At 36.1% G+C, this 141,016-nt stretch overlaps 2 protein-coding genes across 6 annotated transcripts; both read right to left on the minus strand.

Moving 5' to 3' along the window:
• Positions 1-42,291: 42,291 nt before the first annotated feature.
• On the minus strand, positions 42,292-93,448 carry Trmt11 (tRNA methyltransferase 11). Of its 4 annotated transcripts, none has more exons than XM_026381237.2 (13): positions 93,389-93,448; positions 84,842-84,907; positions 83,205-83,278; positions 80,800-80,881; positions 80,622-80,714; positions 80,245-80,379; positions 79,343-79,499; positions 69,312-69,392; positions 65,067-65,231; positions 63,719-63,791; positions 63,471-63,602; positions 58,627-58,747; positions 42,292-42,761 (listed from the first exon to the last, which is right to left on the minus strand). In XM_026381237.2, the coding sequence occupies exons 1-13, from the start codon at positions 93,428-93,430 to the stop codon at positions 42,630-42,632; spliced, it is 1,353 nt and encodes a 450-aa protein (XP_026237022.2). In that variant the 5' UTR covers positions 93,431-93,448; the 3' UTR covers positions 42,292-42,629. The 4 variants fall into 4 exon arrangements, with proteins under 4 accessions (XP_026237022.2, XP_026236998.1, XP_077657963.1 ...); XM_026381213.2 differs by having other exon boundaries at positions 93,343-93,423; XM_077801837.1 differs by lacking the exon at positions 69,312-69,392 and having other exon boundaries at positions 93,343-93,423.
• A 4,783-nt stretch (positions 93,449-98,231) lies between these two features.
• Positions 98,232-115,692, minus strand: Hint3 (histidine triad nucleotide binding protein 3). 2 transcript variants are annotated; one of them, XM_077801646.1, is made up of 5 exons: positions 115,360-115,692; positions 110,619-110,736; positions 106,284-106,353; positions 104,373-104,499; positions 98,232-100,851 (listed from the first exon to the last, which is right to left on the minus strand). In XM_077801646.1, exons 1-5 carry the CDS (start codon positions 115,492-115,494, stop codon positions 100,819-100,821), a joined length of 483 nt encoding a protein of 160 aa, XP_077657772.1. In that variant the 5' UTR covers positions 115,495-115,692; the 3' UTR covers positions 98,232-100,818. The 2 variants fall into 2 exon arrangements, with proteins under 2 accessions (XP_077657772.1, XP_077657771.1); XM_077801645.1 differs by having other exon boundaries at positions 115,184-115,427.
• Positions 115,693-141,016: the final 25,324 nt, after the last annotated feature.

Here is a 141,016-nt window from a genome sequence, read left to right on the forward strand (position 1 = left end):
GGAAAACAGTATGGAAGTTTCTGAAGATATTAAAAAATAAAACTATCAGCAATCCCTTTTCTGGAAATATACCCAACAGAAATTAAATCACCACTTTGTAAAAATATGTGCACTCCTTTGTTAATTTCAGTATTATTCTTCATAGCCTAGATAGTGAAACAACCTAAGTGCCTGTCAACAAACAAATTGATAGAGATTGTGGTATGTATATATGATGGAATATTATTCAGCCCTAGAAAACAGGTCTTGGACTGGGGAGGTAGTTTAGTGGTACTTGGCTAACGTGGTTTGATCCTTGAACTGAAAAAAATATATATAGGAGGATGTGCAGGGGGTGGGGTGAGGAGGCAGATGAGATCTTGTGATTTACTACAACATGTATAGCCTAGAGGATTTATGGCAAGTGTAATATTTCAGACACTCAGACACAGGAAGAAAAATGTGTATGATCTCCTTTATGTGTGAAATCTTTTTTAAAAAATCAAATATATAGATAAAGAACAAAACAGTGGGGGCTGAGGTTGTGGCTCAATGGTAAACTGCTTACCTAGCACTTGCAAGGCCCTGGGTTAGATCCTCAGCACCACATAAAAATAAATAAATAAAATAAAGGTATTGGGTCCAACTATGACTAAAAAATAAATATTAAAAAAAAAAAAACATGACAGTGGTTACCAGGGTGGGAGGCGGATGTGACAGGCAGGAATTGGGGGATTTAGGTCAAGAGAATACAAAGTAGCAGATGTGTAAGATGAACCAATCTGGCAAATCAATGCACAATATAAAGGCTATGCATAGTAAAATTGTTCTGTATGTGAGATTCATACCAAATGAGTAGATTTTAGCTCTTGCCACAAAAGGGGGTAACTATGTGAATGATGAATCTGTTCATTTGTTTCACTATAGTAACCTTTTACTCTCGTATCCCATAACATCAATTTCTTCATCTTAAACTTACACAAGAAAATTTATTTAAAAATAAAAGAATAACCCAAGACATTTAATCAATGACACAAGTTTGCTAAAAATTAAGAAAAAGGAAGTACAGAGTACTATGGAAGTAAACAGCCCAATTGAAGGGATCAAACCTAGGGCAAAGAGTCACAGAAGTTCTCCCAAAGCAGAAGATGTGTATGCTTAGACTTAGGTGAACTGGGGTACGGTGCTCTAGGTAGAAGGAAGGGTTAGGGACTACTGCTGATAACCTTGTGTAGTTCCTCATAGAAACGATGATGGGATATCAGTTTGTCAAGATTAAAATAACTTCAGAAAAGTAAAACTCTGCAAATAATCTGATGCTTCTCAAGAAATGCCTAGCAATAATCATGATTTAAAATAAGAAGTAATCGAAGGAAAGAAACACGAGATCAATGGATTTAGGTGAATCTTTGCCTTCGAATCTGCTTCTGCATTGTCTAGTTATTGTAAAAATAACTAGGGAACAATTTAAATAAGAGGATATAAAATCACAAAGCAGGAAAGAGGGAGGGAGGGAGAGAGAGAGAGAGAGAGAGAGAGAGAGAGAGAGAGAGAGAGAGAAGAAATAAATGAATTAAAGAGTTCCATTATAAATTGGATCAAATCTCCAGACCACTGAGAAAACTGATATAAAGTAGACCACAAATGATAACAGTAAAGAATCTTGGAGAATACAGGACAAGCCAAAGTCTACTTTTCTAAATGAGAAACAAAGTATGAAAAGTGAACAAGAGGCCCGGCACTATGGCACACACCTCTGGAGGCTGAGACAGGGAGGTCACAAATTGGAGACAAGCCTGGTTACAAGACCCTGTTTCAAAATGAAAAGGGCTGAGGATGCATGCTTGGAGCTCTGGATTCAATCTCCAGTACTTAAAAAAAAAAAAAAAAGAATTGTTATTATGGTGTTGCACATGTAAACTGTAATGCATAATTGATAATACAATATACAATATCAACATTATAAAATACACAGTATAGCAGTACTATATTATAGTATATTAAGTCATATAACATTATTGTGTTAGTCAGGATACAAGAAACAAACAAGAGGATATACATATACCAGAGTCACCCTAACTAGGACTGTAATGGTGCAGCTTGCTACTTTCAGTAGTATCAGAAAAATGTGCACAACCATCTGTAAACTAAGCTCAAGATCTTTCTTCCTTGGTCAATTAGTTGAAAGGAGCTCTGTTTGATGATAGATTGTGCTGTGCACACTAGACCCTGTAGCTAGGTATATCAGACAACACCCAATCCATGGTGGGAAGCTCAAGTCACATAGTCACTTGGTATCTCTGGTTAGTCTCTTAGAGGTTCAGTGGCAAACCAGAAACTGTTTCCAAAACAAGAGTAATTACTTGCCGACAATGTCATAGATTTTCTCTAAAACCCCAACGGATTTTCACTGTGATTCTTCTTTGGTTACTTGCCAGAAGCTCCATACCACATCCCTATGGTATGCACATTATCATTGGATCTGCTGGATCACAACATCTGGGTGGTAGAGCAGCGGGCACCAAAACTGGGATTGCTGCAGAGCCTTCTCTCTCTCTGGAGTCCACATGCAAAACTGGCAACTTTATAGGTAGCTATGCACATAGGAATAGCATCCGTGAATGTGGCACATTTGACCTCAAAATAACTTATTAAACTTTAGACTAAGCACTGAACTTCTTTTTTTCATGGTAGATAGTCCAAGATATGGCAACTCATCTTTCTCATGACTCCAAACCACTGAAACTCCAGAAACTTCACCCAGGTGGAAGTTTATATTCTACTTTCTAGTTACTAAGGCATCTGATTTGCTACTTTTTGCTTATCAGTTCTGATCAATATGATAGTATTAATATGCAATGTATTATATGATAATAATGTTAATATAAAAGTGTAATATTATATAAAATGTCAAGATAATCAATTTCTCTGTAGACTGAATTAGAGAAGAAAACAGAATTGACATAACCCTGACTCCAGGAATGTGAAGTCTACTCTTGGCTGTTCTAGGTGAAAGCTAACTGCTTCTGACAGCTCTTGCAAATTGATATGGAGGAAAAGGTATTTTTCAGGTCAATAACTGCACACCAAATACCAGCAGCAGTGTTTATTTGTTCCAGTAAAGATACCATATTTAGGATCACAGATGAATATAAGGTTCCCACCTGATTAAATGTATATGGTTCACGTTCTCCAAGATTCACTAAAGGTCTGCACTGACCACACAACAAAATTAAATGGGCATGTCAGATTTTTCATTTTAATCAGCTTTTTTGCCACTATGGCCAAAAGACCTGACAAGCAATTTTAGAAGAGGAAAAGTTTATTTGGGGCTCACAGTTTCAGAATTCTCAGTCCATAGACAGTTGACTCCACAGCTCTGGGCCAAAGGTAAGGCACATCATCATGGGGGAAGCACATGAAGGCAGAAAGCAGCTCACAACATGACAACCAGAAAATACAGAAAGACTGCTCCATTTACCAGGGACAAAATATACCCAAAAGTATGCCCCAATGACCTACCTCCTCCAGCCACATTCTAACTGCCCACAGTTACCACCCAGCTAATCCACTCAAACGGATTAATGCACTCATTAGGTTAAGGCTCTCATAACCCAATCATTTCCTCCCTGAAATTTCTTACATTGTCTCACACATGAGTTTTTTGGGGACACCTCATATCTAAACCAGAACAATCCTGCCTGTCTTGAGTCTTTGACAGTGGCTCTAATATCTCTAATTTCCCCCAAAAGATGAAATATTACTTTCAGTTTACTATCTTTGTAGGAATAAGAATTTTCAAGGGCTTTCACTTTATATCTGCTACCATAATGGCTCTTACTCCATGGGTCAGAAGACCCATGTGAAGATTCTGACAGTGACCAAGTAAGTTGATTCCAGTCACGCATTTAGGAGCTGGGAAAATAACCACAGGGTGGACAAACTGACAAACTAGGCCCACTGTGAATTAATCCCAGGCTCAGACTTCATCTGTATCCTAACCACTGAAAGCCCCAATTTAACTGTTAGGCTATGGTGGGTAGTTTAGGTCATAGGAATTAATATAATTAAGAATATGTAAAAAAAAGAAAAGAAATAAAAATGGGTATATAATAAAAAAACACGTGATATATTTTGCAAATAGCAATACATGTTTAATCAACAAAATAAAATATGAACAAATTTTTAAAAAAAGAATATGTAGTAATTCCTAAAAGAATAAAAGAATTGGGTGTTTCCTTTTTCACAAGGCATATTCATGCTATCAAATAGCTGTAGTTCCCTTTGAGAAAAGGGTTGGAGGTAGATTTACAGTATTTATAACAATGATTCAGAGTCCTTCCTTAGGGAGACCTCAAGTTACTTTCCAACAAGGACTCAAAATCTATGAATTGGTCAATGAATTTGGTCTACCTACTTGGTGAGCAGCCCTGGCTCTCCAGTATAGTAGCTGAATTCAGGTTTTTGACTACCAAAATTAGAGTTTTTCTATTGTACAGTTCAAGTAATACTCGAGTAGACTGTGTATTTACTTCAGTGCTAAGAGCATTATGATCTATTAGTCACCACCAAAGATCTCAGCAGCTTAATGATTCTGATCAGGAATATGTCTCTGTCACCCTTTAATGTGAATGTGCCCATCTTTGTCCTTGACAGATAAGTGCATCACCATGGCCTCTGCTACTCCAGGAATCCATTCTCCTCACTGAAACTTGGGTGCCCATCTCAATGGTGCATCCTTCATGGCCATACCTGGTTTACAAATGAGAATAACTACAGAGTTTTGCCAGGATGCCAGGGTTTCCTTCATTGATGCATTATTCAAAATATTAAATGAAGGAAGTCCTCTGTATTTTCTAGATGAATTTAGTTAGGAATAAATGTGCAGTTTATGCATGAAATATCCACTCCACAACTCCTACTTGCCTAAGTCTTTGGATTCTCTACATGCATTGGAAGCTGTGGCACCTCAACCTCATTAGATTCAGGCAGTGGTGCGCTGGACCTACCTTGAACTAACTTACAAGAGAGCATAGTGTTAAATTTTCAGGAGTTTCATGAAAAAAATTTATAAACACAACCATTATTTTAAGATTAAACATATAAACTTAAGACTTCACACTTTTCTCCCCATACTCTGGGGAGAAAAAACAAGGAGCTTACTGATCTTATCCTGAGATTTTCATGGTTAAAATGAGAGAAATGTAGTATAGACCTACCTCATGCAGGTTTGGGGTTCCAATTAATTCTGCCTATATAAATCAGAGACTCCCCAGCTGTCCCATGCAATATCATCTGTCTAAGGTTTATCCATCTAAATTATATAAATAGCTGGATGTGGTAGCTCAGGCCTGCAAACCCAACAGGTCAAAAGGCTGAGACAAGGAGAACAGCAAGTTCAAAGCCAGCCTCAGCAATTTAGTGAGGTCCTGAGCAATTTAATAGGACCCTGTCTCAAAATAAAAAGTAAAAAAAAAAAAATGGTACTGGATATGACTCAGTGGTAAAACGTCCCTGGGTTCAATCCCCGGTATTAAAAAAAAAGAGAGAGAGAGATCTAGAGAAATAATATTTACTTCCCTTGAATGATCATTGTGAAAACTGAACATGACACTGTATGAAAGCACATTACATAGTGCAAAGAAAATTCCTATAAATATTGGCCATTACAATACTAATAAATATTGGCCATTTGGTGAGAAAAGAATATTACAGCTAATCAGTTCTACATGAGAAAGTCTGACATAGCTATCATACACAGTCCAGAGTACCAGGACAAGAATACTCAAACTCTAAAGTGCCCCAAGGTTGGTTTTTGCCATTTGACTTTGTTGAAGCAGCTGTGCTCCCTCAAGTTGACGGAAGTTTTATACCTTCAGCTCCTCTGATGGGGCTACGTGCACACCCACAGCACTGGTTAAGTTTGTCCTCAAAGCAGCCTGACTCTCTAACCTTGAGCAAACTCAGCAATGCAGGGCCTATGACAAATGCACAGTAAGGACAATGTTACAACGGAGCAGCTGCTTGATTTATTGCATCTTATGAAATAGAAACCTCCTCACATCATGGGAATTAGTGATGGAATTTTAAAAAGAATAACAAAATGAAATTGGGAACGGAAGAAAAAAAATGTCTGGGTCCAACTAAAAAAAAAAAGACAAAAAAAAACTTTCTAATAAAAAATGCAAACCAGATGCAGTTAGAGATGACTGATAACTAAGGATGATAAATGACTAATGTTCTCTATTGAATTATCCAGTGCACACTGTTATTTCTACACAAGGGAACAATTTACATATGGTTGCTGAACTATCTTTTTACCTAAATTTGATTTCACAGGCAATTCTCCCAATCCCAAAGGACCTACTCCATCACTGAGACCTGTATTTCCCTCAGAAGAGTGACTCTCTTACCTTTTAGAAATCTCTTTTATGAGAACAGAAATAGATGGGATAGATTATGGATAAATATTCTCTCCACAATGCCACCACAGGTAGAATGCTTTCACTGTGGGAATGATTCATTAGCTCAGAGCCATTCATAGTCCCTCACCCAGTCGATCTTGTGACTCAGGGTCTATACTTTTCAGGCACATGTAGGGGGTGAGGTACACAGTCTATGATTAATCCATTAAGTCCCAGAACAATCTCTGACTCCCACAGTCATTTATCATTCCTGCAACCTCTTTTTTTGAACTCATTAAATATTTTAGTCTATATCACATACCTTAGTGTTAATGGTATACTGTCTTTTACTAGTAACCGTTGTTTAATCTCTGCTAGTATTATCTCACCAACTGAGGTGGTGAACAAGGTAGGAACTTGATCTGCTTCCCCCATTCATTTAGCACCATGTGAGCATGAAGAATATCCCCAACAAATACTCAATGATCAGTTGACAAAGGATGTTCATTTGCTCCCTCATTAGGAGTATGCCAAAATTCAACTGAGATAACTAGGTTCTGCCCAAGCTTGATTTATATAACTTCTGGATTTTTTAGAGATGAGGGAATCATATTGATAATATAAGAAGGAAAATTAATAACAAAGAATAAGCTAATAGTCAAATGATAACCTGTTTCTACCCCTGAATTATCTTATTTAAAGCCTATGGTTGGCCTTCCCCAGTCAAAGCTGCTATATATCAGTTATTGTGATTTAAAATTGTTAACTAAATTGCTAAACCCTTACTCTAACATGGGGAAGAAAGTGTTTATGCATTTTGAAGGTAAAACCATCCCAACTTGGAAGAAAGAAAAGGTACATTCCTGCTGGAAGAGGAAAAAATTCTCTGGAGCATCCACCCAAATAGGACTAGTAATACTTTCTATCCAGTCAGCAAGAGGAGTGGGGTTCAGTTCACCTTGTCCCCTAAGGGCATTCTGTAGGGAGGGATTTGAGAGATTTTTCATGAGGATTTTTATTTGGTTCATTTAGTTATCTCAGACAACAAAAAATTCTTGACATTTGCTGTTTTGCTGACCAAAGAGGAAGAATTCTGCTTTTGAGACACAGGTTTCCAGAAAATGTTGACAGAATCAGATGGGGAAAAAATAGAACTATATAGGAAAGGAGTGTGATCTGTTGGAGCCTCCTATCTCATTGGGAAGTCCACGCGCCTTGTTTGATTTCCTCGTCCCACTTCTCAGAGCCCAGATGTTACATATCTGGAACAGAGCAGGTTGGGCACGATGATGATGACAATGTTAAAGAAAAGTCACTCTTCAGTTCAACATCAGAGAGCTCTGTTAGTTTTAAGAATTGAGCCCAGCTGCTCCAATTTCTTTTGGCTCCTGATTGAGAACACTAAATAAAGACAAATAATCAGGCTATTGGAAAGCAAGCCAATGTTCTGTGATTTAGAAACTGGGGTCACAATAGTTTGGGTCACCAGAAAGTTATTGTGTGTCTTCTTTCAGACTTGGACTTGTCTTGTGACGTGTTGCATTAAAGCGGGCAACTTGGCCAAATCTCCTGAGTCATTCCACAGAGCTTGGACCTGGCGGTGAGATATATACTTTTATTGTGCCATGGACAGAAAAAGCATTACTTAGATTTAGTTTACATATTTGCAAAACATTCAATTGACTACATAATATGATATTTCTGGAGGTGATATGAAAGGAGGGGAGCTTCTCCCGTAATATCCTTGAACTTAATTTTTAATATTTGACTCCTCACATGTGGTAATCATTAACTGCCAAAATTAAATCCATTTTGACTCATCATAATTGTAAATACTACTAATTGTAAAAACTACTAATGATCAAACTAGGGTTAGAAGAGATACATACGGGATAATTAATCACTCCTCATTTATATGGTGTCTATATTATAGAAGCAGTCATTCTGCCATGTAAAGGTATATGTCATCATTAGTATTTTCTTAGGTAATTGCTATTTGGTTTTTTTAAAAAAGGGTGTAAAGATAATGTTTTGAAGATTTGTGAAGTGATAACTGCTAGTTCTTCTCTTGCATTTGCAAGTTTCAGAAACTCAACTTAGCTGAAACTAAGGCTATACTTGGCTGACAGTTAAAACTGGAGTAGGTCAAGGTAGGAACTGGTACTGCTTGATCTGGGGTGCTACCAGATCTCTTTTCTCTTACTTTGACAGTCTCTTGATTTGGCTTCATTTCTAAACAGACATATCCACAGATTGGCACAGCTACTGCACCACAGGCCCATAAGCAGAAAGAAGGGCTCGTCTGTCCCTCAGTTATCTCTGACTAGTCAGTCCTCTGCTCCTCCCTAGAAGAAAGAAAGAGGTCAAGTCAGAATTATATGAACAGAAATTGGGAGATAGACGGCTCTCTTGAGGAAATGTGGGTTCTCATGCTAGCAGAGATAGTAGACATTCACCACTTATATCCTCCTGTTCTTAGTTTTTTCCCATCACCCACCTCCAGCCCTGCTATTCTTAGCAGCACACCAAGCAAGGGTATGGTATGGTTTGAATGTCCCCTCCAAAATTCATGTTGAAATTTAACTGCCTCTGTCATGGTACTAGGAGGTGGGACCTTTAAGTAGGGGATTATGTCATGGGGGCTCCACTCAAATGCATGGCTTAATCTCAGGAATGGATCATTTATTGAAGGAGTGGTTTTGTTATAAAAGCAATCTCCCCCCCCTTCTCTCTCTCTCTCTCTCTCTCTCTCTCTCTCTCTCTCTCTCTCTCTCGCTCTCGCTCTCGCTCTCGCTCTCGCTCTCGCTCTCACTCTCACTCTTGCTCTTTTTCCCCCTGCCCTCTCTTTCTCCTTCTTTTCCCCCTCCACATGCTCTCATCATGTGATGCCCTCTGCCATGTTACCATGCAGCAGAAAGGCCCTCAACAAAAGCATTCATTCAGTCCTAGACTTCCCAGCCCTCAGAATTGTGAAAAATAACTTTCTGTTCTTTAAAAATGCCCTAGTCTCTAGTCAGTGGTGTTCTGTTATAGTAGTAGAAGACAGATCAAGACAGTGAAATCCTAATTGTCAAGAATATTGTAGCAGAAGCAGTTCATGCTCACAAACCATCTGTGTGCTCATAAAATACATTTTGCAGCCTTGCCTGCAGTTTTCTGGTGCCTGTGACTCTATCTGGCCAAATCAATGGAACCACAGTGACACATGTCCCTTCTGTGCCAAAGTAGTTAAGGGCCATGTGTCTTCTCCATCTTCCTCCTCCTTTCTAATAGTGACCTTGGAAGCTCTGTGGTCCAGAGGGGATGGCTACCAGATGGAAGAGGACTCCCCACCCAAACTGGACTCCACGTGACAAAAAATAAACTTTATTGCATGGAGTTCCTGAGATGTGGGGATTTCCTGTTGCAGCAGCTAGAAGTGATTAGTCTGAGTAGAACATCACCATTTCTCAGCAGCCCCTGTGTCAAGATGGGAAATAGCAGTAAAATAAAGCTTTACTTACGGAGATCACAAAGTCATAGCCAGTCACAGTGGCTCATGCCTATAATCCTAGCAGCTCAGGAGGTTGAGGCAAGATGATTCAAAAGTTTGAGGTCAACCTGAACAATTTAGTGAGACCCTGTCTCAAAATTTAAAACAAAAAATTAAAGTGTTGTGGATGCAGCTCAGTTGTAGAGCATCCCTGGGTTCAATCTCCTATATGAAATAATTATAATAAACAAAAATAAATAGATTTCATGTAGTCATTTCTTCATGGACTTTTTAACATGGAAATTATTGACATTGAAAAACAGTTGCTTCAAGGTATCCTACATACAACCTCATGATTAATTTGTTGACAATATGTTTTTTCTTTAATATGGAGCACTTCATTGACATTCAGAACTCAATAGCAGAAATTTGACTCTCTAAATAGGAGTTCTGCTTATCTTAAAATGATTTTTCTTAGTCTTTCTGAGAACTTTTCTGAGTTGTATTATTCCTGTTATTAGACATTGTTTAAAAGTTATTAATTTTTGCTGAAAGAATATTATCATGAAGATTATTGATTATTTTTATGTATTTTAATAAATGAAGAAATAAACTTTGTAACTACTGATCTTTGGATTTTTTCTTGAAAATAATTCTTTAGTTATTTGTTCTTTTTCGCCTTTTTTTCTTATGTCTGGTGTAGGCAAGGACCCAATTCATTGAGAATTCTAATTAATTAATTCCTATTTACCTAAGTTTCATTTAAGATATTAAGGTATTGTCATTTTAGCTATATCTTTTCTATAAGTACTTGAAGCATGAAAGAGAACATAAAAAAACTTGGTTCTTAAGAATAAATCAAAGATATGTTACATTCAGAATGTAGAAAAATGGAAAATGCTTCAAGGCCTAAGCAGCAAATAAATAAAGTGATAGCTGGTGAGTGCCTCTCCTGGGTTTCTGTTTTGTTTTGTTGTTGTTGTTGTTGTTGTTTGTTTGTTTGTTTTGTTTCATTTTGGTTTTGCTTGCTGTTCTTGTTTTGGTTTTGGGGTTTGTGTGTGGGTGTATGATACTAAGGCTAGTCATTTTTCTTAAGTTATAAGTAGTATAAGTAATATTCAAAACATTTTAGCTTAAATCTCCCCATCCCTACCCCAAGTAGTCTATCTTGATGAGAAAAATCTAGAAATAATCTATCCAATAGATACTGGGCTTTTTTTAAAGAAACAAAACCAGAGCCATGGAGTTGAAGTGGCCACACTGTGAGGGAGAACATGGCACCCCCAGTTATGGTGTAGTAAGCACAGAGAACATGAGGGGGCGCTGGAGAAGATTTTCTGGAGGATGGTTCGCTATAGCTTAGTCCTCATAGACTACCATCCTGGTTAAATGCTGAGGAAGAGTGTTCCAGCTGGAGTGTTCCAGAGGGAAGGAGAGTGGGAGGATTGGCTTGGCTGGTTTTATTTCTTACTTAATCAGGACCTCCAGGAATCTATCTGGAGTCATTGGCAACTTAGCAAACGTATTTTGAAAAGACATGATTTCACAACCCAGGACAACTCTCCCGGAGTTGCATGAATCTTTGGTTTGAGACCTCCTATAGCTCCCAAGTTCATCCAGGAAGCTGAGGTATGGCATTTCTCACAGAGCTACTCTTGCAAAGATTTTCAGGACAATAAGAGCCAGCCAGAGGCAGGAAGTGACCCCCCAATCTGAACTGAATGGCTCAAGAGGTGAGCACAGAACTAAGAGCAACTCGGGGCCCCACCCCTGTGGGGTTCAGTGAGCTGCCCTTGATGCCTTGACTGTGGAGTGGACCCTTAGCCTGTCTAATACCTAAGTGTGGCTAAGTTGGTACACATCTGTCATCCTCTGAAAACACCACTCTGAGATCATATTTTCTTGAGATCATATTTTCTTCTTTCATTTCTTCAAAATGTCAGTGGTACATTTTGAAGAGCACCTTATTTCTATAAGAAAAATACATAATTTGTTCACTTTTCTATCCCAAAGAACATCGTTTAAGGAAACTATGGGGGATTTTTAAGGTTGATAATTCACATTCATCCTCCTTTATGCTAACAGGATTCTAGGTATTTTATGAAGATATATGTAAAGTAATAATATGGCAATAAATTAAGAGCAGGTGATAAAAGAGACATGCCATTAAAAAAAAAACATGGTTACAACACAGTTACATACTCTTAGGCTAACTTATTTAAATATAGGCATGTGTATATATGCATATATGCATTTTAAAAGACCACAAAAAAATTCTGGCTTTGGTTTTGCCTTTTTATTTTTACTTCTCTATATTTTCCAAATATTCTATGATAAGTGTGAATTATTCCATAATTTTAAGGTCTTTTTTTATAAAGTATGCAAGAAAAGATAGGAACATACACATATATACAAAGGAAAAGGCTCATCACATTCTATAAACATAAATGCACTTTTGATAGATGAGTCACAAATAGGGCCAAGTTGTGTACTAGCTACTGTGAAAAGAGAAAACTGATTCTCTACAAATTTCATATTGTTTAAGATTAAAAGAAAGGGGCTGAAGTTGTAGCTCAGTGGTAGAGCACTTGCCTATCAAGTGGGAGGCACTGGGTTCGATCCTTAGCACCACATTAAAATACATGAATAAAATAAAGGTATTGTGTACATCTACAACTAAAATTTAAAAAAAAAAAGAAATACAAAAGATTTTTTAAAAAATTAAAGGAAGCCAGGCCCAGTGGCACACATCTGCAATCCCAGTGACTCATAAGGCTGAGGCAGGAGGATTTGCAAGTTCAAGGCCAGCTTGGGACACTTAGTGAAACCCCGACTCAAAATAAAACTAAAAGGGGCTGTGGATGTAGCTTAATGGTAGAGCATCCCTGGATTCAAGTCCCAGTACCAGGGGGGAGAAAAAAGAAAGATTAAAAGAAACCATTTGTTTAGGAGAAATAGATATTTTCAAAAGCTTTCCAACATCCTTCCTGATATGGAAAAAAAGAATATAGTAATATAACATATTGCTAAAAACTAGAAAATTATCTTGATTCATGTAATCAAACTTTCAATGCTCATTGACTGGAATTAGAGGGATAAAGTAGGAAATACTGTCAGTTCTTCATATCTTCAAGTTCCACATTCACAGATTCAAACAACCACAGATCAAAATACTCTTAAAAAAATCACACTTTTGATGAACATGGACATCTTTGTGCTCTTATCCTCTAAACAATAGAGTGTGACAATTATTTACATAGCATTTACATTATATATTAGAAATAATGTAGAGACGAGTTAAAGTATACAAGAAGATGTATATAGGTTATATGCAAATACAATGCCATTATATATAAGGGATTTGACATGGATTTTGTCATCCAAGGGGGAAGGGAGTCCTGGAAGTGATGCTCCTTGCAAACACAAGGGATGGCTGCATTTTATATTCAAATCACATGAGTTGTTTTCCTAGGCATGTAGGCGAGTAACTATTTCCAAAAAAGAATGGATAACAAGAGTAGGTCACACATAATCTCCCATAAGAGGATTTTATTTATTTTTAAAAAACAGAAACTTACCCTGATGTTTAAAAATGGAATTATCAATATGTATTTTGTATGCCAAGTTCAATGATGGTTTAACAAGAAAGAGGTGTTAAGGAGTCTCTTGCTTTCTTCATGAGAAGATGCTCTCTTGGAGAGCCCTCATTCTCCTGAGCTCAGCATGGGCAATACTTCCTCTGAGAGGGTTTCAACTGGGACTCACGTATCACCTATCATGTATCATGGCCCGATATGAAGCTCCATTTCCAATTTGTCTGGGATCCAGCTATATCAATGGCTTCTGAGAAAATGCTTCTCACTGGAGCTCAGAGCTAGCAATTCTTGTCAGGGGAACACTAAACATTAAAACTCCCCATGATCTGAACCACGAAATAGTCTATAATTTACATTCAACCTCTATGAAGTTTGAGAAAGAGAGAGAAAATTTGTTTTCCAATTTTGTTGAAATACTAAGTCACATTGCTATGGACTGAATGTTTGTGTATTCCCAAAATTCACATGCAGAAGCCTAAATCCCAAAAGTAATGATATTTGGAGGCAGGGACTCTAGGAAGTAATTAAATAGTGAGGGTAGAGACTTCATGAATGTAATTAGTGCCCTCATAAGAAGAGACACAAGACAGATCACCTCTGCTGTCTGCCATGTGAGGGTACAATGAGAAGCTAGCCAACTGCAAACTGGAAACAGGACCCTCATCAGATACTAGATCTGTCAGCACCTAATCTTGGACTTCTTAGCCTCAGAAACTATAAAAAAAGAAATTTGTGGGTTAAGACACCATCCAGTCTATGGCATTCTGGGATAGCAGCCTGAACAGAACTGAGATACACACATAAAGTGTAATTGGTCTGGTTACTTTTATCTACTCAACAGATAGTGTTTTGTACATGTTCTCTTTGCAGCATGTTTAAATTTAAAATTCAGTGTTTCAACTCAACAAGCATTTATTGAGCCTCCACCACGCTCAAGACATTCTGTTAAAATGCTGTGGATTACACAAAGATAAGAGCACAAACAAGTGGGGGCTGGAGATGTACATCAGTGGTAGAGTGCCTACCTGGGTTTGTTCCCCAGCACCACAAACACACACACGCACACACACACACACACACTAGGGCCCAAGTTGTCGAATAGCTACATATGACTTTCAGAAAAAAAGTGATTTTTTAAAAAATATAAATGCTGAAGGAAATTATCAGGTCACACCATTCATGCTATGTTCAGTTTCAGAGCCTCTACATTCACATGAAGTTTTGACTCAGAAGCATGTGTTACCCTACATAAATGAATAGCATTAACTCATCTTCAGAGCTTCCCTGAAATAGCAAATCAGTTTTTTAAGCAATGTAAATCCCACCCAAATTGTAAGGAACAATGAAGTGAATATTTCTTATCAGCTGGGATCCTAGTGGATGCTCTTTAAGCTTCATAGTGGTTTTCAAGCTGGATCCTAAACCTGCATTGGATTACACACAGGTGAGACACAAGATATCAAGACATGCTTAGGTCTCATAGCTGGTTAGCTTTCAGCTGGATAACAAGTTAGTCTCTCCAGTTTTGGTTGCAACAGTATCAGCATGATCTGAGAAGTCATCAGAATGCAAATCTCAAGGTCCATCTAATATCTACCAAGTAAGAAACTCTGGGCTGGGGCCCAGCAATCTGTGCTGTAAAAAAACTCTCCAGATGATTTTGATGGATGCTGAAGTTTTAGAGCCACTGCAATAGCATGACATGGAGAAAGATTTTAGCTGAGACATGATTTTCTGAACTCTTTCTGATGCTACACACATCTGAACTCTAACAGCCAATTATAGTGTGACTTCTAATCCCATATCCTTCTCCACAACTCTTGGAAGAGTTCATTTTAGCTTCTGAGAAAGAAAAAAAAAACTGTTCAGTATGCCAGCTTTTATTCTTAGAACTAGGCCTGCATTGAATTATCTGAAAAGATCGCAAAGATCTTTACTATTCCACCAACACATGGGAAAATAAACCACTGACAATGTGTCAATGCCCCCCCCTTTTTCCTTTGCTTTTGTGTGATCAAGTTATTGAAAACAATTCATAATCCTGAGTCCTTTGGATGTACAGGAGATCTACTAAAAATGTCATAAACTCAATTTGGTAAATGAAAATAAGAATTCAACGAGGGTACAAATGCCAATGGCCCAAGTGGCTTATGATTAAAACATGACATTGGGTTTTCATGATTTTTACAGCTAATTAGAAAGATTTATCAGCATCCAAAAGAAGCCCCCTGGAGGAAACAGGGCTGTACATAGTGATTAATGATAACAAGTTTCCACTTGGAGTGGAAAACTACCGCACTCCAGTGGCTCTTGTATGGCAAGGCAAAGCACTGATACTTCTGCAGGAAAGAGGTATCAGAGATGAGGGTATGAAAAGGCCATAAACGACATTCATTTGTTCACCTGTCCCCAACATCCTTCAAGTCAACTCAAAGGTGATGAACTCCCAAAATTTCCCTTACTTTTATTTCCTCCTTCTACAATTCTAATCACCATGGTCTTCAAGGTTCAGGATAGTGCTTAGTTAGCTAGTGGGTGGCAGTCAGACCAGCTTGACTCTTCATTTAGTAGGTATGTGGTGTTAGCAGGTTTATCTCTCCAAAACTCAGTTACCCCATCTGTAAAAATTAGAATAGTACTACTAACATCATAGAATTGTTTTAAGAATTCAGTGGGATAACACATGTAAGATGCTTAGCACAATGTTTAAGTTAAGTAAATGCTGATTAGATGGTGCTAGTATAAGGTGATCAGTGTTCAAAGTTGGTGTATGTGTGATGAAATCACTAATAATAATGTAACTTCTTGGAGAATAAGCAGTGGGTCTGTTTTTATAGGTTAAGAAGGGAGGAAGGATGGAAAAGGAGCGAACATTGGAGAAAACCATTCCAAACTCTCCACCAATTGGCTGATTTCTTGGAATTCTACCTATTGAGCTCCACTCCTCTATTTTAGGGTTCTGATCTCATGAGTCCATCTGGTTTTACAAACACTTCTCTCTTAGGATGAACGTAAGATTTGAAAGTCATTTTTTAATTTAAATTTGGAGAAATAATATATTAGAATACCAGGGACAAGAGCAGTGGCAAAAAGAAAGAGAAAGAGGTGTCTAACCAGCCTAGCATAATTCTGTAGTTCTCTGAATTCTGACCACCAGCCAAACACTTGAAACCACTTGTCTCTTGATCTTGATATGGGAATCTCAGAGAGAAAAAAAATGAAAATTCCTTCGTTCATATTTCAATTACTTGAGACCCTGGTCTCTCTTTTCCTGCACTTAGCTTCTAACCAGAAAGCTCAGAAAAGAAAGTAGTCCATGGCTACTAGTTCATGTGTCATCTGTGTGTTTGGTTTTATTTTGACTCATGTTTTTGCTTTTGTGGGACCCTCTAATTGCCTCAAATTATCCCCAAGGGATCAATTGGAAAATGGTCATGTCTAAATTCTTCTGGCTCTTTAAAAATAAAGGTGTTTTGGGGGCTGGAGTTGTAGCTCAGTGGTAGAGAACTTGCCTAGTATGTGTGAAGCACTGGGTTCAATCCTCAGCACCACAAATAAATAAGTTAATCAAATAAAGGTCCATAAAAAACTTTAAAAAATTAAAACACAAAGGTGGTTTTAACAGGGCATTCTTTCAATTAAAAATAGTAGAAATCTCCATCTACAAAAATTAAAAATGGAGCTGGGGATGTAGTTCAGTGGTACAGTATTTGCCTCATACGTGCAAGGCCTAGATTTGATCCCCAGCACTGAAAAAGAAAAAAAAAAAGAAACCAAACATCCTCCCACCTTATGTTCACAACCTTCAAAAACAAAGGGAAACTGTTCTTTATAGTCTCCAATAACCACAGAAGACGATGCCTCTGAATACTGGCAGGTCTTGGACTACAGATTCCGGAAACAGAGACACTTTGCTGGCAACAGCTAATGGAAAGTTGCCAACATGAAGCTGTTAACAAAGAGGAGTTAGAATAACATACAGCCTTGCAACTTGATGGCTATTTCCAAATTCAGGGTTTGGACAAGGGTATAAGCAACTAAACCAGCAAGAATGCTGGGTATAATTCAATGTTGAAGTTTTTTTTTTTGTATTCTTTTACAAGTTTACTTAATTTAAGAAAAGAAATCTAGATAGAAACCAGAGATATCCAAATGATTACCGCTTTGAGAATATTTTTCAGAAATAGTAAAAGTAAGGCATAGTACGTATAGGGGACCCATACAAAAGGACAGTTTTGTCTCTTTGATGTCAAGAACATCGTGGCTGTTCAAAAGGAATTCCCTGTCCTGGATCATGAACCACTGAGCCCTTGATTAGCTGCTTTAGCTCACTGAGTCACATTTATAGCCCAGATCAGCTGAGTGCTCAGTTAAGTGCAGTCTTATGGGTATTTAGGGCAAAGCAAGGGAAGGGAAGAGGGGGACTCATTTACTAGCATATTCTGAGACTTGGCATTGTTTGGAGCTCATAGAAACCCTTAATTATTGAAATTATCATGGAACCAAAATGATTGCATTTCACCAGACTCAAGGTATAAATCCTTGATACCCTAAGTTTCAATGACTCTGAGTCATGCCTTTTCTTACAGTCACCTTCTTATATATCCAAGAATCCCCCAATACACTGACTCATCAGCTGAATTCGTCCTGGCCCCTCTCATAGATCACAATCCAGATGGCTCTCAAACCTGGACAACCCCAGCTGCTGGCCCAGGGACTGGTACCCATAGAAACCAATATCAGACTACAGGAGGCAACATCCTCTCCCATGCCCAGCAGTTCAGCCATCAAGCAATTCACCCTTGTTTTTCATGGTGGCCAGTGGAGCCAGTGTTCTGGCTGGCTGGGTGATGGGTCTACACCAGACCTCATTCTTGCTTCCCCACGACCCTGCCCTTGGGGCAGGTTTAACAGTTCCCCTACATTTACCCACATCACTAGGCAACAGAGTATAACATCCTGAGTGGTTATAATTCAGTCTGGGTTGTAAACTACATGTTTGTGTCTCCTTTGCTTTCCTTCCAAATCTATGTGTATAAGAGGTAGGGCCTTTGGGAAGTAATTAAAAACTTTTAAAATAAGATCATGAGGGAGGAACCCCTACAATGTTATTAGTGTCCTCACAAGAAAATTTAAGAAAACAAGATTCATCTCTTTATCTGTCTAGCTATCTATCTATCATCTATCTATCTATCTCTTGCTCTCACTGTTACTCTTGCTCTCCCTCTCCATGCACCCAAAGAAGTCCATATGAGGAATATAAACTGGAAGGGGACCCTCATCAAGAACCAACCATGCTGGCACCTTGATCTTGGGCTTCCAGACTTCAGAGCTGTGGGAAACAAAGTTTTGTTGTTTAAGTTACTTGGTCCATTTATTCTGATACAACACTCTTTCATGATCCATGAAAGGTCACAGCCAAATGTCCTGGACCTATTATTTCCTCATAGCTGGGGTCTGGGCAGGATGAGTTCTGACTCCAGAGCAAACCTAGGAAGCCCTGGCTTTGGGGCAGAGGTCAGCCTTGATCCTGACCTATGAAATGATCATAGGTCATAGTTCCTGCAGAGGATTGCCTTGCTTATCTGCTTCCACATCTGACCTTGATAATTGATCCTCCCAGCCATCAAACCAGGGAAGGGGTCAAAATCTTAATCCATATCCCTAAGAAGCGTGTTTCCATGTAAATATAAATGGCTGAGCAAGTGTCCAAGGTCTTCCCAACTCTTCTGAGCAATACCCAAGCCCCACCTATCTGCAAAGTCTAAGTGTCTGCCTTAGCATTTATCCTTCTATATCACACAAAAACTCATGAAATAGGTACTATTATCCTGATTGTTTTTTAATTAATTTTTTATTTATGTATGACAGCTGAATGCATTACAATTCATATTACACATATGGAGCACATTTTTTCATATCTCTGGTTGTATACAAAGTATATTCACACCAATTTGTGTCTTCAGACATGTACTTTGGATAATAATGTCAATCACATTCCACCATCATTTCTAACCCCACTGAACTAAACTCACAGTCTTGTTCCCTGATGGCCAGGTTCCTCTTGGGGGACAGCTTCTGCTCCCACCCTGCTCCATGATAACAGAAGCTGTGTAGGTCTCCTGGTGCCCAGGCTCGGCACACCACCAGATGAAAGAACAAGGTTATCTGGCCAATTATCTTCTCTCCTCTAGCCCACATAGTCCCTTTTTTAGTAGGTGGTCTTACTGAGCTATTAGCAATAAAAGGAAAAACTTTCATATTGAGGTATTTATTTCTTTGCTTTAGAGCTCCTTTTCATAAGCAAATAGTTCACAGGATTGTGATCAGAATATTGTCAGTGGTCCTTAAGCTTTAGGAACTACCCTTCCCTCTTATTTTCTTCATTGGTTCTGTCTCTGTCCTCTAGTGGAAGCAGTGACTCCATGTATCTCTCTTGATAAGGATTTCAGTAATTTTATTTAGTTAGTTGTATTTTACTTGCATTTGTACGCATGAAAGGCACACGTGCTGGGAATCAAACCCAGCACCTCTCACATGCAGGCAACTGCTCTACCACTGCACTAAACTCACAGTCCCTCAGCAATGAATATGAATTTTCCTATATTCAAACCAGGGCCCCATTCCTGCCTGGGTTTCAGTCTTCACTTCTAAAAAAAAAAAAAAAAAAAAAAAAACTAGTTTCTAGTATCAAGTAATGATAGCTAATAATTTTTTTAATTATCCCTGTTCCATATCAAAGTTACTAACTAAACATACGACAAGCTTGCTATACAGATGGAATAGAGTTTAAAAACTATCTCTAGGAGTAACAGCTTACCATCGGATTTTTAAAAGAAATATTGACCTTAGGATACAGAGAGTTAACCAGTGATTTGATGGTATCATTAGTCCACAAGTCTGGAGTCTGGAGTCCAATTCCCTTTCCCATGGATCTGGGCCTAACTTACATGATTTTTTTTTGACCTACAGAAATTATATTTTTACTTAATATCTGCTCTTAAAACAGAATTTGTACTTTACGGTTTATTGACAGCTATTATCTTGTCATTAATTGTCACAGTTTGTTAAATACACAGTTATTAAGATTATCTCTAATCTTTGATCATGACTTTTTTGGCATCTTGGAGACAAACTGATCTTTTCTAAGACTGTCTTTCCAGCTTCAAAATGCACGTTTTTCAGACTCTACTAGCTCCTGCCTTAGTGTCCCCTGGGCAAGCACAATCCTGGAGCCCACAGCTGTGGTATTGTTTCTTTAAAATAGAGAATAGAGACAGTACTAATCTTTCTGGAACTGTTTACAAGTATATCAAGGGTGTCCACAGACTTCTGGTTTCATTAGGGTATCTGTGGACACACAGAAAGATTTTCAGAGACCCCTGGGCTGCTCTCAGACATACTAGAGGTCAAGGGTCTCAACTTTTTTCATGTGCCCACATCCACCGCTGCATCAGCACCAGTGGACAGAACCCACCACCTCCTCTCCCTCCCAGGCTCACAAGCTCACCACCTCTGACTTCTCTCTCTAAAGGCTGCCAACTGCTAACTCTTTCTAATCCCTGAGAGAAGGAGGCCAGCAGTGAAATGTTCAGGAATATAATATTAAATAATATCATCAGGCATAACCCTGTCATCGTGGTCTTGTTCCCTGAGGTCCCTCCTTGGCCTACCTCCATGATCTGATCCAGCATCCCATCCCTCACTCCTCCTCCTAGATCTCTGACCTCTGTTCCTCTCTGATGAAACATTTAAGTCCCAAACTCAGAAGGCACAAATCCTCCCAGCTTTCTGCCCCAGGCTGTAAAAGCTTTTGCTCACCAATTGTTTATTTTTTCTTGGCTCAGCGTAATTTCCAACATCATTAAGAATGACAACTTGTGTCCAGAGACCATTGCCAGTCAAAGTGTAGCCCATGGATCAGCAGCATCTGGCTCCACCTCGGAGCATGATGGAAACACAGACTCTCAGGCCTCACAACAGAGCCATCTGCATTTTCACAAGAGCCCCAGGGGATGTGTCTGCACATTAAAATTTGAGAAGCTCTGTTCTAGAAAATAGAAATCTGTTATAACACAAAGTTTAATTCATTCCTTTTTCAAAATCCCCAACTGTAAGGCATCTTTATAAAATCAAACAGAACTGTTACAGAAATATTTTCTTAATTTAAGTTCCCCTAGATTTGTTTAATCAAAAATAAAAGCTAATATGATGTTTCTCACATTCTCGGGGAAAATGAGTATTTCTATACCATGTTTGCATCATACAATAAGTTTTATTCTGAGTATCTAAACTTTAGCATGTTTCTATATTAATTTATGCACAAAGCCCACTGAATCTCTAATCTATTTTCAACTAAAAATAACGTTTCCCTTTATTTATGTTATGGAAGTGTTTTTGTTTGTTTTCTTTGATTTGTTTTGCCGCTGTGACCAAAAGATTTGACAAGAACAGTTTTAGAGGATGAAAAAGTTCATTTTTGAGCTCATGATTTCAGAGGTCTCTGTTCATAGACAGCAAACCACATTGCTCTGAGCCAAAGGTGAGGGAGAACATCGTGGTAGAAGAGTGTGAAGGAGGGCTGGGGTTGTGGCTCAGTGGTAGAATGCTTGCCTCGCATGTGTGAGGCACTGGGTTCAATCCTCAGCACCGCATGAAAAATAAATAAAACAAAATAGAGACATTGTGTCCATCTATAACTAAAAAAAATATTTAAAAAAAAGAAGAGTGTGGAGGAGGAAAGCAGCTTAGGACATGGTAATCAGTGAGCTACCTCCTCTAACCACCCAGTTAATCCATATCAGTAGTTAGAATCTCATAATTTAAACATTTTACTTCTGAAAAATCCTTGCATTGTCTAATGCATGTGCTTTGGGAGGATACCTCAAATCTATAATATAGCAGAAAGCAAACATGTTTTTATAGAAATATCAGAAAATGAATATTGTTGGAATGAAAATTTTAAAAATCAATAAAATAAAATAAAATAAGCAGGCAGGGCATGTCGTTTAATGGTAGAGTGCTTGCCTAGCATTGTGAAGCCCTGAGTTTGATTCCCCTAGTACCACAAAAGCATCAACAACACCACAAATTAAAATTACCTAATGATAACTACTGTAAGACATTACAATAGTTTCATGTACATTATTATATATAATGTACTATAGAATGTGATCACATGGTACATAATGAACATATGTCCAATAAATATTTATCTATAAGAATTAATGGATGAAGAGTATTGATTATTTTGGACATTCATTTAGGCAATGTGTCATCATGATCCATTTCCAATTTTTTCCAAAGGCATTATGTAATATAATAAGAGATATATATTAGTTATTCTTAGGGTTAAATGTTTTTAATAAAGAAATATATTTGTGAAAAAGGTGTGTCAATTTTTTTTTCTACTGAAGACTGAACCCAGGGGAGCTCTACCAATGAGCTAGACCCCAACCTGTTTTATTTTTTTATCTTGAGACATAGTCTCAGTAAATTGCTGAAGGTGGCCTCAAATTTGCCATCCCCATGCCTCAACCTCACAAATTGCTGAATTATAGGCATGCACCACTATGAATTTTTTTCAGCTCTATGAATAGGTAAAAGTAAAGCCTGCCAATTAAACAATATCCTTTAATCATAATTACATCGATAGGCCTACAATAATGCTGTTTTCTATGTGTCTGATTGATAAATTATACATGTATTTTTTTCTTATTCCAGGGCTAAATTTTAACTCTTTAAGGATGTCCTAAGAGCACCTGAACATCAAAGTCATAAGTTTAAAAAATGACTCTAAAAAAAAGCCACAGTGAGGTTAAGTTTGAAGTTACCATAAACTATGGACTACCCATATTCTGATGATATTAATTAATATTAGCCTTTTCACAGATATATATGTGTATATTAGAAAACTAAGGCAAAGTAAGGGATATAAAAATTTGAAAAGCTTTCAAATCATTTATAACTGACTGTGGAACACAACCCAAACCACGAAACAAAGTAAAGCTGTGGTGACTCATAAGGACACTCCTTCTTCAATAAGAATAAACTTGTGATTTCTCTACAATATGAACCATATTTACATTGCTCTTCTCAGCTAGCGTTCTTTGCTTTGAACCAATGGTAAACGATGCTGGCTACGTTGGGCAGATGAAAATGGACTGTATGGTAAGAATATGCAATAAAACAGAAGGAAAATCTAAATAGCCAGGTTTTGAGCAGGATGATTATCCAGAAGCTCCAGATCTAGATGGCCAGTGGTCCTCCCAGCTCTTGTGCTAGAGTGAGCTTTAGTTTCATAGTCAGAGAGCATCTGACTGGCCCCACTTGGGTCACATGGCAACCCCTGGCCATTGAAGGGAAGCAGATCTTGGCTGACAGCCCCACCCACCTGAAGACTTCTAACAAGGATGGTGCCACTTCCAAGTGAAGAAGAAATAGTTTCTGGGCAGACAAGACAAAGAGCTATCCACAAGAGCCGCTATTTCCATAGCATTATGGCTAAACACTGGTTTAGGCAACAAGGATATCAACATATTCAAATATCAAATTGAACTGGTCACTGATATCTGTAGTTAAAAGAAGGTACTGAATCTTAATTCATTCTGAGAATTGTCAAGCAAGAAGGAAAATAAGAAAATCTGTGAATTAAAAGAAGTGATTTACTGATAGGCCCAATAAATGGTTTCAGAGGAAGAAGATATTTTAGCTTAAATAAACAAACAGTTAACCTTGATAACAAAAGTTTAAGAACTACATTAATGACTTTAATCATCTTTCTTCTCTGCAAGCAGACATGTAACATATGGTGGTACCGTGTTTTGAATTTAGAGCCCTGTTTCTCAAAGTTTAATGTTTATATAAATCTGATCCAGGATCTCTTTAAAGTACAGGTTCTATAGTCCCAGCTATTCAGAAATCTGAGGCAGAAGCATTGCAAGTTCAAAGTCAGCCTGGGCAACTTAATGAGACTCTCTATTGAAATAAAAAAGGCTGTAGACATAGGTCAGTGGTAGAGTGACTTCCTAGCATGCATGAGGCCTTGCCTTCAATCCCCAGTACTGTCTAAGTAAATAAGTAAATAAATACAGGTTTCAATTTGGTAGATCTGGCATGTGGCCTGAGATTCTGAATTTCTAAAAACTTGAGGCCATTCTGCTCATCTGGTCCACAAAGGACACTTTGAATTAAGTACTAGAGGACTGAGACTCCCTACTGTGCAGATCTGTGATTGTTCTTTTACATTAAGCCATCCTTCATTCAGCCACGTATTTCTCGCCAGCACATCCCATGACAAGAGGTCACTTACCTTTTGGCAGCTATTAAAAAGTGTTGGTGGGGAAGAAGGTTGAAACCATTCATTACTGGTTTTGTTGATTTCATTTATCCAAGTGATCTTATGTCTCTGAACACAGAAACAAACAATGCTTTTGTCCTCTGATCTGAAAGCAGACAAACAGTCTATTTTGCATTTTGAGCAAGATTCTCAAAATGCTGCTACTCAGAAATCATACTGAGCCCTTCAAAGAGGGTATTGTCATCAGAGTTGGGAAAGCTCATTTCTCAATCAAAAGGAAAAAAGAGAAACTTGAAAACTAATCTATTATATGTCTGCTGGGTAGACCCCAGGCCTTGTCCTCACTACCAATAGTGACTGGCCACATCCTGTAAGCAGGGCCAACCCAGCCACTATGGATGCCCTTTGTCAAAGATGTGCTGAGTGATGGAGCAGCCCGTGAATGGGCTTTTCTCTCTGGAGAGAACTTGCCTGGAGGAGAGATGGGGGACCACACCACCCCTCTGGCATTTCACTTCTCATGGTGGACAGCTTGAGCCCAAGAGCCAGTGATAAGATAAAAGTTAAAAAGGAACAGTGGATGTCAGGTTCTGAGAGGCTGTATTTTTAGAGGCTGTAGGTAACAGAGCAGCTAACCCTTAAGAGTAAACAATTCCTCAATATCTACATTTGGATTCTTGACCTAAAGTTCTGAATTTAAGAAATGTAATTAAAACTCCTGCAACCAGTCTAGGGTAGATGTGCAGCATGAAGAAAGGCAGAAGAAAACAGACCTGCTCCTAAAAGAGGAAAAGTTACCGTGCGTGCTATTGAAATACATCCTCAGGGCACTTGACAGTCCTCCTCCGGTCACTTTTACAGAATGATCAAATGTGAAGGACTTGCCATGGCTACCAGAAATAGTTCTTGACCATGTTCCCATTGATTATGATTTTTCTCCCTTCCTTTCAGATAAATATTTTCCCAGAGCTATTTTTGGACATGGCCACTTGCAGGTGCATGTCAATGGACACCTTAGAGTTTTGGAAATATAGGCACTGAGAAGAGTAAGATGAATGAGCCAGAGCCCTAATCCTAGAGAAACCTATAGTCTAGACTGAAAGCTACTGGTAGTATAGCACAGTGGTCAGAGGCATCAATCTTATCAGTCAGATGTGTGTTCAAACCCCATCTCCAACACAGCTACCATTAAACTTCATCTCTAAATTTCAGTTCCTTCATCTCTACAATAGATACAACGATTCTAAAGGCATAAAATAATTTTTAGAGAATCAGCTGGGTGTGGTGGTGCACACCTGTAATCTCAGTCGTGCTGATGGCTTAGACAGGAGAATGCAAAGTCAAGGCCAGCCCAGGCAACTTAGCAAGATCCTGTCTTGAAATTAAAAAGGGCGGGGGGTGCGTGCTGGGGATGTAGTTCAGTGGTAGAGTATCCCTGGGTTCAATCCCCAGTACTACCAAAAAACAACCACAAAAAAATTACAAAAATTAAACATTACATAAAAGGCACAATGCCACATATTCAGTATATACTAGTAATTATTATTGCAAGTATTGCAACTAATTGAATCCCCTCACTCCCAGTCTCTGCCAATAACTGCTTTTCTTACCATTCATATTTTTATTCTGTTCATGAAAGCTCTCACAGATATTTTCTTTTAGCTAAATGATACCAGCTCTGTAATGTTTTGGTAAGGTAAGGAGGAACGCCCTGAATAGTGTGATTTGCTCTTGGCTTGCAACTCCTCTAAGATCCTTCTGGGATCTAAAATCTTAGAAGTGGATAGAAACATAAAAATTCAGTAACTTATCCAACCTACCCTTGAGTTGTTATTTGTTCATCTTTGACCATCAACAGGGAGACAGAATGTGCCAATAAAGAGAGCAAAGGTATATGGAGCTTGTTTATTCTATGATTCATTCTCCAAAGGAGTATAAGAATAAACTCAAGATCCAAGACCTGTCTGAGGTACAGTAACAAAACCCAGAGAGCTCAGTCATCTCCATGGGCTCTATCCTTTTGAAATACTACTGTGAAGACAAGGTTGCCTTGCTAAGCCCCTCAATCTTTGCCTGCCCTTTAGCAAAGATGCTCTAGTAAAAAGACTCTCAAGACAGCCAAGGTAAAAGGGAGGTAATCTGTTAGGCCATTAGGTTCTGACCTAGGACCTTTGAGTTGCACTGCTGTCAAAACACTAAAACCTTCTCCCATGCAGAGAGTGGCTTTGACTAACTTAAGTTAATGTTGTAGCTGACACACTTTCTGTATTTTCCTGAAGACTAACTGCTGCCTGAGCATTTTCAAGTAATTAGACCAAACCCATTACCACGTTCCTGGTGTCATTGATCTTTAAGCCTGTTTGATTCACTGGATGAATTATCCTAGAGTTACAATATTCAGAGCTCTGATTTATATTCAATACTCACCAAAAAGCCACAAGTTCCTTCCAGGCCTTGAGGCACTCTAAGCTTAATCTCGAGATTCTTAAATAGAGAAACTCATAGAATCAGTGCTTTCCTGCAACCAGACAACCCAACATAATTCTCCAAAAAACACTCTTCAAAAAGTATCTGACTTTTCCCTAACACAGAAGATAAGTACTTCAAAGATTACCTACAAAGATATAAACATTCAATTCCTGGCATCAGAAAGTCAGAAAGTCAGGGTAACCATAGACAATATCAGACAACACAATTATCTATTATCTTTGCTTCTTGCCACAGAGGACTGATGGAGAAGGAGGAAGGAGAGAAGAGAGTCACAAACACCTCCACACCTTGGACATTCTTTCAGGAATCCTAGGGCTGGGCTTATGCTGCTTCATATAGTAAAAACAATGCACAAAATAAACTTATGATTTATTGACTCTCAGAAAACAAAATAAGTCACTTAAAAAGGAAGACAACTATGGATGGCACAAGCTTAAGATTCCTTTGATAAAATTGCACCAGAATTCACAGAAGAGCACCAGTCTCTTCTGTAATTACTGCACCAGGCAAGACTAAATGAGCCAGACCCGAGTTCCTATCTCACTAGCACAGCTTTTCCAGGGCCAGGTGGAGGCATGCAGATGTAAGAGCCTGTGTTATCTTGGTCCCCTGCTTCCTATCTTCTGTGGATAAACAAAGGCTCCAGCCCCTGGCTATCAGGCCAGTTCCCTTCACACGTGCACAATTAACTGCACATTGGGGTCTGCATTCCTTCCCCAAGTACAACTTCCTCTGAAGTAAATGACAAGCTTTGCCTCAAGCACAATTGGGGACATGAATCCTGGAGCCCCATGACTGTCTATATTTTCTCCCAACTCACATGCCTTGACCATATCTATACTCAGTTGGAAACTATTCCGTAAACCAGAAAAGAATCAAGCAGACACAACACAAGCCTCTACTGCCCCCACAGGTGGTAGATCAGGTAGCTAAAAAAGGCCCAGAATTCTTTGCAGGTAGGCTCCTAACAGGGAACCACTTCTGGCTGTATGATTCCAGAGTTCAAGAGAGAACATGAAAACCAACAGGAAATAAAACCACGTTCTATGCTTCCTTCCCTATTGAACCAATATCCTCTAGATAGCTCTGAAGTGGAAGCTTTGGAATCAAATGAAAGGGCTTCTTGGCCAAACTTGTGAATGATTCAACCCTGTGACTGAATGATTTTTAACTTTATTCTCTGGGGTTTCTCTTCCCTGTCTTTATAACCCTTTAGTAACAACTCTAAAAAAAAAAATGTATTCATTCACATCATCTCAACAGACTCTTAGTCCAGCTGGGCACCAGTGGTGCACACCTGTAATCCCAGTGACTTGGGAGGTTGAGGTAGAATTGCAAGTTCAAGAAAAACTGCAGCAACCTCACGAGATGCTGTCTCAAAATAAAAAATAAAAAAGGTTGGTAGAGCACTCCTGATTTGAATTCACAGTGTGGTAGAGTGAGCAGGGGATAACAAAACAGATTCTTATTCCAAAGCAGACAGCTAAAGAAAGCTTATTTTGATGTTAGCAATAAGAAATAAGACAGATGAGTTCGGAGCTGCCCTTCTAGGATTAGATGGCTGGTTCTTTGTTCTTGCTCTTGCTCTAAGTGAGTATTGCAATTACAGCTTCACATTTGGACTGTGTATTAGTTGGCATTGAGCTAAGCCATCTATGAGAATGGTTGTCTCAAGACATGGAGCTGGGTGGCCAAGGGAGGGGAAAGGGAGAGAGGGAAACTTTTTTTTTAATCTGGAGCCTACTTTTGAACTACTTTGAATTTTTAACATGCAAATTTATTGCCTGATCAAAATTTTTAAATTAAAAATTTCAAACAGACTATAGAACTTTATAGAACACAGAGGAAGCATGAAAAAGATGGCTGTAGAATTTTATGGGAGGAAATATGAATGAACATTTAAAGAAAATGGTTTAGGTGTAAAAAGAAATAGTGTACACTAAAGGAGAAAAATTTTCAATTCATTTAAGATTGAATGTGGCACCCCACCTATCCTCCACCACTCCCAGCTCACTATACCTCATCCAGAGAACAGTATATGGAAGGTGACATCGTCTTGCTTTTTGTTTTTGCTTGTTTAAGTGCCAGCTTGGAACTCGGAATACAATATTTCACAATTGAACGAAAATTAGTTTAGTCAAAGACTATGTATAGCTTTTAAGCCTTCCATTCATCTTTGTGTCTGCATTCATTGGCAGTTTGCATATACTGGACAAGATGTAACTGGTGAAGAGGAGGCAGGGAGGAAGAGAGGGTGACAGCTAGAGGAAAGACTGACAAGTGAGGACTAGGGGTCTCCATCCTGCCTCACTCCCATCCTCACTTGAATACAAGATTGCCCACATATGGTGACTCAGAAAAGGTCGGCTGCTCTTGCCAGGTGCCTTTAAGGAGATAGAAAGAGGCGCTGGGAGTTCTAAGTCACATTTTTTCAGGGAAGACTGCGACTTGGGAGACAGCACAATGGGTCTAAAGGCAAAACTCTGAAATAGGCATCAAGGACCATTTTTTAACTTATGACAGATTCCTTGAGGTTGATCAGTAAAACATCCTGTATGTATATTGCTACCATTTCAAAATCACGACACTTCAACAGCTCATTTGTCTTGGAGTGGAGAAGCAGCTCCCTGAGACAGTGTTTGTGTTTTTCCTTGGAGATAAGGGCAAACACGAGCTGGCAACCCACAATCTTTATTTTCATCAGCTTGCTCTTCTACAGACCTATACTGTCAGCTCGGTGTGAAGAGCAAAATCAATAAAAATCATCTTTCTCCCTGCAGGAGGCCAACTCTCAAGACTGTTTCTTGGCTGTGGAGCAATTATCTGTCAGTCAGGGTCAGGGAAGTTTCTGCTGCATTAATCTGAGAAAGCTCTTACACGGTATAATGGGGAACCTAAGAGGACTTTAAAGATGGAGAAATGGAGGTTCCAAGATGGTAATGCTCTGCTGAAGGCAGTCTTAAGTGTGTAGCAAGCCCAACTCAGAAAAGGTCCTGAACTGGGACCTAGAACCCAGGGTGAGTCAGTCCCTAGGGCAATGGCAGACCTCAACTCCCTCTCCACAGGATATCTTAAGGGTCAAGGAAATCAAGCACTTCTGCAAATGACACCATTTTGAGCCTTGACATCACCACAGGACAGGGAACCTCATAGGGTGTAAGCTTCGCCCAGGATCAAGTTCAGATTCTGTAGCAAGTCATTTGAGTCCTTTATGATGTGCCTTCATGACCTCTCTGGCTTATTCTTCCTTTTCACCACACACGTTTAGCTCCAGGCATACAACTCCTTAAATTGTTGGCCAAATGAACTTGTCTACATGCTGTTCACTTGGCCTGAAATTCCTTTTTTCCACTTCACCCATTCACATCACCTGGTCACTTCCGCTTCTTCAATTGTTTCTTTGGATGTCTTCTCCCAGAAGTCTTCTTTGATCTAATCCTCTCCCTCTCCCAGAACTATACTTTAAAACTAAGTTTTGTTATGATTCAGGTATCGTTTAACCAACAGATTAGAAGATAATTGCCATTGAAAAGATAGTCAGTTCCCAAGAGGAGGGGGCACACCACACACTTGGCCACACAGAGAAGCAGGCAGTGGGGCGAGAGGGGGGAAAATATGGGCAAAAGATTTTGTTGCGGTTTCCATAAGAGGGAACAGGTGATACAGGGCAAATAGATTAAGCTTTAGTTGGTTTGAATAATTTCAGGTTCTGAGATGTAAGGGCTGTTCCTTGTTGCCAGATACGTGGCCCTAAAGTAATTAGGCCTGGGAAATGATGGCCCAGAGTAGAAGTGTAGGTCTATGAAAGAAAAGGTAGTGTGCAGGCTTCTTCAAACTGGCTAGTTTGCATATGAAAGACAACGTTGAGTCCCTTATTATCTCCAGGAATTGGCTGGCTTTGAGAAGGGTAGTCTCTCCAGGGCTTTGAAGCACTAGTCCAAATGACAGAACCAGGTGGTTAATAGGTGAATTCTTTTGACCACCGTGGGTAGTGGTCATGTGTGCCTCTCCCATTCACTTGAGGCTTCCTATGGAAGGATGCACCACACTATTTTATTTTGTTTCTCGCCATCCTCAACTTCTAGACCATAAGCTCACTGAGGACGAGGAGTGTGTCTTATTCATCACTGAGAACAGGAAGAAAGCACAAACCCTGATAGGCTCAGGGTTCAGCCCTAGGTCCCAATACATGAGTGATACTCCCTGCTGCAGGACTGGGTCTCCTGCACCACTCCCACCTGGGAGGAATGGGTCCTTTCACCAAAAGCCTGATTCATGACACAACAACACTTGCTACTCTTCTCTGTGGGAAAAGGCTTAACATCATGAAGGGTCTTTCTCCTTGGGTTCAGAAAGCCAGACTGGAAGCAAAATCAAGGTCCTGCTGTTTTCAGATTCTTGATCCACTTCTTCAAAACTAAGAAAGAAAACAAGCTAACAGATGCAAGATGAAAAACTACATTTTTATTCATTTATTTGGCTCCAAAAGATAAGAGTACTAAATTAAATGTCAAGGGACCTCATGACATTTCTGGCAGCATTTGTGTTGTGAAGCTTTTAACCAGTCAGTTTAATCCAAATTAGTAGGAGCTTCAGAGGCGGCTTTTGGCTGGTCCACAGCTGCAAAGAGGTTGTCACACACTGTGCCAAATGCATAAGGATATATAAAAAGAGGGGCAGAAGGAAACTGGGATTTTTTTTTTTTGGCTTAATATCCTTTAATAAATGAAAACACAAATGAAACCCCAGATTTAATTAAAATTTTCCCCATATTCTGGCCTACCCTGTAATTTTTATGTTGCTGCCCCAAAGCTATTATGTAGTTACTTAAGTAGGAGAAAGGAAAGGGAAGTATTTTTAATTTTAAAGGATAAGGAGAGGAAAGGAAACCCATTTGAGTTTTTCCTTTTTCTGCACCCTGAGTCCAAACAGTGGTGGCCTGTGTATTTCTGTAGCAGGCTTTTCTTAGAGGCAATTAACAATAGCTAATCCTTTTCACTTCTGACTCTAAGATGTAACGGGCTCACTTTTACATAAATGGAGTACATTTACCCACACCATGTAGGTGTGCGTACACCGCTCCAAAGTCAGTGTCGTACTCAGCAGTTTCATGTATGGCAGGGGAGCAGTCCCATGCCATTTAGTGATTTTAGTATAAAATTCTTGTAATAAACTTGGAATTGCCTGATCTGGTCTCATGAGTATTTAGTCATGTCACTCTACCACCGACCTGCAGCCCTAGTCCCAGCTTTCCAGCTTCTATTGGTATCTTCCTCCATCCCAATTACTATCACCAGAGTAACAGTCAGACCAACCCTGATATGGGTCCCCCAGTGAAAATGCTGGGATAGCTCTTCCTCCACCTCTGCCCCCCATCACCAGAGGCATTTATTCCCTGAATACCAGAGGTGTTCAAGAAAACCAAAGTCCTTCCTGCCACACCCTCTCACCACACTTTGTTCCTTCCTCAGTCCACACTTCATATTCCAGCGACTGAACTGCATGTAGCTCCCCTACACACCATGCTCCTTTGCAATGCCACTGCCTCACCTGTCCTTACCTTACTTCCTCCCATGTCTTTCCCCAGTGTAACCTGGCTAACTCCTACAAAACCCAGTTGAGGGATGGTGGTATACAGGGATTTGTTTTGATGATTCATCGAGCTGTTCTTATTCTCCATGTGCTTTTCTGTATGAATAATACATTTCTTGATAAAGTTACCAAGAACCTAAAAAGATTAAAAAGGCAAGTCAGGCACACCTCCTCCGGGAGCCATAACAGGCAGGCTGGGTTTGCTATCTTCATGTTCCTACAAAGCCCCCTCTATCTCACTGAATTTGGTCCAATGCTAGGATTACTCATCTCTCAAACACTGAGTGTCCCAAGCCTCTTCAGGGCAGTCATGATTACTTATCTCTGGAGTGCCTAGCACATTGCTTTATTCTTTATTCTTCCTCTCCTCTTCTCCACACTCTGCTAGGCACTCCAGAGTCAGAGATAAGTAATAAGTGTCCCCTAAAAGTTCATGTGTGAGACAATGCAAGAACTTTCAGAGGTGAAACAATTAGATTGAGAGTGGATTAATCCATCTAATTAGTGCATTAATCCATTAATAGGGATTATCTGGGTGGTAACTATAGACCTGTACGGTGTGGCTGAAGGAGGAAAGTCCCCAGGGGTATGAGATGGTCATACCTAGGGGGTTTATATTTTGTCTCTCATAATTGAAGTTTTCTCTCTGCTTCCTGATTGCCATGTTCTGAGCTGTTTTCCTCCTCCACAATCTTCTTCTATAATGTTCTGCCTCATTTCGGGCCCAGAGCAATGGAGTTAGCTGACTATGGACTGAAACTTCTGAAACCATGAGCCCCAAGTAAATTTTTCCTCCTCTAAGTTGTTCTTGTTAGGTCTTTTGGTCACAGCAACAGAAAAGTGGACTAAAACACATACAAATGAGGACTGGTTATTTGCTAAATGAATAAATAGATAAGTAATACATATTCTATTTGTCTCTACTGTTCTATTCCCATTCTTGATTTGGATTCTCACCCGGATTATTCATTTCCCTCCTGGTCTGCCTCAAAAACACTCATTGCCAGAATTTCTTCCTCTTCGTCTCCTCTTCTCCTCCTTCCTCTTCTTATTTTTATTAATTGTGATACTAGGAAATGACCCCAGAAGTGCTTTCCCATTGAGTTACATCCCCAGCCTTTTTATGTGTTGATTGATTTTTTTTGAGACAGGATCTCACTAAATTGGTGAGACTGGCCTTGGACTTGTAATCCTCCTGCCCCAGCCTCCTCAGTCTCTGGGATTATAGGTGTGTACCACCACAGGTGGTCAGTGTCACCTTTTTAAAACATCATTCTTTATTCTCAAATCTGCAGTCCTACATCCGCTTTTTGTTGTCTACAGTTGATAATACAAATTCCTTGGACTGGCATTCAAGGTCCTTCATAATTTGATCTCAGTCTCCATTTTCCATTCTCTCCCACCATCACAAACATAATATCTTTCACTGTGGTTACTCTGGTGTACATTACCTCCTAACTCATATTCCCACATCTAAACTGTCCTTACAACTAGTAGCACACACACTTAATCTGGAATGTGCTTTTTTTTTTCTTCTTACCACTGAACAGAATTATTTTAATACTTAAAAGAATTAGTTTACTTTCTAATGGTCTAGAATAAGCACCATATCTGTGAAATCTTTATTAAATTACCTGCTCTCCAAAAATTCTCCTCCTTCCAAACTCCACTGATGCTTCTGCTGCTTCCTAATCCATTCTGCCTTGTTTGGGGCATAGGTCTCATCTCCCCAAACAGACTGCAAATTCATTTGGATTATTTGAACCCATGTGTGGAACTCCTTTGTGGAGCAACCAATCACCAATAGAGAAGCCTTAGAACATTATTAGAGTAATACATATAACCAATTCAGAGGAACAACAGTTGCAACTAAAATAAAATAGAAGAAAAAAACTTTAATTTTTCTATTTTTTATTTGTTCTAATTAGTTATACATGACAGTAGAATGAATTCTGATTCATTGTACACAGATGGAGCACAACTTGGTTGGACATGATGTCGAGTCACACCATTCATGCAATCGTACATATGCCTAGTGTATTGATGTCCATTTCATTCCATGATCTTTAATTTTTAATACTTCTTGTAACACATAGCTAAATACAAAGAAAGAAAAAAAAAGATAATAAATCCACTAGACAATTGATTTACCTGCTTCAATAGAAATAATAAAAGATACCTGGTAAAGAGATCCTTTTCCATCATATTACCACAGACCCCTCTTGAGTGCTAGTTTTGGGGAAGCTTCTCAGGCTGAGACTCAAGCTATGAATCCCAACAATTAGAAGACTTAGGTACTCGACAAAGGAAAAAATGCTGCCCTATTCAGAGCTAATTTTGGAGCAATGTGCTGAGCCTTTCTGAGAAGGCTTTGAAAAGGAATTCCAGAGAAAATACAGAACAAATGCAGAGCAAATTTACAAAGTTCAAAAATTCCAGAAGTCTTTGGAATGGTTGCAATCCTGGGAAGTCTATCAGATACCAAGGTTGAGTGGCTTTTGCAATAAAAGCTATAGTGCTGACATACCAAATGGTCCCAAAGGCCAACCACATGACATAAATTAGTTTCAAGGGCCAAGGCAGTGTGTCTGGAGTCAACTGATCTGACTAGAATAGCAACACTGTAATCTGAGAACGTGTCGATAGCAATGATGCACAACCAATAGCTCTGGGGGCAGGAGAGTATGTGTGAGTCAGGGGAGCCTGAAGTAATCAATCTGCCAGGAAACGGGAGGGAATAACACTGAGCAGTGTGGACTCCCTTCCTGCAAGGCTGCTAGGTCAGCTTTCAGCAGGAGTCACAAGGCTGGTACCAAATGGCAGCCTCTGTATCAGAAACACAAATCCTTTACTTTGTGTCCCATATGTAACAGTGTGTTGCCAAGTCCAGTATAATGAGGGACCAGGCAGGTGGGGCATAGTAGCTCATTAAGGGCTGCCCTTGGGAATTATGTATCTTGTCCCTAACTCTTTGAACTGCTTCTAGGCTGCCATGAGCTGAGCAGCTTTCCCCTGCCATGATGTTCTGCCTCACCTCAGGCCCATAGGAATGGAGGTGGCCAACCATGGACTGAGTCCTCTGAAACCAAATTGAACTTTTCCTCCTCTAAGTTGTTCTTATTGGGTATTTTGGTTAGTCATGTAAAGATGATTAACACAGAACCCAAAACCCCAAGGGTACATCTGGCTGGAGGCTGCCTCCAATCAGCAAAATCATCAATCATAGGAAATTCCATATCTCTAAGGGAACATTACCTATGTGGCATCTAAGATACTGGCATTATCTAAATGGGGATCTTTTTGGTTGGGAAGATCCCCTGTGGAACTTATTGGACAAAAAAGTTTAAGCATATGGTCAATATAGAGGGAACAATAGTACCCTGAACTGGTTCAACGGTCATACTCACAAGATCATATTAGCCTTGTTTTCCTACTGTGAACCATGCCTAAGCCCCATCAGCTGAATTAGAGTGTCCTGTCCTCTTCCCCATAGGTCTGGGTAAGATGGTAAATTGGCCACCTACATACAATAAAGCTATAAAAATTTCAGTCCCTTTCCTCCCTCAATTCCCCCAGGATTCTCATTCAGGTAGATGTGGCCTTTGATCCTCTTTTAGGACAAAGAGATTTTGGGCCCATTCCTACCAACTTCCTTAAAGAAAATGAGGTGAGGTTAAAGGAGGAGGGAGAAATGAGGGGAAACAGGGTGCCATATGCAAGGATTAATATCTCCTTTCAGTTTTGAGTAGTATGGCAGCTGCTTGCTACTGAAAAGGAGGGGCAGGGAGAGGAGGGGAGGGGAGGGGAAAGGGGAGGAGAAGGGAAGAAAAGGGGGAGGCAAAGGGAGGGGAAGGGAAAAGAGAAGAAAAAAACAAATTAACAACAAAAAATAATTCCAATAATTTTGGTCCAACCAAAGCAAGATCATCTGACAATATCTATTTTAGCTTTGGTAACTCCTTTTCCTTTTTTTTTTTCTTTAAGTTCATCTTAATCAGTAGCATCTTCCCAATTACCAAGAAATATCACCTAAGTTCTTATCTGGTTTTAACAGAAAAGGTACAGTAGTTTTCTAAGGTAATGAGACTGACTGAAATAATTTATCTAGAATTTTGGGGGGACATTCTCCACTAGGCCTCCTTCATCTGCACTGTAAACTCAACTTAGAGTAGTAAAAGACCAAATACTAGTCAATGGCTTGCCTATTTCTTTCTATAGGAGTTTCAGGGATATCTCCCCACAAGGCTGTGGTTCCCTAATCATAGCAAGGACCTAGTTTTAGAGGGTAGTTACTAACATATCTAAATGAATCTAGGGTTCGCATGATAGACAGCTAGGAGGGGCTGAACCATACAGGGCCAGCCTATATATATATATATATATATATATATATATATATATATATATATAAAATACTGAACAAGTATTATATACCTTGCCTCTTTACCTCCCTAGCAAGATGGCCTAAGCTCTACCATTCACTAAGTTTCTGCCTACAGGGGTTGTGAATTTCCTTCTTCTGGTCTTACTGTAAGTTTGTGTCCCTGTTACTATTATATAAAATAAGGCAGAACTTTCTGCTTACTCAAGATTCTCAGTACTAACTGTTCCTGTGGATGGACCTGGAGCTAACCAGTAGATTAGAAAGGAAATTCTCATCCCCAACCCATCCCAATCAGAAAAAACAGCAACACCCAGAGGCCATTTGGGTCTCTAAAACCTTCTTTCTGATATTTGGAATGTAATCATGGCCCCAATTATTTATTAGCAGGCAATAAGGTTGAGGACCATGTAAAATCAGGTTGACCCTGAAATTTGGTCAACATGTTTGCGAGCAATTCCTATGATCTTTCTTTAAATGCTGTTAATGGTCCAGAGTCTTCATCTGCTCCCAGAGAGTCCTATCTCAGTCAGCATCCTCTCCTAATTACCAAAACTGCCAAGAGAGAAGTGTTTGAGATTTCGCTCTAATACAAGCTAACAAATTGATCTGCCAGTTTCAAGGGCACCCATAGAAGACATGAGACTCCTGAGTCACATACAAAGCATTATAGCACTAATGACACAACAAGCAGCATGATTATCAGCATAATTTCACCAGTTCTTCCTAACACCCAACACCCAGAGGAGTGCCCTAGATAGGCTCAGATGGGTGCCCACACATGTGACAGGTTTCATACAAGGGAGAAACCTTGAGCTTAGAGAACTCAAATCTCTTTTATCAATGACCAGTAAGCACACCTTTTACTCTGGAGATTGTATGCACACAACCTCTGCTGGGGGAGGCGGGGTAGGAGAAAGGAAGATACTCTCTTCCAAGACAGCTTGCTCACTATAAAAACATCCTGAGGCCAGGCGGTGGCACACTCCTGTAATCCCAGAGGCTGAGACAGGAGGATCTCGAGTTCAAAGCCAGCCTCAGCAACAGCTAGACACTAAGCAACTGAGTGAGACCCTGCCTCTAAATAAAATACAAAATAGGCCTGGGGATGTGGGTTAGTGGTTAGTGCCCCTGAGTTCAAAATTCGGGACCCCCCAAAAAACAAAAACAAAACCAAAACATCCTGAGTAGGACAGTCTAAGACACAGGGGCTACAGTTTCTCACTTAAAAAGACATATAGAAATGCAAGAGATCTGCAGAGACTTGCTTCTCCACAGGTTTACACTGTAGAAAATGCAAACAAAAACAACAAAATTTTGCTGTTTGTACTGAAAGCTCTCAGACTTATGGTGAAATACTTGAGTTTACGACTTACACGAAAATATTACAGAACTCTTACAGATTTTTAGAGCTTACCAAATACCAAGTTTAACCATCTCAACCCACTTCGCCAACTTCATTAGATAAAATTACTCAAGTCTGCTCTTCTTTCTTTTTTTAAATTCGACTAACTTCACACATAAGTCCAGCTAATCTTCACTGCTGGATGTTAGCCAAAACAGAGTTCTTCTGATAAACCCTCAGGAGAGTCAGGGAGGCTTGATTAAAGGGGAGATTTTAAAGTCATAGATTAAAATGTCAAAGTAGATTTCTTCTGAGGCAATTCAGTTTGGCATGACAACAACATGATTATCTTAGTAAGAACTTTCAAATTCTAGAACAAAAATATACTAAGCGCATCTTAATAACCCAAGAAATAGGACTGCAGTTATGTAAGGGAAGCTGGCTTATCTTAACATTCATCTATTAAGCCCCATTTTGTTCCATGACCCAGGCTTCTTAACAGACTGCCATGACAATTAAACCTCCATCCTCCTAAGAGCCTGTCTACAACGGCCTACGAAGAAAGGGATAAGAGCCAAATTCCAGGTTGGCCTCAATTATGTCTAAATGTCAACGTGTTTTCCCACACAGTGAGACATATGAACATCCTGAAGCAGACCTCTTTTAAAGGAACAGGGTCAGGTTCCCTAGAAAGTTTTTTCACCTCAAAGGATAAACAGGAATGTGCTGTCTTTCTGATTCTATGGTAAGATAGAATCACAGATATGTTTATCATTCCATTATAATTCCTTACACCCTTAGACTGTATGTTCTCAAACCACTCTGTTTTAGAGAAGATCTCAAATGTTTTAGTAAAGTACAAACACCATCAGTCTAGTGTTATTGTGTCCATGTGTATGTCCTGGATTAAGGCACTTTTTTTGTTTAGATTACAAACCACATTACTTGATAAATATCTGAGAAAAATGGGAATGGGTGAGTTGGAAATGAAAGTAAGCTTCACTTATTCTATCATTCCAATCCTTCTAAGAAAAAAGACCCCTGCAAGTGTTTGGTTTTCTAAATAGTTTATAACAAAACAATATCATATTCTTGCAAAAAAAAAAAAAAAGAGCCAAGATTCTTATTTTGGTATAATTTATTCTCTTTTGGTCAGAGATCAACAATAAGGTCCTCAATTTCCTTGGCAGCACCCACTGCCATTTCCACCCCTGTGCTACATGAATGAATTTATTTATTTATGTCCTGCTTTATCTACAAAGGACTTCTTTTTTTCTTTTTTCCCTAGAACTATTAACATCAGGTTAGTTCCACTGTGCTTTTTCAAGGGAGATTTATTTAAAAGGGATAGAAAGATCATTTTCAACAAACAAACAAAAACTTCATTTTCAATAATGAAATATTGTGCTTTATTCCATAACTCTGGGTTAAAAAAAAATGCTTCATAGTATTTCCAGAATAAGATTCAGTAGTTCTAACACCAAAGGACTATGGCCTTTTACCCAAGAGACAGATTTGCTTATACTGGCATTGAGGTAACACACCTTAACATCTCATTTCCTGATGTTAAAAAGGTCAAACACTTGCTTCTTTAATCTACAGTGAATATAAAACACCTTAAAAGCTATTTTCACATGCCAAACTTTCACAGCACATTTTCTACCCAAATAAACACACACAGTATAATCCATATAGTGATGTTAACTCATAATCTATTTCCTTTACCAAACCTGAAGCAAGTCTTTTTAGTATTAATTACCATTTTTCCAAATAAGATAGGGGATCTCAATATATGAATGAATATTCTCAAAATTGAAATAGTGGCAACATCAACTAATCTCCCAGAGCTTAAACTGTTCGACATTGCTCAATGCTTAAAGAGTTAGTCATAAGAGAGTTGGTGGTAGTGAATTAACTCAAAGCTGGGTCACCCTGGGCAGGAAGTGGCTGAGAAAATTTTAGCAGATTTTAAACTTATTTAAAATTAGTTGGCTACTTTGGCTAAACATACCCAAGACCACCTACTCTACTATTCCCTCCCAGCTCTCACAGCAAGAAAAGTACTCACCAGAATGGACAGGAAGGAGGCCCTTCTGATGAAACACCACCAAGGTAACTGTCTGGATTTTATGGCCATTTAATATATTCCAGAAACAAAATTATACATTTTGTCATATTATAAACATTAAATAGGCCAGTCCACAGACCACCTAGGCTTTTTCCCCAGATTATACTGTAAATTCACAATGCAGGGCTATCTGAAATGCAGCCATCTTGCGAGGTGATATTCCTGCTATTAAGTGCATGAGGAGGAATACAGTGGTCACACATAAAACTAAAGCAATCCTGGGAATGAACTCCTGTAAATTATGTAGAAAGTATTAAGATCCTGATGCCAGAAAAGAAAGTCTCTCTTTTTAGAATGAGAGAACTTGAGATCTATACAATAAAATCAGAATTGGTTGAAAGTGATCGTGGTGGTTTTTTTTTTTTCTTCATTTCTAAATATCAACTTTAAAAATAATTCCACAAATTTTTACTGAGTCTATTAACATTTCAGTTAAGTGAAACTGAACTTACTGATATGAAACTAAGCCTCACAATAGGAAGAAGTTTACTTCAATTACTAATTGAAGACCTCAATTAGTATAATTTATTTTTTACTTTTTAAAATGTGTTATAACACAGATAATTTTTAAGAACAAAGTGACTAAAATTAATGTTGCAAATTTCCAGAACTAGTTGGACTAACTTTTTGACAATCCAAAAAAAAGGGCTAAGCTAAAATCTCATATTCCAATTGAGTCAGCTACAAAATTTCATACTTACCCCCCATATAACCTCAAAAAATTTTAAATAAGATGGTTTATAACAGAAATTCTGAAAATAAATCATCCTCAAATAGTTTTACATTTTCCCCATTGGCCACAAATCACATCCAGAAACCCAAACAAAACAATCACTGAAATGTTTGAGATCTGCAGCTGAAATCCAGAGCTGTGAGACGAGAAAAGTAGTATGAAGAAGATAGCCTACCCTCGCTCTCTGCTTGGACAGCACTGGTTTTTTGAGCTCCTAAGCCATGTAAGTGAATATTGTGAGTTCATAAAAGTCAGCAGTAACACTAAAATAATAATAATAACATAAATAAAAATAGGCTCTGGTTAGAGAGAGGGGATCCGTTTACTACTGCCCTGCTGAGGTACATTTGACCACCAAAGGCAGGAAAGCTATTAGCATCCTGAATTAATGGGTATAGTGGTTTTCAAACAAGATATTTCCATGATGGACACAATGTGGACTCAGCAAAGTTTCTCCTTCAAGAAAAATATAGCTTCTATTTCAAAGAGCACTGATTAGGCTTAATACCATTAGGGAACCATCAAGGATTTGTGTTGTTGTTACTGCTTTTAACCATCAGTTACTTTCTAAACCAAAAATTGAGGGTAGTTAACTTGACCGACAGTCAAGATTTAGGAATGCAGGAGCAAATCCAAGGTACAGACGAGCTTCAGATGTTCAAGGCCTTAATGCTTTGGAACCTTGTTAGGTTGTCAGGTCTAGCTGTTCTTGTGGATTTTGTCAGTAAAAATTCATTTCCCTCCTAAAAAGCACTGAACACTTTTTGATTTTAGAAATTATCAATACAGTTTATTGGTAGCAATGTAAATCAATTACAATTAAAAACCAAACTAAACAGATTTTCCAAATGAATAAATCTTAAGCACTATTAATTGCCTATAACATATCTGGCAAATATGTTTAAAAAATTCAACAATATTAATTTTCTTTGTAAATTAACTGTAAAAAACTAACTGTTGAGTCAATCTCCATTAGTACTTGAAAGTACAAATACAAGTCAAATAAGGTTCAAAAGACCTCATAAAACAGAATAGTCTAAAATACAAAGACAATTTTTAAACTGCTTGATTTGCTTCAAAGCATTTTTATACAAAATAATAATAACCACCTTAAAACAGTACATGTTTTCTGGATTGTACACGAAAGTTCACTTCCAGACATCTTTTCTGTCAAATATTTAATCTTTCTTCATTGTCAGAATCTTAATTTTCATTCCTGGTTGGATTTTTCTTCCTTAATAATTCTTTTTGTTACTCCACTGAAATATTTCTCACGGAAGGAATTATGACCTTGATATGGCAGAAAATGATCACTTAGCAGATGTGAATACTGGTCCCGGTTCTGGTTGGTAAAAAAATCCAAAATATAAAGATGCGCAAGTTATTTCTTTAGTTTGTCTGCAACCAATGCAGTCATTTACTCTAAGCAAAATCTTACTCTGACATATATTCGCATTTCTTTATTAACTGAATGAGAAACATGCAATCATTTTTTTATCTGGATTATGCTTGGTTATTCAAAGTGTTTTCACTTACTTCATCTCATTTAATCTTCACAATACTCTGCACAGAGGACAAACTCTTTAATTACCCAGAGAGGACAAAGAGACTTATTCCAGTTTACACAGTCAGAACTACAACTTTCTTCTGATTCTTAGTTCAGCATACACTGAAATCATCTGTAGGTATGGATAAGAATGAACAAACCAAGAAGCTTCTACTCAAGAGAAAGGTATGTACCAGAAGATTACTGAATGTGTATGATGTCATATAAAACTCTCGAGGGCTATGCTCGTATTCAGTATGAAATAAAGGATCCCTACCACAGCAGATGAAGGTTCAGGCTAAACAAGAAATTTCTGCACTTTTAGACTTCACATATAAGTAAAGGCTAATGATCACTGGAAATATCAATCTAGGTTTTAGAATATCAAACATATTTTGGCAGAGAAAACGGGGACAAGAAGACTGGCATGAAACGTTGAATCTCACACAATTTCACAAACCATTACAATCCTGTGTGTGGGGAAAATCTAATTAGAAATAAAATATTATTTCTCATGTACTTCTGAAAATTCATATTGAATATGCATATATTAATGTAATTTTGAAAAAAGATGTGAGAACTCAATGATAAAACATGATGCCTAATTTTCTATCCTAATTTCAGTATCAAACAGGTAGCTAAAAATAACATCTGAAATGAGTCCTCAAAATGTTTTTGAATTTTTGCACATTCCTCTGTGAAATGAATAATTTCATCCTTCCCTTCATATCTAAATTAAAAAAAAAACCAATGTTGAGCCAAAACAATGTTGACTCATTTGTTCAGAAACTATTTTTACAACACATATTTTTTTAAAATCACATAGAAATTATTAAACATTCCCAGATGTCTTGGTTCATCAAAAATAAACAGGTAGCTATTTAAATTTTAAGGCACTAAGTATGTTATAACAACAACTGCTACAAGCACATGAAAACATGCCACTGGTTACTAACTTCCGTCTATACAAAAGAAATCAATAAATTTTATGTAGTCAACCTGTAGGCATATAACTAAAGAATACCAAATGAAAGTACAGTTTACTAATTATTTATTATGGACCCAAAACTATACTAAATGCTTTTTATGCACTATCTGACCAAATTTGTCAGCTCTAGATGATATGTACACAATCATCACCATTTTACTGATGAGGAATTATTTAAGAGTCAAGGCCCAAGATAATATAGCTGATAAGTGGCAGAGCTCAGCTTTGAGAACAGTTCTGTTTGATTCCAGAGATTATATGCTTAACTACAATTTAATGAGGAATAAACAGGTGATGAAGTAGCTTAGCTGCCTACCAAGAAAAGCATGGGAGGATTAGGTGAACTCCAGATAGGGCAAAGGGTGGGAGGAGAAGGAAGGGGGTGTGGGGGTAGGAAAGACAGTGGAATGAGATGGACATCACTACCTTAAGTACATGTATGAAGACATGAATAGTGTGAATATACTTTGTGTACAACCAGAGATATGAAAAATTGTGCTCTACATGTGTAATGTGAATTGTAATGCATTCCGCTGTCATATATAACAAATCAGAATGAAAAAAAAAAAGAACAGAATTAAATCTGAAGTATTATTAACTTCATTCCATTAACTAACAGAACATATTTCAAGGAGATACAAGGAGCCACAGGAATGCTCAGGGATATTATAACCCTAGGAGTACAGCTGACTTTGCAGGTCCACATCTCATTCAGGACAACAGTAGTAGAAAACAATGTTCCAGCATCTATCAATTTGCTCGTTTTATCAAAGTCTGACTGAAGGAAAGGAAGTGATATGCCATCAACTGCTCCACCAGGTATTCTAAATTCTGTTCTTATGTCAAATAAGATCACTGGAAAACTCGGCCACTCTGTGAGCTACATTTGCTTAATCCAGCAGAAAGGTTTTTCCTTGGTTATATATTTGAGTTCATGCTCAGATGCCACTATCTCCATCTTCTCACAGTTCTCTGCTTCATCACAATCAGAAACCTGGATCAAATTCCTCTTTCTCTTTATCCCAATTTTGGTCCGTCCTAAAACCTTAGCTTCTATATCCTAAATATCTCCAATCTACTTGTCTCCACCCAGAATCCCTGTACTCTAGTTTAGGCCTCCTCATTTTTCTCTAATTGGCCAGTTATCCTGCCTTCAGTGGCTCCTTCTTCAGTCTGTTTGCCACACTGAGATCAAACCCAATTTATTAAAGCACAAATATAATATGCTACCCATTGATGAAAATCCAAACTTAGTTCATATTTTCCCCAACCCTCAGGCTTTCCCCTAACATTTGGCTGTTAGATTCAATTACACATCAGTTTGCTGAATGACATCTCACTCAATGGCCTTTCCTGTACAAGAGGAACTAGAACAGCCAGGCAACCAAGTCCCTCCCAGCTGTGTCCTCCAGTCCTCTCTTCTCCCCAAGGCTCCAATAGGCCATGCAAGATCACCTCCTGCTCAAAATACACTGTAGATGATTGATTCCATGGAATATCCTAGAGTTACTGGAGTGAAGATGAGGTAGGACAGAATCATGAGGCTCTGGGGGAATGATACAGCTCAGGTACTGACTTAGGCTGCTGGTATGCACCTCCCCAGAAGGAAGCAAGGGGACAAAAGCCAAAGCACAACTGAAGACAGGCTTCCTTCGTGGACGAAAGAGAGAACTTGGTAAAATTGCTTATCTTTGACATGAAGGAGAGAAATAGGGCAAACAACAATAAAGAACATGGAATATAAAAGATCAGAATCAGAGCCAGGAAATAAACAAATAGAAGCCTGAAAAATCCCCAAATAACAAAGCCTATGCTAATGATTTATCAAGGAAACATCATATTCATATATATATTATATATATATAATATATATAATATATATATTATATATATATGTAATTATATATATATATAATTTAGACCCTAAGATTAACTTAGAATACAGCAAAAGCAAAATAACACCTTAAATAGACTATGTGTTTTGTTCAGTGCCCCAGAGACATAGTGGCAAAGACACATGTGCTACTAGAAAAGACAGGGCACACCATTAACCTTAGAACTTCTGGGAGGAAATCTTACTTGCTCTCTCTCCCTTTCTCTCTCAGGTAGTACAGAGTATCAGTATGAATATCTGGGGCCTGTGCTGGAATGTCATTTTCTACAAGACCCACTGCCCCGAGTGTGAAGCAGGACATTCATAAAGAAACTCCTGTGCAATCCAAAGGCTCCAAATCCCTTGTTCAGCCAAGGATCTGCCAGGAACCAGTCTATTATCTAGAAGCATAAGTCCTGTTTCCCAATAAGCCAAATACTCCAGGGACTTTGGCTATTATTGCCATCTGGGAAGAAAAGCTATGGTTCATAAAATGTTCCTTATGAAATGTTTAGTGTATATTTGGTTTCACAAGTATCATCACATACATACTATTGCACACATAAATATCATATACCTATTACCAATACACATTCAAATATACCCAGGCCGTATGAAATATATATTCGATGATGCATATAGTATACTATATTTCATACGGCCTGGGTATATTCTGAATGTGCATTGCTACCTCAGTGCTGGAGGGAATAGCAAACTCGATTTGTTCTCTTGTTTCTCTTCCTGTCTTTCATCCTATCTTTAGCCCTTTGACCAAGGCTCACACTTAAGATGATGATATTCAACTCCACATATTTGTCATCACCTTTTCAAGACTTTTCTCTATTCACATTCCCTGCCCATCTCCACTAGGAATATCTGCATTTTTGCTGTTGTTATTGTTCAATTCAGTATCTCCAAGGCAAAAGTGTTTACTTAAAAGGAGAGCATCCTCAAGCAATGTAATCTTTGATGTCCTTCATTCACTCAAGTTGGTCCCAGTATTTGACTTTCTCTATCATTTCCAAACTTGTCTATCACTATTATCAATCATAGTATCATCTATGTACCATAGAGCCTGAGTTCTACCCATTTTTAGTAAACAAGATATGTTTGATGTAAAATAAAAACACACATGGAATTAGGAAATGCCACAAGAGGAAACTATGGTGATGAAAGATTAAAGATCATCTTCCCCAAATTTCTTAACTATTGATAGTAATCAAGGATAAGTGAATAAAATATTAATATTTTTGTTTATATTATTGTTTATCATCCTTTAACCTGAAATCAATAGTTTTTACAGGAAAATCTGTACTACCCACAAATGGCTACACAATGGGAATATGCAGCTCTCAGACCTCTCATTTATCCTTGTAAGACAACCAGCAATTGCAAATATTGTAAGAAATATACAAGTTCTGATTCAAGGAATGAACTAATATATATATTTGCTACAGCTACATATTTTATATACATTGATTATTAATTTTCTGTATCTCTTCATAACATTTTATCTTCTACATTTTGTGGATAGGAAAATGGAGATTGAGGATTTTTAAAGAATCTGCCACAGGTCACATAGCTAGTCAGCAGCATTGCTAGAAGTGTGGCCTAAATCAGACTTTAAAAGCTCATGCTTTTTTTCATTACATTTTTCTTTTCTTTTCTTTTCTTTTTTAGCAGAAACTACATCAAAACGATGGCTAAGGAGTTAATTTCCCACATGCTAGATTAGTGGGTCATTCAAAATGAAGTTTGACATTTAGAAGACATTCCTCAATGAACAGCAACATTATGGTAGCACATCTTTCAGATCTAAACTTTTAGACAGAACCCCTTTAACCACTGTCCCACCCAACCAATTTCCTGTCCTATCAGTACGACTAATTCTAAACATAAACCACTCTAGGAATCCTAACACACTTGCCAAAGAAACCAAAGGAAGCCTCACAAAACACTTGCTCACTTTTATGTGTATACCACCCTCTGCTGGCTGAAGTAGATAAATTCTTCTTTGTAAGATTTTTCTAATGTGGACTAAAATAAGTTTACAGCAGAGTAGACCATACATCTAACAGAAGCACTGTTTGCTTATCTTGACTGCTATAAACTTATTTCACTCTTTGCAAATTTTGACTGCTATAAACAACCAGAGTCACAGCCCCCACATGAGCAGTGTGGCCTATTCCCTTAGCATTTATTTATAATATTTCATGTTTAAAGAATGATGCAGAAATATACAAATACATATTTAACTCAGTGATTCTATAGCATATCACTCATCTGTATTCAACCTAGAATTCCCCAGAACATGAATGAAAAAAAATGCACGAACTAGTCTGTATTTAGGTTAATCCTTTGTTTTAAAACTAACTCTACGTCAAAAACATAACATTAAAAAGAATTTAAAAGACACCAAAAAGACTGTACTTTAGTCACTTATAATATACAAATTTTAATCTAAAAGAAACAAAAGTATGTTCTGTAGTACCTTCGAAACTGACACTTTAGGTGGAACTAAAAACACTTTGGATTATATGACAATAATATTTTTCTATGCATTTCTCAAACTGAGTATCATTAACTGCTCAGACTGTAAAGAAAGTAGATTCTTCATGAAGAACTCCAGTAAAGTAGAACTATCTTTCTAGTTACTGCCTTCTCTCAGAAACTTGCCATTCTCTTGTATCACCTTCTCCTCAAATAAATGAATAAAGGAAAGGTATTAGGTTTTCCAACTGTCAATTCAGCTGCGGTTGTGGTTTGCCTCGGGTGAGAAATGAAGCCTGGGTAGACCACAGGATTAAAATGGTTCTGCCCCACTGATTTTTGAAGAATAATGTCAGGGTAATGATAAAATTCACTGCATTTCAAACAGGAAATGTCTGGATAATCATAACTACCTGTTCCTAGGTCTTTCTTCAAATAGATGATTTAAATACTGCTGAATAAGATTGTTTTTATTCTAGACAAGAATGCAAAATAATCACTGAACAGTTACTATTCATTCCATAAATATTTATTTAGAGGTGCACTAAAGTGTCAAGGTTTGTAAGTTTACAGAGCGTGTACACTGATGGGAAAGACAGACATTAAGCAATAAACATCCAAACATGCATTCACAAACTGATTAAACACTGGGATGAAAAGGGTATTATTTGGGAGTAGTGGCCAGGAAGGAACAGGAAACGCTTTCTTAAAAAAGTGACATTTATCTGAGACCTAAATGATAAATTAAACTTACTTACAGAAAGAGAAAATATTCAGGGAGATGAATCACAATCTAAAATACTCAGAGACTAGAAAGAGATGAGTCCATTCTGGGCACTGAAAGGTGGCTCATGTGGTTTAGGCTTGATGCTCAAAAAGGAAGGTGGTACAAAAATGAAATTGGAGACAGAACAGAGTAGCCTGGAGATTAGATGAAGAATCTGGAATTATATTCTAAACTTCACAGAAAGTCATTGATAAGATTTAAGCAGAGGAATTTCATTATCTACTTACATTCTGAAATATACTCTGTCCACTATGCAGAAAATAAAGTAGAGGGAGAATCTGCAGAAGCAGGGAAATCAGGTGGGATGCTATTATAGAGCTGAGGAAAGTGGCACTATATCATTGTTCTTGGGGGAAAATACATACAAGAAATCTACCATCCACTTAACTATTCCTGAATTCTGAAAAGTTGTTCTCAACTGCTACCTCTTTCACCCTAATTATTGTCCAATCAGTCACCAATTTCTGTCACAACTACCTCTCTCCAATACTCCCAATTCCATTATGTCCTTTACAATCGACAATTTCACCTTTCTTGGATTACAACTTCTTCATCTTTAATAACCATGCCAGGCACTTCCTCACTAGTATTACAGGTATCCTTCCACAATTCAAATCTACCTACACATTCAAGCTAGGGTAACCCTTATAAAACATGACTTTCTGTTACTTTAATATTCCTCGTGGGCTTGCCATCCCTGGTCGTATAAACCTGAAACTAGTAAGCACGGTCCTTAACTGGGCATCCTTGTAGCTTTCCAGGTCATCTCTAGCTGATTCTCTTTCAAACACTCAGCATTCTAGTCTGGAGGCAGTATCCAAGGTTTACTACTCACACCTCAATCCTTCTTATGACTCTACCTTTCTTAAAATATGGCTTTCCCACCAAATTACTCACCTCTCTTGCCTCAAGTACCAACTCTTCAAGTGAGCACTTTTTTCTGTTCTCACAGGTAACTATAAGACTCAGCACAATGGGTTGGACCCGGTAGAGTGACCATTCCTGCTGATGTACTCTAAGGATAAGGACTAAGCTTAGTGTATTTAGTCTCAACACCTGACTCAAATGGTCCCATGAACACATGAGAAGTGGTCTTAGCCATGGCTTTCCCCTAAGGGAACATATAGTCAAGTCAAGGATAAGAAGGTATATAAATGCAAAAATTGTTAAAACAACATAACTTTCTTTCCCATTTCTCACAGAACCACTTTCTAAAATTTCACCTGTCCTCAAATGGCTTACAATATGTTTACTCACAGTCATCAAAAACTTAGTCATCAGGTATGAATTTCCTGAACTTTCTCCCCACTCCTACATTTATCCTCTACTATAAACTGCCTCCTACTTGGTTCAACTCTCAAGCCTCATCTCTCATCAATCCCTACTATATTCTGACTAAGGCCAAAATTCTACCTTATGGTGTCCCTTTATTGCTTAGAGTGAATTTTAGAAACCCCAAGTTTCAATGAAAATACCAAGGATGATCATCAGTTTATAAAGTTACTGTTGTATGTAAACAATGGATCTCCTCTTTCTAGGAGATGAAGGTGCAAGATTCTAAAGTCACTCAGCAGAAAACCAAATGGCTTCTATTTTTATTAATAGGTCAGGCTTTAGTTGTCCTTTTACTCACTGACAATTACTGATAATGAGATAACGATTTCTTCTACTTCGCTTGAATTAACCTTAAGTCATTTATATTCACAAAGTGACAACAGTTTATACAAAACAGCAGTTTCACTGCAAACACTTGAATACAAATGGCTTACGAAACATATTCCATGTTAAGTGAAAACCGATGAGGCTGTCACCAAAGTGAAAGCCACCAAACTGGTGGTATTCATCTCCTTTTGTCAGCAAGACTTTAGGGTTCATAAAACAGATTTAAGCTATAATACGCAGTCTTCAATAAAGTGCAAGGAAGAAGGCAAAGAGATGGAAGAGAAAAACAGCAGGTTGATTTTCTTTCTTGTAATCACCAGAGAGTAAAATGAAATGTAAATGATAGTGCTGAATATAATGGACCTCAGTTCAACTTCAGGGTAATTACCCATGTCCGGCTTTTGTTTAAAAATTCTGCTCTCCTTATCAAAGCTTTCCACTGTTCTACATCTGGTATTGGACAGTAGCTATAGAAACCACTGTGCTAAAAGTTACACAACTATAAACAGCACTGGGCCATTTCCAAACCAAGGACAAGCAGGCCAAAAGTCTGGCACCCGATACTATTAAGAGAAATCTCTAGCCTTATTAATGAGAACGAGGTGAGGTTAGAAATCTTTGACTCTATATTAGGTACTTACATTTATTTTACTCTTAAAAAAAACTACTATTCTGAAATATATTAAGTTATCTAGAGTCTATGAAAATATGTTAATACATATTAAAATCATCACAAGAGTTCTGGAAAAGAGTAGCAATTAACTATTGCACTTTGACATCTAGCACTCAGCACATAATTTCTAATTATAAAAAAAACGTTGTGCATATTAATGTTTATCATGATGATACATTAGCATATATAGAAATATTGCACCTTTTTGGAGGGTCATGGAGTGGGAACAAGACACAAGTTCATGTTTAAATGTAAAAAAAAAAAAAACTAGAAAAATAATTCTAATTAAAGAATCATTAAAAAAAAAAAAAGAAAAAAATACAAAGTGGAAAACCTGTCACTCATGTAAAACTTATAAAAGCCTCAGCAGATTAGAGTGACTCCACACTGAAATTTCTCATTTCCCTAAACCATTCATACCTTGGAGTCTCTGAACTATATGTATATTTTGCAAATAATCTATGCTCAAGATTCTTTTACACTGTATTTTATTTATTTGGCAAAGCTAAGGATTAAACCCAGAGTCTCATGCATGCTAGGCAAGTGCTCTACCACTGAGCTACATCCTCAGCCCCTATGTTATATTTTAAAAGCAAATTTTAACTATGATTGCCTAAAAACACAAGTGTTAGAGATACAGTCATAGGCTTTCTCCACCTTCAGTGAATTTCTTGTTCCTGCAAGTAATCATATCTAAATAACATCATAGATTGCAGGAACTAATTATCTTAACTGATTGCCCTTCCTTATGTTGTTAAGGAAAAGGCTTTTGCTTTTTCTTGATTTACCAGAAACAGTAATTTAAAACTGTTATTATGGCCATGAAGTCCAGTCTGTTTGGCAAAATCATTTAGTTCCAAAGGTATGAAAGAAAAAATGATAGATCCTTCAAGATTTAAACTCAAGAAAAAGTATCATTAGCAGCAAAAGGAAATTCATTTGGGCTAAAGTAGACCACAGTAACCTGAAAGCTGAATTCAAGCAGGCTGATATGCAGCATCACCAAGCTCTTACCCTGCTTCCATGACACTTCCAAATACTTCAAGTTAAAACACAATTTAAGGCTGGAGTTGTGGCTTGGCAGTAGAGTGCTTGCCTAGCATGTGCGAGGCCCTGGGTTCGATCCTCAACACCACATGAAAATAAGTAAAATAAAAGGTATTGTGTCTAACTACAACTAAAAAATAAATATTAAAAAACCACAATTTAATATTATCATAAATTAAATATTAAAATTAAAATTAAATCTGTTTCCTTCTGAATTCCTATGCAAAATACTTTTTAAAAAGGTTCTCTCTCTCTCACACACATCATGATTTGATGGTAAAAATTAGAGACTGTATGAAAACCCAGACTGGGTTTACATTCAATTACTAATTACATTACTTATGTTCTTGGTGTCATCTTGACTTATTTTTCTCATCAAATAAGTATCATCTACATCTTATTAAATGTATTATATAATTTAAATACTTCTACCCAATCTTTAATCTTTCATAGTTCTACTCAAAAGGAAAATATGCACAGTGCTGGCAAGAGATAGGCAAAAATCACAAAATATCTCAGAAGCAAAAGTCAATTAGATGAAACTATCTTCAGTTCAAATAGTTGCCAAAGAAAACCCAAACTAATGACAGTCAACCTAAGTTAGGATAATGTATAATGAAAACAGGCACAAGCATTATGTTAGTAAAACACCACAGTTTATGATGTACAACACTAATATTATTTTAATACCTAGCCTAATTCACATACTCATTTCTTCCACTTTGAGTCATGCATGCAAAGTCATTTTCTCAATGTCTATTCTCACCTTTCCTCATTTAAAAAATATTATTATGCTATTGGTTCTTTTTCCCTTTGCAGTTCCAAAATCTTTCAGTCCTTATTCAGAAACCTAAATTTTGTACACCCTCCACTCTCATTAATACATGCAGCAGCTTCATGTTACTAGACCTTTTAATTCAACCCAAAATAAAAAATTGCATGAATTTTTATCACCTGCCACTATGACCTTCCAATGTTCCTTATTTTAAATTACACTATACTTGGTGGCTATAAAAAAACAATGAACACTGACTTATACAACATAATATTTTTAATCTAAATTAATATCTATATAATATATAGAATTAAATTTACCTTGACTTCAGTATTTCTCAAATGACTACAAGAATAAGGTAGCATGTAAGGAAAACAAGTCATAAAAAAAGACAGGGGGCTCATAATGGCCCATTTAATTCAATGGCAATTAAAAGTAATTGTACTTTAACAAACATCTATTATAGAGAAGACTATAAAAGTTGCATAAATTTTTTAAAAAGACCTCAAAAAAGTCTTGAAAAGGGCTACTCTGGGTACTATTTCATCTGCCCAAGTAGATTCTGGCAGAAGGGTTGAGAGAATATTGTTTTTAGGAGACTTTCACTGAAGACATAACTATCATACTTATATCCTGAGCTTTTCTAGACAACTTTGGAGATCTGATGAATTTTATATGAAAAAAACTTTTTACAGCATAACCACTGTGACCACCACCATATATAGCAGCATTCAGTACATGCAAGAGGGGAAATAAATTCCAATAAAACATTCTGCCATGTCCCCATGAGAAACACGAGCTTAAGGGGAAAAAAAAGACTGTCTTTAAAAGAAATCAGCAACATAATGTTCACAAATACTTATCTTTTGTCTATTTACTTATTTTTGTGGATGGGGATTAAATCTACCAGCATTAACCAGGAGCTATATCTCCAGATTCTAAAATATTTATCTTTTAATCTTGGTATATTCTAAAGAGAAGAATATGTTTTGGTAGAAAAGCAACATAATGTAGAAAAAAAAGGATATCAAATTTCAAGTACACAGAGTATTTGGGGTCTTAATTTTGCACTTAACTATGTAAGTGTCTGGGATAGGCTTAGGCTACTTCATCTTCTCTGAAATGGGGAAAATAATAAGCTCAAAGTGACACTATAAAAGTGTCACGTTTCATTCATTTAGCTTCTAGGATATATCAGTTAAGAATAATGATAACAAACAAGATCTTATCAAGCATCTTCATAATTTTAACAATGATTCTCAAGAATTTTCTTCTTCACTTATGTACATATATAAATACACCACAGTGACATCATGTATAATCACAAGACTGGGATCCAAATTAGAATAAGATGTACTCCATGTCTGTGTAAATATTTCAAAATATATTCTACTGTCGTGTAACCAAAAAGAACTAATAATAATAATAATAATACTGATAACAGCAATTTTTAATAACAAAAAATAATTTCTTCCTTCACTGCTTATATAAAATAAGCAAGAAAACTACTGCCAATAATAAAGTTGTATACAATATCCATATTCTTTAAGTAACTTTTTATAATTTATGTCTACATTTTAAATGAGAGAAAGGGATAATACTCTATAACAACATATTAAGTGGGCCAAAAGTTATACTGAAGTTAAAATTAACAAGTGACAAATTAAAAATGAAGAGACACAATACACAAAAGTATAAAAGTCTACAATTAATAGTCTTACATTGCCAAAATCAACAGTGTTGAGAAAGTCTGAGAATAATTTGTTAGATACATGTGAGAACTGTTTGACAATTTCATGTCATCACTTGCATTACAAAGAATTGGGATCTTGCTGCAATTATATACACTCCTCTCTATACAAACAGAAGGTAGAAATGAAGTAATTAAAAAATCAAACATGATTAATTTAATATGACAAAGTATTTTCAGTTATAATAAACTCCATAGTTAAAATTCACTGACTAAATTTGATGTCATAATGTGAAGATCATTTTAAAACACTGAGTATTAGGCTTTTCCTTATTTTTAAAATGCAATTTCAAAATGACAAAAATAAAATGATAAAAGGAAACCAAACAAAACTAATGCTGCCTTTATAGGTTTAAAAATACTAAAGGGGAATGATCTTTTTATCATTTTAATATAGAACAAAAAAATCTCAAAGGCCTAAAATACTTGAGTTTGAGATACATTTGCTTGAGGAAATATTATCAATCTGGGGGAAAATACTAGACTTAAAAAAATTAAACTCAGTCAGGAGAAAGCAAATATAAAATTAGCCCACAATGAATCTTAATTTTTAAATTTTCATTAGCATAGAAATGTCTGATTTACTATTGCCTTTATTAATTATTAAAGAATCTCCTCCATATCTGTCTTATTCTTTGGAACACTGTACGTATATGCCACTATAGAATCTAAAGGTAATTATTCTGCTTTTTCTGAGTACTGCTCATGTACCTTGAACATAAATGTTATTTACTGTTATTACTAACTCAAATGATTTACATTGAATGCTATGATTTCTAACAGCTGTAATATTACTATTTGAATTATCAAATGCCTCACTTTCTTCTAAATATCAGAATCAAGTATAAAGTAGCCGACTGGAAAAAGAGAAAAAAGCATACTCTAACATACAACAGAAGCCTCTTATTCAGTGTGATCAACACTGATAATGGCATATCTTATATCCCCCCTAAAATTCACATGTTGAAGCCCTAATCCTCAATGTAACTACATTTAGAGTTGGGGGTCTTTAAGGAGGTAATTATGGCTAATAGAGTGCAGAAGGATATGGCTTTATCCAATAGAATTGGTTTCTTTGTAAGAAGAAAGGCAAGAGGGAGGACTGCCCAGAAGATAGGCCATGTGAGGGCACAGCAAAAGGGAGGACATCTGCAAGCCAGGAAGAGATGTCTCATCAGAAAACAAACTGCCAACACACTGATCTTGAACTTCCAGCTTCCAGAACTATGAAAAAATAAATCTGTAATTTAAGGCACACACATTTGCTTTGTAAATATATAAACATCTTAATTTAACTTAAAAAAGTGTATATTGATTTTTAAATCTTTTTGATATAAAGTAGGCCTATAAAGATTTCCAATTTGACTTCTATAAGATGATACTGGAACCTAAAGATTCTTTCAAAGCAATCTGGGTCCAGTGATCACTATTTTCCAACACTTTCCCAATTTGTGTTTTTTTTAGCAACTAACTTTATCCTGTCTTCTAAAGCACTCAATTTAGTTTTTATAAAAATGACAATTTTATTCTTATACTCCTATTTCACTAGTCTAACAGTATTTCACTAGATTATGTAATTACTATAACAAATCTATTTGGTATTAACAGCTCTGGGAACACAACTGGCTCTTTGTAAACAGATCATTCAGCTAGTAGGAACAAAAGCATATGGATACTGTAGAGTTGAAGCAACTCACCAGCTCAAAGCATTCAACACATTACAGGACATCAGGCAATGGGTTTTAGAGCAGTAGTGGTCAATCAACTGAGTTTAAAATGTGTAGTAAGAAAAGAGGCTCTAATGTCCAGCCAAATAAATGCTGGTATTTAAAACTGTCATTTTGAAAGACTGTCACTGTGCCAAACAATATGAAAACTACTTCTTGAATTTCTGACATACAATGTTCTAAAGGTTTAATGGTAAATCATTATCCTTGGAACATGATTTAATTTTCAAAAAAACCTACTTAATTAAACTGTCTGATATAAAATTTCAGCAGCAAAGTCCAAATTTTTAAAAATGCAATGCACTAGTATAAAGCAAAATAACTAATTAATATGAATGTATTTCTTTAAAGGTAAACAAAAAAGATAAATTTTAAGAACATGCTAAATAATTATGACATTAATAAAATGAGTACAAAGACACCATCTCAAGTATGTCATTTGAATATAAACTTCTAGTATTTTTACTTTAAAAACTACTATCATACACACTCATTTTGATCACATTACATATATCTATATGTCTACGCATGTAGATATGTATGTGAATGTATGTACTCACAGACACACATATCAACCACTTCCATATATGTATATCTTATTTTTCTGAAAAGCCTTGATATTGAAGCCTAATTACTGAGGATAATTATGTCATACTGGAAATTGTGAACATTATTCAGTCATAAAAACAAAATATTCTGCATACAAAATATTTTGCATACAAAAAAATCACTGAAATATTTTGCATACAAAAGTGACATAATAAATGCAGCATTTTCAGAAAATTTATTTAACAGATAAGAATGAGGTGTGAAGGACAGAGATCATTTGGGAGGAGTTGGTCAGCATAAACCAAGTGTATAGAACTAAGTGTAAGGACAGTAAGTGGAAATAAGGACAGAAATAAGAAAGACTTAACAGCACTTTACAAATAATAGTTTTCACTACTATAAAAGATCCTTAAGATGTAAATTAGATGAAAATAAAGATAGAGATGGGTATGACAAATATTCAGACACCACCATCCTGCACTTCTGCTGACTCTGCCAACACAAAGCAAAGGTGGGTTCATTCATCTAGACTGTTGTCAATCCAGAGAAGTGAAGCCCCAAAAGCATCTATAGATCTAAACTAAGCTCCATTATGAGGCATTACTCATATCAATTCTGATCTGGATAGGAAATAACATGTTTTGTTCTTTCTCAAGCTTACATGAGTTGTGTGTATGAGAAATAGAAAGAGAGAAGAGGAGGATGAGGAAGAGGAGGAGGAGGAGGATGAAGAGGAAGAAAGAAGGGAGGAGGAAAGAAGGGAGGAGGAGAGAGAGGGAGGGAATAAATATAAACACTGAGCCTTAACAAATTAGGCCTTACTTTCTTCCTCACATAAACAAATATCTTCTCTTTATTATAGTCTGCAATTAAATAGGTTCTACTTTTGCAACAAGGATGTCAAATAAAGCTTGAGAATTTAGGGTCCACTTCTAATACTCTTCTATTCAATTTCTATATCCTACTCCTACTCTCTAACCCAAACCAAATGACACAAATCTCTCTCTCTCTCTCTCTCTCTCTCTTTTTAAGAGAGAGAGAGAGAGAATTTTTTAATATTTATTTTTCAGTTTTTCGGTGGACACAACATCTTTATTTTATTTTTATGTGGTGCGGAGGATCGAAACTAGCACCCCGCGCATGCCAGGCAAGCACGTTATCAGTTGAGCCACATCCCCAGCCCTGACACAAATCTCTTTAACTCTTCCTGAACTTAATCTCTATAATCTCTTCCTGAACTCATCAGGGAACATTTACAAATTCTACTATGGAAAAGCAACTTTAAAAATTCTAGTTTTGATTCCTCCAAAATTTATTTTAAAAATACTCCAGCAATTTACCTCAAATTTCTTCACCTTTTCCATTGTGATCAAGCGCCTTGATGTGTGACTAGAAAGCTTCTGCTCACAGTTGCTGATGAGTTTCAGGCAAGGGTGCCAGGGTACCATCTCTTCAGTGTACCTGAAGAAAGAATAGCTAACTAGTATGAACATTCACATGTGCAATCCACACAGGATCATCATGGGGGTATAACCAGTGTGGTGAGGGAGGTCTTTCCTCTACATGAGGTACCATTTTATTCCACATATGCTAACTGTCCACAGAATCCATAAATAGCCTACCTGTATTTCAACAGCAAAGTATTTAAATATTACCACATCAAAAAAATGCAGTTTATTTTTTTTACCCCTTGAAAAGAAAATAAGAAAAGATATAAGTACGTTTTTTAAAGAGCACCAAACATTTAAATCACAAATATGATTTCATACTAAATGATCCCACAACAGCAGGTCATACAGAGAGATGTACATCCTACAGTCCCCAGACATTCATAACATACTGACTGGTTTGGAGACTTTTATAAATTACCAAAATATAAAGTGCACTATGGCATATACTTTCCCCTATAAAATGAAATGCACCTGCAAAATTACAATGACATCTTGAGATCTATGTTAAATTTGTAAATACTAGACTAAAGTTATTTATACAACTATTCAAATAAACTAAGCACGTAGATTATATCAGTCATCTGGTCACATTAACTAGGAAATAATACTGAAGCCATGACAATGGGTGGTGGAGACTGTGCTCTTCAATACATGTACCACATGAAAGATGCAATAGTTTGTGACCTGGTATCTCGCAGGTTGTTGGTACCAATCTTGGCAGAGGAAACAGGTGATAAATATGGAAGAAAGTTCTGAAGCAGAATGTAGAATAAAAGCAGGGAAGAAACTCACCAGGTATGAGCATCTTTAGAACACTGATTAACAGATTTTTTTTTCCTTTGCAAATCTTTACGCCTTTCTGGATAGTCTCTACACACATTTATTATACAGGTAACCTTAATGCTCTGATCCAAAATGAGAAAGGTACTGACTAAAAAACAAGATCTTAGCTAACTATTATAATATGTCAACACCGCCTTCACCATCACTCTTTCTGACTTTGCCAGATCTCTGATCTTCAACAAGCTCTCCCTTATTATTTCAACCACATGCTCAGAACCTTCACCACCCACTTACCAAGTAACATTCATACTGCAACTTCACTTTATTATCAGTAGGAGCAATTCTCTTGAAGACATTCTCTGACTCTTTCCTTAGAGCTTTACAAGAAGTTATAACCGTTTCAGTTTCACTTCATGTAAAAATTCTTTAATATTCTCTATATAGTCAGAAATGTACTTCTTATAGAAGTACTTCTTATAGAAGTACATCTCTCTGTAAGGCCTGCTGTTGTGGGATCATTTAGTATGAAATCATATAACTACAATTAAAAATGTCTTGCCAAATCTGATGAGGGAATTTTATTAGGCTTCTTAGTCATCATTTTTAATTTTTTAATTTTTAATTGAACTTGGGCAAACAGCCACAGTATCACTCAGTAGCTTAGTGACTCCTATTATCACTTCCAACACACATGAGCCAACCTTATGCCCTGTCTTAAATGAACAGAACACAGATGTTCAGGATCATTAGAAAGCAGTCAAAATTCTTAATAAACCCCAAAACACCAATAGATTATAGTGATATCATATAGTAAAGTCTCTTTGAAGGGTAAGTATCGACCACAGAGTACAGAGGAAGGATAGATTATTTCGGCTGAGAAGCAATAGAAAAGTGTCAAAGAAGGGGTGACAATAAAGCTTCATCTTGGAAGATGACTAGAATTTTACTAGCAGAGGAAAGAAAGGCCATAACAGAATAAGCTAAGATGAAAATATAAAGATATTGTGACAATGGTTAAATATCTTATATACTGGATTAGGGAGAGTCTAGACAAGAGAAAAAGTAGCAAAAGTTTGCAAGTTTTAATTTCTTTACTAGAATTAAAATCATCAAACAATGAAAAAATTCTTTATAATTAGTTTTGACAACTTTTCTAATGCAACTGAGCTTTTAGGTAGTATTTTGTTTTTATTATGTCTAACTGAATTTTCAAAATGCCCTGTTTCAATAATACCTTAACTTAATTATAATATGTACTTCTTAATTTTGAACTTGAGTCATATAACAGGATTTGATTAAGTAAGTTAATTCTACAGCAGGACTAAAAGTCTACCTTCACCATACTAGAAACAAAAAACTTCACCATACTAGAAACAAAAAACCAATCTATGCTAAGTTAAAAATTTTTGTACTTAGTCTAATAAAAAACTATATTTTCAATAGAAGATAAATAGACTAATTCTAAACTGTTTAGTTTACAGGCAAGAATATTATTTAAAACCTATAGATGACTTTGGTCTTAAATTCTTGCTACTGTGTTATTTTACAAAAAAAAGTGAAGATTTTTGGATTATATATACTACAAAAGTAAAAATGGTTCATTTTTCTAGCATAAACTCAAGATAAACTAAGTTCACTGTAAGCTAGCAATTAATAAAAATAATTTGTTGAAAAGATCCTTTAAGACTTAATGGAAGAAGAAACAATAGAGGTCTAGTACTGAACTTTAGAGGATCTAGAAATAATGCTCCAGATTCAAATAAAAGAAATAAACGCCACATGGTCTTCCCATGTGTGCTAGCCACACACCTGGAAAAAGTCTATCTATCCCTCAACATAAAATCTAAGGCAAAAAAAGAATCAATTAAAATATATCTCCTATGTTTATTTCCTTTGCTTATATGTATTTGAACATATCCTTTTGTGCAAAATTGTTAAAATTTTAGAAAAGTCACTAAAAAAATATCTAGTGTCAAACTGGTCTTCAGAAATAACATTTAAAGTACCTACAAATTTAACTTTTCTAAAGGAATAAAAGAACTTCAAAAGAAATTCTTAATCACATAAAATTTCAATTATATTTAAATAAAAAACTACAAAGAATGGACAATCAGGTATGCTAGAACATAAGGTTGTGTACAAAAACAAATGAGGAAACTTTTAAAGTACAGAAGAGCCAGCCCACAGAGATTCCCACTAGTTAAATCTGGGACAACTGGAGCAACAAAAAAAATAATAATAAGTGATAATTCAATGAATAATACAGGAATACATGACTCTATGCTACTTCAAATAAAATCAAACAAATGAGAGAGAAGGGAAGGGACAACTCTCCTTTATAGAATGCAAATGTACAAATTCAGAAAAAATGATGGAATGCAAGTCATCATTTGACAACCACCATATTTGTGGGTATAAAAAAATGGGTTTGTCAACTGAGCAGGGTCTGATAAAGTACAAGATATTTTTGTAATCTTTGGAAATTCTAACCAAAGAAAACGACCACTTTGAATTGAGACCTAATAGACAACATGACCAGATGGTCAAAGTTAACATCACAAGGCAGACTATATGCCCCATGATGTGCTGCACAAAGAACATTTTCTGTATTATTCCTAGTACGAAAGCATTACCTCAGTCTTTTCATAGAGGAAACATGTATCCTGCTTGAGGGTCAACCCTCAGAATATGAATCACATACTCTATAATTAAACTGCTGAAAACACAAAAAACAAAGAAAAATTGAAAAATATTCCAGACTGGAAGAGACTGAAAAGATAATGTAGAAAAATGTAGCATATTTTCCTGTATGGATTGAAATTGGTAAAATGTGAATCCATGAACATGACAAGCAACTGTTATCAATGCAGATTTTCAAACTTCTATAGCTGACGGTGGTAGCCAAAAATACTAGTTTCTAAAAAATACAATGGAGTAAGTACAGGTGATAAGACATTATGCCTGCAGCTTTACAAATGTGTCAAAAGGGACTAATGATATGGGTATGTGCAAGAATAGAAGGTAAGGGTAAACAATGGCTAATATTTTGAAAATCTGAATGAAGGTAGAGATGGGAGTTTTATATTTATATTTGATACTTTTTTGTAAGTTTGAGGTTACTTCAAAATAATTTTTTTTTAATTTTAGCTCTGCAACTTAAAATAAAAAGCAGGTGGCTTGCTTCTGCTATGGTCTCAAGAGGAAGAGCTGTGGAAAAGGAGACAGAAAACAAATATTTCAAACAGCATTTTGGCAAAAGGAAGAGGAAAACAAAAGCGGTAGCTAGAGGACCCCTATAATATGGACAGAAAAGGTGTATTTGTTGTTGTTGTTTATGTTAAACATAAACAAGGCTTTAAATATATGCATAACTTTTTTGAGACCTTTGCTTTAAAAAATATTTACTACATTTAAGGTAATCATAAGAGACAATATTTATGAAAGTTAGCATTCTTTAACACATGAATATCTCAGCTAAATTGCTGAAAATTACTATGTGTAGACTGCTAAAATAGCTACCGTATGGCTATGATACACTAGACACTGAGGTAACTATGGTGTAAAACAGGCATTGGCAACTTTTTCCTGTGAAGGGCCAGAAAATAAATCATTTCAGTTTTGTGGACTACATATATTTTGTCACATATTCATTTCTGTGCACGTTTAACAATCCTTTTTAAGTGAAAAAAACAGTCTCAGCTTAAGAACCTTACCAAAACAGACCGAGAACCATATCTGGCCCATAGGCTGTGGTCTGCCCACCCCAAATATAAAAAGGTCAAAACAATCCAATCAATAATAGGAAAGGGATTATTTTTCATATTTATGTAGGTAAACAAAGGCTATCAATACATATTAAATAAAAGATACCTTGAATAAAATTAGAGGTAAGGGGAAAATTATGTTAGATATGCAAACATTTTAAGAAAAACAAAATTAAAATTACATACTCTGGTGTATACACTGGTAACCAATAGACTAGTCTTCCACCTAATACGAGGGTCTCAGCTGCAAAGTTCAACAGGTCAAAAAACATATCGCTCAAGTGATAACTCAAGGAAACAGGAACATGGCTTTCTGGACTATACAAAGAAAACAAAATTTCAAATCAGTGAAAATTTTAAGACTACTGAAATTAACTAAAGAGAAGAAACATGCTTCTCAAAGTAATAACTCCTCATATTTAAATTTCACTTACCACTTCTCTATCCCCCTTGGTATTTCTTTCTGTGAACCTGTTCTTCTTGTAGATTCTCTGATACCATATGGAGCTAGAGAGAAAATAAGTAATAGTGAACAAATCACCAATGAAGGGCAAATAGATACAATGTGCCTCCAAATGTGACACCAGAGGATACAACATCGCCTACGCACTATTCCAACTGAGAATAACTAATATAAAAAGTTGACTGTATTTTCAAAAATGCCTATGTCATAAAAGACATAGTAAGGCCATGAAAGTATCAGAAATAAAGGAAACCACAAAGATATCATTACTAAATCCAATAACTGACTCTGGAGTGGTTCTTATACTCAAGAGAAAAAATATGCTATAAAGGATATTAATGAATCAACTAACAAAATTGGATGACAATCTGTAGATTAAAGTATTGTATCAGTATATTGAAACTGAGAACTCTTTAGCTTTTAAGACACTCCTTATTCTTAGGAAATATACACTAATGCACAGAGGTAAAGGACCACAATGTACACAACTTATTCTCAAGTTCATTAAAAAAAATTAATATACATACATAGTGGTGAAGCAAATAAATTAATAAAAAGCCCAAATTTTCATAAAATATATTAACACTGACATTGTTTTTTCCTTTGTTCTTTTTAGTTATACATGACAGTAGAGTATTACGCCAACACTGTAATGCCTTGATAGTTTTTCTTTTATTAGAATTGAAGCCATCTAAGTTATTAAAAAACTAAACAGGGCTGAGATGGTTCTTGACTTTTCCACTATTTATAGATTACTGCCAAATAGTATTAAAAAGGCAGATCTAGTCTTAGATAGACAACCTAAAAATCCTAAGATTTCACAAGGCATAGAAAATAAGTTCTCATTCATATTTCTGAAACTTATTTCACAGAACCCCAAATTTATTCTAAGTCTAGAAAGGAGATACCAGTGAAAAGGACAAGACAAAACCTGAGAGGCTTGCAATATGTGACACCTGAAACTCTCTTCTCTGAGATTTGCTATAACAACTCCAAACAACATTTTAGTATGCTAACAATCAATTAATTAATTAGTCAATATAAAAACAAATGTCTCAAAAAAACAATATGCTGAAGGGAAAAACAGGTGGTAAGTTAATATATTTGATTAAAAAAACAAAACAGAAAACCCATAGTTACTTAGTTCAATTATAATCGACCTTACATTAATAATTTTCTCCTTTCCTATGTGAACAAATTGGGAGGAATACTACTTGTACAAGTTGGCATTCTGTGTCTATGATGACACATTTTGTACTTTACAGGCAAATGACTAGAACACTAATCCCACTACTACTTTTGTATAAAAATAAACTTACGGTCAGTGATAATGGCATCAAAATATGTGCCCTTCCTCCAGGAAGGTTTAGATGCATCTGAAACCAGTACATCAAGGTAATACTTCTCTAGACCATACTGACGAAGATTGGCTCTGATATTTTCATCTGGTCCTCTCCATTTCTGGTTTTTCCGACTAGCCTTTCCTTAAAGAAAAAAAAAAAGAAAGAAAGAAAGAAAAGAAAGGTAGAAAGTATTAGATAAAACAGAACATTCTTATTTCCTGTTGTTTAGCTAAAAGTCACGTTTTAACTCATCTAAACCCACACTTAACTTACATAAAATTTGCTTTGATTTAAAACCTTCATTTTCTTTTTTTCCAGTCAAGCAACCACATATTCATACTAGCTTAACTGCTATGAGTTATGAAGAATTTTACTTTTTAATTTATTTTTTATTTGTTCTTTTTAGATACACATGACAATAGAGTATACTTTAACATATTATAAATATAAGGACTATAACTTAGGATCCCATTCTTGTGGCTGTACATGATGTAGAGTTTCACTAGTTGTATATTCATATATGAACACAGGAAAGTTACATCCAATTCATTCTACTGTCTTTCCTATTCTTGTTTCTCCCTCTTCCCTTCATTCCCATTTGCCTAATCCAATGAACTTCTCGTCCCCACAATATACCCACCCTTATTGTGTGTTAGCATCCACATATTAGAGAGAACATGTGGCCTTTAGTATTGAGGGATTGGCTTATTTCACTAGCCACAATAGTCTCCAGTTCTATCCATTTACCAGCAAATGCCATAATTTCATCTTCTTTATGGTTGAGTAATATTCCATTGTATATATGTACCGCACTTTTTTTAATCCATACATCTGTTAAAGGGCACCTAGGTTGGCTCCATAGCTTAGCTAGCGTGGACTGAGCTGCTATAAACATTGATGTGCTATGTCACTGTAGTATGCTCATTTTAAGTCCTTGGGATATATATCGCAGAGTGGGATAACTTGGTCAAATGGTGGTCCCATTGCAAGTTTTCTGAGGAACCTCCATACTGCTTTCCAGAATGGTTACACCAATGTGTAGTCCCACCAGCAATATATGAGTGAACCTTTGCCCCACATCTTGCCAACATTTATTGTTTCTTGTATTCTTTTTTTTTTTTTTTTAAGTTATTTTGTTCATTTATTTTTATGTGGTGCTGAGGATTGAACCCAGGGCCCCACACGTGCTTGGCAAGTGCTCTACTGCTGAGCCACAACCTCAGTCCCATTCCTTCTATTCTTGATACTTGCCATTCTGATTGGCGTTAGATGGAATCTCAGTGTGCTTTTAATTTGCATTTCTCTAATTTTGAGAGATGTTGAACTTTTTTTCATATATTTGTTGACTAGTCATATTTCTTCTTCTGTGAAATGCCTGTTTAGTTTCTTTGCTGGTTTATTGACTGGGTTATTTGTGGGGTTTTTTTGGTGCTAAGTTTTTTGAGTTCTTTGTATATCTTGGAGATTAATGCTCTATCCAAGGTGCAAGTGGCAAAGATTTTCTTCTATTCTGCAGATTCTATCTCACATTTTTGATTGTTCCCTTTGCTGTGAAGAAGCTTTTTAGTCTAAAATCATCCCATATATTGACTTTTGTAAAATCTTCATTTTACGTATGCAAGTAAACCATTGTCTTTACTTCAATTTGTTATTAAAAATATATTTTGAACAATAAAACACACTGATATCTAACAGAACTCCAAGTAAAACTGCCTTAAGACACTCATTAAACACTTGCCAATTATGAAGCACTTACTGGTAAAAACAGAGTTGACTAGAACATGGCCATTTCCTCCAGCAGTAAATAGTCCCACATAGAGATAGTGCTGAACAGATAAATGAAACAGAAATGAAGAAAGCTAACTTGGGAAATGCAGCAACTGTGGCCATGGAGGCTAAATGCAGACATAGCTGATGAAAAGTCAAAGTGGGAGTTGAGGGAGGGCCAAAAAAGTTCAAAAGTTTCTAGTTTAGGAGACCTAAGTGTATGGTGATCCCAGTGATTAAGATCAGAGAAACCAGAAAGTAAAACAAGCTTAAGTGGAAAGTTTGAGATACATAATCATGATATACCTGAGGTACTTACAGAACCTTCAGAAAGAGATATTCTGCTAAAAGAGATAATCAACAGGTAGCTGAAGGTCAGAACACATACATTTGGGAGATATCCATACATAAACATGTTGCATTCATGAGAATGAATGACTTTTTTTTTGTTGGCCTAGGTGCCAGTCACATTGAAGTTTGCTCTAAAATTACTCTTAAATATTTATACGTGGTTCTATGTGATCTAAAATTCACAATAAAAACAAAACATAAAAATAAAAAAGAGAACTCAGAACAACATGCAGTGTAATATGAGCAGGGGTCAAAGATAGATGCCTGGAGAGAGGTAATATGTAAACAGAGATCAAAGAAAATTGCAAGGTCTTAAGGAGACTGAGATAAAACAGTCAAAAAAAAAAAAAAAAAAGTCAAACCACAGAGTGAGACCACTGTCTAGGAAACCAAGGAAGGTTTGTGAGGGTCAACACTGCCAAACACTGTTAGTTTTGTGGTCTCACTAAGCATTTCTAGCAGATTTGTGGACATCGAAGCTGAAAAACAAGTGCTAAAGAAAGAGTAAGAAGAGTAAGAAATGAGGAAAAGGAGACAGCAAGCAAATACTAGTATTTCAGCAGATTTTGGCAAAAACCCCAACAGGACTGATAGGAAAGGTTTTGCACTTTTAAAGTAGGAGAAACTTGAGAATATTTTAGAATACAGTCTAAGATGAGAAGCATAAAGTTCAGAGGATATACAATAGCAGTACCTTTGATAAGATCTGAGGAAACAATATTCCTGGTAGAATGACTATCACAGAAATTTTAAAATCTTAAAAAATAAAAATTCAAATAAATTATATAAGACAATATCCTTAAAGCAGGCACAATGCTTCTACTAAAAGCAAACTGGATATTTTTTAGCATTTTGTCTATTCTAATATAATGCAGACAAAGAATATACTTTTCTGGTTAGTCCCTTTATGTAAACCATTTAAAAATAAAACTCATTTTTCTTCCTCATAAATATTACTAAATTTCTTTAGAGTCAAGGTAGGAAAAAAGACAGGACATTAGTACAATACATCAATTGCTTCAGTAAAAGAAAAGAAAGCATAATAAAGTCTCACCTATACAACGACTTATAGCAAATAGTAATAACCAAAAGGAAGAAGTGTTTTAAGAGCTGATTTAAGTTACCATAGTGAAATACAAACATAAAGATCAATACTTTCAAAATTATGAATAAAATTTAACATTTGTAATACTATTTAGCTATAAGGAAACATTTTTTCAATTTGATTCAATTCCATCAAAATACACATCATCAGTGAAGCTTTTAAAACTTAATGCATTATTCAAAACTGCTGGATGTGGTGGCACACACCTGTAATTCTAGTGACTCAGGAGGCTGAAGCAGTTGGATTGCAAATTCAAAGCCAGCCTCTGCAACTTAGTGAGGCCTTAAACAATGTAGTGAAACCCTGTCTCAAAAAAAAGGAAAGGGGGGTGCTGAGGACATGGCTTAGTGGTTAAGTGCCCTTGGGTTCAATCCTTGGTACCAAAAAAAAAAAAAAAAAATTTCCAAAACTGCCCCAAAAGTAAAGCAGATTCTTATCTCAAGTTACTCTCACTTAAAGGTAGAATCTTTAAAGTTACTATCCTCTAAGTGTTTCAAAGATGCGTTGGTCAGTTATGAAAGTTAAAATTTACATGATACTTCAAAAATTAGGTATTAAATACTAATCCAGTATATACTCAATATATGATTACTGAATAAATGGATAGTTACAATCTTAAATAATATAAACTATATATATTTTCATAATATGTATTTATGGATTACAAAATCGCTATTTCCTCTTTTTCTCTCTTAAACTTCAAGCTCATGAATCTATAGTTTGCCTCCTTTTTTTTAACCTCTTTTATTAAGACTACAAATACCTCTGGGGAGAGGTATTTTTCTTATTCATCTCTGTGTTCCTCCAAATCATTATGCACATACTGTTATCACTTTGTAAAAAATAGATACTCGGTGAAGTCTTACTTGTAAAAACTATAATTATATTGCAATTTTGTATTTTAAACATAAAAAGTCATAAGTCTATTTTATTATTATTTGAAAGGCACATTTGGTTCAACAACAAAGACTATGACACTGTCTGTAAGTTCTACTCACCCAAGCCATGAACTGTATTATAGTCTATGTCTGTCCCATATACATATGCACCAAAATGAGCAGATGCTATCAGGAGGCCACCTGAAAAATCACACAATTATGATCTGTTAAGCAGGAAGTCCCAGACTATGCTTTCTCTCCCTACTTAATGTGATCCAGAATTTTACAAATTAGCCACAGGCAGAGTACCCTGTAATGATACTGATCCTGTCCTATTTAGCAAGACACAGAACTGGGGTGCAGGTGGGGGAGACAATATCTTTTTTGGTCAAAATAACGAATATTTAGACATTTTTTATCTTATTTTAAGAGGTTTATACAGAAATTACTTGCTTCTTTATTTAAAATAAGTATGTACAGCTGCTTACACAAAGAGTTAAAAATACATAAGTTCTGATAATTGGATTTTAATCTCACTAAAGTCAGAGTTTCAAACAACTAAAGGAAACATAATGCATATGTGAGACATTCATTCCTACAAAATGTAATCTATATCCTAGTTTAAAATATTGTTACACCTGCAACTAATCAAGTAATTAATTAGCTCTTGGTTTAAACTATTCATTTCTAGGTAACTATTATCAAACATAAAACAATTAATACAATTATTTTTCTGTTTAGTTAAAGTTATGACCAAAGTAAGAATAAATGCCCTAATACAATTTGACAAGACTACATTTTGACAGATGTTATCAGCTCAAAAAAGAAAAATCCTAATAATGATTTTTTTTCAAGTGAAACTTTAAAAAAAGAGAGAATAATAGTATTTTGGAATCCTTGAAGAAAAAATTAAATTTTTATAATTATATTTTCATTAAGCTTCACATTTTATTCAAATTAAAATGCTTTTAGTTCTTGTTCAAGTCCTAATTAGCTATAATATAGAAAGTTCTGTCAGTCAAGCTGAAATCAGAAATATATTCTTAGACTAAAAAATATGCACAGACGTGGCAGAGAAAAAAGCTAGGGTTCTTATATCCTTTTGAAATCAATCTTTAAAATTAAGATGGGTAGTACCTCCAGAGGGTCAAGATCTACAAAGTAACAGTGTTCCTCCCATATCCATTTAAAACACAGTCTGATAACATTACTTAAAAATATTCTGCTCAGGAAAATATTATACCTGACTAATCCCTATTGGAGCCTTTGAAGAAGAGAAGTGGAAGGGATTAAAAGTACGGCAAAACCTATGGCTTCTCACACTAACTGCTGAAAGCATTTGTGTAAGAGGTAAGGCAAAAAGGAGCTCATAATTCTTAGTCTAGAAATGGAGCAGGCCATACTTAGGAAAGGTACTGTATGTGATGACCTGGAATACTCACAAAGTCACTTCACCCAAATCATGAGGAATTACTACAATTCTGCCAATTAAGGCAGATACTCACCTAGAAGAACTAGTTGTCAAGGGGAACAGAAAAGCTTTCCTGTGCTTCCTTAACAGAAGCTTATCCATTTGGTTAGAATGAGTTTTGAGAAGACTCAATTTACAGTACACTGCTGAAAGGAGATGAATAATCTGTTAGACTACATCTGTTAGTTAACTCTGTGCCTTTTAAGCTTTTAGTTTTTAAAAATAAAATCATAATAAAATGGTTTCTCTGAATTGGTTACTCTTCATTCACTGCTAATCATCTAGTTCTAGTGGTTCTTTCCTTAACTTGAAGCATTTTTGCATTTAGTTATACCTTGGTTGGAATTTTCTTGGAAGCTTTTTGGTGGAAAAAGAGGCACTTAAAAAGGAGGGTGAAGTGTTGAGAATATAGGTAACATGACTCACCAACTTCTTTTTATGCTATTTGAAATAAAATTACTGCATAATTAGTCTAGAATAGCGACTTGGTGTTTTAATTTCTCATTACAATAACCACTGTAATTTCAATTTCTCAAAACAGTAGCCCCTTTAAGGTTAGGGTAATATCTTACAAGTAAAAAAATAAAATAAGTAGAATTTATTCCATGATAAAGAAACTAATTCAAGATTGGCATTTTTAGAGAGCTAAATGGAAAGCTTTGCTGGGCTTTGCTTTTGCTAAGAGAAAAAGAGAAAAGCTGGTAATACTGCATCTATTTTACCTTAAAAAAAAAAACTACTTAAATAAACTTGCAAAAGAATACTGCTAAAAACAGAAATTCTACTAGACAAAAATCTATAAGACTCAGAAAAAGGGGACTACAAGAATTATGGGAAAATGGGAAATAGAGAATATTACAAAGATGTATAAAGATCCATTCTCTCACTCTCCAAACTTCTCTTTTCCTCCCCATAGTCTCCTCCCAGGACTGAAAGAGTCAGTTTCCTAACACGTAGAACCCACGCCTCTCTTTTCTAGTGACAAAATTTCTAACAGAGCTATCCTTACACCTAGCAGTCATCTGAAGAGTAGACAAGGCCAAGGATGCTCAATCATAACTAGAAGAACTGACTCATTTGAGAAGAGAGGATGAGAAAGAATCATAGTTATGGACTCAGAGCTCTATGGTACCTTCAGCAATCAGCAGACACTTGCACCAACTATTATAATTATGAATAAAGAATTAACATTTATTATTTTTAAACCCCAATTCCTTAGCTCGCTGCAATCATTGTAAACTATAAATATTTTGAAAATTAGTCAAAGAGAAAGTGAATTCATGGTCAAGTTACTCATCATCACCATTTACTATTAGCTATATGTAACATCTTTCACCAAAAAGGCATCTAAGTTCTTTTTTTTTTTTTTTAAAGAGAGAGTGAGAGAGGAGAGAGAGAGAGAGAGAGAGAGAATTTTTTTTTTAATATTTATTTTTTAGTTCTCGGCAGACACAACATCTTTGTTGGTATGTGGTGCTGAGGATCGAACCCGGGCCGCACGCATGCCAGGCGAGCGCACTACCGCTGGGCCACATCTCCAGCCCCCTAAGTTCTTAACAAAATAACAATGATAAACATTACAATTCACTCAATGTCTTCCATGTGTCAGGTTAACAACCTAAGAATATTGTATATACTTAATCATCACAATATATTACTATTATCAATTTATACAAATAATGAGCTACAACTCAGACAAGATTCTTGCTCAAAGTCATCCAGTAATTGGTAAATATATTAAAGCTCACTCTACATGCTCTTTAAAAAAAAAAAAAAATACCATACTACCTCCTTTGAGGTCAACACCAATTAGAGTAAGTATATATTTGTTGGGAGCCGGCGACCGCACCCTGAAAATGGCGCTGGCTTCCTGCTTCTGATGACTTAGCGGTTAGAGTTGTTAGAAGTAAACAACTCCTTGTAAGGCTGTGGGCTGGGCTCTGGCCTGCTTCCGCTGCGCTGTACCTACTAGACTCCTCCACGTGGTGCTAGTTCATTGGCGAGGCTGGGTACTTAAGCTAGGGCAGACCGACCGCTCCCTATCTTGTTCCTGTTTTCTCATCATGATTCAAAGGTCCTGAGTAAACTGCTGAAAGAAGAATCCTGTGTCGTGTTTCCCTTGCTGGCGAGGGGTCGCGACATATATTGGTTTATATTACATTAACTTATTGCTATCATTTGCATGTGAAACACCCCTAAAGGCCCATATGTTAAAGTCTTGGTCCCAAGGATGGTGCTACTGAGAAGTAGTGTAACTTTTAGGAGGTGAAGCTTAGTGATTTAAAGTCCTTAAATCCTTGAGGGTGTTCTCTGGGGCTAGAACCTAGGCCCCTTCCTCTTCTGCTCCAGGCTGTGAGAAGAGCAGTTTGCTCTGCCATGTGCTCCATGCCATTACCATCCAATACTTCCACCAGAAGTCTAATAGCAATGGGTTTGTTCAATCATGGAATGAAATCTCTAAAACTATGAGCCAAAATAAATCTTTTTTCTTCATAAGTTAATTATCTCAGGTAGTTTATTATAGTGACAAAAAGCTTACTAACACACTTACCAGTTAAACAAAAGCAAAATTTATCTCTAAACAAATTAAATTACGTAAGAAAATCTGCATACTCAGTAAAAATTGCATACCATTTACAAGCCTTGTAGCATATCACAGGCAGGGCTTTGCTAATCACTCTGTTAGCTATACTCATTCATATCAGATTATATCCTAACTACTGAGAACTAACCCAGTGGCATGTGTCTTCATTTGGACAATTCTTACACAATGTAAGAAAAATTACTAAAACAAGAATTGACGTGTTTGCTAAAATAGAAAGGAAAGTATATTTCTGCAGCTTTTAATGCAATTCTAAACAACAGTAGCAAACTGTCTAAAAGAAAAAGGCATTTAGGCAGGAAAAAGATTTTTACCTTACTCTATAATCTTAAGAAAATCACAAGTTAGGAGTAGTTTTTGAAAAATCCATTTGGGAAACTATATAAATTTCAATTATGTTCCTTTAAAATAGAAAACAGATTAGGTAAACTTAACTGTATAAAAAAAAGTTAAAGAAAGGAAACCAAAGGTAGAAACATCATCAAATATTTTGTGAAAGCTAAGGCTACAGAGGAGGGCACAGAGGTATATATTATTCTAATCCTTCAGAAGGTACTACCCATCAATGAGGCAAAAGGCCCAAGAGAGAGGACAAAATGTGCTTAAGAACTCTCTGGTCACAATTTTTGGTTATGATCAATTTCAAAACAAAAGTACCAAAACTGACTTATTTCCTAAAACTATATTCAAACTACAAACACAAGCTATGAAATTATATTTTAGCAGCATCTTTGTAAAGAACCTCTTTTCATTTTATATTAATTCTTCTAGATGAATAGTCAGAGGATATACTAGGGCTATAGATATACTATTCACTGTAAGGAGCTGGTCTAAAGCAAACACAGCACATGTCCTTGCTCCTCACTACACTAAAGGCAGTCAAAATCTTGACCACAGTGATATTAGCACACTATAATATACCCAGCTTCACCTATATCAAGAGAAGGAAATTTTACATGCAGTGAAAATTATTTTTTTAACTCTATGGTCTCATCTATGATATATGTCTGCATACTTATTTTGTACATGTATTCATTTCAAAAAATTCTTCACAAACATTTTTAAAGTCCAAGAACAAGAATAAGGATTAATAAAGAGTTTAATATTTGGGAAAAAAGATAAATCAGATCAATTCCTCAGATCATACAAGGGAATAAACTCTAAATGAACCAAAGATATAAAAAAAAATAAAACTACAAAAGTACTAGAGGAAAAAAGAGAAATGTCCCTGTAATATGAATATAGGGAAAGTGTTTTCATGGTAAATAGCATTTACAAGCAAACTCACAAGTAAATTAGAAGCTGGGAGAAAACATTTGCAACGTATATCATGGATAATGGGGTAGGGGCTGGGTGTGTGTTGCACTAATGTCTAACAAAGGACCTTTAAAAATAAAGGGCAAGGTCAGGCATGGTAGTGCATGCCTGTAATTCCAGTAGCTGAGGCTAAGGCAGAAGGATGGTGAGTTCAAAGCCAACTTAGCAAGGCCCTAAGCAACTCAGTGAGACCCTGTCTCTAATAAAATACAAAAACGGGCTGGGGATGTGGCTCAGAGGTTATGTACCCCGGGTTCAATTCCCAGTATCTTTTTTTTTTTTTTTTTTTTTTCCAATTCCCAGTATCAAAAAAAGAAGAATGGCAAAAACAACCCAAAATTCTGTACAAAAAGAGGCAAAAGACATGAAGCCAATTCCCAAAAAAGTAATGCAAATGGCTCTGTAAATGGAAAAGTTGTTAGATTTCTCTCTAATAAAAGAAATAAATTAATGCTACATTAAGATACCATTTTTACCTAACCAGTTGGCAAACCTTCAAGTTTGACAATATATTCAACTGGTGAGACTGTGGGAGAACAAGGACTCTCTTATGTTGTTGACAGGAATCCAGACTGTATAATGGAGAGGAATTTAGCAACATCTAACAAAACTACCTAGGCTTCCACTCTTCAACCCAGCAATCTTATGTCTAGGAATTTGTCCTAGCTCCATTAGCTCAACATTGCAAAGGTTATTCATTGAAAACATTAGTTTTAAACAAAACACTAAAAAATACCAGCATCCAAGAATAAGAAATTATCATAGTACATACATCTATGGAATACAACTATAAAAAAGAATGAAGACAATCTCCATGAACTGACACGAAGTAATTTCCAGGAAATACTGTTAGTGACGAAAGCAAAGTTAGAAACAACATATACAGTATGCTACCTTTTGTGGAAGAAAGCAGAATGAGAAAATGTCCATATATCAGATTAGCACTAGAAAAAGAAAAAACAGGAAGAATGAACTAGGAAACAATGAAGTTGGAACATGATGGCACATGCCTATGATCCCAGCTATTTACAAAGCTGAGGCAGGAGAATTTCAAGTGTGAGGTCAGCCTCAGAAACTTGGTGAGAACCTGCTCAAAAGAGAAATATTCTGGGAACTGATATATGTAGCTCAGTGGTTTAATCTCCTATACCAAATGTGGTACTAACGAAGTTGGTTACTAATGCGGGATTCAGGGAGCAGGATGGAAGGAATGGATATGAAAGAGATTTGACACTTTTCTGGGTACATTTTATTGTGTAGTTCTGACTTTAAGGAAGTAGAGAGTGGGGATAAAAATCTAAAACTGAAGGCAAACTAGAACAAATGAATGCAAGTGAATTTTAAATGAAGGAGAAAATTAAGCAAGCATAGTATATGAGTTTGTTGTTCAACAGACAGGGTGGAGAACTGAAAACATATCTTGAACTCCTTTAAGTAAGATTCCCTTACTTTCTTTTTCTTTCTTTCCTTTTTTTTTTAAGTGACATGAATGAAGCAATTTCAAAACTATTTTAATTACAGAAATGAGCAAAAGAGCAAATGTGTTGATCTTGATAAAAATAAAGGTTCTCAATGTGGAAGAAGGTACATATAAAAAAATGAAATGGGGTAGGCAAAAGAGAAATCCGTGAGGATCAACTGGAATATGATAGTATAAACACAAGTATAAATCACAATTTCTAACACATATCTGTGTGTAGGCGTACATATGTGCACACATATGGGGAAGTATATGTGTGTCTTTTTGCATATGCACTTAAATGCATAATATGTTTCCTAGTTTGTCCTCTGAATAGGTCTAGAACTCAGATCTTGGTCTCTAATACCATCTCCTCACTCAAAGAAACAAGTGTTCCTTAGAGAAATGACTTGATACTAAGATCAGAATGGCCATAATATAAGCCAAAAATTAATAAAGGGCTTCAAAGGAGGAGGAAAAAAATTAGAAACATATGAACATGTTACAAGCATTCAATGTGAAAAGGCTAGGCAAATATGGGACAATTTGAACAACAACAACAACAAAATAATTAAGGACTGCCATGTATTATAGACCACCAGAGGCAAACAAACAAACAAAAAAAGGTGTGGGGGACCTATTTGTTCACATTATTAATAGGTAAGTAAATAGAAAGAAAAGAAGAAAGGGTTGCTGCTTACAGCAGAATAATGAGAGTTGACTAGTGGCTATAGAAGGATTGGTGGAGCTGAAGGAGTGCTGGTTCATCCCTTTGCAACCATCAGAGCACAGACTGTTTTGACAAGAATCATATCAACAGACACCAAACCTGACAACCTTATAGATGTGAGAGGACATTTTCATAAGGAGAACAGTTACAGGGTCTTAATGTGTCTCCCAACAGATTGCTTATTAACTTCAAGGGGAAAAAAACATAATCATCATGCAGTGGAAAAAACAAACACCATACTGATCAAAATTAACATTTACTAATGAGAGACAGAAAGCCATCATGTATATACCCTGAGGAGGACACAAACCACTGATATAGTAATCCCACTGGAATATATAACCTGAATCTAATCATGAAGAAGCATCAATCAACTCAAAATGAGGAATGTTCTAGAGGAAAATAACCAAGGGAGGAGGAATACCATTCTTCAAAGGTGTGAATTTATAATAATACAAAAGGAAAGGCTTGGAGGATTGAGGACATAGCTCAATGTTAAAGCATTTGTCTAGCATGTACAAGGCCGTGGATCCATTCCCACACCACACACACACAAAAAAAAGTATAGTTATGTTCCAAATCAAAGAGATAAAAGAAATATTGATAATAAAATACAATACCTGATTCTAGACTGGAAAGGGAAAAAGGATGCCCTAAGAAACATTGTTAGATCAACTGACAAAAGTGGAAAATGAATGTTATTGTATTAATACTATATTTAATAATATCAAAAACAATGGTGGTTATGTAAGTAAATATATTCTTTATTCTTAAGAAATACAAACTTAAAGTATGTGGTAAGGAAGAATGTGTCATACGCAATTTTGAAATGATGCAGAAAAAATATTCTGTATATATACATAAATAGAACAAGTAATAAAGCAAAAGAGGTTGAATGTTAACAATGACTTAAGCTGGGTTAGAATATGTGAGGATTCTTTGTTCCACTCTTATTCTTGTGACCTTTCTAAATATATATATGTATATTGTAATGTTGAGGGTAGAATACAGGGAGACAATGGCAGACTAGAAGAGAATTCACTAGCAAATTAATTCAGCAACAACAAAAAACATTAAAAATCTTTTTGTTTATTTTGGTAGTGCGGACTAAACCCACAGGAGCTTTGCCACTAAGCTACATCCCCAGTCTTTTTTATTTTTATTCTGAGACAGAGTTTTGCTAGGCTGCCAAGACTGGCCTTGAACTTACAATCCCCCTGACTCAACCTCCTGAGTCACTGGGATTACAGGTATGCACCAGCACACCTAGTCAAAAATCTTCCCATCAGCTAGAATATCTTGACCAGATACTATTTCTAATACATATGGTCACACTCCTTAAGTTGGTATATAATAAGAACTGACTGGGAACCTAATGCACAAAGAGGCAAGTCTATGGTAGTGGTTCAGAGAATGAGTTCTAGAATCAGAGTGCTTTGAGTTTGAATCCTGTCAAACTTACACACTGTATAACCTTGGCCAAGTCATTTAATCTATCTGTGCCATAAATTCCTGAAAAAGACTTTTAAAGTGTCTCCATGTTTTTGTAAGAAGTAAAACATTAACATTAGAGTGCAGGGTATCATACATACCCGACACATATACTATTCAACAATGTTAACTTTGCATCATCACCACTCACATGGAAAACTGGCTATGTGGAAAGACTCCAACTACAAACTGAACCACAATGGGGTAAGCCAGACAAAATTAAATACGAGTACTCCCTGGGTATAGCCAACATCAATCAAAAACAATCTGAAGCAAGAAAAACCCTTCCGAGTCAGATGAAGTACACACTTAGTTTTAGGACCTCCACACAAAATTAATTAGAGGTACCCTAATCAAGTACAGGCAGAACCCAGGTCATCGGCATAGCAGCCAGTCTCTAGTCTGCTGATATTTAATCACTTTTATATTCACATTTATAAATTCTTCAAAACCAAATCAAAGACAAAATTCATTAACTATTTTTCTCCAACCAAATATATGGTTCTCACCAGGCACGGTGGCGCACACCTATAATCCCAGCAGCTTGGAAGGCTGAGGCAGGAGGATCATGAGTTCAAAGACAGCCTCAGCAAAAGCAAGACACTAAGCAACTCAGTGAGACCGAATCTCTAAATCAAATACAAAATAGGGCTGGGCACAAATCTCTGGTACCCAAAACAAAAAAAACAAATATATGGTTCTCTTTTAGAACATGAACTTTTTTTTTTATTGTGTCATTCAAGTCTTTTTCCTCCAAGAGCTTTCCTGTTTTTAAAGGAAAAAAAGAAAAAGACTGTCTTTGTACAACATAAGGTAGTACAAATTTTCTGCTGTAAAAAAATTAGATAATGCTCCCCTCTAGTGGCTTACTTGGAATAAAGCCCATAAAATTCTATCAGCACCATCTTTGAAGTAGCAAAGGTATTAAATACTATTACAAATATAAAGTTGTCTTTTAGCTACTACTCAATGAAAAAGTATTATTCTGTCCATTTAATCGCTCATCAAAAACACTACTATGACCTTTACTACTACAAACAAGCAGTATCTCTACATTAGCTTAACAGTTAAATAAAAATACCTGTTCCAACAAATGGATCAAAGACAATATCATTTTCTTTCACTTTTCCATGGTTTGCCATGATGAATGATAAACCAGCATCCATGCTTGTATTTCCAATGAAGTGTCTCTTTTTGACACTATATGACTCAATTAGCTCTCTCTGTCCATCTGCAATCTAAATCAGAGATATTTTTCAAACTAGTAAAACTATAGAGAAGAGATTTAAGATTTAAGATAATCACAAAAAAAACACAGCATCCTGTTGATGAGAACTTCCCACTTAACTACTGCTCTAAATTCATTCTTTTAAAATAATGTTTTTGAGGTAGTTCTGGACAAATATCTTTCCCTTTACTATGTCTTTTCAAACTAAATATGAATTGAATTTGAACATAATTATTCCAAGAATTGGTGCTGATAAGCTTTCCCGATTTCTTTTTCTCCTAAATAACAATAATCTATATAACATGAGTCTCAGCTTCCACTTACCCATGTACAGCCCCAGGGAAGTGAGCTGAAGTGTTCTAAGTAATCCATTTCTCTTAAGAATTAAGGCCTGGATTTAAGAGTTCCATAAATGAGATCCACAACTATTACAGTACTCTGCCTTCCTTCTATATTAGTAAAAAAGCAGTTTTTCAAATTTTCTGGTAAATTTTGTTTCAATGTCACTAGGTACACCACTGTCATCCTAGGTCACATATCTAATAAGCCTCTTGAACCTCAGAAATCTCTGGAGAAATGCATTGCATTTTTTGTATAAAGGCATTACCTTTTTTTTTATTTTTGGTGGAGCTGGAGATCAAATTCAAGTCCTTATGCATGCTAAACAAGTCACTCTGCCACTGACCTATAACCCCAACCCATATTCAGCTTTTAAAAGAAACAAAATAAGATAGGCAGAAAGAATACTTGCTTACCCATCTACCAAAATAAATATTATATGGATTCTCAGGGATGCAATTAGGGTCCAAACCATAATCCTCCAAAATAGAGAATATATGTTGTGGTTTCTTTAAGTTCACTTTTCCTTCAAAGGGCAGAAATTCAAGTGCCTAAAAAATATAAGCAACTGTAATGTTCTATAAAATTTTCCAAGGGAAAATAGTACTTAACTAATAATATCTACCATGTAAGTCTGATGTCAGCAATTAAATAAGATAAAATGTGAAAATCCTTAGCAAAATTGTGGTACAAAACAAACAAATAAAACACTTGACATTAGCTGTTCCTATATATCAACAATGACTAGATTAGATTAATACTCTAGGGGTTTTATTTTGCTAAATTCACTTACATCTATTCGTTTGACTTTTTCTTCTTGTGTCAATGTTTTATTGAATGTGTGAATCTTTATTTTATACGTAGAGTCTGAATGCAGAAATGGAACCTAAAATAAGCAGATAATTTTTTAAGACATTAGTAATACAAAATGTATATATATGCTTATATAAAAATCACATTTCACTACTCACCATCTTCTCCACAGGGTAATTTTTAAGAGAATTATACAGCTCCTCAGGAGATCTTCCATGACCCCATAGTTCAAATATAGACCTAGGGAATAAATGATTGGTACTAACCTCAGTAAAGAATTTAGTTCACACAGTAATATTTAAGTTATTTTACTAGTTCTTTACACTCACTCTTTAACAATTATTGTCTGTGTGTTCTAAGCTACAAACAACAAATACATGTTGTGGAAACAAATATAGCATAAGTCCAAATCACACAAAAAAATTGAACCTAATAGAGTTGGGTGGAAGTTTAATATAATTTAGGATTTGTCCAAGTTTTCATCTTTTTATATGCTAGGATTGAACCCAGGGCTTTGCACATGTTAGCATTGACTCTACCAACTGAACTACATCCCTGGCACCCCATCATTTTATTTTTATGCTAGATCAAATGATGAAGTAAAATCATTTAAGATATTTTGGTCAAATGGATGAGAAGTTGCAGAAAATCCAAGTTTTCCCAATGTCTTCTCCATAAAACAAAAAGGACTATATACAAATGTTGCTATTAGCATTTGGCTATGATTTGGTAATATCTATTAACAAAGCTACTCAAAATGTTAAGATTTAACAATGTAGGTTTGCTACAGTTTTTATCTTATTTTGTGTGATCAATATAGTCTAAGCTAAAAATAAATAATTAAAACCCATTTTCAATCACTTTTCTACTACAGAAAATTCTGAATTTAAGTTAGTTTTTTGGGGTTTTTGGTACCGGGGATTGAACTCAGGGGCACTCAACAATGAACCACACCCTCAGTCCTGTTTTGTATTTTATTTAAAGACAAGGTCTCAAGGAATTGCTTAGTGCCTTGCTTTTGCTGAGGCTGACTTTGAACTCCCAATCCTCCTAAGAACCACTGGGATTACAGGCATGCACCACTGCACCTGGCTTAAGTTACTTTTGAATTTATGCTTATAAGTCTATTTTCATTCTGCTATGAGATTGTAAATACTATCCTTTAAAAATGAATTCCTCCTTTTCATTCTATTGAATTTATACAGAAAAAAACTCTATTCTTACTACTCTTACTTAATAATCTCTTTAATATTTACTTCATCATGCAAATTGTAGAAGAAGTAAACTGAAAAAGTATTAAGTAATATTATTTAATATTACAATTATTAATTTTACCAATCATCAAATATAAGCATCAGATGATATAAGTTTTAAAAGAAGTGCACAAATTCTTAGTACTCAGGTATTTGTTTTAAATTGAATAAGCCTCATATTTGGAATTCAAACACTTCAGCCAAAAATTTTGAAATCAGGTAAAATAATAAGTCATTCAAAGAGTAGTTTTTAGTTATGTTCTCATTTTTGAGTCATTTTTATTTAATAAACAAGACTCACTAACAAATTTCAGCTTAAGGGATTAGACTTTTAGGGCTGCAGGTAGTTCTCAACAGGAGGAAGTTCACTAAATAAGGGGTTATAGCCAATTCAATGACAACAGAAATTACATATCACACTATGAAGCATTGCTAACGATGTTAATAAAATGATATATGAATAATCTTAATTGCATTGCATTAATAAACATAATTTCTAAGAGAAAGGTTTTCAACAACCTGTCAAAATATTCAAGGAAAAAAACAACTGAGAAAAACTAAAAAGTGTCAATAAAAAAATACTTTTAAAGAAAAAATGCAAGAAAAGGAAAGAGTAGATGTCAATGATAAAATCTAGAAACTCAGGATAATTTATTAATTTATACCAATATACTTCATTAATTTATATCAATATATGATCATTAAACTGCTTTTTCTTTAACAAAGAAAACAGTAAAACATGTTTCAGGGCAGTCCCCACATTTTGTTACATTACACTTTACCAGTCTGCTCAATCCAACTAAAAATCACCTGTATGAAAAGCATTTTTTGGCCAGGAGTGTTGGTGCATGCCTATAATCCCAGCTATTCGGAGAGGCTGAGGCAGGAGGATCAAGGATGTAGATGTAGCTGAGTGATAGAGACCTCTGGGTTCAATCTCCAAATACAGGGGAGAAAAAAAAAAAAAAAAAACACTTTCTGAAATTTTAATACTCTGGTTATACTTAAATGTGGCATCTATCCTACATAAGAATGTAGCATTTATACCCCATACTATACTCCCAGTTAATACAGCACTTTAAAGAAAAATGGTTCTAAGCAAGAGTTTCTACATTTCTCCATTGAGAATCTTCCAACTTTTAATTTCAGCAGGTAATTCTTTTCCCACACCGCCACCCAGTGGTAAATGCATGTTAACTACAAGATAAACCAAGCTCCTGCCACAACCAGTCCTACTTTCTACCAAAATAGAAGAGGGCAGTTAAGTATGGGGTACACTCATGCAGGATAACATGGTAAGTTTTTCTTACTTGGCACACACTGTCCGTTTCATTAAGTTTCTTGCAATATCTTCAGAGGGAAGACTAAGAATCCAAAATGGTGACTGAAATAAATAATAATACGCAAGTTATTTCTAAGTAGCTACCAACACCTGGTTCGCTTTTATTCAAGAAGTCAACAGGAGAAATTTCTATTTGCTGCTTTCACTTAAGAATACCTGATCTGACTCTATAGAAAAATGATCCAATGAATGAAAATATCAAATTAAATTTAAAATTATTTAACTTTAAGATTAATTTTGTATTTGCCTTAATGTAGTTTAACTAAAAGAAACGATGCACATTATACTACAGAATACAGTCTTGGAAACTTTTATCTTTGCTTATCATTTCTTATAGTACAGCTATTTTATTTTTAACTTATAAGTAATGTATTTCTTAATACTAAATGATCTCTTTTTCTAAGTAGCTATGGTTATCTGAGAGGTAGATGAGGGCCCTGTGAAACAACTATGATAGATAATCATGGGGAACATTATTATTACCATTAAGTTGTACTGTTTTATTATATTGTCTAGGAGGAAAAAAAAAAAGGTCCAAGTCAATCAGGAGTTTCTCAATCCCCTATCTCAATACCCAAGATTACAGGAAATATCTTCTCAAACAGTCCCTTGCCAGAATACTGCCAAACACAGCAGTGTCCTGACCTCACTCATCACTCTCCTTTCACTTTGCCTCAATAACTGAAAGTAAATAAGGAATATAACTCCAATACCATGGAACTTTTAATTTAAGTTCTCTCATCTTTTGCAAGAAATCCTCCCTGACATTAGCAGTCTATCTTCTTCCAAATAGAAAAACAGATCATTAGTATTAATTCTATTTAAAAAATTTTTAAAGCAATCTAAATTAAATTAAATGGTTATATAAATTATAGTATAGTGCAATTACATTGGTGATAAAGGCTAAGAACAACACATACCTATATTAATATTGTCAAATAAAAAAGACAGGTTATAGAAGTTCATGGTAAGTAATATTACAACTGAGGAGGATAAAGGATATGAAAAAGACTGGAAGGTCATATCCCCAATTATAAGTCATGACAAGGTGAAAGAACTGTAAATCATTTTTCTTTTCTTTTTTTGTTTTTCCAAACCTCTTTAAAACACTGATAAACTATAAATACAAAATAAAAGCTTATAAATTCACAATCGTATACAGTATAAAATTTCAAATTTTAAAATTATGCCCAATATAAACCTACAGTTCATTTAAATTGTAATTCTGAATACATTTAATCAACAGAATATAGTCCTTTCTTAAATGAAAGAACAGATATACATTATGGTGCAAGTGTTGAATTAAAATTAAATTTGGGACTGGGAATGTAGTTCGGTGGTAGATGACTTGCCTAACAAGTATGATACGCTGGGTTCAATCCCCAGCACCAAAAAATGAAAATAAAAAATAAAAATTTAAAACTGTAAGTACATCTGTTACTTTCCAAAGCCATAATCTTCCCCTAAATATCCTTTTTATTTCATTTTCTCCAGGAACAGATACAAATAACCACACAAATATAAATTTAAGCTCTGTAGTTCTCTTCAAACCCAAGATTCTATTTATATATACATTACATATGGTCTAATGAAAATTCACCTTACCTTCCCATAAGTTTCTTGACTGCTGATGAACTGACCTCCAAAAAGTGAAAGCAAAGATTTTATTTCCTGCATTGAAAATATTATAGAGAGAATATATTTCAAACAGGAAACTCAAAGTCTTCTAAGAGAAACAAACCTAATATGATTAAAAAAGAAAAAGAACGGAGTGATATCTACCCAAGGCATTTAAGTTTCAATATCAGACAATTCCAACTCAGGGTTCTGAAATTTTATAGTCACAACCATGGTTAAGTAATTTCAGAGAATTTTAGACAACAGAATTGCCAAGTATGATCAGAGAATGTCCTGATTTTAAAAGGGGGCGGGGAAGCAAAAATAAATTACAGACACTATAGATTGGCAAATTTAACAATACCTCATAAAAATAAAATGAATAATTAAAAACATGATTTGAGGATATTTGGAAAATAACTACAGAGAATCAACATGGATTCATTAAGCACATTAAATTAACCTCTTCTACCTGGATTAAACTATAGCACTAGAAAGAGAACTAACATAATAGGCATGTTAAAGCATCATGCGTACAAAGTTGAAATCACTTCCAATAGTTTGTGTATTCTGTGAGGCACACACTTTGTATTGATAAACGACGAGTATACAAATTTTATGACCTGTACCACTAACAACTACTATCTACAAATTCTACCTACTGAAAGCAGGTAAAATCTTGTATAGGTCCTATGGAGCAGGTAACCTAAAGAAGGAGAAATGTCCCCACTACTGGTTGCTGACAATTCCCTTTCCTCCCAACCAGAAGAAAAAACCTTTAACACCAAGCCTTCAGTGAGTGTCAGCCATCACCAGGGAATGCATACCCACATCACCAAGTTCCTCATTCCAAGATCCAAAGGAATGGGAGGTTTAAGCAACTAATGCCATTTGTATTTTTCTTTTGTCTCTGCATCAAATAATTTCTTATATTAGAAGGAGGTGAATTCAGTACAAAAATATGGATAGAGCACAACCTAAAACAAACTACCAGTAAATCAGTAAAGGAAACCCAAAGGTTATTTAGCAACATGAGTAACACAAATTGGAATAGTAGACATTATGAGACTCAGGACTAAGACAGACTACAATCTAATTTCAGATCTTCCACATACTAGCTATGTGGTTTTATACATGAAATTAAACTTCTTTTACATCCAGTTCCCTTGGGTGTAAAATAGGAATCAGAGTTATCTCATGAAGTTAGAAGATCTATATAGAGAGAAGCACAGACTCTTAGGGTATATTAAGGGAATCTAGATAATGATGACCTCAACACTATTACTGAAATTCAGCAGCTCAGGAAGTTAAGCAAGTCTAACAGAATTATAACAATCAGAAGGAAAAAAATGAACTTATAGATTAGGTTACTTGGTCTTACATGATTGTTGTTCCTTCTGTATTAAAGTATTTTGGGAATCAGCTTTACAATTAAAACATCTAAATACAACCAAGTCAAAATTTGCTGCTCCTAGAATCATTGCTAAAAAACAGTGATAGGCTAAAATATAAAGGTCTTAAGAGTTGGAAACAAAATGGATGCAGTGGCACACACCTGTAATCCCACTAACTTGAAGCTGAGACAGGAGGATCACAAATTCAAGGCTAGTCTCAGCAACTTAACAAGGTCATGAGCAACTTAGTGAGATACTGTCTCAGAATAAAAAACTTTAAAAAAGGGATGGGGATGTGGCTCAGTGGTAAATTGACTCTGGATTCAATTCCCAGTACCAAAAAAAGAGAGATAGAACGAGAGATGCAAAAAAGAAAGTGAAGAATTATCAGAAGTTTTATAGCATAGCATTAGCTCTAATACCTAAAACTTAAATAACCACTTAAAACTGACGGTAAATGTGATAAGTCATTTACCCTCAGTTTTAAGTGGTTATTTAAGTTTCAAATTTATAAGCACATTGTTTATAAATTTGGCATGATCAAGACAGGTGAGATACACATGATTAGCTTCAGGTACGATTCTTTCTTCTGAAGGGACATCTAATGGATTTTGTTTACATGCTCCTGATATTGTAGCATGACACATCAGTTTTATGCTTCCTTCTTCTGCCATTGCAAATATGATTCTAATACAATATTTACAATCTATGTCCTATGAACTGTGGACAGAGCCATCTGTGTTGTGGTATTTTTTAATTCTCAGGCCTATACCTTTTCAGAATCCTTAATTTTATGGAACTAAGTTCTTTTATTTATACCTTCTGTCTCATTGTTTCCAAATATAACTCTCATTGTATTTTTTTTCTGTATTATTTTCCTTTGGATGAGAATATAGATAAGGATAAGGTCTCATCTCAAATCCTGTTTTTTCCTTAATGGTATGATACCAGCATGCCAGATACTGGCAACCTGATGGTCTGTGTTTGTTTTTCACTCAAATCTTGAAGTTCTGTTTCTCTCTCTCTCTTTTTTTTTTTTTTTTTTTTTTTGGTACTGGGGATTGAATCCAGAGTCAATTTACCACTAAGCCACATCCCCATCCCTTTTTCCACTCAAACCAGATCATTTATTTAAGTTGCTTACTTTTTCATCCATTTAGGTTTGTTTCAGAACCAGCAATAAAATCCAAGTCGCTTGAACTTAACTTTTAGTATAAGGCAGCAAAAAAATTAAAATTGGCCCTAACTCTATATGAGAGGTAAAACTGGACTACACTTAGATTCCTAATCTCTCATTTTAATTCATAAAGGCAGCTACTTCTTGTAGCTTCTTGTTTAGCAATTCTAATGAAGTAGATAGGTCCACAAGTGTAGAATGAGGTCCACAAGTGTAGAATGTCCCTTTATTACCTTCCCTAGAAGGTACCTTATTTCATTTAATTCAACATTATAGAGCAAATTTTATGTGCAAGGCACTAGGTAAGATAAATATCTATTTATCCTAAAGGAGTTTAGGGTTTAATGGAATTAATGAAACATTTAACCCCACAATTGAAGTGTGAAGTGTTCTTAAAGAAAGTAAAAGCAAGGCCGTGTGTGGTGGTGCGCACCTATAATCTCAGCGGCTCAGGAAGCTGATACAGGAGCATCAACAGTTCAAAGCCAGCCTCAGCAAAAGCAAGGCTAAATCAATGGCAGAGGACAACCTCTTCCAGGAAAGGTAAACTAGATAATTCAGATTAAGTCTCTTGATATGAAAAACTGAAAAAGCTGAATATCTACTGAAAGCCCAGAGAGCGAACCAGAATCACCAAACCAAGACTGAAGAGAAATTTCAAGAAAGAACAAAGACAGGGATTTCAAGGAAGAACCACTTTTCCCTAAAACATTTACCAACTTCAAAAACAACTGTCAAGGCAAAAATCCCTCTGATAGCCTAATGGAGCTAGAAGGACAAAAGGAGTACAGGGCTGCCCATGGGGAAGATAGGAGATTTGACAAACAAACCACCCGATTTTTACTAGGATCCCATACTCTAGGAGCGTGAATGAAGCAGAATATAAACAGAGCTTAATATCTATTACGGTTTAGATATGGTCATCCTCCTACCTAAAAGTTCATGTGAGACAATGCAAGAATGTTCAGAGATGAAATTAGATTATGAAAGTTGTAACCTAATTAGTGGATTAATCCACTGACATGGATTAACTAGGCAGTAACTGTAGGCAGGTAGGGTGTGGATAGGGAATAAGTCACTGGGGGCCGTGACTTTGGGGTTTATATTTTTTCCCTGGTAAACAGAGCTCTCTCTGCTTATTGGTTCTCATGCCCTGAGCTGTTTTCCTCTCCCATGCCTTTCTGCCTTTGTGTTCTGCCTCAGTAGGGGTCCAGCTACGCAGTAGGTCATCTGTGGATTGAGACTTCTGAAACAATGAGCCAAAATAAACTTTTCCTCCCCTAAGTTGTTCCTGTCAGTATTTTGGTCACAGTGACACAAAGCTCACTAAAACAATATCTGAAAATTAGTTAAAGTGACTCTGGACTCCTAATGCTTTTTTCTATGTGTTCCATCCTTTTTTAAGAGAATGTACTTTGGACTGGGTTGTGGCTCAGTGGTAGAGCACTTACCTAGCATATGGGAGGCCCTGGGTTCGATCCTCAGCACCACATAAAAATAAATAAATTAAAATAAAGGTATTGTATCCATCTACAACTAAAAAATATTTTAAAAAGAAAGAGAGAGACTGTATTATCATCCTAGTTTTCAAAGTATTTCTTTGAATAAATTTTCAAAGATAGCATCCGGCACATATTTAAAAAATAATCTAGCACATATATCTGAAGAAGAAACAGAAACTTTATAAACAATAGAAACAGACCCACAGTGCCCCTTTATGAGTCACATACTTTAGCTACTCGGCATTCTATATTGAAGGGGATAAAGAAGAGTCATCCCCTGGCAGAGGATGTTGTAGATGTTAAAAATAATCAAGTAAAAAATATAAACCTAAAATAAGTAAATATGCAGGTAAATCTAAATGAGTACTGATTATATAAAATCCAGAGATTAAATTATAGGAGAGGAAAGACCCAAACCAGACAAAAGGAACACAGAGAGCAAAAACCAAAGCAGGAAAATGGAGGATATCCTTCAGGGAATGACAGGGAGTCAGTTTGGGTGGGATTAAGGACTGGGAACAATGTGAAAAAGCCAACAAGAAAGCTAGGCGTGCCAGACCATTGGAATTTTAACCTTAAGAAAAAGGGGGCATAAAACAGAACTGAGCTTATGAAACATTAAACTGGCACCAGGGTAAGACAGTAACTAATAAGAAAATAAAGGGAAGAAACAAGTAAATTCAGCAAGTACTAGGGATGCTATTCTTAACACCACAGCCTAACCCCTCCATTCCCACCACACTGCCTTACTTTAGGTACTTATTCTAGTTCCTCTCTAGTATCCTCTAAATGGTATTTTTGTCTGGTATTACAGAATTATCTCTAATAAAACAAAAATGATCTTGTCATATCCTCTCAAAAAGAAAAAAAAAGTCAATGTCCCCCTCAATCTAAAATAAAAATTCAAACACCCTGGAATAGTTTCAAACACTCCAAAATCTGGATGCTACCCCACCTCTCTAGCTTCAATGCCCCCTACCTTCATCCTCTCTCCAATAACCAACTACATTTCTATACCTTGCATGTGCTTCTCTTTTTCAGGGAAATGGGCTTTCCAATCCTCTTCACTAACACAGTATCTCCTTTATAATTTAAGACTTTCCTTTTAAATATAAATGTGCATTTTCAAGTTTCCTAAAGGAATTCAGTATTTCCTAATACTGAATCAGTGCTACAATCTTCCTGCATAATTCCCAAGGACAATAAGTTGAACACTAATTGAGAAAATCAAAGAATCTTGGCACAATTGAAAACACACAATCTTACCAGGCATGGTGGCACACACCTGTTATCCTAGCTACTTGGGAAGCTGAGGCAGAAGTATCAAGTTCCAGGCCAGCCTCAGCAACTTAAGAAGACCCTGTCTCAAAAACAACAGCAAAAGGGTTGGAGATTTAGTTCAGGTAGAAAACTTCTGGGTTCAATCCCCAGGACCAGAAAAGAAAATGATAGAAAACAAAAATATACCATCTACACCTTCAGTGGCTTGCTGATTTTTCAGCCTTGCTCCAACACCTGTGGTCTTCTCTACTAAACTTTGTCCTTGTTACCTCCCTCCTCAAAGACTATTTACAATTTCGCTATTTTTCATTTTTCCCATTCAACTGCTGATGCCTTATGTCTGAGAAAATAACTCAGATTTATTCACTTCCTAGAAAACAGATCTCCAGGCAATTTCCACCCCAACTCTCCTTTGCTCAATCTCCCTTTCTACTGAAAGGTGAATTTTTCTCCCACTATGTCCTTATATCCATCCTCCCCTTCCCTTCAGCCTATAATCATGCTCAAACTCAATCTCTCTTTAAAGGGAGTCTTCCTTTGACCAGAGTCAACCAATCTCTTAACTTTCCTTTCTTACGCTCTACTTAAGAGCAGTCCAGCCTATTTTCCTTTCCTTATTTTCCAGTGATTTCTAAATCAAGCAATTGGCTTTTCCCACTAAAAATCTAAACAGCTTTAGAATATTCACCTCTAACCTTCTGAGAGTGTAACTGAACATTTTTCATTACTTTCTAATCAAAAAACACATTCATTGACACTATTAATTTATCCCTGCTTTCTAAAACTTTACCCTCTGGATGTCTGTGGTCTCACACCCTTCTTTTCTGACATTTGCAATACATCTCAATAGCAATGGGTCCAAGAATCTGTACTTGGCTCACCACTCTTTTGACCCTATGCTTGTAGTAATTTTATCCTCTCTTCTAGTTTGCATATGCAGAAGACTCTCAAATATTTATCATCAGTCTGGAGATCCCTATTATGCTCTATGCATACTCATATCCACTACCTACTGACCAACCTACTGTATACTAGTGAAGCAAATTCAGTGTAACTGAAACTTAAATCTTACCATCTGCCTGTGTACTTACTTTAAATGGAGACATGCCTACATCCATCCCAGGAGTCATCCTCAACTTGCCCTTCTCCCCCTAACAATCTAGCTCTGATGATCTTATCACCTAAATGCTTTACCAGTCTATCCCATCTTCTTAACACTCTTACTAGGTCAGGCCTTCTTTTTTTAAAAAATTTTACTTATTTTATTCATTTTAGTTATTGATGGACCTTTATTTTTTTATCTATATGTGGTGCTGAGAATTGAACCCAGTGCCTCACACATTCGAGGCAAACATTCTACCACTGAGCCACAACCCCAGCCCCAGGCCTTCTTAATTTACAAGACTACTCCAACTAACTCTTAACTAATCTCTGATTCCCTTATTTCCCTCAAATCCATCCTCCATTTTGCTGTCAAAGTTATTTTTTAAAAAACTAATTCTGCCCTTCAATAAACTATTCTTCCAACCCCCAACATATTCAAGGCTTTGTATTTTCTGATCCCTCTCTACCTCTTCTGGTCACTTATCACTCTCTGCCAAATATTTGGTGATCTAGTAGTAGCTAACAGTTTGTAATACTAATGTATTTATTTCTTTCCCTGGTCCAGCTAACTACTAGTAGCCCTATAGTTCAAGTGTTATTCCCACAGACGTCCTCTTAAAAGCCAAGATCTCCCCGACCCCTGTCCCTCAGGTAGATGAGATTCCCCTTCTATATTCTCTCATATTTCCCTGTGCATCCCTCTCACTGCACCTGCTAACCTAATTCTATGCTTATGTGTCTGCTCAGCCCTTAGCCTAAAAAATAAGCCCCTTGAGAGCAGAGGCTGTTATCAAGATATTAGGTAGGAAGTAGCTAGCAATGAACAGTGAAATTGCATGGAGAGGTCATAAAGTGTTCTTTTTACTTTAGGGTCCTTCTTTAAACTATCTTAAGAAATCAAATGGTGACAGTTAATCTGTAGAAAATAAACAAAAGCAAGAGAACTATTTGTAAAACATGTCAAGAGAAAAGGATTAATAGGACCCTTGACAGGGTTCACGGAGGTTGATGTGAAGTTAGGCATTATGGCTACAAGCGTCCAATTGTCTGGGAAGGAAGATTCCTTTAGCAATGCAAGTGCACTAAGGCAACTTCTGACCAGCTATTGACCCCAGTGCCCACATTAACAAAGAACTGACTTATAGATTGAAGGCCCCCTAAATATGACAGCCACATGACAATTCTGGTGAGGACCAACTAAGGTTAAAAACTCCACCACCGAAGTGGAAGGAATTGAACATCTGATTGGAGAAGGTTGCTGAAGAAGGACCCCACTTTTCAAGTTAACCACAAACAGCAAAAAATTTAGGGAGAGCATTGTCTCTGTCATTCTCTGCTCAGAGTCGGACCACTGGCTCTCTTGAGAGGGTTCTTTACCTGAACCTCATTTTACTTTTACTTTACTTTGACCTCACTTTCACTTATAATAATAAGTTCTCCTGCATGACTTTTGGTGTCTGGTTTTAAATTTTCTTTCTTCCAAACACAAGGACGGAGGTTTGGAGTTTCAGCTCTCTGCTTTCCTGTGGCAATGATATCCTCAGTGTCCAGCATATTGGATTGCAGCCATTCCAAAAAGGTTTCTTGAATACATTTAAAAAAAAAAAATCTCCCCAACTTCTCCATCAACTAACAGCAACTACCATGCTTGAACCTCATATTCTGTACGTAAAACACACACCGAGCACTCCTCTTGGATATCTCTATCCTCCGCTACTCAAATAAGCTCCCGGAGGAAGAGGCCCCATCATTTTCGCCTGCCTAATTCTGGTACCTGGAGCACGTGCAGAATGAATGAAAAGGCTCAGCAACACTGAGAGGACTTCTCTCTCACATACCCTCCTCCAAGGACTAACAGAACTTCTTTCACCCTTCGCAAAGCTCAGCCCAGCCCAGGGACCCAAGGATTGGGGACCAAGCAGTCCCCTGAATCGGTGCGTGCGTTGAAGGTGCGGGGAGCCTCCACCCACAACCAGACCCCACCGCTCAGTCCTCTCCAGTCGGGAATTGGGAAGGGCGCTGCGGGCTCACCGGGAGGCGGAATTCCAGGTGCTCCTGAGCCATAAGCAGCAGATACCTGTTCAGAGTGCACCGCAGCGCCATAGCGGCTGCTCTCCATGCGCCTGCGCGGCCCGCTTGGCCCCGCCCCCTACCCCTCAAAGAGCGTTTCCCCTAGGCGGAGCCTGGGCGGCCGGAAGCGGAAGTTCAACAGGGAGCGCGCGGTGCTGACAGTTTTCACGCCTGGCGTCCGCACTCTCCAACTGTTGGAGCGGCTTAAGTCTGGGTGGGGGCCCAAGTACAAGTAGCTGGTGCAAGGAGAAGCGTTGTTTCCTGGAACAGATTCTGATAAATCGAGGCCGAGGTCATAAGTCCAAAACATCCATGCATCTCTGTCAGGCTGAGCATCTAACACTTGAAAAGGGATTGGGTATCAGAGATCCAATGGGAAGGAGAAAAGTTAATCTGTTAAGATTTTTGCAATTAGAAAAAAATAAAAGTATTTTGTACCGACTTATATAGGAATTATGGGAATGTCAAATTTCTTGATGTGCCAGAGGGGTCTCTGGTATCATTCGTTAATGAATATGGTTCATGAAAGGAGAGAAATAACTGGTTGCTCCATAGAAACAAGAATGCAAGTTGAAATTCTGAGGCACCAATTCAGACTTGAGCAACTGGAGTTTTCTGATTTAAGAATGACTCAACTCCTGGAAGTCAAATTTCCAACAAGAAAAATCTCCAGAGGTGGACAAAAGTAAATCCTGTTCTATGGTCTAAAGACTCCCCAGAAGAAACATGAAGCCCTAGTTTGCAAACTATGTCCTCTAATTTGCTAGGAAGCAGATTATGCGCATAGAAAAATGTGTGAAGGAAAACTGGGGATTCAGCCTTCTTTCCTGGTCATCATAAACCCTAATGCTGTCACAATTCGAACACTGTCATCAAGGGCTATACATTCATAAACATGATAGCTGCCTAACTGAACTAAGCTGGAAGACAACTCTCTCCACATCTTATTAGGTGACTGAAATACCAAGTTCTCCCCAAAGAAGCCTAACCCAAGGCCTACCGGAATTTCCTCTTTGGGCCACTCCTTTGTTTAATTATTTTAAGTTTTCACTCTTTTTTTTTTTTTTACTCCAAACAAAGGGCAAAGCAAGACAGTGATTATTAACTCCACTGCTCAAGAAGCTTCAGCTTTGCAGCTTAGGTGGACTTTTCATGATTTTAAATAGATTAATAGATTTAATCTTTGAAATGGACCCCATTTATTATTTCCCTTGGGCATAACTTGTAAACCAGTAGTAGTACAACATCACAGCGCATTTGCCTCATATGAGCCAGGTCTTTCATTTCCCCATTCTCTCTTCTTCCTTCCCCTTTCCTTCCTTCCTAAAATACAACCAAGTTTGATTTCTGAATTAAAAGGCCTTTTGGCAAGTAATTCACAAACATTACATTCTTGCTTAAGGTAGGTATGCAGCTCACCTTCTAGATGCTTTTTAAGCACATATTGTTTTAAGCATAATTCCCAGTACTCTCCATCTTTTAATCCTAACTGCTTCCCAGGAGTAGAAAAATTATATAGTGTTGGGGCTCAGATGAGAATACACCAAAATGAAGGCCTCGGAACAAAATTTCTTACTCTGTCTTCTGCTCCACTTTTTCCCTACAAGACAAGCCATAAAAACTAGAATTCCTCTTCCCCATGGGGAATAATAGAAACTAGAACTCTTTCACTCCCAAAATACTAATCTTCCCCCACCTGTCTTTGAGTGGACCATAAACAAATTCTTCGGCCTACCTTGTCTGACAGATCATAAGACTTCCATTTCAGAAGGGGTCTTGCCCGCCCCATCAGGGTGGAAGGAGTGCTGCACAGGGGCCAGAACAGTTAAATAGGCCTTCCTGTGTTCCCCCACTGTCTCTGACTATTAAATCACACCTTTCTTGTCTAATCCTATTACTCCATGGCTGCTTTCTCTTCATAGAACCCAAGGGCTCTATGGATCTTTGAGTCTTCATTCTTAAGGCTCTTGTCACTTAAGTTATGATTAAACCAATCTCCATCAATTTTTCTATTAAGTACCCACTGTCAGTCCCTTTCAGTAACTCTTCATGAAGCCTTTCCTTTTATCCTATAGTAGTCTGTAGATCATCCCTAATCCATTTTAGGGATTTTCTTAGTCTACTATATAACAGCAGAGTCAAATGTAGTGTTTTACTCAATCCTATAGAGCACAGGTTCTCAAAATTGGCTGCATATTGTGATTACCTAAAGAGTTTTTTTTAACTACTGAGGCCTGGAATCTAACTCAAGATTCAAATTTAATTTGATTAGAGTGCATTCTGGAAATAAAGTTTTAAAGTTCCTGAGTTGATTTTAATGTGCAATCAAATTGGAAAATCACTTACAGCAGTAGTTCTCAAAGTGTGGTTCTAGGACAGGCAGCATCAATATCACCTGGAAACCTTTTAGAAATGCTGTCCCACTCCCCAAAAAAATGAATCGGAAATTTTGGAGGTGGGGCCTAGCAGTTTGTTTTTTAAAAAATCCACCAAAAGGTGCTGAATAATGCTAAGGTTTAAGGATAACTTCTTGGGGGAGGAGATGAATGGATGGGCTTTGAGTCTCTAGAGGCCCAGGCATCAAAGACTAATGTTTTGTTGTTTCCTTATCCATCTCTGGGGAGACAATTCATATGATAAATTTGCAAAATTGTCACCATCACAAATATTTTTCTCAGAAGAAGATGTATCAAGAAGGAAGTATTCCTCTTTGGTCAACTAAATTGAGAATTAGTCTTGAATCTCCTTAGCTATGAAAATATCTAGAATAATCACTTAATAGGTGATTTCCTGTGGGCCAGGAATGTTGTATAGAACCTAAGCCCTTAGAGAAAGAACAAATCTAATAATGTCAAGAACTATATGATACTTTCCCATAGCCCTGTAAGTTTCAATATTAAACTCTTTAAAATCTCTGATATGAATTAATTCTTTGGAAACTCAAAAGAAGTCTCACACTTGAGTTATATTGATAATGATACTGCCATTAAAGATATCAGTCCAGAAAGATCAGCTGACATCTAGATTATAATCTTCTGGATTGAAATTTGCCTAAAATTATGGTCTTCAGTCACTTTGGTTTGTTATGGTAATATGTGAAGGCATTCAGAGATTAAATTACATTTACTGACAAGTCACATCAATCATTCACTAGAATAAGGCAATGCAGTTACAAAGATAAGGTTAAAAAATAAAATAAGCCCCCAACTCCAAGAGCTCAAAATCCAGTGATGAGACAGCCCATTCTATCTTGACTAGATTGCATAAAATGTCCATGCTAGGATTGAAGCAGAAGAAACAATATTGCTACAGTTGGGGATGGGAGACAACAGAGAAGACTTCACAGAGAAAGTAATATGTGAGCCAGATAAACATATTTACAAAGATGTGATCAGTTTAGTAATATACTGTTACAACTAAAAATGTTAAAACTGTTGGTTGTTATAACAACTGTTGTCACTAAAAATGGATGGTACACTAGGATACAAGTGTGAGAAATACAGATAAAAAAGCTGAAACATTATCTTGAGGGTAGATGATGAGGTTAATTTAGTGATTTAATTTTTTTTACTTGGTGCTTGTGATTGAACCTAGGGCCTCATGCATATTAGGCAAGTGCAGTACCAATGAGCTATATCCCCCAGCCCCAGTTTAGTAATTTAGGTGGTAATTTAGAAAGAACTCTGTTAGGCAGACAGTGACTAGAGGCAGGGAGCCCAGTCAGGAGATTCTAGCAATAGTCAAGACAAGAAAGTATCAATATCTGAAGACAGACACTGGGCATTAAGAGGATTGAAATGATTTTTACTTTAGGACTTCTTCAAGGTTACACCCTGGTTCTAAAACTTTTGGTATAAATCTCAAGGTAAAGTGTTTAGGAGCCTGAGGAAACATGGCATGTGTGTTCTATTTAGTAGAGCAATGAATTAAGAATAGACTGCAGAGTTGGGCAAGGATAAAAGTTGGGAGATCATAATAAAGAAGTTTCTGCTGAATCTAAAGAAAGGATAACTTGGCCAAGATGAAAATAGTACAAGTGGTAAGAAGTGGTAAAATTATGAATATAATTTGAAGATATTGCCAATAAATTTGCTAATGTTAGATATGAATGTGAAAGACAAGTAAAATATGGCTCCAAGATTTTGACTTCAGCAACTCAAAAGACTGGAGTTGCCATTGATAAAGATAGAACAGATGAATGTGTTGGGGGTGGGGGAAATTTGAAGCTTGAGGTGCATATTTTAATACCAACTTAGTTGAGTCATATTTGGTTTAGGGTTCAGTTTAATCAGTGCATGATTGTTGGTTGTGTTCCATCTCTCCCTATGAGATTTTAAATAACTAATCATACATCTGATTCTCCTTAATTAGAAGTGGATAAGACATTTTCATTAAATTAACTTAAGTTGAATTAGAGATATGGTTATTGCATTTATTTTAGTAGAATAAACAGGTACCAGCTTCATTTTGGTAACTTGGGAGTACCTGTACCTAGTACATACTGAAAATTTAATGAAACTTGTGTTTTGTAGAGGACTTTTTGACATCAAAACCTAGAAATATTTGAGTGTTGCAATAACAAAGATTGTGCTCTGACCTTCAATTCTTTGTATGAAACAAGAGTGAACCTTTTGTGTACTGTTATCAGCCAATTTATCAAACACCATTTGAACATGTTTTTAGTATTATTAAGAGTCCACAGAGGGACTGGGGTTGTGGCTCAAAAGTAGAGCGCCACCTAGCACGGGTTTGATCCTCAGCACCACATAAAGTAAAATAAAAATTGTGTCCACCTATAACTAAAGAAAATATATTTAAAAAAAGAGTCTACAGAGGCAAAACTTGACACAGTATTTTTCTATTTTTTATTTCATTTTCTTGTAAGTAAGCACAGTTTGAAGTAGTTCATTATAATAATTTTATTATTCCATAACTATATTGAATAACATCACAACATGCATATACATATTCTCTATACTAAACATTTTTAAGACAGGTTATGACTTAACGTTGCTTTGAATTAATGTTTATAGACAGGTAAGGAGTTCAATGCTCAGACTACCCTCTCGCCCCAAAAAAGGCTAAGTTAATTTTATTTGTAGTCATTTGATTATTAATTTTACCAAGTAAAGAGAATTTCCAAAGGTTTTCCAACAAAGAAAATTTACACAAGGTTGTAAAGCTATATAAATGGAGTCACTTGGCTATTCACATTTTTGGAGACCCATAAAGCATTTTAGAATTCCTTAAATATCTGTCATGTCATTGTCATAATAATCTCATGTATATCATTGCCAGTTCACATAATAAAACATTCAAAGCCTGCACATGTTAAAATTTCTTCCCTGAAGCTAATCATATTTTATAACTGATTTATAGAAGCTTGTAACTATTATTATAAATACAAATGCTCAGCTATTTCACAAAACAATACTGACAAACATACAATTTTGGGAACCCATAATCCCTGCAAATCTCACTTTCCACCTTCAGCAAATAAGCTGAAATTAGAACATTCATGCCAATTGTAAATTAACAGTGAATGTAAACATCATGAAAAACAATATGTGGTTTTCTCAGTCTAAAATCCACTGTCTACCTCCCAAAAAATGAGTCTTGAATACTCATTTTTACTACTACCTGTTCTCAGAAGTGGTTGCCCCTCCACAGCCTCTTCTCTAAACCTCATGACACCCAACACACCAAATTCTACTGACTGATTTTTGTCAGGCTCCTATATAAGCAGTTAAAGGCAGACTGTCCTTTCTCGTTTCTTTATTCCCTGATCCTGGCAGTGTATGATACATGGAAAATGCCCAATAAATATTTGCTAAATAAATTAATGAACAAACTTAACAAAATTGACTCCAGATGTTATAACTAAGCATTGTAATAGGTATTTTATTACTTAAAACTATGTTTAATATGCCAAAACAAGGAATGAAAACTAGTAATCCAGCAATACATTAATCTTCATATTCATTTCTTTTCATGTACATGGTATCAATAGCCACTAGAGATTATCTTTCAGTGCCTATTTCATTTTTTCATTCACATTCACTAATGTGACCATAGATTAGCACCAAAGACCATTGCTAAGGAAACATGCTTTGTGAAATGATATACAATAATATTAACAGTTATTCAAATAAAATTTCTCATATAAGCCTTTCTCTTTCTGTTTTCAAATCAGGTCCTTTTTATAATACAAGTAGGTCTAACCACTTTTTATTCTAATTCTCCTTTGGTACAAAAAGCATGACATAAAAAGCAACAGTTTCTGCCAATTCTAATACAATATTTTATGCTTCTTCCTCTTTTATGTTCTTATAGGTATTCTACTATAGTGGATTGTTATATAACCAAATTGCTTATTATTGTAAATCCCTGTTAGAAATCACATTATATTAGCCCCCCCCCATCTGAGGTTTTACTTTCCACAGTTTCAGTCACCCACTGTCAATAGTAGTCTGAAATTTTTAAATAAAAATTCCAGAAATACATACCTCATACATTTTAAACTGTCAGCCATTTTGAGTAGCATAATAAAATCTCATACTGTCCTGCTCCATCCAACCTGGGATACAAATCATCCATGCAGTACACAATGCATGGATGATTAGTCACTGTTAGTCACTTAATAACAATCTCAGTTATCAGACTCTCCTAGTTTCACAGAATTCAAGTAATCTTTATTTTACTTAATAATGGCCCTAAGGACAATAGTGATTCTGTGATTATATTAAAACATATTGTTACAATTATTCTATTTTATTATTAGTTATGTTAACTCTTAATTTGCTTAATAATTTACATTTTATCACAGATATGTATGTATAGGAAAATAATAATAGTATATATATGGTTTGGTTCTACCTTGGGTTTCAGGTACCCAGTGAGGGTCTTGGAACATATTATTTAAAATTTGAGTAAAACGTAACACATACATAAGTGTTTCCTCCTCAAGCAGAGATTACTGTGAGGTATGGTATTCTTTATTTTGAAAATTTATGCAGAATGATTAAGAAATAGCTAATTTCTTTTTCTCCCTCATACTAATAAACGTTCCAATAAATTACTTTCTATATCAGTTTAATCTTCATAAATAAATCACTATTAAGACTACTGAGAAATGAAATTACTTGAGCTTTTTAAAAAATACAGAGCCCTTGATTAATAATTTGATTTTAAATGAATTTTATCTATAGTATTTGATGCACAAAATCCTTAGACAACCATTACAACAGAAAAAGTCAGTGACAAAAGTATTCACATAACTATATCATAGACCTTAGAAAACAGATGTTCAGAAAAGATTTTAAGGCTACTCAGCAACAGCCTCTGGTAAAACCCAACAAACCTTAAAATTGCAATTAGAAATCAAAATATTAGTTCATACTGAGCCAAGATTAGGAAAGTCTTCCATTGTTGGTATTTTCATATTCTTAGTTTTTCAATCAAATAATCAGTCTGTAATTGAAAAAAAAACACATAAACATGTTTTTATTCCAGATATCATATCAGATAATTTTGATAATTATCAGATAATTATCTATCAAATAATTTTCTTGACAATCCTATTATAATAAGCCATACCACCCAGAAACACTTGTAATCCCAATGGCTCAGGAGGCTGAGGTAGGAGGATCAACAGTTCAATGCCAGCCTCAGCAACTTAGTAAGGCCCTGAGCAATTCAGCAAGACCCTGTCTCTAAATAAAATACATTAAACGGCTGGTGATGTGGTTAAGCGCCACTGGTTCAATCCCTGGTATCAAAAAAAAAAAAAAAAAAAAAAAAGCCATACCAGAAAAGCAAGGTACTATATAGTCTCTTTCTAAAAATGTCTCTCAAAAAAAAAAAAAACAAACTAATAATGTTATGAACTGTAGTAAAGGTATTCTTCATTATATACAAATAGGCAAATTTTATAAACTATTATATATTCATTAAAAAGCATCAATAAGAAATGGAAAATAAAGTTTTAAAAAATAATGTAGATATGAAAGAAACTTAAATGTTATTACTAAGAGAAAGAAGTCAATCTGAAAAGGCTATGTACTGTGTGATTCCAACTATAAGACCTTATGCAAAGGCAAAACTATGGTAATATTAAAAAAAATCAATGGTTGTCAGTGAATCAAGGGGATGAATAGGCAGAGAACAGAAAATTCTGAATGATATTACATTAGTGAGAATATGTCATACATTTGTCAAAACCCACAGAATGTAGAACATCAAGAGTGAACCCTAAAGTAAACTTTGAGTAATAATGATAGATCATGTTGGTTCACTCATTATAATAAATGAACCACTGTGATGGGAATGTGATAATGGGGAAAATTGCGCATATGTGCAAGCACAGCGTATATGGGAACTCTGTATTTTGCATTCAATTTTACTGACAACCTAAACCTGCTCTAAAAAATAAAGTCTATTTTTGAAAGTAAACTAAAGTTACATCATTTCAGAGAGCCTTTTTCAATCTTCCTTCATAATCTGGAACACTTTATATAAGATATTTTAGAATAAACTTTAATATATTTATCTTTTTTAAGTCTCATAATATACTACTGAGAATACAGATTAAAGATTTTAGATTCCCAGGATAAACCATTAACAGATCTTAAAATTTTGTTTATTCATGTTTGCCAACTGAAAACTTTCATGAAAGAAAATACATTCTATTATTAAGCTATACTCCCCACTCCCAAAATGTGGTTTAATTAAATTTTTACCACAAATCAAAATCTTATAGACAAGTAGAAACAGAGATAGGAAGGAAGGAAGGAAGGAAGGAAGGAAGGAAGGAAGGAAGGGGGGAAGGAGGAAGGGAGGAAAGAAGGGAGGGAAGGAGGGAATCCATTTGTAAAATTTTTTAAAGGCTATATGATTTTTAGAGACCACAAGTGCTGCCTGTTGAACACCCAACTTTATTTCAAGTACACACACACACACACACACACACACAATCTTAAATATGCTAAATAAAATCATCTGGATATGTTGAAGAGAGAGATGTTTGAAATTTGAAGTTTCTAGAAATCTGAGGCTTTTTAATTTCTTCTGTACTATTAGAATACTATCATTCACTGACTAATGGCAAATAAATACTATTTGATTATTCAGATATAGTAACTGTCAGTTATCTTATGATAATGGACACAAAAAACAAGAGCCTGGTAAATTACTGGTGAAGTATTCCAGAGAGATCAGAGTCTACTGGTCAAGTATCCCAGAGAGACCAGAGTCTAAGGAAACTGTCAGACCACCAGCCTATAAATAACTGAAATTTTTTCTTTTACTTATTGACTCAGCAAACATGATTCTGCAAATATTTTAGGCTGCAAGCTTCAACCACAGATCAGGTAGTTAACTCTAGTACTAAAGTCCTTTTCTTAGTAGTTTTCTATGGAGTTTAAACTGAAAATCAAAAATTACAAAAACTGGGGCTGGCGTTGTAGCTCAGTGGTAAAACAGTTGCCTAGCAAGTGAGAGGCACTGGGTTCAATCCTTAGCACCACATAAAAAAAAACAGATACCTCACAGAAGATGATATAAATCATAGAAGATGATATACAATCAATCAACAAATGCCAAATGTTTTCTCTGATATAAGGATTCTCTGATATAAGGATTCATAGTAGGGTAGGGAGGGGGAGCATGGGAGGAATAGACAAACTTTAGATAGGGCAGAGGGGTGGAAGGGGAAGGGAGGGGACATGGGGTTATAAATGATGTTGGAATGTGATGGACATCATCATCCAAAGTACATGTATAAGACACGAATTGGTGTGAATATACTTTGTATACAACCAGAGATAATAAAAAATTTGTGCTCTATATGTGTAATATGTATTGTAATGCATTCCACTGTCATTTATAAATTTGAAAAATTAATAATAAAAAAATTTCTTCAATGGACATGATTTTGTAATTGTAAAGTAGACATTACTATTAAACATGTATAACCTTTGACCTGTTTTAAAAATAATAAAATAGGAGCTCCACTGGCGCAATCGGTTAGCACACGGTACTTCTAAAAATAATAAAATAAATGAATAAAATAAAGTTAAAAAATCTTTACAAATATTATAAAAACTTGCCCAGCATGTTGGTGGCACATGCTTTTAATTCAAGCTACTTGGGAACCTGAGATAGGAAAATTCCAAATTCAAGATCAGCCTAGGCAACTTAACAAGACCTTGTCTCAAAATAAAAAAATAAAAAGGGCTGGGGACATAACTCAGTGAAACACTGCTTGCCTAGCACAAAGCTCTGGGTTTGATCTCCAGTAACCACATCCAAACGCACACAAAACTACAAAAAAATCAGTTTCTATATTGATGTTGATTATAGTAGAAACAGTACCTAACTTAGTTACTGAGTACTATCTGCAAGGTACTATTTATTTATTGGCAATACTAGCAATTGAATCCAGAGCCTAACAAATGCTAGGCAAACGTTCTACCAATGACCTTACTCTCAGCCTTACAAAGTACTGATTTAAGTGCTTTATACAGAAATCATCTCATCATCTCTTTTATTAACCCTAAGGACAGGTAATACAGAACTTAAACCTGGGCTGCGGACGTTACTCAGTGGTATAATACTTATATAGCGTGCACCAGGCCCTAGGTTCAACATCAGCCAAAAAAAAAAAAAAAGTAATCTGTACCTGATTCCTCAAGTAAGCAATGGAGCCAGAATTTGTATTCAAATCTGACTCCAAAGTCTAAATTCTTAATGTCTTGCTTTTCTATATCATATACCCTAATTGCAATGCAGAGATTGGCCATAGCTTCTCTCCCTATAGACCTGATGACTACAAAATCCCCCAAAGTAACTTTGAATATATACAAAGCAGTTTGTTAAAACAGGTGTTCAAGCTACTGCAAGCTATAAGTGCCTAATCTTGCAAGAAAAGAAGCTTCAACAAAAGGACAAATATTTTAAATATGTTTGCATATTCTTGATACAATAACACTTACTGTGATAAACCAATAGGAATTTATTCTATAAACCAACTTGGATAAGAAGCCCAACTGACTGACTGGTGCCAGAACATGAAGGTGCAAGTGGGAAATGGAACAGAATGGTGGCACATGGAAACCCATCCTAAAACAGAGAAGAAAGAAATGATTGACAAATCAGCTCTACAATAATTAAAAACAATTTATAGGTTAAATGACATATAAAAGATATACAAAATAAAATATGTTACCTAAAGTAGAAAGAATACCACTCACATATCTCTTTTAGTATATTTCTTTACACACTTCATAGTATTCACACAGTTCCTCTTCTTTTCATGTTCAAGTTCATAGTAATAAACTCTTTAACAAGGAAGGGCTTAATAGCACATTATATCTCAGAATAACCTTTATAAATTCTGAGCTGACATTACTCCTTATCAGTTCAGTCCTTATAACATTAAGTTTGAATTCTAAGATATGTTCCTGTAATGAATCTGATAAAGTTTTGGGGCACACAAGTAGTAGTGTTACTTTATTCCAAGGTATAACCAGTAGATGGCATGCTTTCTCCTGTAATAAAGTACTCAGGCATTTCTTTGCGAACCAGTATTTCAAAAGTGACATCAATCATATCATCTTGTTAAAAAAAAAACTTTGATCACCTAAATTTAATACTAAAAATAAGTCAGATGATAATTATTCATAAGTATGATTTAACCTCTTAAAAATCCATTTTCAATTTCACTTTAAAGATGGGTAAGCAAAGATTAAAAGTTTAAGAGCTGAGCACAATGGTTCATGCCTGTAGCCCCAGCTAGTTGAGAGGCAGAGGAAGAAGGATCACGTGATCCCAAAGTTTGAGACCAGCCTGGGCAACACAGCCAGACTCTTTCTCAAAAAAAAAAAAAAGACTCTTCCCAAGGCCACAAAATTAAAATATGATGGAGCTAGGAGTAAATTTCAGGGATCTTGACTCCTTATCCAGTATTCTTTTTTCTAATAAGCAGTTCCAAAACTGAGAAAGGAACATGTTTCTTCAGGCCAGAACATCTTAAATACCATATGTTACTTGTCATTACCACATTAGGATAATGCTTAACAGTTTTCAGAGGATCTTCATACACACAGTCTTATTAGTATACAAGTAGGTAGAGCAGTATTATTGTGGATAACTAAAATGACTTGTCTAAAATGGCACAGCTAGTACAAGTACAGTACACAAATGATATGGATTCAGAATTCTGAATTCTGGTTCAGAAGTGTTAAGTATCTCTACTATACCTTGCCTTGGTACTGCTTACATCACACAGGACAAAGTCAGAAATCTTTTTAAAAAGAATACTATCATTTAAATTAATTAAAACAGTTAATTGAACATTATGTGTTTTTGCTCAGATTGGCAAATGCCAGAGTTCAAATTAGCAGGCAATAAATCCAATTTAATTTCATGCCAGAAGTCTAATAATGTATTCTTTATCATTTTAATTTGTTATATATGATAATAGAATGCATTACAATTCATATTACACATATAGAGTACAATTTTTCATATCTCTGGTTGTGCAGAGTTAATAATGTCTTTTTAAATCACAAAAAATAAAGATTGGTCTAATAAAATTCATTTTATACACAATTTTACAGAAATCCCAAACAGAATAAAGAAAAAAAGGACTCATAACTATTTTAACTACCCATTGTTTATATATATTTGGCTGTCTAAACTATTAAGTAGATATTTTTGGAAGATATTAAGAAATGAGAGGAAGAAGTTTTATCAAATTTTTATTATATGAACTATATTCTCACTTTCAGGAAAAAATGTATTTAAACCAAAATTCTGTAACTGCTATTCTCTTTTTCATGAAAAATAACATGTCAGAAAAATCAATAATGCAAAATGTTAGTTTCTATCTGATGTATACATACCTCATATTTGAAAAGTCAGTGAAATTGTTATTTTTAAGAATGGTCTTTCCAACAGTTACCATGTTTTCCACTATAAAACAGGAAAGAAACATTAGACCAATATATAGGAGACATTAAGTTCACTAAATTGTTATTAATCTTAAGTTTTGGGGTTCTGGTCAAAAGTCACGTCAAATGGGGAAACATTTAGAGACACATTCAATAGCTTTAAGTCACCAAGAAATCTGTTCATCGACAACTGAAATGAATATTCAAATTGAGCTCTAGTGCATTATCATTATCACAAAATATTACACACATAAGTTGGCTTTGGAAAGCAGTTGAGAGATATTATCAAGTGGCTATTTAGAACATTATAGTGATGCCTATTTTAATAAAGAGAATAGGTAATTATACAGAAATTGAATTAAGAAAAAAGATAGCATGTTCACCACAGCATTATCCACAATATGCAAAATACAGAATTAACCTAAGTGTCCACCATCAGATGAATGGATAAAGAAAATATCACATATACGTATATATGTATATATACACACAAAATAAAATGATATTGAGTTTTAAAAAGAAAGAAATTCTGGTGTGTGACAACATGGATGAGCTTAGAGGACATCATGCTCAGTAAAATAAGCAAGGTACAGAAAGCTGAATAGTGTATGATCTCACTTAAATATCAAATCTAAAAAAGCTAAACTCATAGAAACAGAGTAGAATGGCGGTTAGCAGGGGCTGGAGGTGGGGTAGGGTTGGGAGATGTTGGTCAAACAACACAAAACCTCAATTAAAAGGAGTAAGTTCATACAACATGATGAGAATGTACTGTTATCCTTAAAAATGATAGTAGATTTTAAGTTTTCTCATCACCAAAAAATAGCATATGAGTTAATGTATATGTTAATTAGCTCAATTTACTCATTTCATAATGTATACATATTTCAAGACATCTTATATAAAATAAACATGTACATTTTTGTCAATTCAAAAACAAATTTTTTAAAAGACAGAAAAACCAAATTTGTCTTTAAGCCCAAATTAGAAATAAGATATCCCTTCAATTGATCCTAGTCTTTACTAGTTAAACATTTATATAATGATTTTGACTTCCAATTTCTATGTCCTATCATTTTTCATCTTTTTTTTTTTTTTTTCATGGCCGAAAGTGGGAAAAAGAAGTCTCCCTATTAGAAAAATGTTGGTAGCCTGGGTCTTCAAAGTATAATGGGAAACCCTAAGCCTATACATAGTATAATCATGCATCTAAAAGGGGAAGAAGTAAGAGATTCAACAAAGGACAGCTGTTATATTGAGGCTTACTAAACTGCTAATATTTACTTCTCTAAATCAGGCTTGCACTGGGAGACTACCAGTTTCTTACATTTTAAAAGAATTGATATAATGCCTGTATTAAGCAAGGCCTGGTAATTAAAGGATGTGTATTATAACCTCTCTGAAGCAACCACTAAGTAAAGAAATATAAAAAGTAGTAAATATGGGGGGTGGACTGGGGTTATGGCTCAATGGTAGAGCACTTGCCTAGCATGTGTAAGGAACTGGGTTTAATTCTCAGCACCACATATAAATAAAAGAATAAAATAAAAGTCCATCAACATCTAAAAAAGGAATATTTTTTAAAAAGCAGTGAATATGACAACAGATAAATTAAAGAGAAATATGAAAAAGCAAAAGTGAAAAATAAGATATAAAGCAACATATAACAAATGGGACAAATGGCACAATAGTAGACCTAAACCCAATGATATAATGGTTACACTAAAAGTCAATGGGCTAAACATTCCAATTAAGAGATTTTATATTTTAACAAAATACAAGATTCAACCATATTTGTTTTCAAGTATTTAAATATAAATATGCATTTGGTTGAAAGTAGAAAATAATATGCAATGCAAATAGTAAATAATAAAGTAGAAACAGCTAAATTATCACACAAAATAGACTCAAAGAATATTTCCATAAAGAGATATTTTATAATTTAAATAATCAACTTATTGAGAAGATATGACAATCCTAATTATATATTTACATAAAATCAAATTCTTCAAAATACATGAAATAAAATCTGCTATCTGTATTTCATTGCTATATACTCTTTATTATTTCATTTTTTATACTTATTTTGGGTTGATTTGCTTGCCTCTTTCTAACATCTGAAAGTGGTAACTGAAGTCATTGGTTTTAAACTTCCTTTTCTAATATGAGCATTTAAAGCATAAATTTTCTCCTAGGTACCACTTTACCAGCACCCCACAAATTCTAACATGTTTATTTTTATGACCAATCCACTCAAAATTATTTTCTTCTTTGACCTATTTAGGAATTACTTAGAAGTGTGCAATATAAGTGTGTGTGCATATATATATATATATATATATATATATATATATATATATATAAAATATTTAGAAATATGTTCTTTAATTTATAAATATTTAGTCCAGGTTTTGTTATTTCTACAATTTAATTTTATTATCTTCAGATGACATTTTATTAAACTTCAAGCATTTGCAATACGAAATATTTTACTGATTAGAATATACTGTACTTTGATGAATGTGAATATGTGCTCTTCAAGAAATGTGTATTCTGCAGCTAAGTGGTATTCTATAAATGTCAGTAATGGTCACTAGACTTGATAGTATTACTGAACTCCTCCATATGCTTAATACTTCTCTACCTTTACAGATTATATAAAAAATTAATCACTACTGTTAAGATTTCAATATGAAAATATTCAAATATATATAAAAGTAGAGAGAAAAAACATAGTGAAATCCCAAATACCCACCAGCTGCTTAAAAATTGATAACATTTGATATGCAACAGTTATAAAACTAGTTACAACAGCAGCTTCTATTTTCCCAAACCTAACTCTACCTTAAAAATAAATAGAAAAGTTCCAAAAATTCTAAAGAAAATATAATATCTAAGAAACTATCACAAGAATGAAATGGAAACTTTTAATACCAAAGAAATACTAGAATGTTTCAATTTCAGGTAAATTTAGGTTAAATCTGCAGGGTACAGAGGTACATGCCTCTAATCCCAGCGACTTGTGATGGTGAGGGAGAAGGATCACAAGTACAAATTACAGAGACCTTGTCTCAAATTCTAAAAAAATAAAATAAAAAAGGACTGGCAGATACTGGCACACAACTGTAATCCCAGCAGCTAGGGAGGCTGAGGCAAGAGGATCTCAAATTCAAAGCCAGTCTCAACAACTTAGTGAGGCCTTGAGTAATTTAGCAAGACCCTGTCTCAAAAAACAAAAAAATAAAAAAGGGCTGGGGATGTGGTTAAGTGCCCCAAATTCAATCCCCAGTACCAAAAAAAAAAAAAAAAAAAAAAAAAAAAAAAAAAACGGGCAGGGGACTGGGGATGTAGCTCAGTAGCAAAGCACCAAGCACCCCTGGGTTCAATTCCCAGTACCAAATAAATAAATAAATGAAGTTAAATCTGATCTTTATAAGCTCAACTGCTATCTTCTGGTATAAACCTATATGTTTCTCAAAAGTACTAAAAGAACTTCAAATACTAAAAATCTTTGTAGTATCCAGAAACAACAATTTAAAAACTGGCAAGTCTAGCCTAAATTAACTATATCCAAATCAAAATTTCCATTTATTTATCTATCTTATAGGGTGACTTACAGTATTAACCAAACTAATCCCAAACCCTGATGACAAAATCTACAAATTACATTTTGAAGTGAACTTAGGAATGTTTTAGGAAATGATAGCTGACGAGTCACAGAAGGTACAAGTTGGAAAATACAGAATAATTCTGTAAGAAGCAAAATTCAGAATCTCCTTTTCAGAAACTAAGTTCATCACTCAAATCTCACAATTAAATTATTGCTAATTCATCTACATTAGTGATTGATCTTAATGGAGTATAAACATGATCTTACTATGAGACAATATGCCATATTGAAACTTGTTAGTTTAAATTTTTTCATAGCACTTTCCATTTGCAGAGTCAAGAAATGCTAACATTTTAAAAAATTCAAAGAGAAACATTATCTTTGAAAAAATTTAAATATTAAATAACATGATGTCTGGTGTTTGCTTCAAGTCACCTCTGGGATGTTAATACTTGAAAAAATGACCACAAGTTAATAAATACTGAAGCTAAGTGATGAATACATGGGAATTATACAGTTCTCTCTATTTTTATATACATTTGAAATTTTTTATAATAAAAAGTTCCAAACAGTCATAATGGACCCTTTTCATCCTAGCAAGATATTTTAATGGTCACTACCATTGCTGATACCAATTCAAGATGATAAATCTATGAATAACAGTGCCATCATCTTACCCAATTCTATTTGTTCTCTCTTTAGATCATTGCAATTTCTAATATGCTTCTTTGGCACTACAAGATAATGATGAGGTGCTGCTGGTTTTATATCTTTGAAGCAAACAAAGTCTTCATTCTAAAGTGAAAAAAAAAGTATTTGTTAGTGAAATTTAGAAAATAATTTCCTAACACTATTGTGGCATAACTTAAACATCATAAACCTCTGAAAGGAAAATGGTATGCATGCTACAAAAAAAAAAAAGCCATACTGAGCAATTTTATGATTATGTACTAAGTATATAAAAACAAGCATAACTTCTGACATGAGATGATCATTTATTCCAAATAAAAAGCCTTAAAATTTCGGATTTTACAAGAGAAAAATCTATCTTTCTTACAGAACTTTAATCAATCTTAGATTTAAAAAAATCAGTATCAATAAGCAGAGTTTCCTCAGTAAAATTTCCCAAATGCACAGTTGCTCATTATTCTCCATTCCAAAAGCAAAAATTCATTGAAAAAATTCAATTTAAATGAGGACCTCAAATTCATGTCAGTAATCTCATTATTATCCTAATATGGCAAACACGATAATTATACCAGTTTATCTATTTTTTTATTATGGTTTCGCTGTCTAGTGATAAATTTAAATATTGATATACATGGATTATTTTATAAAGGGATAAGGTAAAGGGTCACAATGTTCTTGTTTATAAAGTTTTCCATTTTTTCTTTCAGCTAAGAAACAAGTAGTACCGGCCATCAAATCTTGCAACACAAAATTGCCATACTAACATAGCCCAGATTAGTTGATCATATTTTCATATTTTTATTTCCCCTCAATTATGACATTGATTTTTAAAAATTCAGAGGCAATTCCTTCTGGTTCAGAATACATCCTGATTAGAATTAGTTTGAGATGATAAAACTGAATTCTGCCTCAAAGCAGGAGTAACATTTTTTGGATTAATAAAACTAGAAAATGTCAATCTAAAGGATATCAGCAGAAAAAAACATTCCTATATATACCTGCTGTTTCACACTCCATGACTCAGCTATATGACCAGAATACTCAGTTCTTTGTCCATCTCCCAAACCTCTATTTTGAAATATTTTATGTATTATTACGTATAATTTGTTTTCCTAATTCTAATTTTAAAAAAACAACAACTACTACCATCAACATATCTGTGATCAGCACCAGGAATAGAAAAAAAGTCCTATCAAAAGCAAAGAAACTTAATGACATTAGTGATTAAATTAGATTTCCACCAAGATTTCAAACATATTGAAATTGGCTCTCTGATGTCATACTCTCTCTCATTGCTACTATTGGTTGAGTCACTATTTGGATCTCTATTTTAAGACTATACTTCTATTCCAAAGATATGCTGCCAAAAAATATGAAATTATATAAGTAAAATTATTCTTTGCAGTGAGATTTATGATGAGAGAATGAAAATAACAAGAAGATCCATAATTCAACTAGAACAGTGGCTGAATAAATTGTGATAAATCCATATAATGAAGTATTATTTGGTTATAAAAAGGAACAATAATAATCTCTATATACTCATGCAACTATTTCTATGATATATTCCTAATATTTTAAAACTAGCAAGGAGCCTACAGAACGGGAGAAAATTTTTGCCATTTGCATTAGACCAGAGACCCTACACCTACTAGAAGAAAATGTAGGCCCAAATCTCCATCATTTGGCTCAGGAACCAAATTCCTCAACAAGATTCTGAAAGCACAAGAAGTAAAATCAAGAATAAATAAATGGGATTGTATCAAACTAAAAAGCTTCTTCATAGCAAAAGTAACAATCAAGAACATGAAGAGAGAGCCTACAGAATGGAAGAAAATCTTTGCCACCTACACCTCAGATACAGCATTAATCGCCAGGATATATAAAGAATTTTAAAAAATTAATACCAAAAAACAAATAACCAATCAATAAACAGGCAAAGGAACTGAAGAGACACTTCACAGAAGAAGTGAAGAAATTTGAATGGTCAATAAGTAGATGAAAAAAGGTTCAACATCTTTAGCAATTAGAGAAATGCAAATTAAAACTACATTGAGGGGTTGGGGATATGGCTCAAGCGGTAGCGCGCTCGCCTGGCATACATGCGGCCCAGGTTCCATCCTCAGCACCACATACAAAGATGTTGTGTCCGCCGAAAACTAAAAAATAAATATTAAAAAATTCTCTCTCTTTCTCTCTCTCTCTCTTAAAAAAACTACATTGAGATTTCATCTCACCCCAGTCAGAATGGCAATTTTCAAGAATACAAGTAACAATAAATGTTGGCGAGGATGTGGGGGGAAAGGTACACTCATACACTGCTGGTGGGACTGCAAATTTGCAAATTGGTGCAACTCACAATAAGGCGGGGTTGTTGGACTACACAGGGGTAGTGAGAGGAAGGGAGGGGGGTGGGAATGAGAAAAACAGTATAATGAATTGGACATAAATTTCCTATGTTAACATATGAATACACAACTGGAGTAAACTCCACATCATGTGCAACCACGGGAATGGGAAATTATACACCATGAATGTATGACATGTGAAAATATATTCTATTGTCATCTATAACTAAAAAGAACAAATAACAAAAATAAAACTAGCAAGAAGCATAGGTAGATTATCTTGTGAAAGATTCTGCAGTGATGTTCTGGATGTTATTTTTGGACACTATTCCACTAGAATCCACTCCTCTAGACCTTTCAATGATTTTTTTCTAGCAGTAATTCCATACGTTAAGCCGATTTCTGTTTAAAATATCTAGAATAGCTTTTCTTACCACAAACTATGCCCTGATACCTAAAGCAAATAAAAAGTAATAACATTTGGAAGAACATTTGAATATCATGTCATCTAAGGTTTTAGAACAACTTTGATTATCAAAGATGGAGGAGTTATATTAATAATAAATTTTCCTCAGTATGAGCTCAAACATGATGAAATCTAATCCAGTACTGTTTAACCATTTTCCCATTATTGCCACTCTAGGATCCTTTTAAGACATTCATAGGATTTTAATACCATAGATATATTATTTATCTGTTTATGCATTCTATGCAAATTTGTGCATAGATTCTGTGCATAGGATTTTCCTATATAAGAAGAGTAACATATTTCCCCCACCACAACAAAAACCAATTTTTACCCCCTTGGGAATAGATAAACTCCCTGATGAGAATGCATGATTTAACCTTTGATTAGTCCAATTCTGCAGAACATGGTAAGAAAACATTGTATAGAAGTCTATGTGGTAAGGAATCTTCTTTAGCTTCTGCTGGATAGTTTCCCAGACTAAAGTCTACATGATGTTGGTAACTTACCAACAAATCAAGTGATCTCTGTATATATAAATTATTAGTATACCCCACTTCATATGAACCCAATAACTTCTAGATGTTTATAATGAATATAACATGAATACACTGTAAATATATTATACACATATAATGAAAAACATACAAATTAAATACTAGGTAATTAGTTCCTTTGTGTGTTGGGAGAGGGCACTGGGAAGTGAAATCAGGGCCTTTCTCCTAAGCCCCAACTCCTCCTGTTTGCCAAATTTCTGTGAAAGCTGACTATATTTGATATTCACACTCCCCTCAGATTCTTCTCAATCAACTGAAACTGCCTTCTGTCTCACCACTGCATTTCAGTTGCTCTCCTACCTATGTCTCAATCCCTCTGGAAATTCCTCCCTTAGCTCTCAAACCTGGGTTAGATGCCCCTCCCACAAGCTTACAAAATACTGTAAAACCACCTGACCACACCACAGGGCACTGTAATTGGCTGCCACCTCTGTATGCATTCCACCCTTTAAATTATAAAACCTACAGGCAGACTGTCTGTCCTTTTATCTTGTCCACCACCGACTCCAAAACCACCTCTCAGTGCAGCGAATTAAAGAATGATTACTACACAATCTTGGGAGCTTATTTTCTCAAAAAGACTTTTTTTTTAACAAGTAGAACAGGTTGAATACGGTGTGTATCACATATCTCAGAAAATATCTGAGCAAAGTCTGTCTGAAAATTGCCACATATCCCAACTGATGTCACTTCAGTAGAAATCAGAGGCTATTAAGTATTAAGTTGGACTTCAGACCCACTGCCCTCAACCCCAGCAGATTTTCAGCTAATCTAACATTTTGGCATTATCTGTTTTCTACTAGATTTCTCGTCGGTGTTGGTTATGAAGAGTGCTCAGAATTTAAGATCTCTAATTAGAAAGGAGGAAAAAAGAATTCCTGTAATCAAAGGAATTATTCCTGGAATAAAAGGTCCCCAAATGCTCTTTTATGGCAAGAATCTCGCTACCTGCAGCTCTATCATTACTTTTTCTCCCCTGGGAACTGTGTCTCGTTGGAGACACTCCGGGGGTCTCCCGAGAGAAGTCAGGGTCCTTCACACAACACCCTGCCTTCCCCAGCAGGTCCACACAGCCGCTTTGCCTCCCGAGCTCTGCACGGTGATCCGGATCCTCCCCACCCGGTCCACACCGGCTAGGCCTCCTTCCCGGAGCTCCGAGGGGCGGTCGGACGTCCACCCACCTCACAGGGCAGGAGTTCGGTGCTGGTCTCCTGCTGCCTGGCAATCCGACAGAACAAGCAGTTGCTGTCGTAGTCCCCGGAGTCTAGGGACTCTGCGGCGACCTTGGAGATTTTATCTGATTTACTGTCAGAGGCCGAAGACAAGTCGCCGATCACCTGCCCCTCCGCCATGGTACCTGTTTCGGCCGCCAAGAACCCCGGCTTCTCCAAGAATACTGCGCCGGCGCGGGCCCGCCTCCCGCACCTCCTCGGTTTAACCTCAAGGCGTCGTCCTTCGACCGGCTTTCGGTCAGGCAAGAAGTGGGACGCATGCGCTGATCCAGACTGACAGAAGAATGAGGACTAAGCGATCAGCGTTGGGCCTCGAAACCAGTTGCCACGAGGGAGCGAGCGAGGACGTTAGAGGGTCGCCCCGCCTGCTGCCCCTCGTTGGTAATGACGTACCACGTCTGCCGAGACGCAGGAGCGCGCCGCGCGTCCTGGTGACATCACCGGGCGCGGAATCTCAGGGCCAGAAGGAGTGTGTCGCGTCCATGATAGCAGCTTGTCGTATGGTGTCCTAATAACGGATTACGCCGCCGGGTTTTTGTTGTGGTGGTTGTTTTGTTTTCCTTGTATTTTCTTTTTTAATTAAAAAAATGAAAGGTCTAAAGGCTTGATTTTAAGAATTCGTAGGTTTTAGGAGAATGAGCACATTTTCTGGATCCTTGTTTTAGCACAAATCATGTTCAGCGGTTTTTGTACCCTTCCTTGTTCAGTTGACAATGATTTCAGGATTTAAGCTCAAAGTGAACTTAATATCTCTGTTTACTTTTTGTTGTTAACAGCATCCTAGATCGAAATATCGGTCTTTGTTACTTTACAGTCCTTATATAATAAAGGCGGAGTCCTGTTGTTTGATACCCCAAAATACTCCAGAATTTCACTGCTAATGCCTCGTTATGCCGCGTTGAGAGCACTGCCAACGCCGCTGCAATACCTTGTGTTACTTCTTGACTTCTTGCCGTTCAAACAACCTTTCGGTAACAACCATGCCTAAAGTAAAAGCACTAGTTCTTTAATTCGGTATTCAAGGTGGATTATAATTTCGCTTCATCTTTTCTTTTTATGCTTCTTCTCATTTGCTGTGCACCTAAAATGTGCCAGTTGTTTTCCTAATCGTCAAAATATGGTTGGTTTTTATAGTCCACACTCCAGGGATAAGGAAACAAACTCAAGACTTCTACAGCACAACGCACACAATTGAGTTCACGTAAAGGTTTTGTTATTCTCACCTAGCCTACCCCAGGACCCTGCTTGTATCCCAGGCACCCACATAAAAATATAGGCGAATGATGGTAAAAAGGAAAAATGAATTGTGATGCAGTTTGATTAAAATGGGAAGAAGCACCTAGTTTGCTTGCTTCTTTGTCTTTCCCACAGAAGCAGTTGCAATTGATAGACACAAAAGCCAGGTTATGCACACATGTAGATTTTAGCTAGGCTGTACTTTGCCAGAGTATACATCATCCTTAATTTCCGTGATGTCAGTCCTCAGCAGGAGAAAGTTGTTATTCTCATTATGAGGAAGTTCAGAGATTTAAAACTTTCATTTGAAAAGGAACTGTTTCAAGTCCTAGAGAAAAACAAGCCATCAGGAAATTGCCATTAATTTCAGGGGGAGTCCCTTACAGTTTGTCTTCACTCCAGAACCCATCAGCCTTTTTGAACACACAACTCCAATACATAATAGGGGCTGGGGTTGTGGCTCAGCGGTAGAGCACTTGCCTAGCACATGTGAGGCGCTGGGTTTGATCCTCAGCACCACATAACCATATATAATTAAATAAAGGTATTGTGTCCAATCACAACTAAAAAATATATTTAAAAAAAGAAATATATAATAAATGAATAATTCAGTAATGTTTTTTAATTGAATTCATGTTGTCATCAAAAAACAAATATATATATATATATATATATATATATATATATATATATATATATAGTAGTTGTAATCATTCAAGATATTTTTTATTTCTCTTTCAGTGGCCAGTTGAATGGCCCTTTCACAGCCCCTCAGCAGTCAAGGCAGAGTTCAGAATCAGAGCATCATACTTTGCCAAATTTAAGGATTTACATTTTCCATATCTACTACACTTTCACATCACTCTTATTTGCACTGTTCCCACTGAAATAACCTTGTTTCTATCTCTTCACATTCAAATTCCACACAAATTCCAAGCCACTCCTCAAATGTCTTTTTCATGAAATTTTCTTTGATTAACCAAAGCAAAATAAGCACTTCCTCTTGTGAATTAATCTAGTAGAATTTTAATACTTCTCTTGTAGAACTTTGTATCCTATAGCTATTTATATATCTTTTTCCCTAGTAGAAATTAGGTTTTTTGACAACAGGAACAGTTGTCTTTGAAAATCCCATAGTACATAATACAATATTTTGCTTAATAGTTGATGAACAAAATGATTATGAGCAAGATCAGTGCATGAGAGTGTCCAGATTTTGCAGTGTATAAAGATACAACAAATGAGTATGCTAATTCATATCATCCATCTATATTAACTTTTATAAAATCATAGACCAACCTGGAGATTCCAAGCACCCTAGTCAAGTTCTAAAGCAGTGAAGAAAATCCTCCTACAAACCTATATTGAGTACATATGGCCACACATGCAACTTAGACCACTCGCCTGCATACTGACACTCACCCCTGCCCCAGTTGCTTCTGTTCTGACTGCACTCCTAGTGACACCTGAGATTGCTTCTCTCACTTTCCTAGCCCTTTAAAAAGCTTTCTTCCAGTTCCCTATATTTTAACCGATAAAGTTACTTACCATGAAACTGGGAGAACAACACAACATATTTGAAAATTATGTAGATGATGTATCTTCTTGGTGTGGGCACAGGCAAAATGTAGGCACTTGTGTTGTACACAGCCATGGCTGGGTTCTCAATAATTCCCTTGGATATAGCCATTCAGGTTGTTGGACAATATACTAACTTTAACTCTACTTGAGAGATAGTGCTATTTTATAATGTACACTTTTATCTGTGGAAACAGGTTATTTCTCTTTCTGGGCTGAAGTGTGAAAGTTACTTACCTTTCTCTGTTCACGCTTTTTGTTTCTTCATCTATCAATTGAGGACAACAATGATGATTGTATGACTGTTTTGCATGTAGAAAGGCCCATCAAAATACCTTGTTTGAAAGTAATTTAGGATGTGGATGCAAGTATCATTACTGTTGTCAGTAATACACACCTGTTAAGAGCCAACTCTGAACTTTATTTTTTTCACTGCTGACTGATACATTTGTCTGCTTCTCTTTGCAAGGAAACTCCTCAAAAAAATTGTCCATACTCTTCCCAATTCCTTCTTTCTCACACTGCTTCCTCTTAGGCTCTCACTACCCCCCACTACGTTCAGACTACTACTGTCAAGATAACCAATAACCTTCACATCTAATGGTCACTTCTCAGTCCTAATTTTGCAGCAACAGTTGGTCATTTGCTCTTCCTTGATAAACCTTTCTTCTCTTGGTTTCCAGGTTACTAAACTTTCTTAGCTTTCCACCTACCTGGTTGGCACTTCCTTCTTATTCTCTTTTGCTGCTTCCTCTTCTTCCAAACTTCTACCATCATTGGTGGGCTTTGATTCTAGGTTCTCTTCTTTTTAGCTGCACTCATTTCCTTGGTCTCCTCATGCACTCTATGGCTTTCAACATAATATATTTCCCAATGAATCCCAGATTTGAATCTGTGTTATAGATGCTTCCCAGAACTTCAGACTTGAGTACCCAACTGCTTACTCAGTCACCCCATAAATATCTAACAGATGTTATAAACATGTCTGAAACTGAACTCCTATGAGGCTCTCCTTTCCACTGCCCCCTCCAAAGCCTGCTCACATCTCAGTTGAAAGACACTCTGTTCTGTCAGCTACTCCAGACAAAAACTTTGAAATCATAGCTGACACTTCCTTTAACTTCTCTTATCTAATCCATCAGGAACTAAAGTATATCCAGAATCTGATGTTATCACTGCTGTCACCCTTAACTGAGCCACCATCATATCTCACACGATTCATTTCAGTAACCTCTTAATTGAACTTTCTACTTCAAACCCTGTCTTCCAATACCAGTACATTTGGTCTCAAATAGCAGAACGATCCTTGCAAAATGCAAGCAAAATCATGTCCCTCCTCTACTCCCATCCTCCACTGGTTTCCCCACCCCAGTGAGAGTAAAAGCTAAAGTACTTACTTTTAAGTAGTTTATAAGTTCCTATATTCTATTCTCTCCTCTAGTGGTCCCCCCATTCCAGTGAGCGTAAAAGCTAAAATACTTACCTTCAAGTAGTTTATAAATGCCTACATGCTATTCCATCTGCCTTTCCATTTACCCTCTGACATTAGCTACCACACCATATTTCTATTACTTCCTCTGCTCTTGCCACACTGGACTCCTTTTTACTCGTACAGGCTAAATGCTCTTGTATTTTCACCCCTTCCTGGCTATCCCTCTACTTGGGAAACTCTGCTACTAGTCATGTGGATTGTTCTTTTTTCAAATCTGCCAAAGATAAACACACCTGGAAACTAGTGAATAAAGTTATACAAACAGATTTTTATTCCATAGAGATAGCTCTGTTCTGATTTGTGCAGAAGTGACTGTCTCTTATAGGAAGAATGGGTTGGATACCAAGAGATATGGCTCAAGTAGAGTCAGAGAAGTGAATCATTACATTGTTCACCATAAATGTGATGAGGCTAGCTGTTTTCACTAGCTAGCAATTATCAAAGTTAGGCTCCATCCTCACACTGAGACTTGGAGACAAAGTTGTATCCTCCTGATGATTACATTTTGAAGGAATGATTTTCAGATTCTTAGGAAAAATAACTCGAAGTTACAGGAGATACAGATTCATAATTGGAATTACTTTTTAAAAAGTAAATGCTCTAGGACATGAAGGTCAAAAGCCTATCAACAATGGTTGGCAGAAACAAACAATAAATTCTCTTGGAAGTCCTGGGAATTCTAAAGCAGGCAGACATTTGGAGGTGGGAGATGCAGGTTCTGGGTTCATGTAGGGACATGTCTCTATGCTGCCATATTAGAGTTTGGTTGTTTCTTAGTATACATATTTGGACAGGGTCATTCTTTACAAAGAGTTCTGCAGTTCAGATCTCTTCAGAAATGGTACTTGTTCAATAAAGTCAACTCTCAGCGTAAGTTACCCCCTCTCATTCACCCCCAGTACTTGCTTCCTTTTTACCTTGTTCTATTTTTTTCTATTGCATGTATTACCTTCTACATATTTATATATAAATACTTAATATTATATAGTATTATGTATTATATGTATTGGAATACTACCTATTTAACTTAGCATGCATATTCATTTCATAGTCATTAATATCTGCTTTATTCCCATTGAATGTAATCTCTAAAACAGGTATTATCTTTGGGGTCTATTTTGTTCGTTGATCTATCCCCATTTCCTTTATGTGGAGTGTGAGATTCAGAGAATAATCAAGAGAAAGTCCCAAGTTCTTATTCTGAAAATCAGAAATCTGAAACTGCCTTTCATCAGAATTGGGGAATCTGCGTCTAGCAGGTTTGCAGGGTGGGTTGGAGATTTGGCATTCAGTTCTGGGTGTATTAATTTGAGATCCTGTATCAGTTGAGCTGCTGTATTAGGCTAAGTTGGTTGCAGCAAATAACTCTAAAAGTCTTACTGCCTTCAAGCAAGAAGGTCTATTTCTTGCTCACATTTGTGTCCATTGCAGGTCAGCTGTGGCTTTGCAGACTTCATCTCATAATCCAGGCTGAAGAAGCAGCCTCTTTCTGGAAAGTCCTGGTGTTGGGACAGAGTGAAGAAAGAGCACAATAGAGTCACTTGTTGATAATTAAAGTTTTGCTCTACTTTGGATCCAGTTTGAGGGTATCTACCACAGATTCATTTTGAAGGAGCCTTATTCATCAGTGTTAACAACATTGAGAGGTGGTGGGATCTTTGAGAGGTGAAACCTAGCAGTAGGTCATTGTAAAGCATCAAAAATGGAAGAGATTAATGTAGTTCTTAAAGGGCTGCTGTTAGTTCCTGAGAATGGGTTGTTCTACAAAAAGCAAGCCAAGTCCCTAAATCTCTTTCACTTCCTGTCTCCTCATGTGATCACTTTCACACATGTTCCCATCATTGTGATGCTGTCTATCATGAGGCCCTCCCCAGAGCTGAGCAGATGCTAGTGTCATGTTCCTGGACCTCTGAAATTGTGAGCTACATAAACTTCTTTTCTTTATAAAATACCCATCCTCATGTATTTTGCTGTGGTAACAGAAAATGGAATAGTACAATTCTCAGAAATGGCTCAGATTATGTTCACCTGCAGACTACTACAAGTTGCATGACCATCCCCAACATCAACAGAATAAAGTAAATAGAATTCCGGCACTGAAAAAAAGGAAAAAAATATTTTGAGCAATAATTGAGTCCTTCAGATACCTATGACATCTAAGTGGCAATGTCATTAGTGGTTACATGTGGGAGCCTGAAGTTCAAGAGATAAGTCCAGACTGGAGATATAAATTTTAGAATCTTCAGCATATAGTATTTACATTCATGAAATTAGAAGAGATCATCAATGGAATAAGTGGAAGTAGAAAAGAGGAAAATTCCAACAACTAACTGGGAGCACTCAAGCATTTGAAATAAAAGAAATAAGAAATGGTCAAATGTGAACAAGAAAAAGTGTCTCATGAAATAGGAGGATCAAGAGAAAATGGTACCCTGGAGGCAAAGCAAGAAAAGTTTCAAGTAGGAGGGAGTGATCAACTATATCAAAGATTGTTAACAGGCTAAGAGAGAGTAAGGTTGGGAAGAGTGGAGGACTTTGGGAAGGATGATAAAAAGTAGTTTTAGGGTTGGGCTTAGAGAGAAAGCCTGAGTCAATCAGCTTAAGAGAGAATGGAAGTAAAGAAATTTAAGGGATTGTAATTCAGCAGTAGAATGCTTACCTAGTAACTGTGAGGCATTGTATTCAGTTCCCAGACCACAAACACAAACAAGGAAAGAAAGAAAACACAGCAAGAGTCATAGTCTTGAGCAGGCAGCAACCTGGTTCCTAGTTTTCTTCTTTGGATAAGAAATTTGAGGCAGCAAGTATGAACAGATTATTCACAGGAAAGCAAGAGAGAAAGGGGCGGGGGAAGGAGGGAGAGGGAGAAGGTCCACAAAGATATCAGAGACCATGAGCTATAATAGTAAGGAGCAGGAGAGGCAGAGATGTTGACAGCTGAGCAGAATGACTGTTGCCAACTCAAATACTTTTTATTCAAATTGACTTACTCAGATGTCTCTATCCCTTGTACCCTGAGGAATGTAAAGTAACTCACCAACCTTTCCCCACCAATTTTCTGATTCCATCTTTATCACATTTTAGATTCTTACACACTTGCTTCAGTTTCCAATCTTTTTTTGTTTGTTTGTTTGTTTTTTGTTTTTATTTATTTATTTATTTTATTGATTGTTCCAAACATTACAGAGCTCTTGATAAATCATCTTTCATACATTTGACTCCATTGGGTTTTGAACTCCCATTTCTACCCCAAATACAGATAGCAGAATCACATCTGTTACATACTCACATTTTTACCTAATGGCATATTAGTGACTGTTGTAATCTGCTACCTTTCCTATCCCCTACTATCCCCCCTCCCCTCCCCTCCCACCTTCCCTCTCTGCCTCCTCTGCTGTTGTTCAATTCTCTCCCTTTTCCCCCCTCCCCCTTGTCCATCATAACCTCTTATACTTTTGTGTATCATTGAAGGTCTCCTACCATTTGCATACCCTTTCCCTTCTCTCTCCCTTTCTCTCCCCCCATTCGTCTTTGTTTACTGTTAGTCTTTTCCTCATGCTCTTCCTTCCTGTTCTGTTCTTAGTTGCTCTCTTTATATCAAAGAAGACATTTGGCATTTGTTTTTTAGGGCTTGGCTAGCTTCACTTAGCATAATCTGCTCTAATGCCATCCATTTCCCTGCAAATTCTATGATTTTGTCATTTCTTAGTGCTGCATAATACTCCATTGTATATAGATGCCACATTTTTTTTATCCATTCATCTTTTGAAGGGCATCTAGGTTGGTTCCACAGTTTAGCTATTGTGAATTGTGCCACTATAATCATTGATGTGGCCATATCCCTATAGTGCGCTCTTTTAAGGTCCTCAGGGAATAGTCCCAGAAGGGCGATAGCTGGGTCAAATGGTGGATCCATTCCCAGCTTTCCCAGGAATCTCCATACTACTTTCCAAATTGGCCTCACCATTTTGCAGTCCCACCAGCAATGTACAAGTGTACCCTTTTCCCCACATCCTCGCCAACACTTATTGTTGTTTGACTTCATAATGGCTGCCAATCTTACTGGAGTGAGATGGTATCTTAGGGTGGTTTTGATTTGCATTTCTCTGATTTCAAATGATGGTGAGCATTTTTTCATGTACTTGTTGATTGATTGTATGTCCTCCTCTGAGAAATGTCTGTTCAGGTCCTTGGCCCATTAGTTGATGAAAAAGGCAATATCACAACAGACACTACAGAAAAACAGAAGATAATTAGAAAGTATTTTGAAACCCTATATTCCAATAAAATAGAATATAGTGAAGATATCGATAAATTTCTTAAGGCATATGATTTGCCCAGATTGAGACAGGAAGACACACAAAATTTAAACAGACCAATAACAAAGGAAGAAATTGAAGAAGCCATCAAAAGACTACCAACCAAGAAAAGCCCTGGACCGGATGGGTATACAGCAGAGTTCTACAAAACCTTCAAAGAAGAATTAATACCAATACTTTTCAAGCTATTTCAAGAAATAGAAAAAGAAGGAGCTCTTCCAAATTCATTCTATGAGGCCAACATCACTCTGATCCCAAAACCAGACAAAGATACTTCAAAGAAAGAAAACTACAGACCAATATCTCTAATGAACTTGGATGCAAAAATTCTCAATAAAATTCTGGCGAATCAAATACAAAAACATATCAGAAAACTTGTGCACCATGACCAAGTAGGATTCATCCCTGGGATGCAAGGCTGGTTCAATATACGGAAATCAATAAATGCTATTCACCACATCAATAGACTTAAAGACAAGAACCATATGATCATCTTGATAGATGCAGAAAAAGCATTTGACAAAGTACAGCATCCCTTTATGTTCAAAACACTAGAAAAATTAGGGATAACAGGAACTTACCTCAACATGGTAAAAGCTATATATGCTAAACCTCAGGCTAGCATCATCCTAAATGGAGAAAAACTGAAGGCATTCCCTCTAAAATCTGGAACAAGACAGGGGTGCCCTCTATCACCACTTCTATTCAATTTAGTTCTCGAAGTACTAGCCAGAGCAATTAGACAGACAAAAGAAATTAAAGGCATAAAAATAGGAAAAGAAGAAGTTAAATTATTGCTATTTGCGGATGACATGATAATATACTTAACAGACCCAAAAGGGTCTACAAAGAAGCTGCTAGAGTTAATAAATGAATTCAGCAAAGTGGCAGGTTATAAAATCAACACGCATAAATCAAAGGCATTCCTGTATATCAGCAACAAAACCTCTGAAATGGAAATAAGGAAAACCACTCCATTCACAATATTCTCAAAGAAAATAAGATACTTGGGAATCAACCTAACAAGAGAGGTGAAATATTTATACAATGAAAACTACAGAACCCTAAAGAGAGAGATAGAAGAAGATCTCAGAAGATGGAAAAATGTATACCCTGTTCATGGATAGGCAGAACTAACATCATCAAAATGGCGATATTACCCAAAGTTCTCTACAGGTTTAATGTGATGCCAATCAAAATCCCAACGGCATTTCTTGTAGAAATAGATAAAGCAATCATGAAATTCATATGGAAAAATAAAAGACCCAGAATAGCAAAAGCAATTCTAAGCAGGAAGTGTGAATCTGGAGGTATAACGATACCAGAGTTCAAACTGTTCTACAAAGCAATAGTAACAAAAACAGCATGGTACTGGTACCAAAACAGGCGGGTGGACCAATGGTACAGAATAGAGGACATAGAGACTAATCCACAAAGTTACAACTATCTTATATTTGATAAAGGGGCTAAAAACATGCAATGGAGGAAGGATAGCATCTTCAACAAATGGTGCTGGGAAAATTGGAAATCCATATGCAACAAAATGAAATTGAATCCCTTTCTCTCGCCAGCCACAAAAGTTAACTCAAAATGGATCAAGGAGCTAGATATCAAACCAGAGACACTGCGTCTGATAGAAGAAAAAGTTGGCTACGATCTACATATTGTGGGGTTGGGCTCCAAATTCCTTAATAGGACTCCCATAGCCCAAGAGTTAACAACAAGAATAAACAAATGGGACTAACTTAAACTAAAAAGTTTTTTCTCAGCAAGAGAAACAATAAAAGAGGTAAATAGAGAGCCTACATCCTGGGAACAAATTTTTACCCCCCACACATCAGATAGAGCCCTAGTATCCAGAATGTACAAAGAACTCAAAAAATTAAACAATAAGATAACAAATAATCCAATCAGTTTCCAATCTTTATATTCCAATGCCTTCAATCATCCATTCATGCACTCTTAAGTTATTTCATTGTTACATTCTATTTACATCTTATACCAGGGACAGATGCTTCCTAAATGTTCCCTGTACTTATTTCCATTAGAATGCAAATTCACTGCAGGTGGGACATGGCCTTCTTTATTATAACATCCAGTCCAGCATCTGGTACACAGTAGGCATGAATGAATGGGTGGATGGATTTCACACATTTAGGAAATGAAAATTTTCTCAATGGCATCACTGATAACATAGCTAAATAGCTACTGGTATTGTTCTTTTAAGCTAAACTTTTCTTTTTCTGGATTCTAATTTCTCCTGTTGGACACCAAATGAATAGTTCTCTCTTTTTTTTTAAATTTAGTTATTGCTGCTTCAGATATGAACTAATGTCAGTCTTCTGAGGTAAAGCCATTGCTGGAAACTGCCATGAACTGAAGAGGATTGGGGGCCTGACCCAACTGACAACCAAATCTTTTCTCAAGAGCTCTTCTATCAGAAAGAAGCTACTGGTTGTGATACCCTAAGAAGGGGACAGTGGACCCCTCTAGTAAAAGGGATTTATTACTATTAAAAAGAAAAAAAAAGAGTTGTAATATCTGGCTACCATTACAGGCAAAAAAAAAAAAAATTAGATCTCTCCTTTATACCAGGCATCCAAATGCATTTCTAATAACATTACGTATTTAAATGTAAAAAGATGACAACAAGGAACTGTTAAGGATTTTTTTTTTTTTTTTTTTTTTACATTGGGGAGTGAACCCAGGGACATTTTACCACTGAGCTACATCCAGTCTTTTTTTATTTTTGATTTTGAGACAGGGTCTCATTAAATTGCTAAGTATCCTGCCAAGTTGCTGATGTTCACCTAGAACTTGTGACTCTCCTGCCTCATGTGATGGATTTTTAAAGAAATGTGGGTAGTATTAATTTTGTCTTGGGGGAGGAAAGAAAGAGCTAATTGCTAAAAATTTATTCCATAAAATAAATTACTGATTGGTATAAAATAACATTTTGTAAAAGTACTTATAAATGCCAAAAACTGCATTGGAAGACAAATAACAGTTTGGGTAAAAATATTTGCAGTTGGGCTGGGGTTGCAGCTCAGTGGTAGAGCATTTGCCTAGCATGTGAGGCACTGGGTTCAATTCTCAGCACCACATATATATAAATGAATAAAATAAAGGTCCATAAACATCTAAAAATACTTGCAGCACTCATGAAAAATAGGATTGATAATTCTAATGTAGGAAGAGTTTTTCACAAAACAATTAGAATGAGTTGAAAACACCAGAAAAGGAAATAAGAAGCTGATATGAAAGTAATTCATTAAAAGTATAGTCAATAAATATATGGAAAATGCATTCAGTCATTACAAACCAAAGATGTCCAACTTAAATAACAATAAAATGCCATTTTTCTTCACTCTCAAACTGGCAGAAATTCCTTTACATAACAATATCTTTATTGTCATGGCATGAGTAAATAAACTCACATACACAACTGAAATGATGCATTGTACATCCCTGATGATGTCATGAAGAATTTCAGGAGTGAGGATGGGAGAAGATAGGTTTTGGGGAAGTACAGAGCTTTATGAGCTGGAAATGAGGAGCATCCTGGGACTCGGATGCTTCCTGTGTAGCTGACACGAACAAGGATAAGGGACATAATGAGAAAACTGAAGCAATAAAAAGAGAATAGACTCCCTCCAAAATGATGACTCATATACTTGGCCTCCCTGACTATTACCAAACACAAACAGTCTGTGCTGACATTAAACTAAATCTTCCACTCACACGCTAGGTCCTGTCTCTTCCTGTCCACTCAATAGTACAACTTCTGAAATTCCCTTGATAAGTCCTATGCCATCAATTTTGTTCTCCTTACTGGATCATTACCATTCACCTGCAAATCTGATGTCATTTCCCCCACCTTTAAAAAAAATGGAAGTTTTTTATTTTTATTTTTGAGCTTAATATCCCCACCAGCACCTATCTCAAGTATTTGTTGCTCTTTGCAGAAAATCTTGAAAGTGTCCCTGCTACCTCTTTCAAACTTCTTCTGTTTTTTTTGTTGTTGTTTTATATATATATATCAAAACAAAATATATTATATATATATAAAACAAAACAAAACAAAACAAAAAAATATATATATATATAATTTGTAGTTCAACGCAATACCTTTATTTCATTTATTTATTTTTATGTGGTGCTGAGGATTGAACCCAGCACCTTGCACATGCTAGGTGAATGCTCTACTGCTGAGCCACAACCCCAGCCCCTCTTGTGTTTGTTGTTGTTGTTGTTGTTACAGGAAATTGAACTCAGGGGTGTTTAACCACCGAGCCACCTCCACAGCCCTTTTTATTTTTTATTTTGAAACAGGGTCTCACTAAGTTGCTTAGGGCCTTGCTAATATGCTGAAGCTGGCTTTGAACTTGCAATCCTCTTGCTTCAGTCTCCCTAATTGCTGGGATTACAGGCGTGTGCTACTCAGTGTGCTACCGACTTCTCCAATTTTTTTCCTCCAGTTCTCTCTTCAATCTAATCTTCTTCAAACTTTTATTCCATCCAAACTACTCATGGAGATGGTAAATGACCATGTTACCAAATTCAATGGTCAATTTTCAGTCCTTTCCTGACCTGTCAGCAGGTTTTCACATATTTTATTCCCCCCTCTCTCCTTAATGTACCTTCTTAAATTTGAGGTCACTGAATTCTCTTGTGTGTTTTTTTTTCCTTCCCCTTAAGCTTGTTTTCTCTTTTCTTTGCACTTCCCCTCTAAGCTCTCAATGTTGGAGAGCCTTAGAGCATTTTCCTTGATCTTTTTCTGTCTACATTTACTTCCTTGATTTTCTCCAGTCTCAAATCTCCAAATATCTGTATGCCCGTGACTTCTACACTTCGGGGCTCTACTCATATCTTTCTTTACATCAAAAAGCATCCAACTGCATACTAGGTATTTCCATTTAGATGTCCAATAGATGGAACTGCTGATCCTTACTATAAATCTCCTATTCACAAAGATCCAACCTTGGCTGATGGCAACCTAATCTCCACAACTCAATCATTGCAGCTCTAGAATCCTGTCACTCTCTGTTCCAAGTTTCCATTCCCAACAGCAGAGTGATTTATGTAACTTACCTGATGTCATTCCCATTAGTCATTCACAACTGGAACTCAAACCCAAGCAGTCTTACAGAAGCCTTGGTTCTTAATCACTGAGCTAAGATACATACTGTTTTTAAACAGCTTACAAGGTAGCATACTTAGTGTGATTCCACATTTGTTAAATATACATAAGGATTTGTAAGAAAATACCTGAAAGGATATATTAGCACTATGATCTCTGAACAGATAAATTATGGCCCATGTTTTATATATTTTATATTTTATATCTTCATCACTGAAAATATATTACTTTTGTCATAAGGAAAGCATCCTAATAGATTTTTTAAATTCAGAATTCCATTATAAACTTCATTTCCTTTAATAATGCTTTGCTTTATAAATAATCTCATTTCAGAAACCTTTGAACTTCTCAACCCTAATGTTGAAAGACAAAAGGCCTTTTCAAGCAAATCTCTTGGTATTTGGCAGATATAGACCATTGAGCTACTACAACCATATGTGTGACACAGTTTTGTGTTTATGTCCATTTTACACTGAGAATATAGAAAGTGTGTTGGTGGGTTTGTCTTAATCTGATAAAATATAATCTCAACAATAGGCATTCTCTTTTCCATACTCCAGATAGAAATTACCTAAACATGAATACTAAAACCTTCCTGGATTTTATTTAATAAAGAGGGATAATTTTATGCTATTTCATCAGTGTCTCAAGAATATTTGAATTTTTCCAAAGATAAAGAAAAACAAGCATGAACATGTTGCTCCCTGCTTAAGAAATACAATAAAAAAGGAAAATACTCAGGCTATGCTGTTGTCTGATATGTATATTGGTCGCATTTGTCAGAATTAGTGTGAAATATTTCAGCAAAGGAAGGGAAGCAAAGATTCTGGGGGGTGGAGGAGAGATAGCAATTTCTAGTTTTTGATTATTAAATTGCCTTACTTAGAGCTCTCTTTGAATAAATATTAGCAGGTGGTCCAAAGTTCCAACTTGTGGCTCCTTGAGCTTTGTGAAAGGACATTAAGGAAGTCCTGATCTGTTGTTCATAAGTGAAAGCTGAATAAATCAGTTGTAATGGAGAGAACAACAAAAGAAAACATCCCAAACATCCCTTCTCCTTATAACAATTTCCCCATCCCTGCTATTTCCCTGATAAATTGTTTTGTTTACTTGTCTCCAGAATATAATGCAGATACTTCTGGGTTTTTTTTTTTTTTTGCACAATGCTTTATAAGAAGGCATGTCCTCAAAGAAAACATTAAAAGTAATTCCTTTAAAAAAAATCAAGAACAAGGTTATACTTGAACTTGGTGTTCCTGATAAAAAACAAATTCAGCATAAACAAAATTTGATGTAATTAATATCATTAATAATTGTAATTCACCTTTGACATTTTATAATTTTCCTAGGCACTTTCATACACTGAAATTAATTTGATTCTCATAACTATTTGGAGGATATTGTTACCCCTGTTTTAGAAATCAGCCAATCAGGATAATTCACTTGGTTGATGTTAGAGGGGTCTTAAAGCCCTTTTTAGTAGCACTGAAGGCACTTTCCATCCAAGAGCAGCAGGAAATGGCTATTATGTGAATCAGCCCACTTCCAACATCTTGAAGTGAATGTCAAATTTCTTGTCAATCTCATACCTGTATGTATTTCCTCAAAATCTCAAAGCCAATACAATCATCTGCCTGACTCATCCTGGTTCTCACAGGTTACCCTCAAAGTAAACATGATATCTTTATCCATATCCAAATTGTCCTATGCTTCTTTTCGCCTGTTTTCTGCTACTGACCTCTTTTGAAACTTTTTCTTAGAATAAGAAAAGTCAGATTTATCAACCATGTTTCCCAATTTTAACAAGAAGCAGATTTTCGCAGGTTAGCCCTTTAAAGGGACTTTTTTTGCAGCCTCTGCATGTGCAGCATGGCCAGGGTGGTGTTAGTGAGTACCTCCACAAGCGGAGCTCAAATGGACTCAATGTGCATGTCAGATTTCTGACCTGAACACAAACTCTGGTCTCCAGTGCAAACATCAGATGAGATGTATGCAGAAATCCTGGGTGGTGCACAATTGCCACCAGTACCCCTGTGTGAGCTGCTTGTCTAACTATACAAGCTTTATCTCTTTCTTCCTCTAGGAGCCAGGAACTCTTACCCATGCACTCTCTCCCTTTGCTGGAGTATAAGCTCCGATATAGCCTCGTTTGGATGGAATTGCTTGTTGCTTCGTGATTTCTATCTCAAATTGAGCAGAAAAACAATAACAAAAACAAAAACAAAACAAAGCTGAACTGGTACAAGAACTAAAACATTTCCATTGTAAAAACCACAGTTTCATTTTAAATACTCTCCTATACATCCTCAACTTCCTCATAGAGTCATATCTTCATCTTCTTGCCTTAGCTGAAAGCTGCTTTTCCTCTAAGACATCATGTCCCTTGAGGTTTGACAAGCAAAAAGCTGCTGGATTTCCCCACCTCCCAATAGGCTGAGAGATTTGGAAGCAGGGTTGGCATTCTCCTAGCATCTGCCAGTTCCAGGAGATTCCATTCCTACCTGTATAACCCCCAACACACTGCCCTCTTTTTAAGTTTCATGATATAATGGGAAGCACAATCACCACATCTACCAGCTTCTAAATCTCTCCTACAGATTCATATAGAACTTCAGCCCCTGGCTCATGAATGCTGCATATACCCTGCCTGCCATAAATTGAGATAACTTCTGCGCCCATGACACAGCTTCTCAAACTCCTGGGTTCCAATGCCCTTTGCTTTCAATCCTGTCTGACACAACTTCCATGGCAAGAACCCAATGTAATATTCACCTAGTTTCTCCAAAAACTTGAACTTCAGTGATTCCTCACACCTCTGCCAGCATCTGTTAGCAATTTCAGTTCTTAATCTTTCGTTCAACTCTTTCAGCTCCCCTCCCATATTCACTTCCTTCCCTACCCAGCATACCCCAAAGGCACATCCAGTCCCTAAATTGTTTCTGGGCACCTACCTATAAGATATAATCTTATAGGACAGTCATCATATGTGTGGTCCATCATTAACTCTATCTTATTGCAATGCTCCCATGTGACTTGTTATTTCCTGTGATTATGCTGATGGGTTAACAGCATGGACTTGGGGAGGCAGCCTTCCTCAACTCGAAGCCCATTTCTAACACTTAACAGTGATTTCATCTTTAAACAAGTAATTTAGTTTTTCAGGGCTTCCATTTCCTCATTTGGAAAATATTATTAGTGCCTATCTTATGATCATCACAAGTTATTATAATTATTGAAATAATATATGTTATTTTCTTAGACAAGCACCTAGCCTATAAGTGCTCATTACATATTTACTATAATTTCAATTAAAGTGCTTGATGCTGCTTTATAAAAAAAATCATGTAACCTAATTAACTGTACAAATACATGCTCAAATCTGAAAATCAAAATACACTGACAAAAATCCCCACTTTGGGGCTGAGCTGTAGCTCAGTGCTAGAGCACTTGCCTAGCATGTGTTAGGCACTGGGTTCAATCCTTAGTACTGGATAAAAAACTAAACAAAGACATTTTTCCCATCTACAAGTATAAAAATTTTTTAAAAAAATATTCTCCTTTTCATTCCTTTCCCTACATATTATCAGTTGGAGACTAGAGAAAAATAACCTTATAGGGCCTGAGACTCCATGATAGTATCATATTAACTATTTGTTCTCATTATCAGAATAAAATAAAGTTAACAGACTAATATCTTTTATCCTTAAAGCAGAAATAGCAAGGATGTCATGTGGCTTGTTTCAAGAAGACAGGCTTTAAAAAATATGTAGTAAACACGAAGAGACATCTCACCAAAGAGAAATCAAGGATGGCTAAGAAACATACTAAATAATGCTCACCTTCATTAATAATCAGAGGAATGAAAATTAAAACCAGTGAAATAACATCACACACTCTTGAGATTGATAGAAACTAAGTCTAACAGTATCAAAATTTGGATGTTAAACTCTGATAGGCATGCAAATGATGCAATCACTTTGCAAAATATTGTGGTGCTCTTTTATAAAGTAAAACATACACATACTCCAAAAAAATAAAACTGCAAGCACCTCTGTCTACAGATAGGAGAATGGCTAAACAGAGCAGTAGTTCACATATTCACACATAAGTGAAATATATCTTCAATAACAGCATGAATTAATCTTAGATATGGTATGGGAAAAAAGGAGAAATGTATGCAGTACAGATATGGATTGCTTAATACCGGATATACTTTCTGAAATAGGCAGTTAGGCAATTTGGGTTGTAAGAATATCATAGCATGCACTTACACAAACCAAGATGACTACTACAACACTAGGAGATATAATCTTATAGGACAGTCATCATATATGTGGTCAATCATTAACTGAAATGTTGTTATGTGGTACATGCCTTTATATGTATTAATCCATTTAATTTTCATAACATTTATATGAGGTAAGTATTATTGCTTTTCTTTTATAGTTAGAGAAACTGAGTTAGAGAGTTTAAGGAACTTGTACTAATAAGTGGAGGTGTCAGAATCTAGATAACGATTATTCTATGCTTGCACAGTACCATACACTGTACTACTTTGCCTCCATTACCTGTTTCATAAATAAAGTTATTTATAAAATATTCTTCTTGATTTTTTCCCCTAATAAATCTTCTGCTCTACATCACCACAATGTTAGGCCTGGAGAATCCAGTTAATCACATATTCTTGCACTCTTTTCGGAACCCCATCACCAAAGTGCAAAATCAGTTGATAGTTTGATCTTTGTTCAAGCAGTCTTCTGGTTGAACACTTTTCTTACAGGTATCACTTTTAGAAACTCAGAATGTGATTCATTGCCAATGCCCTAAAACCCCGAGGCCCTAGAACTATTTCTCAGTCTACATTTTTTAGAATTCTAACAACTAAGAGATTTGAAAATGAAGGAATTCTTCTCCCATGGGCAGTCATTCCCCAGAAATGCCTTTCCCAGAATTCTTCGACCATACTCCCTAAAATTCAAAGAGAAGAATTCCAGAATCTAGAGAGAAGATAATTCCTTCTTGAATCAGATAATTCAAGACTGATGCTTATGAACCTATGTTCTAGCATTGTGTAGGGGCCAGGAGAAGAGATCTGGGAATACCAAATCTGTATTTTATCCCAGCTCTCCACTTAGCTTGGAACATTGGACGCATCCTTTAATTGCTCTGGGACTCATTCCCTTCAGTAAAGCACATCAGTTCTGTTCAACATGATAAGCATTTATCGAATGCCTCTTAGAGGCCATACACCCAGCCAGGCTTTGGGGATATGAGGATGAGTAAGACATGGTTAACCACAGAGGAGCTCCTGACCACTCTGGTGCCTTTTTTGTAGAGTGGAGGATTGGGGATCATGATGCCTGAGGTAGCAGAGAAGCAGACTGTGGGAATGAGGCAGAGGAGATGTTGTAAAGAGTGGGTAATGCTAGCACACTATTGTGGTTAAGAGGGCAACTCTGGGGTTAGTCATAACTAAAGATAACTGGGCTCAACCCCTCCTAGTTCTGTGTTTTCAGGCAAGTTTCCTAACTCCTGAAGATTCAGTTTCTTATTCTCTGAACAGAGATCACAATTTTCCCATTTTCCTTCTGAGGATCTAACAGGATAATGCATTAAAACGGGAAGAAGCAAAGTTAATGCTAAGTAAATGTTGCCTGTCCTTCTCCTGCTCCTCTTCATCTTCATTATTAATATGTAAATTGTTCCTCAGCAAGGCTTTATGACAGGGTCTCAAGACCAGGCAGGGTTCTACCCATCTGCTTTGCCTATCCCTAGCTTGCTATAAGAGGATGTTAACTTAGGGTAAACATTCAGTTCTTGCCTTAAGACATTTCTTGAAGATGTTGACGTATCTTGAAGGGATGACTAGAGACCCATGCAAAGTGAAACTGATTTTGAGGAGGCTATTTTGAGATATTCTGAAGTATGAGGGGAAAGTAATTCAGCATAATCTTAGCAAGAGAAAACACTGTTTAGATAAGGTGGAAGATGCTGTTAATGCATTATTAATTTGGAAGGTATTTAAGTGAGAAATAAAAATAATGCTGAATAAATTTAACTTGATCTAAAAAATTATAGCCCAGAAGTTATAAAGGAAGTGTTTGATAAATCTGACTATGAATAAATGGTAATAATATATATATATTTTTAAAAAACCTCTTCATGTGTGAAAAAAACATGTATTTTAAAAATATAAGTTGAGAAAAATCTTTGCAATATAGATGACAAAGGGCTACCTGTGACTATAAGAGCAGTTATAAATCAGTAAAATGATGATGAACAGCTCAGTAGAAAATTGGATTAAGGACATTGATAGTTAATTTTTAAAAAAGGCATAATCATATGTAGTACGAACGGGAATAGGTTCAACCTGATTCATGACTAAAGAATGAAAATTAAAACAAGTTACCATTTGAGCAAAGAATAAAGAGATTGACATAATCAGTATTGTTGAGGCTGTGAGATAACTGCTTACCTTACTCATACAGTGAGATAACTGCTTACCTTGCTCATAGCTCTGGGCTATAATTTTTTGAGGAGGAACAATTGACAATATCTTTTAAAATAAAAAGTGCATACATTCTTTGACTCAGTGATCACAATTATCCTACAAATATATAGCATATTAATGGACAAAGCTCTGGAGGAGGATATTCACTAAGAAATATTGTAATAGCCAATAACAACAAAAAAATCCATTAATGAAGGACTATTTAAACCAGGATAGACTAATGCAGTGAAGAATGAAGTCTACATATACTGATAAAAAATGTTGACAGTGTTTTATTAAATTAAAAAGGCAAACTGGAGAACAGTGTGTGTAGTATGCTTCTGTTTATATGAAGAACATATATATCAGCTTATTTATGCACAGAAATTCTCTAGAAAGGAACATAAAGAACTTCTGTGATTATTACCTCTGAGAACATAGGGAGGGAAACATTTGCCTTTTACTGAATTCTCTTCTATGCTATTTGAAAATATTTCCATGAACATGTGTTATTTTTATAAGAAAAAAGATGATTCCTTAGTTAAAATATCTAAAGAGCAAATGAGAGCCATTGCAATATATCTGAAAATAGTTTTCAGCATTAAATAAGTTGCTGTCTTAGAAGATGAAGTCTCCTTTATAATTGTCATATCATTAGGTGATCCCTCCATTAGAAGGAGTAATTGAATAATTTGTAAATTTAAAACCTAGTATTGGTGACATTATACTATTTTAAGTGCTTTAATCATCATACAATCATAGAGTGCTTATTATTATTATATTACAGATAAGGAAAATGAAGCACAAGGAGGTTAAGTAAGGTTAACAGGAGGTTAGTAAACTAGCTGCTAGCTAGGAAGATCTAGAGCTCACATTCAAACCTAGGACATCTGGCTATATAGAGAATCCATACCTTAACTGCTATGCTTTGCTGCCTCTTGAAGTCTTCAGAATTTTTTTTAACTTTACCTGTGTGATCTAACTATAGGATCTGCCAAAAGAGACCCATGTCATATATCCACAATTCTCTGGCATACTTCCAGGTCAAACCTATTTACTTTTCTAATCCTTTATAGAATCTAATAAAGAAACAAGATGCTATAAGGAATAATACTGGGCCTTGTTAGGTATGGAGTAATAATGAGACCTTTTAATAGCTCTCAAGGTCAATACAACATATCTTTGTAGAAATGTAATTATTTTTTTAAATTTAGTTTTCAAAGATGAAAGGGCTTATTTCAGTTACGATCCATCAGGCAAGGAGGAGTTAGGTGCCCAGCACTACCATGGAGATTGAAGCCCAAACTGATTACGTGAATTCCAATATCTACAGAATGAACCAGGCATAGTAGTGCATGCCTATAATCGAAGCAAATCAGGAGGGTGAGGCAGGAGGATTACATGTTCAAAGCCAGCCTCATCAATTTAGTCAGGCCCTAAGCAACTTAAACCCTGACTCAATATAAAATTAAAAATGGCTGGATTGTGGCTTACTAGTCCAGCACCCCTGGGATCACCCCCTGGTACTTAAATAAATATTTACGGTGATTTTTTTTTTTTTTTTTTTTTTTGCTGAAAAGGCATAATTAGATCTGCCATAGTTTGAATCTAGAAAGGCTCCCCAAAGACCCAAGTATTAAAGGCTTAGTTCTCAACTTGGTGCTACTGAGAGGTGGTAGAAACATTAAGAGGTGGGCCCTAACAGACTCTATGGACTCTTTCTCTTTCTCTTTTGTTCTGGGCCTTGAGGTGAATGGGATTCCTGTGCTACACATTCTCTTCTCTGGTATACTGCCTCACCATAGTTGCCAAAGCTACAGGGTCACTTAATCATGAGTGGAAACCTCCAAAACTGTGAGCCAAAATAAATTTTTTTCTAAGTTGGTTATCACAGATATTTGTTGGAAAATGGGAAGCCGACAATTATATCATCAAAGCTTGTTGAAAGTGAATGTGTATCTTTAAGGTGTTTCTTGTTTTCCTCTGGGTTAGGTTAAACTAGAGCAGGGTTACCTTTTGTAAACCTAGAAGTGAAGGGCTCGATCAAATGTGGGCCCTGGTCAATGGGTAAATAAGACACAACTGAGGCTATCTAATAGTCTCTCTTCTCTGGTTCTTGATTACCCTTCATTCTAACAGGTTGATATAAAACCTTTCTACATGTACACATAAGTTATCTAAGTGTACATGTGGCCAGTGGGCATACCAGCTGGCACACTTGGTAAGGACAATTGGTCAATGAATGGCCCTGTGAGAGGCATTCTCAGTAGTTCCATCACTTTGAGACCAACTGAAAAATACTGTAAGCACTATCTTTCTTTCTTGTGCTCCATCATGCATGCATTGTGGTGAGTGCCTTGAGCAGTGGAATGTCCTATACAGGCACAGAACATGTGTGATGGCCACACCAGGAAGACTTTACATGAAACAAGGTCTGGGCACTAGGAGAAATTTTCTAGAGATTAGAGATGGGGACCAATAGTCCTATGGAGATTCAATCTTGCAATATGGAAAGACTCCCAAAGTACTCAGATCCCTGATTTCTTTACAAATGGAGCTCCTAAATAGTAAGAGACATATTAATACCTTAGGTGGGACCAAGCTACATGAAGATCTGTAATGGAACTAAGTCCAAGTGTTTGGAACTAAAGTTCCCTTTTGGTGAGGGATTTGTTGTCTTGTGAAATAAGAACTCCATTAACAGCTGATCTAGAGCTGTGCTAAGAGTTGGGGCTCAATAGTAGAGTACTTGCCTAACATGCACTAAGCCCTGGGTTTGATCAACAGAAAAAAAGAAAAAAAAAAAGGCTGTGTTGTTCAATACATAGGCAGCTATTTAAATTTAAATAAATTAAAATTTTAAAAAAAAATTAGAAAACTCAGCCCTTCAGCCACACAAGGCACATTTCAAGTGTTCAACCTAAGTATGGTACCTAGTGTCTAATAAAGGACAGTGAAAATCTGTGGATCATTTCTGTCATTGGATGTTCTACGGGGTAGTGCTAATACAAAAGAAAAACAAAAGTCCCAAAGATATTCTATCAAGAAACCCCATTTTTGATGTATTGATGGACCAGATTGTGAAGTCCCTAAATACCACTAGAAATTTTGAGATAGAAGAGAATAAGGACCTTTGAGTTTGGAGTGACTGGTGAAGCCTAATTTTCTAAGCTAACACACCTTCTGTTAGTGGGTCACTTTGGATAAAGTGTATAGGCAAGGAGGTGAGAGCAGAGATGTGATGCCCCGAGGTTAAGGTTTCCCCTGAATGAGGCAGAACTTGTCATGATTGGGCAGATAGAAGTGGTCAGAGACACTTCTTAAACTTCCAGAGGGGCAAGTGTGGTTGCCCTTATTTTAAAGCTTCTGGAACTTCCTTTGACTTCTGACCTCTTTACCTTTCTCTTCCTGATTAAATCAGTAAAAAATAGATTAGACATCCTAAGAAGAACATCAAAATCTTAGCACTCTTTTTTACTTTAAGAAATTCTAATGCCTTCCTCAGAAGAAGTGTAGTTCTCGTTAGTCTTGTTTCATTTGTCTCTAAAACTTTAAAAGGAACCAAGGAAAGGGAACTTAAATCAAGGGTGGTTGTCACAAGTTCAGGTGTCCCTAGTGATGTGTAGATCAGGATGCATTTAAATAATTTCCAACAGATTCTAAAGAAACCTTTGGTTGCCTCCTCCCACCCCAGTTCTTAGATATGGATTTATGAACAAGATTGCTTGGGGGGTCTTCATCTTTAGGAGTTAGATGGCAGAAAATTTATCAGAGGGTAAGGTGACTCTTGTAGAAATTCGGAATCAGGTTGAGTCAGATGTTAAAAGAAGGTCATTATTCACAGAATAGCTGAAAGGATTAAGAACAAAGAAGAAACTTGATAGAGGAAGCCCAGAGTTGTCTTTAGTACCTATAATAAGAGCAGTTTCCATGAACTGATGGGAGAACAAGGAGAGGGTGGCTACCAGAAATTAAGAGGGAATTTCCAGGGCAGCAATGAAAACATAAGCTCTGAACTTTGTTTAGTCTTGGATATTTCATCACCTCTCACAATATGAAAAACTCGAGTACAGTCATGCTTCATCAAGTTGTGTACAATGCATCAACTTTGTAGATACTGCACTTTTTACAAATTGAAGGTTTGTGGCAACCCTCCATCAAGCAAAGTCTGTCAGTGCCATTTTCCGGACAGCTCAGTTAATCATTGGTATTTTCAGCAATAAAGAACTTTTAATGTCATTTTGTATAACAATGAGGGTCTCCCTCCTTTTCCATGCAATTTCCCTTTTCTCTCCTTTCCCTCCCACCTCATGTCTCTGATTAATGTTAATCTTTTCTTCCTGCTCTTCCTCCCTGCTCTGTTCTTAGTTGCTCTCATTATATCAAAGAAGACATTTAGTATTGAGGGGAATGGGATAACAAACATGGAGGGAAATGAATTACAGTAGATGGGGTAGAGAGAGAAGATGGGAGGGGAGGGGAGGGGGGATAGTAGAGGATAGGAAAGGTAGCAGAATACAACAGTCACTAATATGGCAGTATGTAAAAATGTGGATGTGTAACCGAGGTTATTCTGCAATCTGTATTTGGGGTAAAAATGGGAGTTCATAACCCACTTGATTCTAATGTATGAAATATGATATGCCTTGGGGGCTGGGGATGTGGCTCAAGCGGGTAGTGCGCTCGCCTAGCCTGCGTGCGGCCCGGGTTCGATCCTCAGCACCACATACCAACAAAGATGTTGTGTCCGCCGAGAACTAAAATAAATAAATAAAAATTCTCTCTCTGTCTCTCTCTGTCCCCCTCTCTCTCTCACTCTAAAAAAAAAAAAAAAAATATGATATGCCAAGAGCTTTGTAATGTTGTGAACAACCAATAATAAAAAAAAGAACTTTTAATTAAGTATGTACATTGTTTTAAACATATTGCTACTGCACACTTAAAAGTCTACACAATTCTGCAAACATAAATCTTATATACACTGGGAAATCAAAAAATTCTTGTGACTTGCCTTACTACACTGGTCTGGAAGTGTACTTGCAATATCTTGGAGGTAGGACTTGACCCAATAAATACTTGGTAAATGAAACTTCAGGAAAGAAAAATCACACTGAATGCATAAATTCCTTTATTGAAAATATTGGGATAGCACTGCATTACATATAGTCAATATCCATAAATGAAGGGCCACACATTTCTGATTGGACAATACTGTTTTAAATAGAGAACACAACATTTGGATATGCTCTCACAAGTATAGTATCATGGACTAAACTAGGTAAGAGTGAACTATATGCAAAATGAGCATTTTGTTTATTAATAGCATATGGTTGCAAATGGCATACATGGTAAACATGATCATCATGAGACATTCCTGATATCTCACACCAACTTATTTTTAATAAGCAGATTAAGATTAAACCGCCAATATGTTTATCAAGAGTTCTCAGTATGAAAACTGGATAAAAAGTATGCCTGGGCTATGGATTTAAAATTTTATAGCATTCCTTTAAATTTGCATGGAATG

Source organism: Urocitellus parryii, chromosome 8, assembly GCF_045843805.1.
Source record: "Urocitellus parryii isolate mUroPar1 chromosome 8, mUroPar1.hap1, whole genome shotgun sequence".
Classification (NCBI taxonomy): domain Eukaryota; kingdom Metazoa; phylum Chordata; class Mammalia; order Rodentia; family Sciuridae; genus Urocitellus; species Urocitellus parryii.

Bases quoted from the DNA above. Each gene is read 5' to 3' on its own strand.
- Trmt11 (XM_026381213.2), bottom strand. From the start codon at position 93,414: ATGGCGCTGCGGTGCACTCTGAACAGGTATCTGCTGCTTATGGCTCAG. The intron at 69,393-79,342 runs GTATTTTTATTT...GTGATTTTTCAG, and splicing joins TGATCCATTTGTTGGAACAG to GTGGCCTCCTGATAGCATCT. The intron at 63,603-63,718 runs GTAAGTGAAATT...TTCTTTGTATAG, and splicing joins CCAAGGGGGATAGAGAAGTG to TCCAGAAAGCCATGTTCCTG.
- Hint3 (XM_077801645.1), bottom strand. From the start codon at position 115,354: ATGGCGGAGGGGCAGGTGATCGGCGACTTGTCTTCGGCCTCTGACAGT. The intron at 106,354-110,618 runs GTAAGATGATGG...CCTGTTTTATAG, and splicing joins GAGAGAACAAATAGAATTGG to TGGAAAACATGGTAACTGTT. The intron at 100,852-104,372 runs GTAAGTGTTATT...TTTCAATTACAG, and splicing joins ATTCCTATTGGTTTATCACA to ACTGATTATTTGATTGAAAA.